We start from the raw sequence: 107236 nt of genomic DNA, 5'->3' as shown, positions 1-107236 counted from the left end.
TGAGCTTCTATTTTCTGTTTGGAAAGGGGCATCCATGCCAGAGCATAAGGGTGATTGATCATTGATTGTGTTTGCAAAGCCAACAGACCTCACGTGTGGCTGGGTGAGTAAACCTCCCTCCCAGCCACTATTCTCATTGAGCCTGTGTCTGCCTCTGCATTTGAATGAAAAAAGGCAGAGGAAAACAATGGTCTCACTCAGTCCTGCTCAGTAGCCCAGCTATCAAAGGTGGACTTCTCGGTGGACGCCTTACTGCCCCCTGCCCCTGCTCAGAGCTAGTGTCAATAGAGCAGTCTAGATGGTACCCTGGACAGAAACCTCCAGGCAGCCCCAGTGTGACCAGGAGAGAAGACCAAGGGGCTGACTAGTAGGTGCAAGGGATAAGACCTTCCTGTAGCCACAGGCTGCTGGTTGCTAAGCAACAACAATTCCACCTCTCTACACACGATACCTAATCTCTTCTAAGAGTGTCTCTTCTAGCCGTCCACTGTACGCCAAGGTTCCATCTGGAAACTCAGCAAAAGAAAAGTCAGAAAACAATTTCAACCTTTAGATCAGATCGAAGAAGTCCCTTTTTTTTTAACATGAGAAAGATTCCATCAATAGGGGCTTAAAATACCTGTGATAAGAGGGTAAAGAAGTAGAAAAGGGTTCCCCAAAGCTTTGAAGGGCTTTGAGGGTAGAATAGGAGTATGAGTCTCAGATGAGGCCAAAGGACCTTTTCAGATAAAGAAACTAGCTAGAAGGATATGGGAATTTTCCGGCAGCATTCAGGAGAACAAAAGTGCCAAGACCTGCATCAGGAGACCCTCCAGAGAAGGTGGACACATGTGGGCCTCATGAATACCATGAAAGATCAGAAGCAAATTCCTAGAGACCTGAAAACCATTCCTTTCTTTGCCCTTCAAGGTGGTTCCAGAAGTCATTTTCACCTGGTTTCCTTGGAAACTAGGCCAGGGGGAGAGAGGGAGTCCTGTGTTTGTCCCTAAGCACCCAGCCCAGGACATACCATACTATTTTCACAGACTAAAGTTTCATCTTGTGGCACAAGACTCACTCCCTGGGAAACAGGTCTGCCCACTTGTTCCTGGTAAGAACAGCTTGGGTATGAGAGTCAAAACTGTCAGGTTCAGAGCCACTGTCACTGCCCTGACCAGGCAGCAGCCTAATAAGGTGTCTTCCACTTACAAAGTTGCCTACAAAGGGGAGAGGGAGATACGCAAGAAAGAACCTGGCTCACTGGATAGATGGATGGACAGACAAACAGATAGATAATTAGTTGAGAGAGAGAGAAAGAGAGAGAGAGAGAATAAGAAGATGGATTGGATATATGGATGACAGGTAAACAGGTAATGAAAGAGAAAAGAAACAACAAGGAAACAAAAAGAAACAAAGAAGCAAAAAGAAAGGTGAATAGATAGACAATAGACAGCTGGATGGAGAATGGATAGATGATAATGAATGGTGGATAGATGAAGAATGGATGGGTAGGTGGACAGATGATAGACAAAGGGATGATTGTGATAAACAGGCGATTCGTAGGTAAAGATAGATGGTTAGTTTAGGTAGGCAGGGGATGGACGGGGTCATAGCAGGCAGGGAGACTAGTAGGTCACTGTTAGTATAACCAACAGCCACTGTTGGTTATTAGCAGGCTCCATTGCTCTCCACTTTGTAAACTTTTTAAACTGAGGCACGGATAGGTGAAGCGATGCGCCCGAGCTCACAGAGCAAACGAGCCAGAGTAGCACCTAAGCAGCTGGCACCCAGACCAAGGCTCTCTCTGCTCCACTCTGCTTAGCTCCTTAGGAATCGAAGCTGTTGTCTCAAGGGAACACGGCCTGACGCGCCCTGAAGGCCCTCAGCCTAGAAGGGGACTCTCCACTCTTTTGCTTCTGGGCAGCCTGGCCTTAGTGTGTCAGCATGGAAACCCACTGACTGTGCCCTCAGAAGGAAGGTTATTGGGGCCAGGTGGATCCTGTGCCACTGAAGCCTTCTTGGCACCATAGGCTATTCAACTGCTCAGTACCCAGCCTCTAGGGGTATGGGGACTCCACAGGTGCTTCAGGGCTCGGCTGTGCTGGGTCCTTTGTGCCACACAAGGCAATTCAGCACAGCCCGAAGCTGCCCAGCTGACCGGTGACTGAAGCTCATGTACCAGGCACTGGGGTAGTGCTGCCCTGAGCACACAGAGGCTGAGAGGAGACAACTGGCCAGAGGGGACATCCCAATAGCAGCCAGAGCTAGTCCTTTCTTTGGGGTTTTGTTTTTGTTTGCTTTATCTTTATTTTGTTTTATTATTTGTTTGTTTATTACTTTTTTTTTCTTTTGAAAGAGTCTTGTAACATAGCCCTGACTGGAAACTCACTAGATAAACCATCTGGGCATGAACTCTGATGACCCTCTTACCTCTGCCTCTTGGAATACCAGAGTTACAAGCCTGCACCAGTGCCTGGATGGGACTCTTCTTCTGAGCACATAGACACTTCAGGATTCCCCCTGAATCCTTAGCCCCCGAACCCTGAAAGGTATGGCTACCTGCTCCAGGCCTCATAGATGCCTCAGCTCTGCCCTCCCAGACCATCATCAGATCCCAAAGCCTTGGCTGTATCTCCTTCTGTGTGGATGCTTCTTCCCCAGTTACCAGCCAGCCGGGAGTTTCCATTCTCCAGCCTGTAAGCCAAGTGTGATGAACCCAGCTCCTGTCCCAAAATAACCCACACCAGCCCCACAGGCTGGAATTGAAACCCAACAACTCCAGGGCCTCCCTTAGAGTACCCAATCAGCAACAAAAAATAAAAACGGACCTAGTGCACAAGTGTCACGTGACACATAGTGAGGGAGAAGACAGAATCCTATCTAGCATGGTCTCAAACCACACACACACATACACACTCACACACATCACACACACCACATACACACACATACACTCACACACATCACACACTCACACACACACACATACACACACATACACACTCACACACATCACACACACACACCACATACACACACTCACACACATCACACACACACATACACACACACCACACTCCATGTACACACACACACCACACACTCACTCTCACACACACATACACACACACTCACACACATCTCACACATACACATACACACACGCACATACACACACCACATCTTCAATTCTGGTGGCAACAGGACTCCCTACCATTAGAACTGAGCAGCAAATGGACTTCTAAACAGCCTTCACAGAGCCTCCCAAATCATTCCATCCCCTCTCAGTGACCCTCCCCTGTGCCCCTCTCTGCCTTCACCTCTTCAACTGCAGACATCAAGGCTGTTGTGTCATGCTGAGGTTAGACACAGCTGCAGAGAGAAGTCCCCCACAGCCACAGGGAGGTCACCTGTGTCATCTCAGTGACTCCCCAGGCCAGGTGTCTTGTGGTCTGTGACAGACACTAGACAGCAGTGATGGCTGCCCTGGGTGCTGGGCAGGTAGGACCCTGCTCTATGGCATCATTTACCCCCCTTCTACCTAGGAGAGGATGCTGTGTAGCTTAGAGTAAATCCTCCTGTGGCTTAATTTCCTTTGTAACCCTGGCTTCGATGCTGCCTACAAGGAGAGGTGTTAGCTGCTTGGAATGTGAAGAGAGGGCTGGGTGTGGCTCTCCTGTGTCACTCCAGGAATGTAGAGAACCTAGTGGCTCCCTCTGCTGGACTCCTGAGGGTGTGGAAATGGTGGTGACTTTGGGCATCCTCTTGGGACCAAGCTGCAGGGAACTGATGTTCCTCTCGTGAGAACCCTCCAGAGGTCAGTCCCAAGTCCCACACTAGTTCCACCAGGGGATGGATGGATGTGTGCCCATTTCACAGAAAGGAACATAGGGACAGCATCCCATAGAGGAATGTACCTCCCTCTACCTGCCCACAGGAGCTGGGGCACTGCTCAGTGGCAGAGTGCTGGCTTAGCACATGCAAGACCCAAGACAAACCTAAGGGCCTAGCCAGGAAAAGAAGCCCTGAGGGGGGAAGCTTGGGAACACCCCTTGCCTTGTCAGGCTGCTAGGATGGGACAGGGTAGAAAGGAGCTTACTGACCTTCAGAAACACCCCAGAGAGCCATGCCTGGGCCCCCTCCCTGGGTCTTCTAAGGATGTCCTGAATTTGCTGTGGCAGTATGACAGCCCATTCTCTGAAGGCTGTTTTGCAGACAGCAAGAAGACCATGCAGCTTCCATATTGGCCACTCATAGTTACCACACCCTCCTAGCCTCAGTTTCCCTATTCACCAAATGCGAAGGTTAAGAGATCTTAAGAACATCAGGAGGGTGAATGGGGCCCAGGCACTTTGCACATAGTTAACACTCAATAAACGGCAGCTACTGCATTGGAGGGAGGCCCCGAGGCCCTGAAGAGTAGGTAGCTCCCTGGGGTAGCCCCAGGAAGGGCTGGAGCCAGGCTGCTCAGAGTGGCTTCCCCAGTTTCTGGCTGTGCTGCAGAGGTTCCTTGCCAGTGCCTCCCTAGCTCTGAGGAAGGGCCCTACGCAAAGAACCCACCCTGTTCAAGCAGACCCAGCTGTGCAGGGGCCCACCCTGCCTTGCCTGCCTTCTTCCCAACTGAGGCTCGGCTGGCCGCCTCGCCTCCACCATTTGCCACCGGGCCACCTGGGGAGCTCTGGTCGGGCTCCAGGCGCCAGCTGCCCCCACCTCTGGCTACAATGAGCTCATCTGGGTCTGGTAACTTCTAAAGCAGCCAGGAATGTTTGCTCAAATGTTCCAGGCTCCGGGAGCAGAAAGCAACCAGCGGCCTCCGCCCCTTCCCTCCCCCACCACCCCCCTCCCTGCACAGAAAGCAATCTGCTATAACTCAGGCGGCCTCACCAAGCTGGAGATAGATGCTGCGCCTCAGAATCTATATCACCCTAAAGGAAAATGCCTCTTAAATCACAGGGAGCCGGGAGAAAGTGGGGGGCAGGGTGCAGGGACTCAGAGACTGATGCTCCAAAGGAGAGGAGGGGTTGCTCCAGGCCCTGGGTCTCTTCCTGCCATGGCTACAACCACCATCCCCAACCCTAGGGAAGTTTCAGATCAAGGGGAAGAAACGTGGAACACGTCTCCACCCTGACATCTGAAGGGTGCACACGCATGCCTTACATGCATAGAAGCACACACACACACATGCACGTGAACAAATGCTACTACACACCAGTTCCCACATCCCGAACTCCCCCTCCCCGGCCCCTACCTAGACAGCAGCTAAGATGCTAAGTGTGTTCAAACCAGGTCACACACAAACACCTATTCGTCCCAGTGACGTCCCCTGAGGATGACAGAGCGGTTCTTTGGGGTTGTCTATGAAGCCTGAAGACCTCCCATGCCTTCCCGGTCCCTTCAGCCTCTGTTCCTGCTCTGCTGTCTTTTCTGCTCTGCTAATGCCCACACTAAATGCTCCCCCCCCCCTTCCCTAGTTAAGATGTCTGTCTCATAGGTGTCATATCCCGGGCATTCCTACAGGTGACCTCAGCTTTGAACTCCCGACCTGAGCTCCGGGCAACCCACCATTGCCAGTTAACTCTGGGAAAACTATGTGACTGGGTTCTTGTAAGGCCTTGAGGTGGGAGAACGAAGACAACGAGAAGAGAAGAGGCATGAGGCCTCTTCTGCAGACGGCAAGCTGTTTTTAGACTCCTACTGAGCCTGCATGGACTTCTTGGTGAGCCCTCGATTCCAGGTTGGTGGACACTCTGCTCCAATTCCTCCTTCCTCCTTCTGTGACTGCCTCTTCGTGCCTCTGTTGAAGTTGTTCTCACAAGGACACCTAGGATTTAAGCTCCCTCCCTGCGTCTAATGCAAGGTTTTTCGTTTTGAAGTTAGGGTCTCATATTATCTCAGGCTGACCACAAACTCAGCAGCTGAGGATGGCTTCAAATTCCCCATTCTTCCTGCTTCTACCTTGTCAGCAATGGGATCACAGGTGTGCGCCACCATACCTGGTTTAGGCGGTGCTGGCCCTGGAATCCAGGGCTTCATGCATATTAGCGCATGCCTTTAATCTCAGCACTTGGGAGGCAGAGACAGGCAGATTTCTGAGTTCGAGGCCAGCCTGGTCTACAAAGTGAGTTCTGGGACTGCCAGGGCTATACAGAGAAACCCTGTCTCAAAAACAAACAAGAAAGAAAGAAAGAAAGAAAGAAAGAAAGAAAGAAAGAAAGAAAGAAAGAAAGAAAGAAAAGAAAAGAAGTAGCTCTACCCACTGAGCCACACCTTCACCCATGGCCAGGTAATTCCATCTGGACCTATCTCCAAATAAAGCCATATCATAAGCTCCGCATGGACATGAATGTGGGAGGTGGGGGGAGGGGTCACTGTTAAATCCAGCACACATTGATTCTTTTAAATGCCCTAGAACGTTTCCCCAGGGAATTGGGATCTCCAAAGAAACGCTACATAAAATCTACAGTAAAAAATGTCAGGCCATTTTGCCCAAATTCGGCTTGTGCCATTCAATTTGGTGTTCAAATGTATTTCTCTAATAACATCACAAAACACTTCATTCCTGTCACCGTGGGTCTGCCCTCCAGCTTTCACAGTTTTTTAATACATCCACACACCCCCACCACCCCACCCCAACCCCTGTCAACCAAAAAGTAGCTGGCTGCTTGCTAAGGGGAGGTCTCTACGCCACAGCTTTAGTTCAAACTCAATCGTGGGCTCAGCTCATAATAGGATACATGTATTAATACGTGTATTAGAAAGAAACAATTATTTTTTAGGAAATAATTAGAATTACCTCGTTATGGTCTTATGGTAGTCCTAGTAGCGTCTTATAATAACTGAACACAAACACAAACATGAGTTCCACAGCTCAGTCGCATGCCTGTGTTGGCTATGCTTACTTAGAGAAAATAAAGCTGGGACCAGCAAGATGGTTCAGCAGGCAAGCATGTTTGCTGCCAAGCCTGACGACCTGAGTTCAATCCCCCAGACCTCCAAGACATGGCAGAAGGAGAGATCTAATGTCTACATGCTATCCTTTGACAGCCACATGAACACTGTAGTTCATGCATGCCATCCCATAATATTTTTTCCTTCTGGCTTCTCCAGACAGGGTTTCTCTGTGTGTAGTCCTGAAACTCACTCTGTAGTCCAGGCTGGTCTCGAACTCAGAGATCCACCTGCCTCTGCCTCCCAAGTGCTGGGATTAAAGGCGTGTGCCAGCACTGCCCAGCTCTTGATTCTTATTAGATGTGTTTTTTGACAACTTCATATTTCTGTATAATGGATTCTGGTTGCTGTCCTTTCCTCCCGGTCTGCCCCACCCCCACCCCTACCCTGTGTCCCTACAGGTCCCTTTCCTGTATGTTGTTTTGTAACCTACTGAGTTTAACCAAGGCTGTCCTTACAGACTCTGGGCCTCACCTCGATTATTTCCTAGAAAAATCCCCACCCCCAACCTTTGGATCAACAGTTGGGATATGTGATGGTGTGAAGCTCTTTATCCCTAATGAGAGGAAGTAACACCTGCATAAGGAGATGCTGCCTTCATCGGTACTGGGAGAATACAGGCTCTGGTTCAAATCCAAGTTCAAACTCCCACAGGGTGGGCCACAGCTGTGCTGGTAACCTAGACCAAGTTCATCACCTGCTCCACTTCAGGAAGTAAAGGGCGAGTTGCTGGCCTGAGGACAACTGTGTCATGGAGCTGGTGGCCTTTCCCACAAATGGCCAGCCTCCAGTACCACTTCCACCATTGCAGTGGGGTACATTGGTATGTGGTGGTCGCTGATCAGTGTTAGGGTAAGATCTGCACAAGGCTCCTGGCCCAGCTTTGTTGCAAAAAGGCCTCTTTGTTGCAAAAGCATTCACCTGCAATACCTTCAGAAAGTGTTTGAGGAAAATTCTTACAGGAGCAGGGTGGCCAGGCAGCCCTGGCTGGGAACTCTCTGGGGTCTCAGAAGGCTTCTGCTTCCCATGGTAAATATTCAGGTACGCTGGAGACTCCTTCTGTAGCCCAGCATCTGATTCAGGGGAAGCTCCACCTCACAACTAGGAAACGGCCCGTGCACAGGCCTGTTTGATCCTCTGATGGCCTTCTCTTGACTTGACCACATACGCCTATTTAACACCCCCATTCCCATTCCTTTCTCTGCAATCCGCTGTCCTCTCTGCTGTGGAACACAGCAAAAGTGGCGGGTGGGTACTTCCCTAATCCTCAGGCCCAGGAAATCACAAGTAGGGAAACCTACTTAACCTTGATTGTGGAAAACTGATCAGATTCACCAAACAAGAAGCGTTGATTTTCCATTCTTACCACCACTCCCCACCCCAGAGAAAAGCAGGTGTTCCAATGAAATCTACACTCAACTGTTCCTACAACTCTTCCCGACAGCCCCCACGTCCATGATGAGTGAACAAAACGTGGTCTATTCGTGCAAAGGAATAGTATTTAGCCGTGGAAAGGTGTGGCATACTGACACAGTGCACCAGCACTCCAAGCTGAGACACTGTGTGACAGACACACTGGCTGTTTCTCATGTGGTTCTATTCAGAAGTCATGGGTAGAACAGACAAAGCCGGAGACACGGGAAGGGAAGGCACGGAGCACTTGCCAGCGCAGGGGCCGGCCGGGCGGGTCAGAGAGAGGGGAAGCAACTGTTTGGTGGATGCAGATGGTGACTGAGCAGCTAGGAGCTCAGTGATATGGAGCTGGTGTGGTTGGCAATGGCTCACACGTCTATTTAAAAATAACACGGTGGAAAGGACACTGGAAAGGCCATCAGAAGACACAAGTGCGAGCAGAGGCCCAACTGATGTGCTGGTTCACCTCCAGGACCCTCCTGGGGACTGGGGTCGTGGCCCCTGGCCTGGCAGTTCTCACAGCTCTGAGGTGTAAAGATGTCCAGGGTGTGGTGCGACTGGCCAGGGAGGGAGAAACACTACCATCGAGCAGTGTGAGACTCCCAGGACAGCAGGCAGCCGTGCTCTGACAGCTAATCCTCTTCCCTCTCTGACAAGAGTCCTTCCACTGGTGGTTTTTACAAATGCTCTGGATGAAGCGGCACATGTGATGGGGCCTCACCCTTGCCTGACCTTGCACAACGCACTCCTGAGATTCTAGTCAGGAAGATGGGAGCCCTCCAAGCTGTATCTGCCACAGACCTGGGTTAGAAGGACAGGAGTGGCCCCTGTCAGCACAGGAAGGCACAGCCATGTCCTTTCTCATCCTGGGATTTTTACGGATGCTTTTCCACCACCAGGAAATCCCTTCTGCAATATTTGATGCCACTGTTATAACAAACCACCACAGGCTTCTAACTTTAAACAACACAATTTGATTTTTTTTTTTTACACTACTAGAGGTCAAAAGTCTGACACTGGGATGTTGGTCTCACTTGGCTAGCATCAAGTGACAGTCGGGCTGCATTTCTTCCTAGGGACTGGGGACAAGCTGCATCCTGAGGCTGCCATGTTCCTTGGCTGCGGTGCGGTGGTTCCCTGCCTGCCACCAGCCTCGGGTCTTGCAGAAGCATCTTTTTCTCTCATATGGGAATGTTCTCTTGAGTAATCATTTCCTTTGTTGTTTGTTTTTAAGATGGGGTCTTGCGCCCCCCACCCCCCAACCCAGGCTGGATTGCAATTGCGGGTCCCTGCTTCAGCCTCTCCAGGGCTGGGATAACAGATGGGCCTCATCAACCCAGCTTCCCAAAGGCTTTCAGCTCATATTAAGGTCTCATCTAGACCCTGTCTCTAGGACAGTGCAGGACAAGCTCACCATCTTCTGTCCTTTAGCATTCACCCCACCTGCAAAAGAGCCACTCACAGGCTCTGTGGACAAAGGTGTGCCATCGGGGCCTTTATCTTGTCTTCCCCAGACTTGGTGAGCTCCCCTCCTTTGGTGATTCAAGAGACACATTTTAGGGCCTATCTGGTCCCAAGCTCCGTGCTGGGAACTCTGTAGTGACCAGGACACATTCAGCCTCTGCCATCCTGGCTGATAGGCTGTCCTCCTTGTATAGCTCTCTGGACCTTGTGCTGCCCTGTTATGAAGTCACTGGCCTGGATTAGCGTTCCAGCTAAGGAACAGGATGATGAGCCCGGGCTCTGCCCAGCTCCACCCAGCTCTGCCCAGCTCCACCCAGCTCTGCCTCAGAAGCCATTTTGGAAATCCTACAGAGAGGGAAATCAAACTCCCTCAAATGCATAGTAGGTTCTCTGGGGAGTTTGGGTGGAGGCCAGTGCTGAATCCTATTACCCTTGGAAGTTAATCAAGGTCTTAAGGATCCTCAGTAAAGAACTTGGTTCTAGGAATGGTTGTCCCAGGCCCAAACATCCAGACACTGTGTTACTAAAAGTGCCACCCTCCTGTTTCTAGTTGGCTGGCAAGAGACTGAAAGCAGTCTTGGCTGGATGTTGAGCAGGGTGAGCTGCACAGAGTAGGCGCTTGTTCTGCAGGCTGAGCTGCGAAGAGTAGGCACACAGCACTGCATGGTGTTGGACACATGAATCTAGTTCAAGCCCCGTTCTCTCAGAACCAAGCAAGCCACCTTGGACATCATTGCTTCTTGGAACTAGATTCACCTCTTAAGAAAATGGATTCAGGGCTGGTGAGATGGCTCAGTGGGTAAGAGCACCCGACTGCTCTTCCGAAGGTCCAAAGTTCAAATCCCAGCAACCACATGGTGGCTCACAACCATCCGTAATGAGATCTGACTCCCTCTTCTGGAGTATCTGAAGACAGCTACAGTGTACTTATATATAATAAAAATAAATAAATCTTTAAAAAAAAAGAAAGAAAGAAAATGGATTCAACATAACAACACATTTGTGAGATGGGAGAGGTGGCTTGGGCTTGGAGTGAGAGGAACCGCTCAGTGATAGGGAGGATCAGAGCCTGCTGTCCCTGTGATGGGGGATGTGGCCAGCACACACCCCTGAAGCTACACAAGGTCAGGCTCCAGTTTCCCGTAAGGGTGACTCTGCTCACAGCCTGACTTTGGAAAATATTCCCAGTGTTTGCCGTTCTTGATCTGGGCCCAACGCTGAAATGGTTCCAGGCCTCTTCCCTTCTCTTAGTCCTTCTTTTTTGACATCTTGGGCAGGAGTTGTTTTTTCATTTCAGGGGAGGAAACACACACACACACACAGATGCACATGCATATGCACATGCACATACATACGTACACACATGTGCACACACACATACACACACACACACACACACCAGGACTATTTCAAGAGGACAGAATGTCCCCTGTCCTGGGAGAGCAAGGGGCCCACCTCTCAGCCAAGCTCACTCACTCAGCATTACCATGAGTTACATAAGTGTGGTTTGGACTTGGAGGTTGAACACAGCCTTGGGTTTTGAAAGGAGGCGAAGGAGTTGGGGGTGAGGAGCCGCTTGGCTCAAAATAAATCTAGAGACTCAATGCAGGAGTGGGGAGGGGGGAGAGAATGACGGGGGGAAATATTTAGACGTGCAGTCTGGAAGGTCCAAGCCGGAGCCTGGCCATCACATGCTGGGAAGAGGGTGGTCGGAAGGGAGGGGTGATGCAGTGTGGCCTTTGAAGGGATGAAGACTGACACCGTTCTCGTTTCCCTGAAGGGGAACAGCTGATCCCTCATGTGTTCAAAGCCAGCTTGCACTTCTATGCAGAGCCTGCAGCCCCTGGGTTAGACGTTGGACATACTTGGCATTTTCTGGTCAGGCAAGACATTGTTCCAGAACAAACAGTACAGGGATGGAGAGCTGCCAACTCTTCATCTGGCTGGGCCTGACTGTCTCCCACTTTGAGCCTCACCTTCAAGAAGACCCTTCAGTTTGGGGCAAATGGAGACAGTTAATCGCCTAGTAAGAGTGTTCTGTCACACTGGCTAGGGAACAGTGACCTTGAGTGACTTATGATCGTGGGGTCCCTGGCTGCCTCTCCTGGTGGACTTAATATGCCCAATTTACACCGTGGGCAACTGAGGTTGGAAGATGTGCGGGGACAGGAGGGAAGGGAATCAGTTTGTCTTCTAGTTTATTTTTGTGTGTTTTAGATAGGTCTGTCTATGTGGCCCAGGCTAGCCTCAAACTCACGATCCTCCTGCTTCAGCAGTATTAGAGCCTCAGACATGTTCCCAGCTTCCTTAGCTGCATCCCAGAAAGCAAGGAGCTTCCTCTGAGGCGCCTGGGTTTAGGAGTCATTCCTGCGGGTACCTGGAGCAGGTGGCTTCAGTGTCACAACCTCAGATTTAAACTGTTGGAGATGGCCTATCTCAATGAGAGCAGAGCCTCGAATGTAGGGTAGGCAGGAAGGACACAAAGGACTGTGGCGGTCAGGTACGTGCCTAGAGGTTTTGGATGGCGGCGTAAGAAAGTGGAACTTCATCCTGAGGGGGCTAGGGAGGCATGGGAGTGTTTACACAGCACTTACAGGGTCAAGTTTGTCATTGAAAAGGTGCCTCTAGCTGTTAGCCCGGCAGCTACCTTGGAAGAAGAACAGCTGGAGGTAAGAGGACAGCTAGGAAAAGAATAGGAGACGCACTTCCACTGGCTGACAGGAAACAGAAACCAGGCTGCAGAGATGTCCGGTGGTTAAGAGGGCTGGCTTCCCCTGCAGAGGACCCGGTTCAGTTCCCAGCATCCGCATGACAGATCCCAGCTATCTATATAGCTCCAGTTCCTGGGGATCAGATGTCTTCCTCTGATCTCTTTAGGCAGCAGGCAAGCATAAGGTACATATACATGCATGTGATATACATACACACATGTTGGGAAAAAAACCACTCATATGCATACATTACGGTAAAAAGTTCCCAAAAGACAATGGACTTGTACTAACACATCTCCAGGCTCTGAGCTCCAGGAAACCTGGATCACATCCTGCACCGGGTAGAATCCTCTCTGAAGAAAGCAGAAAGGGCAGCGTTTAACAGGCGAGGCTGTTGTTATCCTACCTCACTGCTTTGGGCTGCTGGCTTCACTGTTCTCTGCACAGGCTAGCTCTGGGAAACTCACAACTTGAGGCAGGGCTAGGCGGAGGACAGAGTCTCTCACCACATGCCCTGCCCTCCAGACCGGGCTGAAACAGTCTCAGCCTATGCCTTAGAAGCCCCATCTAGAAATAGCTCAACAAACATGAACTGGGGATAGAACTGTGTGTCAAACTGTACATGGCCAGGGAGAACGTCTTGACCAAAACAGGGGTAGCCTCTACCCTTGGGAAGGGAAAGGCAGAATCTACCTGCTGGAATCCACAGGGTCTTCCCTGGGTGCTCACTGGAAGAAAAGCAAGTCCCTCCCCTACCATTCCAGGAGCCTGTCCAGAGGCCCTGCAGTAGGACCAGACTCAGAGCACCTCGGGAATAAAATTTAACAGAATCAGGTCCAGTAGTGTGTACCTAATCTCAGCCACCCTGCAGGCTGAGGTGGGAGAAAGCCAGAACCCAGAATCTGAGTGAGGACCTGTCTTTTTAAGGGGGCTGTTAGGACTGGCCAGGAGGCCACTTGGCTGAGTTTCTACACACGGGAATACACATGGGTTTTGGTAGGAGGGCATCTCCCCATTTACACTAAAGGGGGGAATGGAATGTGAGACTCTAGCGAGTCTGAGCCTGTGGTGCCCCTGTAGGGGAATTCTGGGCCCAGCTTCGAATGACGAACTCAGTGTATGTTACTCCATAGCCGGGTCCCCTCTGTGACCTGTGGTGCGGGGTTCATTTCAGAGAAGAAAGACGGAGCTCAGAGAAGCAATGGGATCCACAATCCAGGAGACTGGGAACAAGGCTCCTGTAGATCTGACTTAAAGTCTTGTGTGTCTGGCAGCTTCTCTGAGCCCGTACCTAGTCCATGACTGTGACACGGTGTGTGTGGTTTGCTTGGCTCCACTGACATCCGGATCCATGGATTGCTTCACCAGAACCGTAGGCTCAACGTACACCAGCCCCTGACATCCAGGCTCTCAGCTATCATGGACAGACAGCACTGAGTCCTGTGGACTGGGGCCACTCCCACCATCCTGCCAGGCTCTCTCATCACTCATTCCTTTGTGTAGATGACAATTTCACCTCTGTACCGAATCATCTGTATCTGTATAACCTGTGCCTGGCAGAGATTTGGCACAGGATCATCATGTCAGGAGGTCCCAAGAAGTGACGGGAAAGCTGTGTTCTCAACACAGCCTCTCTGGCTGTCTGGGATGGTCAGGTTAGGTAGTGCTAGGGACTGCGGGAGATTTGTAAGTTTGGCCCAAGATACCCTAATGGGGAACCAGGGAGCTGGGCCATTTGTCTACCAACATCCATCTCTCTCCATCTGATGTGAGCTCCCGGGGGTGGGAGTGGGAATAGGGTATGTGTTGTTAGGCAGGCAGGGGGTATAAGAGCTGTGTATAGGTGGCCACCAGGGTGGCACAGATGTGGGTGGGGCAGTGATAACTCATTGTTTGTCCACTCATGGATGCCTTCTGCCCACCTGACTTCCTTTCCCACAGCCAGTGGGCCCTTACTATGCTTCAGGTGTGTAAAGCTGGCTTTTCAGAATCTGTGTGACTGTGTCAGAAAGCAGTGCCGGAGTTTCCACCTGCTGGGCATAGGACTCACTCTTGAAACAGCATTTTCCATGGCAGGGGGTTGTTGACTACTTGCTTGCCAATGTTTGTGGGAGATAGGTGACGTGCGTTAGGCCTTGCATAAACGGTTGTCGGTCCTACCTACTGCTTTTCTCTCGCTGTAAGAGCGCACCACGGTCAAGACCTTATTATCTGTAAAACCCATCTTGGCTTTAGAGATACGGACAGAAAGAGTGCTTCTTTGAACAGATAGGCTGTGTTACCATCCCAAGTCAAGACACTATTTTTCCTATATCCACAGCGCTGGGGGATGGACCGGTGACTGACATGTGCCAGGCCAGTGCTTACCACAGAGCCCTGGTCCTAAACCAGGACATTCCTGAGGCCTATGTTATCTTTAGCAGGTCACTCCGGTGTCAAGGCCAGGCGCTTGTGCCATAAATGCCAGGATAAAGGAGAGCGAGCTGCAGAAGGAACTCAGCCAGTGCTGGTCTGGAGCAATCACTACAGGGCCCACACCCACCCAGCACCCTCCTGGGCCTCCACCAAAATGATTCAGCCCCAATTATCCCCTAATTGTCTCAGCCTGTGGACTCACAGCTGGAGCCCTCCTCCCCTGGTCTTCCTGACTGGATCCTACAGGGCTACAGACAGGCGGGCATCCCCTCTGCTATGGAATGCTACCCTCCAGGCTTTTCTAGGCTCTTTCAAACCTCCCTCTGCATACAAACCTGTGGGTTTCGAGCTGTTTGTGGAGTTCCTGCTGCAAAGCACTTCTTTGGGGTCCCCTGGGCGCCTACACTGTCCCTTTTTCCTACCGGGATGACCTGCTTTGGTAGAGACAGCAATGATTCTTTTTTTTTTTTTAAAGATTTATTTATTTATTATATGTAAGTACACTGTAGCTGTCTTCAGACACTCCAGAAGAGAACGTCAGATCTTGTTACAGATGGTTGTGAGCCACCATGTGGTTGCTGGGATTTGAACTCTGGACCTTTGAAAGAGCAGTCGGGTGCTCTTACCCATTGAGCTATCTCACCAGCCCCCCCCCTTTTTTTTTTTTTTAAAGATTGACAGCAATGATTCTTAAGCCTCTTAGAGAACTACCTTACTCAACATCTCCCTCTCATGCAGCGCTGGCAGAGGGATCAGGAAAGACGCAGAGGAGCTGCCCGTGGATGGAAAGGGCCTCAGGAAGGGATGCCAGAATGAGAACAGAAAAAAAAACAGTACACGGAGCTCCACACAAACTAGAGGATGCTCTAGGATCTCAGGGGAGGGGAGAATACGCTAGAATGGAGGTTTTCATCTTCTCTTGGCCAAGGACCTTTAATTTGAAACCCGCTTTCTGAACACGTTGATCCAAACTCTGCAAATACTTAGGTATCTAGGAGACACAAACAACATTGCTCTGGGTAGAAAGAGCTCTGGGTTCCTAGCATTTTGGACTCGAGATGTCCAGACTGAAGATGTTGGCTGAGTGAACACACCGTCACGGAAAGATCTCAAACCAGAAGCACTTCTGGTCCCAGGTACTCCCAGTTCAGGACACTGTCTATGCCGATATGTTTTGACAAGTGCAGAAGTCCTGAGGATCTGACTATATATACATATATATATATATATATATTTTTTTTTTTAAATTTATACGTCTGTCTGTGTAACTATATGTGGGTGCTCTTGAAAGCCATCTGGAGTTTCAGGCAGATATGAGCTGCCTGGTGTGAGAACTGAACACAGGTCCTTTGGAACTTGGGTCCTCTGGAGCCATCTGGTTACCCTGTGCTGTATAGTTTTTAGGATCCATTGGAAGGCAGGCTAAGGCTCACAGGACCCTCACTGTTTTTATCACCAGGGACCATACCTGACCTTATTTCCTCTTGGACATGTGTCTATGGGTGGGTCAGAGTCCTCCTCACTTGCCGTCTCTCTATCCTAGCTTATTCTCTCCCCTGCCACACCCCCACGGTCAGTCTCACGCTTCCGAGCCATCCTCTTTGCACACTCATAGTCCCTGGTGACAGGCACCACTCCCTTGATAAATGGCTCTCAAGAACATGAATGGCGTTGCCTCCTGCAGCTCACCACCACCACCTTCTCGTTTCTGAGCTTCACTCTTGCAGGCAGCTGACTGCTCACTTGCTCTTAAGATGGCGGCGATCACGGCCATGGGGGAAGCTCTGCGCAGGGGCTGGCGCTTCTGGAAGGACACACGAGGCCAGTGGGTGCTGGCTGGGAGGAGATGGTGGTGAGGCACACCTCGGATGGTTCCATCTGGCGTAGCGCTGACTTGGTCCCCTCCAGCAGCCCAGGCTGGGCAGCCTCCTGCTCCAGCTCAGCGCGGTGTGTGCTCCTCCTCATCTCAGAGTGGAAACCGTCGTTTATGTTATGCAGAGTCTGAGAACTTGTCCCTGAATATGCAGCCCGCTGTCTGGAGATTGAATTTCTTCAGTGTGAGAGCCTCACTCTCCAGTACTACCCTGCAGTCCAGACCACAGGGTCTGTCTTCGGGGGAATCCAGATTTGTTGTTCTAGCAAAGAGAAACCAGAGCCCGTGTTGAGTAAGCTCAGAATCAGATCTCAGCCCAGGGAAACACTGCCAGATGCTTAATTGTGCTCCAATTACACAGAACGATCCAGAATGGCTGCTCTGGGCAGACCAACACGGACGGCCATTATTACATTTGGACAGCCCTGGTTGGTTGTATGCAATCTCTGCACTACTGTGCGTCTTCTTGAGAGATGCCAGCCCATCCTAAGACTGAAGACAGTGCCTATTCAACCCACACTTAACAACCACAAAGGCAGGGATCTCCTGGAACTTCAGGTCTGGTGGGAAACGCCTCCCTTTTCTGCTCTGTCCACCCACCCTGTAGTAAGTGCTGAGAAAAAACTATGACAAGTTGCAAGAGGGCCCAAAAGGTGGTTCAGGAGACACGAAGAGGGGCCGTTGGACCTAGTAAGTCAGTGGAGGAGCCTTGAAGGGGTGTGGTGATTATTCCAGGGGACAGGATCAGCCACTGCAGAAGGGACCTGAATGGCAGGTCACAAACTAGCCAGGAGGAGGCAGTGTAGCTGGAATAGAACAAGGCATTATGAGCAGAGGGACCAAGGAATCTGCGCATGACCCTGTTTTGTGGGACAGCATTGAGCACAGGCATGTGACCTGTCTACTTTAGAATCAGGAGGCTCCTCTGAGGGGGAGGGAGGAGCCCTGGTCAGGCAGTGAGAAAGGGCAGGTCCTCAGAGTTTTCTGAGGGTGGAGACCACAGCATCCAACACCGGTGCAAAAGGTGTGTCTGCCCCAGCCAGGGAGCTGGATGGAGCCAGCGTCCAACTTGGCTGCACCCTTACCTCCCTCCACCACAGCCTGCGCCTGGGGCTTTAGTTAGCCCACCTGAACAAACACGCGCTGCCTGCCACTGAAGCCAATGGGCTCCAGCCAGAGGCTTTGGTCCTGCTGGATGGACCCTGGGCTCTTTTTGGCAGCTCCTGATTGGCTGCCGTTCTCTTGCCAACAATGCATTTCAGGGGCACACTTAAAAGTCTTTCCATCTGCACGGTACAGGCAGCCCTGAGCGACTGGAGATGGCATGCGGCTTCGTGTGTGATGGGTGGAGGGGCTGGCCTCTTGCTTTTTTGCCCACCAGCCTCAGTTGCTGAGGAGCCTCTGAGATCTGCCTGCCTTATTGCACTATGTGTTCCATCTGGAAACTTTCAGGGTCTTGTTTTATTTTTTTTTTTTATTTTTTTTTTTTAAACACACACACACACTCCACTTCTTTTGGTTATTTGAGAAAGGGCCTCCCTATGTTGATCTGGCTGGCCTGGAACTCACTACATAACTAAAGCCGGCCTCGGAGATCTGCCTGCTTCTACCCCGGGTTCAGGGATTAAAGGTGTGCGTCAATACACTTGGTTCTTACTAGCTCCTTTTAAGTCTAATTCCCATGTGTAGAATCTCCTTGATCTAATTTCTCATCAAGTCTTCCCTCTAAACCCAAAGGCACACGAGATGTCAGGCCATGGAGTCACTTGAGCCTCACTACTGTGGTTGTCAAATTCATGGGCCCTGCCAGAGTCACCACAGAACACACCACAATGTAGGACTTTCAGAGTGAGCCCCAGAGGTTCTCTCTGCAGATCTAGAGTAGACAGGGCTGTAGGGTAGGCAACTGTCTCATTTTGCCCAGCTCTGAATGGTACACAGGAGACAGGGGCTGGGTAAACTGGGTTGCTGAACCCATCTGGTACAGGGAGCCCTGCAGAGTCAGTACTCCCAGGTGGTGAGATGCAGGGCTTCAGGCTTCCCTGCACCGCATGCTGAGACCCAGGAGGAGTCTAGGACAGGACGGAGCATACACACAGAGGCAGTCAATATTCCCCAGAGTGAAAGCAATTCCCCCTACCCTAAGATCTGCCTCTGTATCCTTCAGCATAGCAGGTGAGCATGATCAGTAGCAATTAAAAAGTGTTGATCAGCTCATCTGAGTGGGGACAGCAGACTTGTTGGTATTTCAGGGGCCAAGTTTCCCAGCAGCCCCCAGCTGGGCACAGCTGAGCTTTAGCTTCTGGGAGCTGCAGGGTATTTGGAATAAAGGCTCAACCTTGGAGAAGTATTAATGAAAATGTCACAGGCACTAAAGTCAAAGCAGATGTGAAGCCAGCTACACAGGCAGACCTAGCTGATAAGAAACAGCCCAAGAGAGAATAAAAACCTCTTGAGATTAGGTCAAGGACAGAAGGGGGGAGTAGGCACCCAGGGGTCCCCCCATGGCAACTCAGGGGAGCCTGTCATTCCTGCAGAACAAGCTGACATTTCTGTGCTGCCGTGTTATATATTGACATCCCGACAGGGCAGCGTTTGGAGGCCTCCACATCAGCAAATAAATATTACGTCTCCATCTTCAGCTAAGCAGAGCTGTGCTGCATTCCTATTACTTCATGTGGATTAACCATCTGGAAGTTGAATCAAGCCACAGAGTAAAGAATGGGATCCAATTTTGCATTCACCAAAATAAGCCGTACTAGTCTCAATTTATGGCAGATGGTTATGCAGTCTCAGCGGGCCAAAGAATCTCTCTGCAAAAGAATAAAGTTCATGCCAATTACTGTAATAGGAACCGGTACAACAACTGTGTGGAGCTGACTAAGATCGCAGTGATCGCTGAACAGCTCGTAAACCGTGGGGGGGCCAGGGAGCAATGGGTACCCAGTTAATTCATTAAGATAACGGGAGAGACGAGAAAGCACATGCAGCCATAAAGCAGAAATGTTTCCTCGCAAAATGGGAGAGAGCTGAGAGGCTGTTGTTGGGGTCACTCCAGCCACAGGCAGGGGAAAGGAAATGGTTAATGACAGGAGGCACTCAAGCCAGGAATGGGTTAAATCCTGGGCTGCTCTGTTCCATTCATTCAAAGCAGACCTGGTCTCAGAATCTGGCGTGAGGCCATTGTGGGTGGAGCCTGGGGGTGAGTGGCAAGAATGAACCGGTGGGAACATTGCAGGCTGCTGCCAGAGGGCCCCCCCCCCCCCGCACGCACGCACGCACGGAGGCATGCACGCACGCCTTTGGGAAAGCGTCTTTGGCTGCAGCAAGCTCAATATGCCTGGATGTACTTACCTTACCTGTCCATGGCAGTCTGGGAGAACAGAGCACTGTGAGGAAAGAACACTTTGGGTTCTCCCTGTGAGACTGGCTTCCCCAGCCTCTGCTTGCAGCTCTACAACCTGTGTGCTAGTGGACCTGGGGGGCAGTCAGGTTACAGCACTGCCTGGCTCCTATACAATGGCCCAGTGTTTACATCTGTCTTTAGATGAAAGCTGCTACACTCTTGTAACAGGGTGACCAATGGTCCCTGTTTGTCCATGACTGTCCTGGTTTTAGAGCCAAAGTCTGGCCTCCCAGGAATCCTTTGTCCTGGGTAATGCACGCTGGCTGGTGACTCTAGCTAAGAGCCCAACCAGGGCACGAAATGTTGTTTTCATATGTTTTCTGGTCACAGAGCCATGTCCCATGTTAGTGTTGACGATCCAGACTTTCACTGGCGGGACACCAAGGCTCAGAGGGGTCAAGCTTCATTTGGGGCTTATTGTTCAGTAAGGGGGGTGGGTGGGCAGGCATCAGAGTGCATGTGCAAGACGCCAAAGCTCTTCAGCCAGCATGGCCTCTGGCAGAGTGTGAGCAGACAGCTCCGTGGTTTCAAGCACTCTTGCAGGGCTCACTAGCAGGAGACAGGTAGCAACAGTAAGGCCTCTGAGCAAGCACAGGGTCACCATCTCATCCCAGCACTTCCCCACCTCCCAGCATCCTGAGATGATGGCTGAGCCTTGGGGTAGATAACAATGAGATGTGAGATCTAGGGCAGTGATGTCCCACCATGGACAGCACTAACATGCACAGATACAGACCTCAACCTCATGAGTAGAAAAGCTGTGTCTGTCACTTAATAGGGGCTGAGAGGAAGACTGGAATCCCATTAGATCCCATATTAACAGGATCCTGAATTCATGGCCCACTAGACCGCCAACAGATACTGTCCTCAGCCAGATAGGCAACGCTGGGCAGGAGTGTAGGGGAGGTGGTCTCTGGTGAAGTAGAACAGCCCTGACCACAGGGTTGCTCCACCTGGGGATTTACAGGCCAGGCTCCCCTGCCACCCCAACTGCTGTCAAGCACGCTTAGAAGGAACACACCACAGGCTCCTGGAGACCCCTCATGTCCACAGCACTAACACAAAGCCAGCTGGAGGTTGGGGGGAGACATGGTACCACTGAGGTAGGGGGCCTCAGTAGGGGGACAGAACAGTTGCCACCCCTTCCATATTAGTGAGACCTCCAAGTGTGGAGTCTTAGGGTTTGCCCGCCACCATGAAGAAGCTCAGCTGTGCCTCAGAGGACTTTATGAGGAGACATTATGAAGATGTTGGTTATCAGAGGTGGCGCATGCTGACAATCCAGCATGAAGGTGGATCTTTTGAGTTTGAGGCCAGGCTGGTCTACAGAACAGGGCTACACAGAGAAACCCTTGTCTCAAAATGCACACACACACACACACACACACACACACACACACACACAGGGCTACACAGAGAAACCCTTGTCTCAAAATGCACACACACACACACACACACACACACATGCGCACGTGCGCACGCGCGCACGCTGAGCAGCAAAGCTGTTCTGCCTTTATGCAAGCCACATGCCTGAAGCTCCGCAACTGGAGATTGGAGTCTGGACAAGCAGGTGATCTGTGGGACCCTTGATCAGAAGGCAGCCTGCCTCCATTTTTAGCAGATGTACAGACAGTGACACCTACCTTACAGACATCGTAAAGCTGCAAAACCAGTGTGGGGTCTCCTTGGACGGCCGGCGTTGGAGCTGTTTTTGAAATCAGATGGGGCTGGTGAGATGGCTCAGTGGGTAAGAGCACTGACTGCTCTTCCAGAGGTCCTAGGTTCAAATCCCAGCAACTACATGGTGGCTCACAACCATTCGTAGTGACATATGACACCCTCTTCTGGTGTCTAAAGACAGCTACAATGTACTTACATATACTAAATAAATTCTAAAACAAACAAAGAAATCAGATGATGTCTTAAGAGAAACAACTGTGGGGAGAGATCTAAAAACCTTTTAGTGGTGTCACCCTGCCCACATGGGGCCACACGCCTCACCCTGGGGTGGATGACGCCATACCTCTCTGTGATACCAAGGCTCTCTGCCTGCTCCAGGGGCAGCATGAAGAGTTGTATAAGACTGTGGTACCAAAATCTCAATGAACACCTTGACCGTTTACAGAAAGCTCTCCAGACCCCGATCTGTACAACCACTGTGACCACAGCTGTTCTGGGGCCTTTCACAGATCCTCTCCTGCAAGGACACATGGAACTGGAGGTTAGCTGGCACAAACTGGAGGGGAACCAGGCACAGCACCACCTCTGGGTGGGTTACAAAGTAAGGGAGGTGCTCAGATGACACTATCAGCGTTCAGAGATGCAGGGAGCCATCTTGCCATGGTCCATTCAGTCAAAGCTTCTGTTTTACATAAACATTAATGATCTGCTCCTGTAGGCCACGCCTCCATTCTGCTTCTCCATACCTTCCATGGTCTGAAGTGTAATACTATTTTACTATCAACATACAATAGAAGATCAACACACAGGCAACATGTGAGGTGTTTGACGGCTTCTCAGAAACTAAAGCAAACCCCGCACAAAGCCTGGATCAACAAGTCGGGGGCATCACAGCGCACGGCCGACAATTTAATCAGCATTGTCATTGTCTTCAGTGGCTTCTATGAACTCACTGGTGCGCCACCCTGCAGCTCTGGGTTTGTGCTGGCTGGAAATGAAATGCTTGTAACTCTTTCTCCGAGTACCACAGATAGGACAGCGTGCTAGCACCGTTGGGATAAAACATCTAGTGGTAACTCACTCTGGACCTCACGGAGTCGGGAACGTGGCACCATCATCACAGGGGTTCTATAAAGCTGCTTGTGGCTATCCATACAGGGTCTTACACTTCTGACCCTACAAGGATGGCTTTTTTGGCCACACACTGTTATGAAGGTCATTGACTGTTTCTGGATCAAGAAAAGACAAACAGCTGTCACTGAAAAGCGACACAAAGCCTCAACTACTGCACCCCCTTAAGAAATGAATAAAAACAAAGGCGGTGTTTCGATGTGCCACTGTGGCTGGCTGATACGAAACTCCCTATGTAGCTCAAGCTGAACTGAGATCTTGCCTCTCTCCGGAGTGCTAGGTTTGCCAAGTTGTGCACCACCATGTCTAGGGGAGCTTATCTTGTCATAGAGATTTGTGGTCCCCTTCCTGAGATGAGAGATGGGAACACATTTTGGATCGAAAGACAAAGGACGGCTGGATCTCCCCTGTATCCAAGAATACCTTTTGAGACTTGGGGAACCAGGTAGGGTTCCTGCCTAGAGTGTCTACAGTGATGTGCTGACAGCCTGGAGATTCTGGCGTTGGAGACTGGAGAGGAGTAAGGGTAGATCCAGGCTGGTCAACAGCTGCTGGAGCTGCTGTAGTATGTTCTGAGGACAGAAACCAGATTGCGTCCCTCCTCTGCTAGACCCCAAGACTAAGGTGTCTTGTCACTAGAGGTGGACATCTGCTGTGGGAGAAATGAGGTTCGTGATTGAAACTTCCATGACAGGAGGTGACAGAGGGCACAGCTGTGACCTGCCTCTGAGAAGTGTCCAAGCTAAAACAGGGTGTGAAACGTGAGATTCAAGGGAGCCATCCACTAGTCAGGAGTGATTGGCTAACCAGGACTGGAACTGGCAGAAGTCGCTCCACTAGAAGCAGCTTCCTGAAGGAGTGGAACCTAGCCCAGGCTTTTAAGGAGGTAGCTACCCAGACAGAGCCCAGGCTCTTCTGGGAGAGGACAGGGGTTCTCTGGGTCCCTTTCCTGCTTTTGAAGTGGGGATGCACAAAGACCAAGCCACAGAAAGGTGACAGGTTAGTAAGGTGGTGTCTGTAAAGGTTTCCCTTCCATTCATTTTCTAGGGGTTTCAAGTCAGCCTGCAGTGTGGCGTTATCAGACAGATGGAAGGGGAGGTTAGCAGACAGCCTGGCACCCCAGGAAGGTTCAGGGACATCAACTGTTCCGATATTTCCTGACGTGTCCTCTCCAAGAGGATGTGAAGTCAGCTGCTGCTGCTTGTTTCCACATCAGATCATGTAGCCAGTGTATGGGCAGGTCTGTCCCAGGCATCCCATGGAAAAGATAGGCTGGGATTTGGTCCCCACTGCTCTCCTTCCCCGGACACACAAACCCAAGCTCTAGACCCCTGCACCCCCTGCCTGTCTCTGGTACCGCTGACCTGAGCAAGGTCAGCATGTTCTCCATCCAGAGGTCTGGACCACTCCAGTGTTCTTACAGGAGAGGCTGAGGTGACTAGATACCTCTTACCTCCTGAGACATACCTGCAGGGGTCTGGGGGGAGAGAGTAGGGGGTGGAGAAGTGGACACATTCAACACCAGGTTGAGGGAACTGGAGGTCTGAGCAGCCTTGGTCACACGGGAAGGCAGTGTGGAATGTGTGTAGAACAATGAAACAGAAGGCTCGGTGAAGATGGCTGCCATCTGTCAGAAGGGTGCAGACTCTCACCCACCTGGTGGCTTTAGAGTTGGGCCTGTACCCTCTGTGGCAGAGCAGAACTCTGAGGGGTCTCAGAGCTTCTGGGGCCTGCATACAATCTTGATTTCTTATTTGCAAAGTGAGTATCTGACATCTGCTCTCCAACACTACTCCTGAAGAGATAGCACAGTAACTGGTGTTCTACCATTCCTATGTCTGTCTCTCATGCTGCACTGAACATCTGCCTTTTCATGCCTCAGAACTTCTGTTGAGAGCCAGGTGACTGGTCACACTCAGGTTGACAGATGCAAGAGAGACACAGGTCATCATGCGCACTAACGCCGCATGCTGGCACCAAGAGGAGAAGCGCAAACACCATGGAAACATGGTGCACATTAAGGCTGAACAGGCTTTCCCCAGTGCTTAGTGCTGCAATCGTACAGGGCACAGGAGGACAACACAGTTCTGAAGGACAAAACATCCCAGAGCCACACTCTTGGGATAGTTAGGTATGACGGCAAAACCCGACAGAACACTTAAGAACACCGAGTTCTCTGTATCTCTTCCTTTAAGAATAATCTTTTGCCAACTCTGAGGCTAACAGGACCTCCACCCGAGTTCATTCAACTCCAGTAAGGGCAGGAAACCACCTCAGAATCCACAGGTGACAGCCTGACTGGCACAAGCCCACATCCAAGGACAGACACCCCTCAGGAGAAGCAGGACAGCAGAACCTGTTTGTCTTTTCAGAGCGGGGCTGTGAAAACCAGAACTCTCAAAGGTCAGCAGTGGTCTGTGCTATCCCAAGCACGTGGCACCTGGCAAACAACCACAGGAGCACACAGGTGGAATTCTGAGATCAAATTTATTTTGTTTCAGTTTCAGTTACTTTGTTTACTGTAATTTACACAGGAGACTGAAGAGTAAACCAGGTGCTTTACATTCACCACACGTCCCTCAGTCTCCACAGCTGTTAGAACAACACAGGAGTCCATCCCGGGCTCTCATTCCCTTGTGTGCCCAAGCTCCTAAGGAAACTATGGATGTCTTTGAGTTGGTTTCACTGGGGAAGGTTGGGCTCTCCAGTGCCAGGGTTAAAACCCAGGGTTTGCTGCTAGGGGTGCGATGCAGTGGGAATCTCTGCCATTGCTCCCATGAGACACAGGGCAGGGCGGAGGGGACATGAAGGCCAAGTCTGCCAACAAAGGGGTCACTCCTGTGCTCTGATGGCAGGGTGCTGTGTTCTGGGGTGGAGGTTAAAAAGGCAGTGTGTAACCTAAAGGATTCAACAGTGTGATTCTGGTCAGGGTCTCAGGGCTAACAAGAGGAAACAGCATCAGACAGAAAGGTCATAAGAAAAGAAAAGCCTACCCAGCTACTGCTCCTTTCTCATAAAAGAAAAAAACAGAGGCAGAGGAGGAAGAGGAGGAGGAGGAGGAGGAGCAATGAGGAGGAAGCAGAGTTAGCAGCAACGCTCAGGTCTAGCTGGGCCTCAGGACGGCGACAGACCTGGGCCACACTCAAGCTGTTCCTAGCTCTTCATTTCCTCCTGGCTTGGACCACAACAGAAAAAGAGCTGGATGTGATCACTCTCCCACCCTGTGAGCTGAGAGCAATACAGACTATCCACAAAGTCTCCAGGCTGTAATTCCAGAAAAGCCATTTCAGAAACAAAACTCCACAGAAGTACTCCACACAGCCTGCAATACCACTCAGGTTAATTGCTTGATCGCCGTTTGCTTAGCCAGAGTCTGAATATTGTCTAGTGTTTATTATAAATCACAAACCGTCATCACTGTTTTTTGCTAAATTTGATGTAGAAAAATACTTGAAATTCAAAATACAAAAATCCAATAAAAAGTGGCAATTTTTAAAAAAGGATTTCCCCAACCCTTGGGCAAACCAATAAAGAGCTTTGACTCCTTACTTGACAGATAATGTTGGATTTGGCTGGAAGATAGTGGCCACCCAGAAATAAATAGTTATAAATACATCCAGAGTTTACATTCCAGAGTCACTGGAGTATCTAAAAATTTGAAGAAATCTTTCTGTAGGAGTTGTTGCTGATGGAATGAGACTAAGTGTGTGTATGTGGTGAATTGAAAAAACAGAAACATAACCATAGGCTGTACACACTGGTCCACACCTGGCATTCACGAAGCACGCCAGCCAGCACCACGGGGCACCACAGGGCAGTCCGTTTGTCCATCAAGGGCATCATGTTGATGATTATTAATATCTGTTCCAGGTATATATATTGAAAATATTTTCTTTAGTATTTTTGTTGAAGGCAGGTGCAGTACTTTGGAGAAAACGCCCTGATCCCTTCGATCTTTACATGTACATACATATATATATACACTCGTGTGTGTATCTAGACCTGTAGCCATATGTGCTTTACATACAGCTACAGACATGCACACACATATTCACACACGCATAAGTGTGTGAGAATGTGTGTGTGTGTGTGTGTCCGTCACCCGCGTGTGTGCACACATGTGCTCGAACTGTCAGACACACACTGGAAACATCCAACACTGAGACGCTGGTGGCTTCAGTCATCACAGGCCGCACTGGTCCCCCTCACTTGGCCTTGACTCCGTAGCTGTAAGAAAGTAAAGAAATACACAGCAAGTTAAGCCACAGGCTCTCCTGAGAGACTCCACACGGAAAAACTTTGGTAGAAAATATTCCCCACATACTGCACCCTAAAATTTTGTTCTGTTTAAAAAGATTCAGGCCACGCTAAAGGCAAAACATTTTGTTTCATCACAGGAAAAAAGTAAACTGGCAGCACGAACAAATCACAGAAAGTTAATACTCAAATCAAAGTGACAAACAACTAAAAAAAAAATGTTTTAAACGAACATGAAATATAGAGAACTCTGGGGAAATATCAGAAGTATTACTCAATTCTGGTTCAACAAAGCAGCCCCCTCTCACGACAGAGCACCTCTCGCCCGGGAAGGCAGCGCAGGCAGGGAAGGGAGAGCTCCACCAGGGAGCAGCCAGGAGCCTCCGCCAGGTGGCCCACGGCCCCTGCTGTCTCATGGACACCTGCAGAGTACACAGGCGCCCGCTGCTCTGTACAGAGTAAAGCTAACTGCAAAGCAACCTGTGCCACATGGGACACTTTACACCTCCAGTGAGCTACTGAGGTGGGCCTCATGGTGTGGCAGGAGGAATCCTAGATTTTTCTGGGAATGACAAAAGGCTCTATTGAGAACCAGGTCCTCTGACTGGCTGGTTATCAAAAGGCCAACCAGCTTCCGGGCCAGTGCCACTAAGTAAGCAGTCACACCGACAGCAGATGGATACTGTTACGCTCAACCTGGTCCACAGAATGACCCAGTGAGACACACCATAGGCTGACGGTTTCTACGATGGACATCTATTCAATTCTAAATGGAGAATCCCGTCAACTGGCAAGAACCTGTGTGCTCAAACTACCCATCACCAAAAGGCACAGGCTTTTGGACACTCTTTTCCCCGGGTCTTCACTTACACAGTCTGATAATGTCTCTGACCTACAGGGGCCTCATCTAGGCATCAGCAGCCGACGTGCCTCGGACGGAACCCTTCTTACGCATCTAAATGTAAAATAAAATCATGAGCTGCTAAAATGACTCTAGGTAGGGTTAATAAGCAAGTGGAGAGAAAGGGACTAGCAACAATTATAGAGACAGCCTGCTTCTCATGTATCCCCAGAAGGGAGGGAGTTCTGAGACCTTCAAATGATCCAGGCTCCAACAAACTTATGGGGGAATCCCTTTAACAGCCTGGAAAGTAAACTGCATCCGCATCTAAACAAAGGCACCCGTTACAGCAGCAAATGGCCAGGGACACAATTGCAAGGGAAGTGTCAATATACTTTGAGAAAATGCTTTGGAGGCGGGGCTCTGGACGAGACAGGAGTCTGTGAAGGTGCTGCCACTGTGGCTCTGTTTAAGAGCAGCTTCTCGATGCCTTCAGGTTTACTAGGAGTAAGGATCAGAGAAGAGACACAGAGAAACAGAACACAGAAGAGAACCAACAAAGAGCAGGCATTTCTAACAGCTATAGACAAAATCCCCCCCCAAAGCAAACAAACAAACAACCCTCAAAGGAGAACACCAGAAACAGACAGAAAACAAACAATACTGTATTTCTAAAACAACCCCTACTGCAGGAATAAAACACTCCTGTGACATCACAAGGAACTATGTAAGGACGGTTAGCCCAGAATGTTGAGATCTATGTAAAATCATTCTGAAGTATTTACAGATGAAAAGCCGCCTGCACCCCGAGCCCAGGGCAGAATGCAAGCAGGTTCACAGGGGATTTCGTTCAGCCTGAGTCCTGAGCGTCTTCAGCTCTACCCCAGATGGCTGGCTGAATGACTGGCAGAGCTGCTGCTGGGCTCCTGCTCTACTGCCAGAGATGAGAGCAAGTCAACATCTCCAGGCCAGGGCCTCTCTAGGTGTGCTCAGGTACCAGCAGCCTGAGAACTTCCAAAGAACCAAGAGTGGGAGCAGCAGCCCCCAGCCATGTTCTGTCCCAGGGTCAGGGGTCAGGGGTCAGAGCTCATCGTCTCGTCACCAGTGATCAGTCTTCCTCAAGGGAGAGTTCAGCATAAACTCACACCAGGGCCAAGGCTAGCTCACCCCCGAGGGCTGGTTTTCTGTAACCCCTAGGCTCTGGGAAACACAGGCTGGAAGCAGCTTCAGCCTGAGCAGCTGCTCCAGAGCTGACAGCACAACAGAAACTGGAACCTGGAGGAAACTAGGAGGGAGTACACAGCAGGCAGAGGCAAAGGGTCCGTGTCGGGAGGGCTGGCGTCTGGGCGGCTCCTCAGGAGCACTAACAATTAAGAAGTGTGCATGAGGCAGTGGGAGGTGTGGACCAGAAGACTGCAGGGTGAGGCCTATGCTTGCCTGTGTGATTACCCATGGCCAACCTTAGAACACAGAGGGAGGGAGACTGCTATCATTCCACCATCCTACCAGACCCAGAGTCCCAGCCTCAGTAAGAAAAAAACCAAAACCCCTACAACGTCTCTTTGAGAAAGTACCTTCCAAATTCAATCAAGCAAAAATAATCTGGAGCAAAATCCATTCATAAGTTGAAGTCTGCCTATAGTTTACTTCAAATAGAAGGTAGGCTAAAGCATTGTATTGCCATATAAAGAATATACGCTATACTCCTTTCTGAAGATTTGTGTAGGGCTAATTAAAAGCAGGCCTGCTCCAATCACCCAAAGTAACCAACTGCAGACACAAATCCTTCACTGTGCTATGGCAGAGACACCATCCCATTTGCACTAGAGTCCAACTTCCTGCCACTCCCAGTAACCACATGGGGCTTGAGTCTCACGGGCTAGCCATCAGATACCACACCTGCAGGGCTGGCAGAGCCAGGCCTGTTGGAAGGACTCGAGATGACTGCTTGGAAGCCCTGAGGGTCCTGGACATGCCTTGGATTCACTTCCCACTCTGGGAAGGAACTGCCAATTGCAGGCAAACACGGCCCAGGGAAAAATCAAAACCAAATCCTTGCTTAACCATGAAACTACACCCTGATCCCCTGCCAAGGACCGCTGGAATGTTCCTAGAGCTTACCAAGGCAGAAGAGCTCACGGTTAGGTGGGCGGGGAGATGGCACTGCTGGAACCAAGAGGACGCACCAGCTTAGCTTAGCTTGCCTTGCCTTGCCTATGGAGGGAGGGAGGGAGCTGAGCTGACTGCTGACCATGCTGAGCCACAGGCATCTCCATCTAAAAGGACTGAGACAGAGACTGTCACAGATACTGACGCCCGAGATCTGTCTTACAGGGACACATTCTGGGGTAAGAAGGTTCCAGTCTACATTGGGGGGGTGGGGGGGTGTTAAGTGTCTGAAAAACTCCATTTTGGTAAAAAAAAAAAAAAAAAACCATGGAAAGAAATAGCCTCCAGCACTCTTCTTAAGTCTAAGTACTCTCTAAGCATGTACACTTTTAGAGACAGACACAGCCGCCACAGCAAGGCTTACTGTTTCTAGTTCTTTCTGAGTCTCGTCCTCCATTCGCCTAATGTCTTCCATTGTCAGGTCAATCCACTTGTCAATCCAACAAAAGAGCTGGCGATGTAAGTTCGTAAATATCCGTTTTTCTTGCTTTAAAACAAAGTGGCAAAAACATTTGATTAGTGATACATTAGCTTTATGTGCCCCAAGCATCCCATAAAATGAACATGTGCTTAGTTTGAAAAGTCCATTTTATACAACAGCAGAAACTACGCCAAGTTTGGTGGTGCATTCCTATAATCCCAGTCATTACTCAGCAGGCAGATGCAGGCGATCTCTGTGTTAGAGGCCAGCTGGTTATATAGTGAGTTTCAGAAAAGCCAGGGGTATGTATAGACTTTGTCTCAAATTATATATATATATATATATATACACACACACATACACACACATATATATACACACACACAAACTCACATGCATTCATATATATGTAATATATATTTAGTTATATATACTATATTTAAAACCATACATAGTTATATAGTTACATAAATATATATATATGTACAGACTTTGTCTCAAAATTATATAATATATACATACATTCATACATATGTAATATATTTATATATAAATATATACTATATATAACTATATAGTTATATAGTTACATAAGTATATATATATATATATATATATATATATATATATAGTTACATAGTTTTATATAGAGAGTTTGTTTGTTCTTTTCAAGACAAGGTTTCTCTGTGAAACCCTGAAATTCACTCTATAGACCAGGCTGGCCTCAAACTCAGAGATTGGCCTGTCTCTTGCCTCCCAAGCACTGGTATTAAAGGCATGTGCCACCACTTGCCTGGCTAAAATATAAAATCTTTATAACAGAAACCTTAATTCTGCCTTACTATTATTATATACAAAATAAAAATAAAAGAATTCCCTGTGAAGGGTGGCAAGGCAGCCTGTCAGGTAGTGGTGCTCGCCTCCAACCATGATGGCTTCAGCTCGGTCTCTGTATGGTGGGAGACAAGACACAACTCCCACAAACTTCCGCTCTCCACACCACCTAGGTGGTGCACGTACCACAGATAGCAAATAAACATTAATTCAAAATCATTTTCAAAATTCCCTGTGAAATGAGAAAGAATTTCCCCTGCAAAAGGATTAATGGTCTGATAGACGCCAAGAGCACATGACATACAAAACTGGATTCCATGTGTTTCTGCTGGGCTCCATATACTGACAAGTACTCTCAATGCCAAGGATCAAAGGTCAACCACGTTCTTCCACAATGAGACTAGACCTCTGATCAAAAGACATGCTGCACTTAAGGAAAGCCTGCACTACATTAATTCTTCTGTGCTATATATCTTGCTGCCCGTGTGTCTGTCTCCCCCCATCCCCCACTACCATGTACAGAAATACTGGTTTAAATACCCAACTATTTAAGTTGCATTCAACTCTCCCAGAGAGAGCAAAGTAGATGCAAGAGCTGACTCTTTGGGGACAATTTTCAACCTCTCCCCCATGAACAGAAAGCTTCGTGTTTACACATGCAACTTCTCTGTGTCTAAACAGAACTGTCAATATATTGACAACGATGTCAAGACGAGAAGGCCAGTATGCAGAGAGCAAGCTCAAGAGCCAGCTGTGATTAGGTAGAAGAAACACCGGTTTTGGTAGTTTAAAAGCAGGGAGGTTGTTATCCAAGTGGCAGAACCTCTGTGGGGATCCAGTGGGTAACAGGGTGTCTTTCCTTCCCTAGGATTTCTTTATAAGTACATGCACTAAGTATGTGCATGCATATCTGTGTACCTCATGCTTGTAGTGACCTTGGAGGCCAGAACAGGGTGTGGATCCCTGCAACTGTGTTACAGATGGTTGTAACCATCATATGGATGCTGGGAATCAAGCCTAGGTCCTCTCCGGCCCCCAAGGACATCTTTGTAGTGATGATGGGGGGGAATACTGTGGAAGCGTAAACAGAGCATTCCCACGTCCTCCTGCTTGTTTATGACCAGGGGCATTTTGTTTTGTGTGCTGTTGGGCAACACTGTGCACAAAACTGATTGCACCACTATGATCCCTCCATATCTAGCTGTGTATGTTATTATCATCATTGTTTAAAAAGCAATTAGGCTTTGGATCCCTGGATCATGTCCCCTATTTAGGGTCTATCTACTTTCAGCAAGACCTCTAAAGAAGCCATTTCAGACAAAGGCAACATAGTGCTAGAGAGAAGTGCTCAGGATACCGACTCTCCAGAGGGGAGGTCTCTGTACTCAAGTGCTGGCACAACCATCAGGAAAGCACTCTGTCTCTCCTAAGGATGTCCCTTAAGTGTTGGAGAGGTGGCTCAGGGAGGTTCAGAACACTGGCTGCTCTTCCGGAGGACCCAGGTTGGGTTCCCAGATCCCACATAATAGCTTTCAACTGTTTCTAACTCCAGCTCTGGATCATCTGATCTTCTGGCTTCCACAGGCACTGCATGTATCTAGTGCAGACATATATGCAGGCAGAAGAACATTGCACACATTAAGATAAAATCTTAAACAAACAAAAAACCACAAACAAAAAAAGAAAAAAGAGTCTCTTAAAATCTCATTATATTTGGATTTGATGTTTTTAGTGTATCACACATGGGGATGATAACTTTCATGTATCAAAAGAGATTGCGATATCAGAGACCATTTTCCATCAGATCCCAGAGCCGACCCTCCCACCCCCCAGGAAGGAAGTCCCACCCTTCGAACAGGTTTACCTTCTGGATAAAGTTCTCTACTTTGCTCTGCAGCCCCCACCACTTGAACTTGATGGTCACCAGCTTATAGGCACACATCCTAGGACAGTCGGGGGTGTTTGCCAGCTCTTTCTAGATGAGAAAATTGAAACAATGTGACGTCAGTGTTTAGGTTTTGACTGAAACAGACTGCTATGGAACACCACCATGGACAAAGAGCATTGCTTCTCTCTGCCATCCAGCTGTGAGGTCAGCTGCTGTCACTATACAGGAAGCTCTTAACACAGTGAGCCTAAATAGGGAGGCTGTGTTCCCTAACTCCCCCTGGGGATCTGCTCATGACCTTCCACCATTTCTGTGTTTCCAAATATCTCCAATGCAGCAGCAGTTCATAACAGCAGAAGGCCACAGGCAGGGATGCAAATGCACACTGCTCACAGCACGGCCTGTACACATGCAGTTTCAGTTCCCAGAGTGCCTGCCACACACTGGCATTCACTCAGATGATGTGGATGGAAAGTCAAGCCTAGCTTGGATAAATGGGGATGTTGTGAGCAACGGTCCTCACTCAGGCTGTGTAATGGCTGGGGGGGGTGGGGGGTGGGGGGGGGTCAGCTGTACCTTGAACAAGAGCACCCCAGAGCGGGGCTTCCTGACCAGTAACACGCATTCACGGAAAGTTGGAGAGGGTGATGAGACCAGCACCTGAGTATCCAGCTGCTCTACCACCCACACAAGCAACTCTGACTTACGTGTGTGCACATACATACACACACGTGTATTTGCAATGACAGAATAACACTACTGTCCTTGGTGGGAGCCATTCATCTGTCACACCACAGAACACACTGCTGCTATCAGACATGGAGGGTCACAAAGCTATGTCGGGTCAGGTCTGGCCACCTGCGTTCAATCACCCAATAACAAGAGCCAGTTTAATAGTGAGAAGCAGAAAGAGGAGGTTTACTCAACGTAGTCACACTTCGAGAGGGACAAAAATATGTGGAAAGCCCCTCAAATCCACCTTTGGGGCCCTAAAGTGAGACTGAAGTTTAACCAGAGGGCCAAGGTTATGTACGTAAGCCCTGGCAGGATGGGTACCGCTCCCAACTGACCCACCGTTGTCAGGGCTCAGTTTTATCCTGTGAAACGTTCATTGTTGTGGAATCTCTTTCTGGAAGACAACCCAGCTTCCCCTCTGACAAGCTCCTTCTCCCAGCACTAGGAGTCCTGGGGAAATCTACACTGCTTTGAGTCCAATGTTTAAACAATCTCAAGTCAGAATGAGATAGACCCAAGTGTCTCTCGGGAGTATCTTCATTTCTAGCAGACGAGCTAAACTGGCACGTGCCTCTCCCTCTCCTTGACTGCAGGCCTGGCTCTAAGCTGGCCCTGGTATGGATGAGGTCAGTCAGCTTGCCTCAGAAGGCCCAGTTCTGCAGAAAGGATGGTAAGGTGAGCCTCCCACAGAACAGTTCTTCAATACGCAAGGAACCCAAGCTGGGACCTTTAGCCCAGTGAGTGCTGCTGAGAATGAGGAGAACATGGCTCCAGGGTCAGTCAGGTCGAGCTGGCACTAGGTCAGGCACATGGCACCCAGCTGTGGCTCCTACTGTACAGAACCCTTATTTCTGCTGGCTTCACTCCTCTGTGTGGACAGGAAGAGCTAAACTATTAGATCACCCATGTTCCACCGAGGTGAACCAGGGCTGAGCAAACTTAGCTCCAAGGCTACAGATGGTAAAGCAAACATGCCCTTCCCATTCAATGCCTGTGAAGCCCCTGTCCACACCCTCAGGCTACAGTTATCTACAGCTCAGCCACCACCCCCAGTAACACTAATAGCCCTAAGCAACTTCCAGCTGGGACAAGTCCTGGGTACTACAAGCCACAAACAACTTCATTTCGAACCCTAAGAGTTGCACACTACATTCTCTACAAAAGTTTACCTGTGTGCCCGTCAGCCTTCTCCCCAAATTGAGAGGAGACTCAGTTCTAATTAAAGGAGTGAGCCAAATGTAACATAAGCGCCCTCCACAGGCTGGACTCTAGCACACAAGGACTCCACAGTGAGCCAGGCTTCCCAGTGATGCTGGCAAGCTACTAAAGCCAATTAACACAGCAATTTATAGAGTTTACACTTGGCTGTAAGAATTATTTTAAAAATTAAATGCCCCCCCAAATCCTAGTTCTAGAATCAATCACCTCATGTTTATTTATTTTCAATCTTCTCATTTTCCATCCAACTTATAAGCAGTTATTAAAAAAAAAAAAAAAAACCCAAAACAACCCTTTGAGGGAAGAATATGCAACTCAACTAAACTCTGCTCAAGTAGACACCGGCCTGCTGCCTTGACTTCCTGGCTGTCTTCTGGAGGTGTCAGCGTGTCACTGGAGTCACACACAATCTACGTGTCTTCCTGCAGTAGCTAACGTGTGCATGGCTCTTTAGGTGTGGTTCCTACCGTCTTCCTGCAGTAGCTAACGTGTGCATGGCTCTTCAGGTGTGGTTCCTACTGTCTTCCTGCAGTTGGTAATGTGTGCATGGCACTTTAGATGTCGTTTCTACATGTCTTTCTGCGGTAGCTAACGTGTGCATGGTATTTCACATGTCATTCCTATTTAAAGTGACTGATAAAGAATCATCCTGTAATCCAAGCTATAGACTTTGGGTTGGTGGGATGGCTCAGTAGGTAAAGTGCCTGCTGCCAGGCCTCACTGCCTCAGTTCAACCTCTTGGTACCACATGAAAGGAGAGACCAACTCCTGCAAGCTGTCCTCTGACCCTGATGCATGCTCTGGCGTGCATACACAAGTGCATTCAAGTGCCTACATGTATGCATGAACGTTGTGCCTACATGTATGCATGTGTACCACATGTATGCCTGGTGCTTGCAGAGGTCAGAAGAGGGCATCAGATTCCCCTGGAACTGGTCATGAGACAACATGTAGATGCTGGGAACCAAACCCAGGTCCTCTGAAAAAAAAAAAACAGTGAATTTACCTGCTAAGCTGTCTCTTTAGCCCCTAATTTAAATGAAAGAAGAAAGACTGAAGAGAAACTTATAATCTTCAAAAAGGTATTTCCATTGTGACACAACGAAGTTCCATCCTGTATCAAGTTCCTAAGAGCTCAACTGCTTTAAAAAACAACTTCTCGAAACAACCCAAAGGGCAGGGAACAGAAAACAGAACAGGCCTTTTACACATTGCTCCAATCCAGCCCAAACCTATAACTTCATTACTTGCATCAAGACAGCTATAGCTAACTCTGCTGGTTCAGTTATTCTGCCAATAAGTGAGTTGTGAATAGATTAAATTTAAGAAGGAGAACATTAGCCGGTTAACAGAAGAGCAGCCAGCAGTTCTATGAGATGGGCGTCCCAAGCTCAAGAGCCCCACATTAGGTTATTTCCCACATAATTCAAATTTCATCCATAATGTAGCATGTACTAGTTAGTTGCAAAATGTTTTCAAAATTGCATTTAAATCATTTGTACAGTCACAGAATTCCTTACATTCATGTTACTAACTATAAATGAAGCCTCCCAAGTCCAATCATGTTTTCAATTTAAGAGCAAGCGCGTATTAGGTTACTCTGAGGCATGTGGCCGAGGCCTTCGGGGAAGCAACGCACACAGCAGCCACACATCATGGCTGAGGACTTGCAGCTTGTGCAGCTTCGATGGTAAGCAATCAGCCAACATTAGCCTCAGGAACAAATGTCTTGATCTGTGACAGAGAAGTATGTACAAATGCTAAGAGAAGTAGACGAGAGCCTCTAAGGTCTCCTCAGCCTGCTCCCTAGCTCGCTTCACACTGTAGGCTCACTGTGGGGTGCTGTGGGGTGGGCAGAGCCGGCGCTCCTCTGCAGCAGAGCAGTCTTCATGCGGTTCACACTCCCCAGTATTTTAGTTTTTCAGTGGTAGGCAATCAGAATGCTCAGTTTTGGCGGCCGAATTTGGAGTGTTAAGTTTCCAACCGAAATCACACTAAGAAAGTTAAAAATAAATGTGCCGCAAGGGCTGCTGCCAGTGTGCACCAGCAAATGTCAACACAGGATCACAGAACACATGGCAAGCTTGTGCAGCGCAATCTCAGGCGAGGCGAGGCGAGCCCCATCCCTCTCCAACGCATCCGGTCTTCTCTTCTCTAGACAGCTTTTCCTCTGAGTCTTTTGGGTGGGCCTGAGCTGACACTGTAGCTTACTGATTGGCACTGGTTACTGAGGGCACAGGTAAGCAAGGTGCAGCCACAAACCATGGTGGTCTCATGGTGGGACTCTGAAAACAGAGAGTAGAACACGGAGACTACCCTGGCCTGAGGTACCAACAGTCTCACAGGGGCACCCAGAGGCCTCTAGTGGGGGTGGGGGTTCATGGTGGGAGACTTTTTGCTTTGAAAAAGTTCCAAAGGATGACCAATCATAAGTAAGTTTATAAAAACAGGCACAACAAATTCACAAAGGCCCTAGTTGTGAGGAATCAGCAGCAGTGTCCATCCTCCCTCACAGTGACTGGGACAGTTCACCTTCCCCATCAGGGATGAAAAGTCACGCTGAGCAGGTGACCTGCAGGCCCTGCTCGATGGATTCAGAAGCCCAGCCAGAGCCCCGCTCTGCCAAGTCACTCTCCGAACCAGGCAGCATACAATTCCAGAGGCCTGGGTCCTGCAGGTCTACCTAGAAGCAGAGGCATTCCACAGACAAGCCAAGGCAAGAGCTAGCAGGCAGCAAGGGCACCCTGATGTTTGAAGACATGGGACTGTTCATTTTGACATCTTTGGGAGTTCTACACATATAATTAAGGCATACTAAGTGCTAAATGCACTTTAAAGACTTCACCTAAAAAGTGGGGTAAACAAACCATGTAGTCCTCCTCTGAAAACATGCCATGTCTGTAAAGAGAATTATACAGAATCCAAAATGTGACCTAACTAGAAACCAGTTTGAGTTCCACACGTTACCTGCTGTGAGGTTTCAAACAATACAGGAAGGAAGCAGGCCCTCAACTGCTTTGGACCTCAGGCAGTCAGGTTAGGTATCTGTAGCTCTGAAGCACTGTCCATTAGGAGAGCCACATCGTCCACCTGGAAGGAGGCTTTCACAGCTGCACTACGGCTTCTCCTCAGCCTTGTCCACTGCTCCCGTCCCCAGCACACCACCTCACCTCAGCTGACAGACAAGGTTGCTGTTACCTCTCCACACGTGTGGAATAGAAAGAGAAATCAATTGCAAGGACACAGAAGAAACAAACTGGTGTCTCTACAATGTGAACAGGAACTCAGAATGGCTACAAGGGCTGTCCTAGAGTGTGACTGAGCAGCGCATGCAGCAGGAGTCTGAAAGGCCAAGCTCCCGCTGCCAGCACTTTGAAGAACATACTTGCACGCATCAAACCTCTGGAATTTCTGGGACAGCTCCTGTTCCTGACCCGATCACCATGTGCACCACTGTCTGGGCACTGCACAAGCAGGTGCTTTGGCACAGCCTCCTAGTTAGGAGCGATCATCCATTTGTGGACACAGACGCTGGCTGAACTCTTCCTTTCATTAGGTTAGAATGACACCGTAATCTTCAACTTGTTACTGAAGAGCAGGAGGAACACAGGTGTAAAATGCTACTGAGAAGCCTACGATAGGTGGCTGTGCCAGTGTCACAGACACACATCCTCCAGATGGAAGGTAAAGCTACACATACATATGCATGCGTGTGCATGCAAACAGTGCCACAGAAAAGGATGATGCTCGTCAGCAGTTCTGCCTTGAAGCAAAATTCTTAATCAGGTTATAAATTGCTCTATCCACATGCACAAAGTCACTTCATGTTGAACTCTAAGTAATAAAGTATAATTCATGTGCTCAGATCTTCTAATTTCCTTCTTCTTAGGGAAAATGAGCAATGACTAAGGCCTACTCTCTAGAGCTACAGTGTATTCCTAGCTTTGTTAGTTTGTTTTAAGTAAAACTTTGTATCATAAGTGGGAAAAAGCCTGTGCTCACAACAGACTTAGTTAGGAAAGGACAAAGTCTCCACTGCACTGCGCCACCCAGCTGGGAAATGCTCTGAGCTCTGTGGCCCTGGCTTAACAGCTAAGCCACCCCAAGCATTCACTAAACACATAAGAACAAGGGGCATGGACTCAAGACCTAAGACAAAAGAATTCTAACTACTGTGCGATGGGGAGGTACAGACGGACACTTGAGTGCACGCATGCTCATACAAGAAGGGGAAGAACTTGATCTTCTGTAATGACTTCCTGTACCCAGCACAGACTCCTGTCCTTTAATCTTCCTGACAACTCTTGGGGTGGGTACTAATGTTTCAATTTCAGAGGCATAGAAACTGAGGCTCAAGGCACACATTATCCACAACCTAATGCATGTACCTTCATGGTATTTAATGAGTCTCCCTTTGTGCCTCTATCACTAAAGATGCCTTGACCACTCTCTACAACTGTCTAAGCACAGAGTTAAACTGTTAATGACACAACATAACACACAAGAGGCAAAAACGTGACCTACCTCCAAGTAAGGATCTGCCTCATGGCCAAACCTTACTCCTCTGAGCAGCACTGGACCCAGGCTGTGAACCTGCAAGCACCAGTTTCTCCTACCCTGGTCACATTTCTCATTTATTAACAAAAGCACCTGTACGTGCGGCCCAGCAAGGTTTGGAAGGTTAAAGGTGTCCCTGGGACCACAGGGAACCTCCTCTCAGCTGAATACAGCCAGGAAGGACCACAGGAAGTACCTCCATACCAAGTCAGGGAGGTATCTGAGCAGTCACTGGAGTACAACTTAGTAACAGAGTGCTTGCCCAAAAAGTGTCAGGTCCTGGGTCTTCTAAAGACACCTAAAGACACAACCAAGCAAACCAATCGACCCTGAGACTTTCACTTAGCCCTGGAGCCACATTCTGGGATGTGGGTAGCATTTGGGTAGCAGCAGCCTTCTGCTGAAGTAGCAGCTGGAGGATGAAAGGTCTCATAGAGGCCACAGGCTCTCCAGCCTGCATGGCAGCCTGAGTCTGGCACACCTCCGCAGTCATCTTGTCAGGGCCACACACACTTCTTTTGTTACTTGCTCATATTTCTGAAGTGTAGAAACCCCAACCACCCAGCGACCTTACTCTGCTTGTCAAGTCCAGAGGTGCCCATTCCCATGTGTGTTCAGTTACTGTCACTGGCTTGTCTTCATGTTCCTTCACATCAATAAATGGTAGTTTTACATATTTACTTCACTACTCGGGATATCCACAAGGTCATGGAAGGCCAGCTAGCAGCTGCTTTGTGGGAGTACCTGCACCTACCACCATGTGAACAACCGGAGCAAGTGATCCATACACAGGTGGACAGAAGGAGCTCTTGGCGTGCGCACTATGAAGTCACTGCTGCACCTGCTTTGTAGGCACAGTCTATTGTGGCTCAAGCCTGTCATCTTTGCATCTGTGAGGCTGAGGTGGGGAATTACTAAGTGTTTAAGGGCTGCCTGGGCTATGTAGTGACCCCCAGGTAGCATTGGCTCCTGCATGAAAATGAGTCACCAAATAAACTTAAGCTACTCTAGATAGAATTTTACATAATCAAAGATCAAGGACTATGCATAAACACACATCACAGCAACAAAGCAAGAGCAAACCATGCCAGTTACACATTCTTACTTCCTAAGAACAGAAAAACCAAGTCAAAGCTAAACACAAGGAATTCCGTGGCCCGTCAGAAACCTCTCAAGAGACCCAAGAATTCCTGCACTTCTGCACTCAAGCAGAACAAGCCGACCATGCAACGGGTGTGTAAAATCTATAATCAAACACTGTTAACTGGGTGAAAAGCTCAGACTTTTCTCACGAGCCTTCTGCTTCTTCATCCCCCGTAAAAGCATTGTGTGCCAGAGTCAGCACCAGAGAAAGCAAGGCCGCCTCCGCAGAGACTGTGCCTTGGGAGCCACTAGCCTGAGTGAAGGGGATGAGCCTGGAGATGGGTGGGGATCTTCTGGAAATCCCTTAGTCTAGACTCAGATGATGGCCATGGACTCTGTTCGTCACTGTGACATTTACCACTACTTGAGTATTAAGTCTCTAGTCATGGTTATTAGATTGGCAGAGTTTTGAACTATACCCTGGAAACAAAAATGAAAATATGACAAATTATGATTCTTTCTTTCCTTTCTAAGATAGGGTCTCACTATGTAGATCAGGCTGGCCTTAAACCTCGGAGTCCTGGTGGTCCTCTACAGGAGCAGCCAGCACTACACTGCTCCCTCAGGCTGTCAGCAACTGTTAAGAGCTTGGCTGCCAAGAAAATCCTGTGGGTGAACAGCCTGCTCCAGTCAGGTGTGGGTTTTTATGCACCTCCTGGTGCGTCAAACTCAGCAGAGGAAGCTGCCATTAACCCTGTAAGCCGTGTTTAAGGGGTTCTATCTGGTGCAGAACACTACACTTCTATAGTGGTTTCAATGTCTCTGTTGGCTGTTTTTTCCTACTTCATGAGTGGAGTGAAGGTGTACTCTCTCTAAATACAAACACTTGCCACAAAAGCCACTCTCTGGCATCCCGCTTTCCAAATGTGTAAGTATCAATAAGTATCAATGAAACACCTGGGTGAGGGGAGCACTTGTTTACAGTTGATACAGACTAGACCCTACTATAAACCTTCAATTAATACGGATTCTGTCCCGTCTAGAGTCAGGAGAAGACATCACAGTCACCAAGACCACAGCACTTGCTTCTCTTTGTATTCCTCAGCAGAGTGGCACACAGCACAGGGTGGCACACTGAGGGTGACAGCCTGGTTCTGCTCCGTTTGCTAATGCAGCACATACTCACAGACCAACTGCAAATGGTCCTAAGTCTTTATCACAGACAAATCCCTCTGTGCAATTTAAACACCACCACCTCTTTAAGACCTGTAACCTAGCAATTGTTATGTTTGCAAGACTCTGCTTGTCAGCACGGTCAGCAGCCAGTACCTTCCAGTTAGGTCCCAGGGGTCCTCTCTTGGTCTTGACTGAATGGAATAACGCAGGGTCTTCATCAGCTTTGTAGTCCTGTAATGCAAAACAGAGTCAGAGATGAAGAAGAAAACCAGAGACCAGTCTTTCTGAAGCTAGAGCTGTATGTGTGTGTGTGTTTTACACATAGGGGAAGGTGTGTCCACATATAGCATTTGCATTTGTGTGTGTGTGTCAGTGTGTGTGTGTGTTTTACACACAGGGGAAGGTGTGTCTACATATAGCATTTGCAGTTTGTGTGTGTGAGTGTGTGTGTGTGTTTTACACATAGGGAAAGGTGTGTCCACATATAGCATTTGCATTTGTGTGTGTCAGTGTGTGTGTGTGTTTTACACATAGGGGAAGGTGTGTCCACATATAGCATTTGCAGTTTGTGTGTGTGTGTGTGTGAGTGTGTGTGTGTTTTACACATAGGGGAAGGTGTGTCCACATATAGCATTTGCAGTTTGTGTGTGTGAGTGTGTGTGTGTTTTATACACAGGGGAAGGTGTATCCACATATAGCATTTGCAGTTTGCATCCTGATACTTTTTAAACCTTTATCTCAACTATGCAATTACAAGTGTTGAGCTCTGATAGAAGGCCACCAAGACAAGCTGTCCCCAGAAAGGACACACAGAGAGGAGCTGCCCTCAAGGGGCAGGGCAACCGGAGTCATTTCACTTGTTTGGGCACAACAGCACTGACTTCCATTGCTACCAGTTAGGTAAGTTCAAACTCCCAACTTAGACCCGCATCATAAAAAGCCAGTGTGCTTCCTCAAACTCAGGAAAGAAGTAACTGATCAGGCCATCCCAAGACTTACACTCACAAGCACAAGTAAGCCATGCTAGCAAAAACAAGCCTATAAGCCTCTGAACCATTCTCTTCCAGCCAGAGGTTCAACATTAAAGCCAGAGACGGGTCTATGTCCCCCACACTGAAAAGGTGTTATTATATTAAACAACCACTTCCAGCACCATTTCACTCCATCAGAGTTCCTGTGGAACAGCTACCACACGATGATGAGGGCTAGAGCACAGGGCTGGTCCCTAAGGTCAGTCAAGCTCAAAGAGGCAGACAAGACAAGACAAAACAAAACAAAACAAAATCCCCAAGAATCTATCAACTACCAAAAGAAAAGAAAGAAAGTTCAGTCAGAATCAAAACCAAACAGTATCAGCCAAGAACAGATCCCTTACAACAGACAAGTGCATCGGTCTTCATATTTGAAAGTAGAAAGACATACCATGTTTAGGATATTTTAACAGTTAACTTCTAATCATCCATCTACTGCCTAGAAGGCTGTCCATAATCTGCCCTCTTATTCTCTTTGAGTGAGAAGCCACACCCCTTTTCTCTTATGGACTGGGTACAACGTGGCTGTGGTCATAGCAGCCATGTTTTTCCTCAGCTGTAGGGACTGCATAGTAAATACCACACATTCTGATCACGGGCAGCCAACAAGTAAAGGCTAGACTACTATTCTATGTGTCACTATGAAAGAAGACACAGAAGGCTAATGCATGTCACATCTGGGAGACAAACCTTGATTTTGGACGCATTAAAATGTGAAAGGAAAGAGGGAAACCGGACTTTAGAACTGAGGATGAAAAACTGGGGGGTGAGGGTGGGGGCTGTGCAAACCTACTCATCTCCATAGAAAAACTCTATGTGAATTCACAATAAAACGTACATGATTCCCTCTAGCATTGAATAAATAAAACCAATGGCACCAAATACAGTTCAGACACTAGGACAAGTCAACTTGTAAGAAGGGAGGACTCAGCTTAAATTCTGGTCAGGTTGGCCCCAGGAGACCAGTGAAGGTGAAGCTAAAGAAGGTCAGAAGGGACAGACACTTCTGCAGTCCCACCCCACGCCAGGCCAGGCCAGGCTGCCACGTCAAACACCTACAGAACCCATCTGCAGCAGATTCAGAAAGCAAAGGAACTGAAAACCTTGTGAAAATATCACTATAGATCGACACAGCGTTCCATAGAGCACATCTGTGAGCCCTTGCCGTCAATTCCAGCCACGGGCTGCTTTCCTAAAACATACCATGGAGAGCCCCACCCCGTGAGGAACAGACACGGCTTCCTACACCTGGACTTCAACCAAACTCTAAAAATACTTGCTCATTTGATGTGTGTGGGTGTTTTGCCTGTATGTGTATCTGTGCACTTCATGTATGTGCATTGCCCTTGGAGGCTTTAGGTCCCCTGAAACTGGAGTTACAGAAGGTTGCAAGTCACTGCATGGTGGCTGGGAATTGAACCCCGGTCCTCTGGAAGAGCTCTTAATCAACTCTTTGATCTTTGCCTTGGCTCACATGGTTATACCATACAGGGCAGCCAAAAGTGTCAGCAATCTGGGGGGTGAACATTTGAAAAACCAAGATGTCAGTCTCAGCAGCAGGGGTGTCCAAGTAGGTCTTTCTGAGACAGATACGTAGACTGAAACCTTCTCCTCTTTGCAGCCAACATTAAAGGCATTATACTTAAGAGTGTAACTCGACCCAATTATTGACAACAGCACTGTAGCCTGACAGGTGAGAATAATGCACCTTGTCAAAACCAAGACACTTTGCGTTTGCTAGTTTGAATCTGTAAATGTTTAATCAGTTGAATTAAGTAGCATAATATGAAAAGGTAGGAAGTGGATGTAGTTTTCACATCCTCAAGTTTTGTATTTCTACGATTAATTTTTTAAACAGTATCTTCTTGCTGCAGTTTTCTTGTTGGGTACCTGATTTGGTCTCTGGATTTGAAAACTGGTCGATTTATATCCATATCACAACAGACAAATCTATTCCTTCATGTATGACAGTTTCAGCATACAGAATGCGACCTCAGCTACCAATTACAGCTGCAAATGAGCAATAGTGTGGAATGAGACAGCCTGCTGGCTTTGTTAGTACTCTGTCTCCTGTGGGATCCCAGGGGGAAGGGAGGCTCTGATGGAGAGAAGCCCCTGGCTCATGGTTTATTGTGCTTGCCACCAGCTGCAGACTTCTCATCTCATTAGTTCTTTTAGAATACTGTGGGTGAAGACAGCTGCAGTCTACTTCAGTCTCCAGCTCCTGGGTATTCTGAAGGCTGAATCTACTATGCACTTTCTGTATAATCCTTGGGAAGAAAGAAGGCAAATTCACTAGGCCAAGGAAATGCACTTTAATAAAAAAAGGGGGGGGAGGGGGGTTAAAACCATGTTTAAATGGAGAAAAATCTTATTACTGAGGTGCATTGTGCTTAACATATTTTTGTGATCTAATTTTCATTACCTATACAATGCCCAGAGCCTGGTCAGGATAAGGGCCTGGTAAAAAGCATCATTATCTAGCTAAGGCGCACCTTCCGAGACACTACTTGTTTCTCCAACAATAGTCCCAACGACACAAAAGCACAGCAGAATCAGCATAAGACGCGTCTGGATTAGTGCTAACCAACGCTGTGTCACTGACACTCTCATTTAAGTAAAAACGAAGGCGAATGGAAGCCAAGACCCCTCAGAGAACAAACTCAAGTATGATACGGTAAATCAGTGGATTAGTGCCTCTATGCCGGAGTCCCAGAATGCAGTCATTAAATCCATATAAGGAACTGTTCAGCCCTGGTTCAAGAAAGCTGCTCTACCTCATGGGTACACATCTGTTACTTACTGCCACCCTCAACAGAGACCCTCAACAGAAACCAGATTAATTTTGAAGACAAAGAATATTATTTTTATGAATCTTTTAGCATAGTGGCTGTTCTCCAAAATGCAAGCATAAAACCTGTGCTGAGCCAACCTAAATATGTCCTTGAGCGCAGACTGAACTCATGATTCTGAATGGGGAAGAGAGTGGGTGGTGAGCTTGACAGCTGGTGGAAAGTCAAGATGAGCCTCAGACACCAGACAAGCCTCAGAGTGAGCCTGGGTCAGCTAGCACAGGTGAGGGTAAGCAGTAAGGAATAGCTGTGCAAACACCAGCCTTAGCAACTCTTAGGACACCTGCTCAGGCAGACCAGGGCCCAGCCAGTGTAACCAGATGCAGGCGGGGGGGGGGGGGGGGGGGATTTTACAGAGTGAATGCTAGGCTCACAACGATTAATTAGGTGTCTATTCAAACAGCTCAGAGATAATCACAAAGTTTGAAATGCATGGGCACTACTGCTCAGCTTAGCAAAGCTTGGGGAAAGGCTGAATAAAAACTGAAGGCAAATCGAGCACCCAACCTATCAGCACTCCTTGACCCCTTTAAATACTCCAGTCCTTAGAAAACAGAAAACTGTAAAGTCTCTGACCCAGTCAGTGCTAACTGCCTGCCTGGAGCTGCAAAGCAGGCCAGCTGGCTGAAAAGTGTCTGTGTTGAATGTTACTGTAGCAGGGAAGTAGCTCTGCTATCTGGTATAATAGCAGAAAAGTAACATTTACTAACTTGTTTAAGAAACTGACTTCAACAGTTATTTTCCAATCAGCAGCTTTCTTTTCTGTTTTTAATTACATATCCCCAGTGACTCGTCACCCTTGCAGGTTCCCACAGAGTACCATTAATACAGTATAAGTAAATCTCATTAATTCAGGTTCTACCACCTTGGAATTTATAATCACTGGCATAGGGGCCTGGCTGAAGTTTATCTTTGCATGATCTATGAAAAAAAGATTTGCTACACAAATTAATAGAGTAACAAGATCTCAGGAGGGTTGTTTAAACAGTTCAGAAGTGTTTTAGAGCAATTCAGAAGGCTTCATTTGCATATAATTATTATGCTAATTACAAATCATTCTTATCTATTCATTAAAGCAGAGTCCCAAAGGACCACTAATTGTCAATAACTTGTTGGCCTAGTTTCTCTTACTAGATGTACCTCAGAGGAACGAAACTGCATTAAAAATATTGTATGATCTAGCCGCTTCACGAATCCTTCTGCTTTCCACCAATGAATCCTAAAAGCTGCATTTACAAACACCTGTACTGAGATCAAAGGTGCCATCCTAGTGTTGGCTGGGAGATATGGACAGAGCAGTCCACAGTCTTTCTAATGGCACAGAGACCTCTACACGGGCCTGGGGTGGCAATGATGATCCCAGATGGACTCAGTGTTTACAGCCTAGCTACCTATGGCCACTCCGGTGCCATGGGCCCCGCCAGGTTAGAGAACAACCTGACCCGAGACTTCTTCCTGCTTTCCGACCCTCTCCTTTCCTTGCCGGAAGCCCATGCTGTGTTAATGAGGGAAGACCCCCCTCCCCCAAATGGCAACGCCAGATTTTCAGCTAAGAAAAGTTGACTACCAAATGTGTGATGTGACACACTGCACATCTGACACCAGAGCAAGGAGCGGCAGGTGAGGTACATGTGAAGGCTCAGAGAGTCTGAAGCAACTGCCTGTGCTCCCCTTCCCAGCTGAGTTTACTGGTGTGGGCGTGTTTTCTGTACAGAACTACCACATTACCCTTCCTTTATGTTTGTATACTTGTTATACTTCTTAAAAATAAAGGCCCATGCCATTAACTATAGTACTCAGGAGGCAGAGACAAGTGAAATCTGAGCTGAATGCTAGCCTGATCTTCACAGAGATTGTTTTAAAATATAAAACAAAGAACCACACCCTATAAAAAAACTGAAGGCACTGGGCTGGGCAAACGCCTCAGCAGGCCAAGGTGCTTGCTGTATGTGCTGCGACTCAAGTTCAATTCCAGCTACTGTGTAAAGGCAGAAGAGGAGAATACACTCTACAAAGTCATCCTCTGACCACCACATGTGCACCCCAGACAGACAGACAGTCTCTGTCTGTCTCTCTGTCTCTCTCTGTCTCCCTCCCCCCCCCCTCTCTCTCTTTCACACACACACACATACACTAAGGCGTTTGTAGGTATTTAAGACTATAGGTGTCTGGCTGGTGAGATGGCTCAGTGGGTAAGAGCACTGACTGCTTTTCTAAAGGTCCCGAGTTCAAATCTCAGCAACCACATGGTGGCTCACAAACATCCATAACATGATCTGACGCCCTCCTCTGGTGTGTCTGAAGACAGCAACAGTGTACTTATTTATAATAATAAATCAATCTTTGGGCTGGAGGAAGCAGAGGTTCTAAATTCAATTTCCAACAACCACAGGATGGCTCACAACCATCTATACAGCTACAGTGTACTCATATACACAATATAAATAAGACTATAGGTGCCAATGAAATAAATTAACCCACAAACATGCCAATGGCAGCAATGATGTTCCCAGACACTCAATGTGTTCGGCAGTGCTCTGAGAGTTTGTGTTTCCCCTTTGAATGACAGTACATCACAGAACATTTTACAGCAAATGCCATCAACTAAAAGGGGAATGTCCTGATTGGATATGCCCTACCTACACTGCAGCTCTTAAGTCCAGGGTCCTGTGTGGTCCTGTGTGACATGAAAATGACCAAACACTATAAAGCCATTTCCTTTCAGTAAAAGCAGAATCTAGAAAAAAAAGCACCGTTCTTGCTGGACTGAACCAGAGAGCACAGCACCCCAGCAATGCTCTCTGCCCTAACCTGGGGGAGGGAAAGGATGTTCTTTGCCTGTCAGCATTACTCATGCCCCAGAGCGGGATCAGGCTGCTGTCTGGAAAACTGTATCTGAAAACGGGGCTGGAGAACCTCTGTTCCTGCTCAGGCTAGAGAACAGCCTCCTCGGAAGTCACACTGCCACCAAGGTGGCCACACCTCCAATCCCAGGACTGAGAGTCAGGGGCCAGCCTGGTCTAAACAGCAAGTTCTGGACCAACCAAGCCTTAATAAGGCTTCTCAAAAAAAAAAAAAAAAAATTACATCTCTGAAAACGATTTTTAAACAGGAAACTGCTCAAAATATATTTTCTGGCTTTTAGAATCCTCCTTCCACCCACCCTCCCCACTATCTTTCTTCTAAAATCTGAAAGAAACTTAAGTTGGTAGTGGTGTCCAGTCAGAAGGTACTTTTGGGAATGTTTTTACAAACAGAACCATACACAGGGAACAAGCAGTATGTTATTTTCCCACAAGAGGGCGCTGCTACCCTCTATGACTCCAAAGGCTCCGGGCCTCTCTAAATCCATGGACGTACTTGACCATGTAAGGCAGCTGACTAAAGCAGCAAAATATTTTCACATTTATTTTTAGTGGTAACCATGCTTACATTTATTTATGTCATCTCTGAACAAAATACCTTTTGTAAAAGTATTTAAACATGTAAAACCAAACTTCATATGTTAATTTCTAAAAGTAATTTATTTCCAGAATTTCAGAAAATCACCTACAGGCTCAGCATCAGCAGCAGGTCAACTGCTGGAATCCATTGAAAGGTGGAAGGAGAACAGAATACAAGGTTGGCCTCCAGCCTCCACAAGGCAGTCATGACACACCCTGCCCCACCCCACCCCCACACATACAGAAACCCAACACATTGCTCTGCCTCCCCCCTTTTAGAGACTCAAAGATCATAGCCAAAGGCCATTGGAAAGAAAATGGGCTAAAGTACAAACTTTGAACATGACTTCAAGCCTGGGCACAGTAGTGCCTGCCTACAATCCTATCACTCAGAAAGCTGAATCAGGGTTAGGAGTTCAAGGCTAGGCTACCTGAGACCCTAATCTCCACCTCCTTCAAAGCCCCACAAAACAGATTCAAAACAAAGAACAAGACTTCTCCCCCCGCCCCCCGCCCCAATAAGGTTTTGTAGGCTGTCCCAGGCTGTCTGTACAATGCTCAGGAGCAATTTAGACAAAGTCAACCAATTCCATTATAGTCATGCATTCATTTAACAGCCCCAGCCTACAGCAATCACCACAAAAGCTCCCATGGAGGCGAGGCTGCACTGCTGTCCACACAAGCAACAGTTACTGCAATCTACTCCATCTGTCATCAACACCAGAGCTCACTCACTGGTTAAGAAACTTGTACTCTTTAGATGGGTACAATTATTCTTTTATCTGGAGAAATATTTACTAGACCAACACCCAGCAAACATTGAGCTCTAAGAAACACTTATCAAACAAGGAGATAAAAGTCCCTATGCACCTTGAGCTTCAAACCTGGGACAAAAGGCTGAGGTGCCTGTTTAACATATCAAAGCAGACCTGGCCTCCAGGTCCTTGCAGCACCCTCAGGCCTAGCCTACCTGTTACAGGTTATGGTCTTTCCCTTCTTCCTTTCTTTTTTTTTTTTTTTTTCTTTTTTTTTTTTTTTTTTTTTTGGTTTTTCGAGACAGGGTTTCTCTGTGTAGCCCTGGCTGTCCTGGAACTCACTTTGTAGACCAGGCTGGCCTCGAACTCAGAAATCCGCCTGCCTCTGCCTCCCGAGTGCTGGGACTAAAGGCGTGCGCCACCACGCCCGGCCCTTCTTCCTTTCTTAACAGAGTCCAGCCCAGCCTAGTACCTTCCACTGTGAATTTCCCAGATGTTTCTGCTTCTAGCCATGCGGTCCCACATGTCTATAATAAACTTTCTGTCAAACCTAGAAGCAGCCATGTCTTTTCTTTCTTTCTTTTTTCATTAACTACCAGATATGCTGGGTCTTAATATTTCACTGCACTGAGGAAGTAACGAAGGCCTTGTGTTTCTCAGAATCAGGGAAAATGAACCAGCAGGTGCTCTTCTGCTTTAAGTAAATTAATAGTGCTCGCAATCAATATACCAATTAAGCACCTACACTAGAAAGTGAAGTTCCCAGAGCAACTTTGGGTCTCACTCCTGCTCCCTGTCCCCGAACCCCCACTGGCCAACGCTGGGGAAATCCTTAATAGAGCATAAGGGTTAAGAGAATTCTGAGCTTTGACCTCCACCTGAGACGACGACTCCTTTCCAGCCTTGCCCGGCTTCGAGAACACAGGCTCCCACAAGTGAACAGGAGCAGAGTCACCGTGGGAAAGCTGAGCAGTCTGTGCTTCATGTGACTCTCCAAAAGAAGGGGGGAGAGAGGTGTCCTCCTAATAAGGAGGTGTGCTACTAAGGAGACCCTAGGGCAGATCCTGTGGGAGAGCTGCTTATAGGAAGCCTTTCTACTGGAAGACACTAGTGGGAAGAGGAAGACCATCCTCAGTGACCTATTACCACGCCCCTAAAACTGGGTCATTTTTGGTTTCAAAATGTCTCATTAGAAAAAAATACTTTGGCCACAAATGAAAGTATCAATCATGCTGAAGCCTGAGAAGGAAACAGCATTCTCTTTGTAACTGCTTTATTTTATGATGGGGAAATACTGTGCATCACCACACCAAGCCATATTTTTATATTTTAAAAAATTGTTCTTATGTGTGCATCTGTGCTTGTGTGTGTGTGCGCGTGTGCGTACATGAAAGCGTGTACACCTGTATACCATAGCACATGTGGGGAGTCAGAGGACAACTTATAGGAGCTGGCTCTCCTTACACTATGTGCAGCCCGGAAACTGAACTCAGGTCACCATTGGTTTGCAGCAAGCTCCCTTCTCTGCAGAGCCACCTCACTGCTCTGCAACTGTCTCTTTAAATCAATCTTTCCAGCAATCTAATACTTCAGGATCACTAATATAGGCTTATTACTAGCTTTAAGGCATATTAATATCTTTAGATATAAAGATATAAAATTATCTTTAGATATAAATAAAACTTTAGATTTCAAATTTTTGAGTTACCATTTTATCATTACTACTACAGAAAAAGAAACTCATCCTGGAAGTTACACAACATGTATTAACCTACAAGAAAGGCAGACAAGGACAAACTCTTTCTCATTTCACATAAATACCTTTAAATGTGGTTCCAATTTCTTTTTTTTAAACTGTGCTCATTTCTTTCAAATTACTTCCAAAACTGAAGGTCTCTGATGTTAGTGTGTGCACACTTCAAGCTCGTGAGCCTTCCTCTCCTGGGAAGTGACTTTTGTATACAAATCATGGAAAGCGACTTAGAATGCTGGGCGTGATTAAAGGGCCGCACCGAATTCAAACGGTACACCTCAGCAAACAGAGCAGAAGCAGATGGCAAGGGCTGGGTTTGTGTACGTCCTGGAAATGAGCTGAAGCTACACATGATCATCTCATCAGGGCAGTCAAAGAAGCCCAAACATTTACTGTGTTATGTATCAACAACTTTAGAAGGGGAAACCTTTAAACTTAGATTTGCATGTTTTATGCTGCACATACTGATCCTTTACAATCTAAAAAGACAACTTTTAACTTGAACAAAAGCAGATTGCAGACAACAGCCTGCAATCTCTGTGGCGCTGGCATCACACACGTCCACCGAGCAGGACCAGGAAAGAGCGGCAACAGCACCCTGGGCCGTTACTGCTTGCACAAGAAAACCCAGGCTCCAGGTAGTCTTCCCTCCTTTCTTCTCTTTAGCTTGTTTTTCTGAGATGGGGGTTTTTCTATTTATTTTGACACTGCCCATGCCAGTGTTAAACACCTAGCCACAAGTCACCCTGGTCCCTCAGCCTCCTCATTTCTGCCTTTGAAAACACCAGCAGCAACAACAAAAACAGCAAGAGAAAACAACAAAAACAATATCCAGCAAAGCGTCCCTAGAAAGTTCCCTCCATCAGGCATCAGGACGGTGCCTCTTGCTAGGCTGAGGAGACACAGATGAGCTCCCTGCTGCCCAAAGAATTGGGGAAGAGGCTTTCTGCTGGCACAATGAATTCTGTGATTGCTCAGCTCCAGCAGGAAGGACCCTATGTCCTAGAGAGGGCTTTGAGAGGTACAAGCCCTCACTGGCACTCCACTTCAATGTGTTCCTCTTATGTAGGAAGGCAGTTTTGCAAGGTGGATACAACCTAAAGAGACAATGAAGCTGAGTGGAGATATGTATACAGAAATATCAGAATATTTCTGCCCACTAACGGTTTCTTTAAGCAATAATGTATCTAAACCAAGTCTTACAAAAATTTTCCAAAAGGCATCGACACAATGCCCCTAACCAACATGTTTACATGCACACGGTTCCTATAGCAACTGTGCTGTGAACCTGATTCACACTGACAGATTTTTACAACAAATCTTTGTTTCTAGAGTTATTCTGACAATGTCACTTCAATTATACAAACACATCAAAGCACTCAGCCAAGTATGCAATAATACATCATGGGTCAGATAAGTCCCTTCACTACACGGGGAAATACAGTTCGCAAGGACCAGCACAAACAGCAAGCCAGGAGGCTGCGCCCTAAAGCAGGCACAAAGCACTGAACAAAACTGGTTAGCTCAAGCCCACATGCAGTGACAGGAACTTCCACCAGGTGGAGTGAAAAGATTCAAGCTTCCATTTCAAGTCTTCCACTCAACTATTTTACATCTTCCCTGATTCTGGCGGCGGCTTCTGGCTACCTATTTTCTCAAAATTATTAATGCAATTATTTTGTTTCTCTATAAAGTGAACATCAGGAAGAAATAAACCCAACCTGGTTGAGGCACAACCAGGGAGCTGAGCTCAGTTTCTAACACCCACGCAGCAAGCTAGTGTGACGGGCTCACAGGTCTGTCCCAGCATTACAGAGGGTCAGAAAGAGGAGAACCTCTGAGGCTTACAGACAAAAACAAAAACCCACCATGCTCTGGATTCAGGGAGAGATCCAGCCTCAAGAGGGTGAGGTGGGGAGCTGAGAAGGTGGGGAGCTGAGAAGGTGGGGAGCTGAGAAGGTGGGGAGCTGAGAAGGTGGGGAGCTGAGAAGACGCTTGATGTCCTTAGGTCTCTGTGCTCAGGTCTTTGTGAAAAAGAAAGGGAAAGCCAGCAAGTAAGAAGCAAGCTTGATAACTCAACGTAAAGTAAAAACCTACATAGTTTAACATAAATATATTACAAACTCAGTAAGAAGAGATAGGGGCCTGGGGGGTGGGCAACGACAACTACAGGAGTTGAACTTGGAGGGTTCTGCTGCCTTCAGAAGGCTCTTGAATTCCTGTTTTCAAGCTAACACCAATACATTTATGTGAGGTACAAAGTCTACTACTACCAACACTTCACACAGGTAACCAGATCTGACAGGGTCTAGGGCTATGGATAAAAATCTGTGAGACTAAGACCCAGACATGGTCTGGAACCATGAAGGTATTTCGCTGTGGAGCCATGAAGGCAGAGAGCACTGCCACTCCAGAGTCCTAGCACAGGCCTAGACCTAAAGGTGAGACGGTGAGGCTTGGCTCTGGGCTGAAGGGTTAAGCTGGGGCAGTAGTGACTCTACCTTCTGTGTGCAGTAGCCCCCATCCCATCTCATACCCATCTTACTGGCTTGTGATCCTAGCATCACTCCATTCCCACAGAAGCAAGCTTTCAACGCTAAGAACATGATGTGCACTCTAAAGACAGCTTTGTTTGTCCAGCAAGTCCTGCTTCATACACTCTGCCTCGGGGACCTTCTGACTTGCTTCCAGCAAGAAACCACAGCAAGGAAGATGACAAGTCACTGAGCTTACATCACCTACTCTCGGGGCAACACGCCACTCCATGTTTTAAGACTGTAATGGAAACCTTAGACAGCAGCATCTCCAATTCAGTTCACGTCTACCAGACCTAAGGTCTCTCTGCCCTGCCCTGGGTATTCAGGGAGGTGGCGGCAGCAGTACCTTACAGATGTGCATGCATCAAAACCTTGCTCTCCTTCCTTTTCAGGTACTAGGTATCACAGGGGAAGTGTATCAGACTGGCCCTTCCTTATCACCCTCCTCACCCCTCCCCTCCACACTGTCTTAGGAAGGGCTCCCTACTAGGAAGGAGTACCTCCCTCCATCCAGTGAATGGCCCTCGCTAGCATGTGGCCCTCCATGAATCTAGCCACCTCCTGACTGGTGAACACTTAAACTGAATTTTTGAACCTGGAGTTTCAAAACTTGTCACACAACACCACATAGTCAATTACTAGGAGCGGAGTTCTTCTAGGTCAAAGGGCATGCACAGTGGTGATCCTGACAGATTAGTTTTACGTATGTATCTCCCACAGGTCCAGTGTGAGAATGTTTCCTTGCTCTGATAAATCCCACTGTGATCAGACTGGTAACAGATGAATGTCTATTCCAGCAGAAACTCACTTGCACGGGTTGACCTTAACGCAGAGACACTGACTTTTGCCCTTCTTCCCTGCTGTTCTCTATCATGCAATCACCACAAGGCACCATGCATGAGCCTAAGGAACACGCTAACAGCAGGACTCTTTCCTGAATTCCAAGTTCTATGTAGAATAGATACACACACAAGCCAGGACTGAGACAGGAGAGTGGTGAGGGCAGGAGACAGGTAATACTCAGACCTGGGCCACTTCAACCACTGAGAGTCTACTCGATTTTGCCTTTCTAAGCCTGAGCCCTTGGTGACTTTGTCCCCTGCAGCTTAGCACTGTGGACCTCTAATATCATGGTGCTGATCTAGCCTCATCCAGACCGTAAGCCTTGAGGCATTGCCACTGATTCTGGAAAGCAACCACAGGGTTGAGCTTCACAGTAAGTGAAGCGTGCCCTGACATGCTGCCTGCTGTGACGCCACTGCCCTTGTATGTGTTTCACTTATGTGTATGTGTATATACTTGCGGCAGTGTCTGTGCACCAGGTCCCCAGGGAGGCCAGAGCACATCAAATCCCTGGAACTGGAGTCAGACAACTATGAGCCACCTGGCGTGGCTGCTGAGAACCGAATCCAACTCCTCTTTAAGAGCAGCAGCTCGAGCCGGGCGTGGTGGCGCACGCCTTTAATCCCAGCACTCAGGAGGCAGAGGCAGGCGGATTTCTGAGTTCGAGGCCAGCCTGGTCTACAAAGTGAGTTCCAGGACAGCCAGGACTATACAGAGAAACCCTGTCTCGAAAAAACCAAAAAAAAAAAAAAAAAAAAAAAAAAAAAGAGCAGCAGCTCTCCAGTCCGTCAAGCTGGGTACTTTTAATGTTCCTACATGATACCAGTTACACTTTCATCATCAGGACAAGGAAAGCACACAGACCAAAAACCCACTGTGACACCAATGTCAAAGCAGCCACAATGCCAGACAGTGATGGAAACTTGAGCAAAACGTGACATATCCCCAGTGTGATATTACCATGCCCAAACAAGCGGTTAGTACTAACAGATGCTACCATACAAATAAAGCCTGAAAGCACACGCAGTTAAACGGCACGCAGACACAGCAGGGCATGTGGTGTTTGGGAAATACCTGACAGCCATATCCCTGTGGTTGCAAAAGACTGGGATTAAGAAGCAGTGGCGAATAAAGGGCTGGTGACTGGCAGTGTATTCTTAGGGGTTAAAAAAAAAATACAACACTACACAGTGATGGTTGCACAACTGTGAATACACAATATGCCACTGCCCTGTACATATTTAGAGGATCCAAAAATGTTAAGCTTTATGCTGTGTGCATTTTATCACAATAAAAAAGGTAGGGTAAATTCAGTATCCTTTAAGTTGCATCTACCTGTATCTGAAGTGTAAATTTGCAAACAGGAGTTATGAACCCTGGAAAGCAAAACCACAGAAACTGGGCTGGGAAGACTTGTCTTGCAGAAGACCAGAGTTTCCCACACCAAGCAGCTCCTAACTGTCGAGATCCAGAGGATCTGACACCGTCTTCGTCCTCCCTAGGCACATGTGTGAGCACATGCACACAAGCATAAATAAAATCTCTGTGAACGAAACACACACACACACACACACTTAAAAACAACGCCATCTGAGGTGAGCACTCACAGTGTCTGGTGACACAGTGTAGCTGGCAATGGCAGCCAGGCCTGCACAGACTAATCTGGTCGCTACAAGGTGCCTGCAGTTAGTGCTGTGTGGTGGTTGGCCTCCTTTTACAGAAGATAAAACAGGCACAGGGAGATCACATGACCTTGCCTAAAACCTAAAACCTGTTTTCTAGGCCACAAGCATCCCCAGCAAATCACAAGGCCCAGGTTCAGTCCATTCTTTGCATTATCCATCCACTCCAAGCAGCACCCCACAGAACCACCGGGTGCAGCCTTTGCAGATGCAGGGTCTTCTCACCTGCAGGGTAGTGGGGTAGAGGACCACTCTGGCCATGCCCTCAGACACTATCTACAAAACCTCTTCATGCTCCCAGCAAAGCCACACATATCCTGTACTCTGAGGCAGTACGAAAGCCCAGGCTTGGCTGATGCCACCATTCTATTCTGTTTGCACAACACGTTACTTCAAGTACCAGTGAGTCAATGCCATTCCCCGAGCACCTGGCCCTGGAGTGCCACACTGGTCTGCCTTGTCTGTGACCAGCTATGTTAGGTGCCCAGCTAACCTACTGACCGACTGCCTGTCTCATCATAGTTACTTCTCTTCAGCTCACTGTCCTTTTACACACAGTCAACCATGGCTAAAGACAACCCTAACAAAAGGAGCAGACATTATTGGAATGGTCCCCACTTGAGCAGGTTAAGATGGCCTCCCCCCCTACATCATTTCAAAGACAGAAACACCCTTGAAACTGAAGTAACTTCAAACCATGGTAAGATTTAAAAGAAATCCAGGCTCATGCCCAGTACTCGGTGCGTGCCCACACATCTATCCATCATCCATTTATTTATGAGGGTGCAGAAACCAGAAGTCACCCCTGTATGATGTCCCTGGGACAACACTCACTATACCGTCTCCCCAGGCCAATGCTGAAACTTCTATACATTGATGGGGCCGTAAAAGAGTGGGGTCCAAAGACCTATTTTAGAAGATTTCCCTTTAAATCCACACTAAAACCAGACACTGTATTTGAGTCATTTCTGTTCTGTTAGCTGACAGCACTGTTCAAACCCAGAGGCTGTGCCTAAAGACAGAAATGGTAGGGGACACTGAATACCCAGTGAACAAAGCAAACCAGGGAGGCACCAGCAGAGCGGAGACTCCTCAGCCACCCTGTCTATAAACGTCCACAGCAGCATCTGCTGATCAATACAGGACCTGCACACTATAAATGTTTACTGACCTCTGCAAATCAAAACAAAAACGGGCATCTTAGCCTAGCATAGGGAGTGTTTCACACGCCTGAGGGAGGAGGGAAATAACTCAGTACTAAGAGTCAGGTACAGGTGTTTACATTTAGTAAAAATCACAACAGAGCCAGAAGGATGACTCAGTGGACAAACGCCCTTGTCCCCCAAACCTGATGACCCAAGTTTAACCCTGTAACAAACCACATGAAGGCGGAAGGAGAACCAACTCCTGAAAGTTGTCCTCTGACCTCCATGTGTGCTGCGGCCATCTCTTTACACATGCGCACAAAAAATTTAAAAAGCTTAAAAAACAAGAGTCAATAGAGCTTGCTAGCTAGTTAAAAACAACATAGCAAGCCTTTCTAACAGGCTAGCCCTGACTGAGCTCAGGAAGCCTAGAAGATGCTCACGTTCTTATTCATATGTGGGAAGTACAGAGGATCTGTGTTGACTCCAAGCAGAGAGCAGAACACTTTTAGAGACACTGCTTGAGCAAACACTCTGCAACAGATGCAAGGTATTCCCCCCTTTCTTACAGGGCCACCTACAACACAGGAGAGAACCACGCTCTTCCTCCAGGGTCGCTGTAACCGAGAGCAGACCTGAGCTCCAGGACCATTTCATCCCAGAAATGCAGACCGCACAGAGGACAGAAAGGAGCTGAGCTGTGACAGGGACACATCAAGGAGTACTCACTGCTGGTTCAACTTGACTTCGATCTGCAATGTCTATGTGGACAATTTCAACAGTTTTCCAAGTGTTGGGATCTAAACCGTGAACCTGTGAGAAACAGAAAGCTTTAGTGTGTTCTTCATCAGGAAAGCACTGCATTCCACATCCATCCCTTACCACTGTGGATGAAATTACTATTTCGGGAAGTGCAGTTGGCAGTCTTGACATCTGGACAGCGTTTACTCTTCCCATAGCTTCCCTAGTGAGGGGTGGATGTATATAGACATGAAACCTGTGTCAGGGCTATTTTTCACAGTACTAATAGGTCATCCATGTACAACTCTTCCCTGTTTATTGCAAATGATATGAGCTTATAAACCTTAAATCCTATGCTGGCAAAGGTTAACATGACAACCTGACTTCAGAAGCTACACTAGAGATGGGAAGGACTGCTCAGTGGTTAGGGACAACAACTGCCTAGAACTCCAGCTGCAAGGGAACTTGGAAAGCTTTGACATCCTCCTGCACCTGCACCTGTGTGTACTCCCTCCCAGCACTTGGGAAGCAGAGGCAATCAGATCTGAGTTCAAAGCCAGCCTGGTCTACAGAGTGAGTTCCAGGACAACCAAGGTTACAGAGAAGCCCTGTCTCGAAGCACCCCACCCCCACCCCCCAACACTCCAAAAGAGAAGGATTTGCCTATTCTACAGCTCATTTTTGGTGTTAACTTCTTGATACTTCTTACTCAGTAATTTCCCAAGCCCTGTGAACTGTTTTAAAGCAATAGATGAGCCCATCTGAAAGCTGGAAAACAGCAGGGTAAGTCACAGAGGACATAACCACTGCACATCCCTTCACTCAGACCGATACTTTAGAGAATTTCCATGAAACGTAGGCTCAGCTGCCAAGTACACAGACTAAAGCTTCAGCTCCGTGAATGTGGTCAGTGATGAAGCAGCACAGTGCAGAGCAGCTGTGACTAGAGTTTAGCCCTTCCCCGACTCACACTTCTCTAGGAGAGCAGTAGCCCTCAGTGTGGGTGTGTACTGAGGGCAGACTGTAGGCCGCCTGAGCATATGCGTTTCAATGGCTTCTAGATGTCGGTGCTCCAGGTCTACAGATACATGTTTGAGGCCACGTGGTAAAGGCACCAGGGTTTGCCACATACATCCCCGAGCTCCTCAGGAAGCCTTCATGGCTACTTTCCAGAGTCTTGGCAGGTGTTTCTGAAGCTCAGGTCTGAATGTGTGCCACCTTATCACAATGTAGTCAGGAGTTTGTCAATACTCTTTGTAAACCAAGCACCTCCTCATTCCTGCCCCCTGGTCATTTCCCTGACATGAACCCTGGCCCTGAAGTGAAGAGGCAGTAAACATCAGAGAGATCAATTCTGCTAAATACAACTGCTCTGGTGAGCACACAGAAAACAATCTAAAACCACCAGGTAAGAACGGACTGCAGCCTTCTCCTTGCTCCGAACAAGAGAGCTGCTGATAAAAACAGCAATCTCAGGAGATTCCACTCAGCATCGAGGCAGGGACTGACAGAGGAAGCCCGGCTGTTTCTAGCTTGCTTGCCTCACTCCAGGCCCACACGGCTGGGTGTTCGTCTAACCCAGGGCCACCATAACTCTGGGCGGAGAGTGGGCTGTCTCCATTTACTCCCCTTTCCACAGTCTTCATCACTAAGTGCAGAGTCGGGACCATCGTGATGGTAGTGCCAGGGCCTTGTACACAATGACCAAGCCGTCCATGAAGCAGCCATGCTCCAGCCTTGAGTGCACAGTGGAAACTTACATTTTCTAATGTTCCCAAGTCAGGTTTGTGCCATGTTTCAATTTTGATGAAGAAGTCATCTTTCATGTATTCATTCTGCAGAAAACACAAGAATGTGACCCACCCTTCACATCTAGCTAGGAATCTGCCTAGCACAGCACCCCACTGTGGATCTGTTTCCAAATCCAGAGCTGTTAGCCCCCACTCCCCATGTCAATTTTAGACTTAGTGTGTGTGTGTGTGTGTGTGTGTGTATGAGTGTTTTGCTTAAATCCATGTATTTGGGCACATGTGTGTCTGTACCTGTGGAAGTCAGAAGAGGGCATCAGATTCCCTGGAACTTGATTTATAGATGGTTGTGAACCACCTTGTGGTTCTAGGAACCAAGCCTGGGTCCTCTACAAGAGCAGCCCAAGCTCCTAATGGTCTAGCTGAATCTCCAGCCCCAGGTCCTGGTTTTCAAAAACTTGCTGGATACAACACATGATGCTTTTATGTATTTCACACACTCCCACTTGTCATGCAGTACGGGGGCAGGGAAAAAAGAAACCCATGAGGTTTGCTGAGCAATTCTGGCATTCAGAATAAGTAGCAAAGCAAAATAAAACCAGAAAGCAAACCTGTGAGCCCAGAAACACCAGAGGCAGGAATGGCGGGGAGGACACGGGAGAGAGAGGCCATAAAGCCATGGGAGCTTAAGCAAAAGGCCAGCAGCAGTCAGGTATCATAAAAGTGCAAAAGCAAAGTTAAAAGAAGAATGTATGCTACTCACCGTTACAACTGCGGCGGAGAGGAGAGGAGAGGAGAGGAGAGAAGAGGCGGCACCGAAACAGGAAAAACTTCAATTAGAAGGAGTCAAGACAGCCCATCCCAGGATCTTAAGCTATCCCAAACATGTAACATTTAGTAGCTTATTTCTTCAAATTGGTCTCTATACAAGTGACACCAAGAGATCCTCAGTTTAGGTTACGCAGTACAAAGACCGTAGGAAGAGTAATTTACCTTAATTTAAAATAATGCTAATGAGACTATCACAAGAGCCTGACATCATTTATGAGCTTGCTTGGCAAGCAAATCTGTAGTGCCCCTCCTGAGCACCGCTGGGTACTTGTTCACCCCAAAGCCTTCAGTGAGCAGGACCTCCATATGGCTTTCATCTGGGAGTGAACCTAGGGGTATACACGGGTCTAGGGAGGAAAACTCTGGGGCTCCTTGGCTGTCATCCAGAGAAGGCTTTGTTTGGTCTAAACCTATTAAATTGGGCACTCAGTGTCCCTCTCCTATGGTAAGGGCAGCAGGGTACAATGCCTCGGGGACCAGCTTACTTGTTCTGCAGTAGGGGTAGGCATTCCAGGCTTTCTCATGAAACACCAGGGAGCCCTCAGGAGCAATCATCCTCACAAATGCCGGAACTTTGCTGTGAGGAGAAAGACACCAGATACCTTTTCAACTACACCATCGTTTCTGTTACTATCAAAGATGTCATCACATTCCGAACCTGATGAGCTAGATGGATCTAACAGTTCATTTCAATCCCAAAAGCAATCATGTGGCAAATTATTTTAAAAACTGATTAAGAAAGTTTAGCTATGTAAGGGGTTACTGTGCATTTGTGTGTGTGTGTGTGTGTGTGTGTGTGTGTGTGTGTGTGTGTAAGTTTTGGTGGTACTGAGGATGGCTTTACACATGCTAGGCAAACACTAAGCTTCACCACCACATTCTCAGAGAAACTCAAGCATGTGTGTGCAGCACATCACTGCCCATGTGAAGTCAGCAGGCAAATCTGACCTTTAAGGTGAAGCTGGTCTTCACCTTAAAGTTACCAAGTCCACACACCGCACACTGCCACAACACTGGCATTCACACAGCCAAGGTTCACCTAACAGAAGGAAGCCAAGAATACAGGGCTATGTCTAAGCAAGTCACATAATTCATCGGACACAACAGACCTCAAGAACTACACCAAAGAGTAGAAAAGATAAAGCATACCCCACAGGAGATTCTATAGGAAAGCAAGGGTGAGGCTCATGCCTGGCGTGTCAGCACTCAGGAGGCCGGGAAAGGCAGATCTCCTGAGCCTGGGGTCAGAGTGAACCCTGTCTCATGGGGTGGGGAGGGAGGGGAAGAGGTGGGTGTGGTTGTGCACACCTTTAATCCCAGCACTGGGGAGGCAGAATCTGTGAGTTCAAGGCTAGCCAGGTTTACAGAGTTCCAGGATAGCCAGACCCTATCTGGAAGGAAGGAAGGAAGGAAGGAAGGAAGGAAGGAAGGAAGGAAGGAAGGAAGGAAGGAAGGAAAAAGGGAAGAAAGAAAGAAAGAAAGGAAGAAGGGAGGGAGGGAGGAAGGGAGGGGGTAAGGGTGACTCACACCTTTAATCCTAGCACTTGGGAAACAGGTAGATCTTTTTTGAGTTCAAGGCCAGCCTGTCCACAGAGTGGGTTCCTGGATAGTCAGGGCTACAGAGAGAATCCTTGCCTTGACAATCCCACAAGAAAAAAATTCTATAAGTTCAAGAAATGGCTGTCACTAGCCACCTCAAATGTGATTAGAGGAAAAAGCCTAAATATATGACTGACGCCCACAAGCTTATAAATTCCTATCCATTAACAACAACCCCAAAGGCAACTGCATCTACTCTCAACCAGAAAGTTCTGGCCTCTGGCAAGCAGGAAAACTGGCATTTGCAGTTTACATAGAAATGCAAGTGAGCTGTGCAGTTTATGAACAGAGATAACTTAAGGGGCAGCTCCAGTATACACTGTCACAGACTAAATCCAACTCCCAACCTGCCAACACTGGGCACAAGGCAGAAACCCCACAAGGCAAGGTCTGTTTCACCATCTGAGTTGTCTAGTAATTAAGATGCTAAATCACATAAGTCAAAGCCACATCCTACACCCAACTCTAAGCACTTTATATATCTTTCTATATCTCAGCAAATTTCAAACTCATGTATTCAATAAAATGGAGAACAAAGTCAAGAAAACTTGGGAGCCAGGAAGGACTTCTGACTGTAGCAAGAGTGAGCAGCTGGCAGAAGCTAGCCCTTAGCTCAGTCAGGAGGCTAAACAATCAGATGGGGAAGAGCCCCACGTCAGCCAGGAAGCTGTGCAGCACCAAGAGGAGGGACCCCAAGTGCCAGGCCCAGAGGACAGGACATGGGGACACAGCTTGGGAGTTCCACTTTCAGACAAATTACATCACAGGGGAAAAGATATTTTGAGTGGCAGAGCAAGTGGCAATTGTAGGACAGATTTAAAAGTATTTTCATGTGCCTTCATGTCCTTCAAAACTGACAATGAACGATGGCCAATTCTGAGTGCTTTCTCTCTTTTAAAACAAAAAATATTTAATTTTTATGTAAATATGTGCTCTACTTGCATATACACCTGCATGCCAGAAAAGGGCACTGGATCTCATTACAGATGGTTGTCAGCCCCCATGTGGTTACTGGGAATTGAACTCAGGACCTCTGGAAGACTAGTTAGTGCTCTTAACTGCTGAACCATCTCTCCAGCCCCCTGAGTGTTTATTCTTTTCAAATTGTAGGACGATTCACACCAACTTCAGAAATACCAAGTCAGGAAAACTGAAAAGAACGTGTAATCCCAGCCCAGGAGAGGAAGAGAACCGAGACTCTCTGGGGCTTGCTGGTCAGCCAGCATAACCTAAAGCTCCAGGTCCCTGCCTCTGGGAACAGGGTAGAGGCTGGCAAGGAGTGGCAGGGGTAAAGGCACATGTCACCAAGCCTGACAAGCTGTGTCTCTAACCTCCCGTGGCACACATGTACATACCTCACTGCTGCCTTGAGGCCTACACAAATACTGCATACTCATGCATGAACACATGAGCTTGCCTGCATGTGCAAGCTCACCCACTTACACAATGTGCGCGCGTGCGTGGAGACACTCATATACAGAAAGAGAGAGAGAGAGAGAGAGAAAGTCAAAGAACAGCCAGCACAAGTCTCCCACTGCTGAGAACTAGAACCAGCAGCCCTTCCATTTTGTGTAATTAGAATAAGCTACAGGATTCCAGCTTCATCCCAGGGAATGGCAAACAACAAAACCCACTGTAGATTATATCAGACAGAGCTCACCCTATACGGCCAAACAGTGGAACAACCTAATACCTATAAGCAGTATCAGACCTGCTGATGCCCCAGTGTGCACACTCAAGGCCAGAGGATGCTAAGTGCCCTGTCCCATGACTCTCAACCTCCTTACTGTCACCAAACCCAGAGCTGTTCTGGATGCCAGCAAGCCCATGTAATCCTCCCATCTGAGGTTACAGGTGTGCACAGCCACATTCAGTCTTTATGTGGGTTTGGGGATTTTAACTGAGATCCTCATTCTTGCTCAGCAAGTGCTATGACCCACTGGGTCACCCACCCCACCCAGGCCCACTTTTGTATTTCTCTATCCTAATCTCAACTGTTGCCTATCAGATTTCCAAGGCTGATTCTACCACTTAACTTCCTTTTTAAAAACCTCAAGTGAATAAAATTCCCATCTTTGAGCTAGGTACTCCAACTTACTATCCCTTCGCACCTAGCATGAGAGCCTTCGTGAGGAATCTGTCTTCATGTGTGTAGCACTGACTGAATCTGGAGAAATATGCACATGGAGTAAATAAAATATAAATCAAATCCAACTTTTAGGAAGAGAAATCTTCATTAGTGGACCTTCTTCCACACTTGTAACAAGGCAATTGGCTGCATGGGTATCATTTTTCCTCTATCTCTTAGAAGCCACTTTGACTAATGAAAATTGCTTTATAAGTTAGGGAGCCTGAGAAAAATGATAGTAAACAGACTTACAAAATGAAGTGAGGCCTTCAACATGCACACAGGGGGCTTTCCTGCTCTCTCTTCTGCTAAGCGTTCACAAGACGGTTCCCATAGCAGGGAACTCTAAAGCATGAAGCTTCTTTCAGAAGGCATGCCCCGTCTCTCGCTTTCAGAATATTCAACCTAGGGGTCAAAGTCAACTGCAGAGTTTTTATTCTACTACATTGAAAGGAGGTCATATTAAGATCTAATCATTGGAGGAGCTAGAGAAAGTACCCAAGGAGCTAAAGGGATCTGCAGCCCTATAGGTGGAACAACAATATGAACTAACCAGTACCCCGGAGCTCTTGACTCTAGCTGCATATGTATCAGAAGATGGCCTAGTCGGCCATCACTGGAAAGAGGCCCATTGGACACGCAAACTTTATATGCCCCAGTACAGGGGAACGCCAGGGCCAAAAAAATGGGAATGGGTGGGTAGGGGAGTGGGGGGGGGGAGGGTATGGGGGACTTTTGGGATAGCATTGGAAATGTAATTGAGGAAAATACGTAATAAAAAAATATTAAAATATATAAAAAAAAGATCTAATCATAATGGCATGATGGTTATTACCCATTTGTTCCCAGCCAGGGCAACTGAAAAACAAAAATGGTAAGATTTTTGTCCTCAGACATGTGGATGCGGGTGCCTTCAGAAAGCCTGAAGCATTCTGAAGCTGGAGTTGAGGTTTCATGCATTGCGAGCTCCTTGACACGGGTGCTGGGAACTGAACCCAGGTCCTATGCAAGAGCCGCATATGCTCTTAACCACTGAGCAGCCTCTCCAGCCTGGGGAAGGCAACTGTCACAGAAGAGGAAGAATAAAACAGACTGGCATGGCTCAATGACTACAACTGCCTTGCTGGGGGCATGGAAAAAATGAATGGGGACAATCCCAACACAGCTCGCTCTTCCAGGAAAGGAAGCAAAACAGGAGACTGAAACCAAGACCTGTCTCAGCACAGGGCGAGGGTGGACGGTGCTACAGAGGAGAGTGAGCGCAGGTCAGTGAGGCCAGAGCCTCGCTGGGCACAGCTCCCTCACGGCTAACTTCAGGAAGAGTAGGACAAGACAGGGCTGGCTGTCAGCGGTGGGCAGGCAGACTAGGCAGACTGCTTGCCTGCCTACAGGCTGGCCTGTGAGGTTCATTCTCTGTCATGTGGAAGCAGCTGAAAGCTCTAAGAACACCACCACAACCTGGGTCAGGTTTTAAGGTCACTCTGACTCTGCGTGGGCAGATGGTGGCAAAATCAGTTCCAAATGGACAGACTGAAGGGTGAAGGGTGGAGTGTACCAGTGACTTGGAATAAGCACAAACCAGTGAATTGGAACTTCATAAAACAACAAACTTTTCCAACTTCAAAGGGCACTGTTTAAAAAATAAAAATTTAGCCTACAGAATGAGAGTGGTTCCGCAAATCACCTCTGACAGGGTCCTAACACACAGAAGTTCTGCACAGTAGAGAAAGTTGAGAAAAGGCAGTAGAGGTTACAGTTCCCACACTCAAGGAGGCTAAGGAAGGAGACTCACAAGTGAGCCTGAGCTACATGGAGAGGCTGACCAAAGCAAACAAACAAAGCAAAACAAAAAATGAAACAGAAGATTTGAACAATATTTTTCCAATAATACGCAAAGTCCATAAAATTCTTAAGGAAATTCCAACACCCTTAATTATCAGCGACAAGCACCTCAAAACCACAAGGAGTCACTTTTTATACACAAAACCACAAGGAGGCGCTCTTCATACACAAAACACAAGGAGATGATCTTCATACACCCTAAAAGCAGTAAAGCAGGGGTCTGGACTTTGGTTACTCTGGGTCAAGTGAAACCCACAATTTCATAAATTTGGCAAAATAAGGTGTTAGTAGTCTTAGCCAAAGTTCCAATTCTACTGATGTTAAGTGGGGACAGGGCACATGACTTGGCTTAATTAAATCATTCAATGCTACCCTTGCAGGTTCAGCTTCCTTAGCTACAGAGCTGAGATGCTCCAGGGACAGTGCTCTGAGGAAGTGGACTCTGATGGCCTCAGCTGCTGCTAAGTGATCTGTGTCTCTATGTAGGTTAGGTATTCCATGGCTGATCAGTAGTCAGTGTGACACTAATGACTCTGAGAGCCTGTCTCACACACTGCTGCCCTCTCCCCATTCTCCTCCCCCCCCCCAACCTCCTGAACTTCTGTTCATAGCTACCATCTTTGGACAGGGGTTGAAGGGCCTGGTAAGAATGGGCACAAGAGTCAAGGAGCCTTCACCACCCCCTTTGTCACCTTCTGCTTCTCCTTAGGGGACCTCATCACTGGGTTCCTTAGGCCTGGGACTTCATACTCTGACCAAGAAAAACTAAAAGTCAGAGTGACCAAGTCTCTGTGATTTACTGACCACAGCAAGGGGTATCTCTGTCTTCCTGTGTGAAACTCATAACCTATGTCTCAGGATGGCACACAGAAAAGGTGCTGTGAAGCCTACAGAGAGCCTGAATGTCCTAACCCCATGTCCAAATAAGTTGTTAATCAATGGTGTCACTTGCAGCTCTCTTCAACTAAGAGTCATCATTAATGGCTGGAGGGTTACCTAAATCAGATGTTTCAAATATGGCATTTAATACTCTTCTTTCTCATAAAAATGAAATCACCTAGATCTCAGCAGGAAGTGGTCAACATTTCTAACACTTTAATGACTTTCGAGGCTTCTTATCTGATTAGGTTTTAAAAACATGGAACACATTATGAATACCTAATGACCCAGTAATAGACCTTTGCGATATAATAAGATGCTGTTTTTCTAATACCTGAACCTTTAGGTTAAATAAAGGATGTTACACATTTTTTTAAAAGAGACATTACACAATTTTTAAGGTTAGTTTTCTGCCAACTATATACAAGCTAGTCAGCTGGAAAGAACTTTTGAGAAAAGCCCTCTACCAGATTGCCTGCAGGCAAGTTTGTAAGGATATCAGCTTGATTAAAGATTGAGAAGGAAGAGAGCACAGCCCTCCCTCCCCCCCACTTCCGCCCCACCCCCTGGGGCAGGTGGTCTTGGGTGATAAGGAAAGCTGGCTGAGCAAGCATGGGAGCAGGCTGGTCAGTGGTTCTCCTCCACGGTCTCTGCCTTGTTTCTCACCTCCAGGCTCATGCTTTGGCTTGCTTCATGCTGTGACTTATAAGCCAAGCCAACTCTTTCCTCACCAAGGTGGTTTTGGTCATGCCGTTTTGTCACAGCAATGAAACAAGCTAATGTTTTCACATTTGGAATACTAATCTATAAAGGACACCACAGACCAATACAGAATAATTTCCTACGTCAAACCCTTTGGCTTATTTTAGCACTCCCAGAAAAAGCCCACTGCTTTCAATAAGGAACTTCTAGCTGTTTGTAGAATTCAAGAAGTGGGAAAATCAAAATTTTTAGTGAAAACAGAGGTTGCAAAAACAGCTCAGTGGTTGAGAGCACTTGTCAGACAGAGTTCAGTTTCCAGCACACATTTAGGACAGATCAGTGCAGCCTACAACCCTCTTCTGGTCTCCACAGGCAACTTCACACTTGTGACATACAACACACACATACACATAAATGGAAACATGGCCTTAAAAAAGAAAATGATGATAAAGTTAATCACCTAACCTCATCTACACTGCAGGAACATGAATAAGAGCTGTGTGTGCGTGTGCCTGTGCTTGTGGCTGTGCGCACACACAAGTGTGTGTATATACACAAACAAGAAGAGCAGAGATGCTCTCCCAAGCTTAGTAGACAAAGAGGTGGTTGGCAAAATGCACTCAGAGCCATCATCTCTAGTCTCCAGTATGCATTTCCTATTGAAAAATATCTAAAGGAAATGAGAGATAAGGCTGTCAGGCTTAAGAGGAGCACACAAAGGAACAAAACAGAAGGAAAAATAAAGAACGGTGTGTGCAGACCACCAGCCACAGACCTCCCCACCAGCAGCTAGCAGCAGCTGCATCCAGCCACACCACCAAACACAAACGGAAGCACAGACTTTCTGCCTGTGAGATTAGCAAAAATTCAAACAGAAAAATAAGGAAAATGAATAGTGCAGAACTTTGGAGGATGATTTGAATGGCTGGGGTTTTCCAGAGGCCCTCTGTCCTAAGAAGTACAGCATCTAGGAGAAGCCAAAGAGTTCTACAGCTACAAAAACATACTAAAAATATAAATTCATACCTAAAATGTGAATGATCTTCATCCCCTATCCTATAGAGAACAGTTAAATAACTATGCCACATAAGGGAATTTTACTTGTCTTAACCATAGGTAAACATACACGCACACGCACAGAGAAAAGGGCTGGGGGTTTCCTCAATTGATAAAGTTCTTGTCTTGTAAACATGAGACCCTTTCGTTCAATCCCCAAAACCACATCTAAGTGCTAGGCTCAGTGACCTGACCCCACAATCCCAGTGCCCATCACTCTGGTGTACCTGGTGAGCTCCGGATCAATACGAGCCCTATCTCAGAGCCTCAGATTGTGCTTCATCCTGAGCACAATCTGAGGCTCCCACAGAGACATTTAAATAAATAAATAAAAGGCTCCTACAGATATCAAATCAAAACATGGGTGAGCTAGGACTTGGAAGGATAACCCTTAAAGCATTTCAAGTGTGTCTGTGTGCATGCCCGGTACTCATGGAGGTGAGAAGTACCTGGTATCTGTGCTGCTAGATCCCGCTGAGAGTAAATGAGTCCCACGTGGGTGCTAGGAACCAAACCTGAGTCCTCTGCAAGAGCAGCCAGTGCACCTGAGTGCTAACCACCAATCTCCAGATGGAGGATGAAGAGTTAATCTTACAGTATTCCCTAGTGTTTGAATCTCTGTTACGGGCAGATGTATCACTTTCATAACTTAGGATAAAAACAAGGGGGCCCACAACAAAGTAAAGTGTAACACGTGGTTACGGAACAGCACAGTTCACGGGGCCTACTGACAAGGAGGCTGCTAGACAGACAGACACTGTAGGCCTCGGTGGAGCCCACTTGCCTCTTCAGGTGGTAGATTTTGTGTGTGTACTGTCCCTTCTCGCCATCGTTTTCGTAAGGTTCATTCTTCAGGACTTCGATTCCTTCTCCACCACCAGTTTCATTCTTACTCGCTTCTGCAACAGAGTAAAGCTGTCCAACCTGATACTGAAATTCCAAAGAGCAGAGTTTTACTAAGTCAATAAGAGCTGCAGAACTTTCCTATGATAAAACCACAATAAAGATGATAAAGAAACTCCACACAAACCATTCAGCACATGTTCTAAATGCAAACAGAGCCCAAGTGACAGTGATGGGTGTCACAGGATTCCCAGTTTCACAAACGAAACACACAGTCACCAATATCTTATTTGTATAATAACATGTAAGGAAGATATCAGCACTTAGTTCAACTTCTGAACGATGAATGTGTACTCTGTGCAACATTTTTATTTCTCTTACATCTTAGTGCAACCTTAAGGCTGGGCAGCCAGCTAGCTCTCCGCTCTCAGTAATGAAGGACAAGGAAGAGCTAAAACCTCAAGAGCTTTTAGCACAGCTCAAAGGACACAGTACTGGGTATCCAAGATCAGAACTTTTCAATAAAATTCCCCAATAAACACAAACTTTCTGGGAATATAAGTATGTAAGTATCAGCACTAAGTGTTAGTGCTCAGTCATTCCTATTTCACAGTGAACTCTCAGTGGTGGGGCAGTTCCCGTGAGTTCACAGTACTGAATTGTGCCACTGTCACAACAAACTGAGGCTCTTACGGCTCTTTCCTGTTCTAGGGACCAACCATGGGACTAGTGCCAATCTCTTCAACTTTGACTAGGGCAACCTGAAGCAGCTTTTTCTTCTTTATAATCTTATTTTCAAAGAAAAGGAACAAAATTTTATCTCTAAGAACTCACAATTCAAAGCTATAATTATAATCGAGAGAATAAAAGGATTGTCATAATTCCAGAAAATATTCCATCTAAAAAGCTCTTGGGATGCAATGTTATCATGCTAGCTAACTTAATAGTCTCCCTCTTCTCTGTCTCCCTCCCCCTCTCTTTCTTCCTCTCCCCTCCACACTGCATTACTCAATTTGGAAGGGTCTGAAATTGAAAGGCTAGAACTAAACACATTTCTTAAGTGCTCCAAAGTTATCTATTTAAAACTACAGACTGCAGGTGGTGATGGCGCACACCTTTAATCCCAGCACTTGGGAGGCAGAGGCAGGCAGATTTCTGAGTTCAAGGCCAGCCTGGTCTACAAAGTGAGTTCCAGGACAGCAAGGGCTATACGGAGAAACCCTGTCTCGAAAAAACAAACAAACAAACAAACAAACAAAAACTACGGATTGCAGGGGAGGCTGTTCTCTCCGTTTCTGGCATGCTATTCGGGTTAGTATAATGCTACAATTCTTGAAATTCTTCAAAACCTACTTTTCAACCTGTCAGATTTCAAAACAGGATTAAAATGTCTTTAAAACAGAGGACAAATTTTGAAATTTTGGGTTATTTGAAAAAATAACTCAGTGCTGAGCAGTGGTAGTGCCTGCCTTTAAATTCCAGCAATCGGGAGGCAGAGGCAGGCAGATCTCTTCAAGGCAAGCCTGGTCTACAGAGTGAGTTCCAGGCCAGCCAGGGCTTCATAGGGAAACCGTCTCGAAAAACCAAAAAGGAGTAATTCACACTCAGGGGCACACTTGTTAAATCTGAACATAACAAAAGCTGAAAAGATCTGAGATTATGATATCCAGACTCTAGATTTCAACAAGTTGTTTCAATCAGCTATTCCCCACCCCCAAACCCAAAACACCTGCAAAAATAAACACCAAGCTCCACCTCCGGGTTCAAATAATCAATTGTGCAAATAAAGAGCAGGGCCGGGTGCAGCCAGTGCTATGTGCCCTGGTGACAGCAGGCAGCTCTGGGGTCGCAGAGAAGAGCTGCTGCTCTTCCTCAGCTCTGCTTTCTCCCGCCTGTCATCTGTCACGTCTTATCAGTTTGTCTTGTCTGACTTCCAATTCTCCAATTTATTCACTGTTAGCTGAGGAACTTGAATGCTCAAGTTCAGAGGGGCCCTGCTGCCTGATTTCCCAGCCTCTCTGATTTGCCCTCCGTGTTGGCTGACAGGTGTAGCAGCAGGGTGTGGGTTCAAGGCCATAATCATGCTGTTAGCCAATGGTAAGATCACATCTGGAACACCTTTTCAGTGCAGAGGAGTAACTATGCTGTATGTAGCCACTAGGCCGGCTGTGCAAGGTCATGAGGTCACATCACACTAGCACAAATGGGTGCGCTGGGCATGTTTAACACTGTTTAACCTGTTAAAGGGAAACAGGTCTTCAGGGTGGTGAGGCTGGCCAGCAGAGTTACCGCCAGAAAAACTCAAGGCTTAACTCACACTGCACAGGTGAGGTGAGCTATGCTAACAGAAAAGCAAGTTCCATGGAAAGACAAATGTCCATCAGTCAAGGAGATCAGCTCTTCTCTCAGCATCGAGCCCTCTCACCTACTAAGTACTTACATTGAGGCTGGAATCTCATTTTCATGGGACAATGTTGAAAGAATTTCTATACTTGTTAAAACTATTTTCTACAGACTCTTCCAAATGAGACAATATAGCAGAAATTTGTTTGTAATAATCTGTCACACATAATTCATTTTGTCACATAAGCTGGAATAAAAAAGAAAATGAAGGCTGCAGCTCTTTGGTAGACTGTTTACCTAATGTTTTTGAGGCCCTCGGTCCAGACCCCAGGACTGCACCAAAAGAGAAGACCAAAGCAGACACACATTACAAAACCCCATAGATTAACATATCAGTAAATCACACCAACAAAATTGGAAGAAGCAAAAATACTTACCTCTTGAACAGAACACGGCAAAACCACACGGCTGAAAGAGAACAAATATATATATATATATATACATTACATATTGATAAGGCTTTAAAACAAGATCTCTAGACTCAATGTTACTTTAACTCTAGTGACACAGTGGACAAGAAAAGCCATTCATGGGAGGGGGTGTTTATGAGTCTAGGACCTTCAGGTTCTCAACTGTAAGACTGCCATTGTTGAACTTGGAGGGCTACTGGCTTCACTCTCACAGGACCCAGGATTCAGGAGCTTGGTTCTTGTGCAGGGTAAGCAAGCATGAACGAGTTCATCATCTGCAGACTCTCTGGTCAGAACACACCCATGAGGTCTTTAGTACAGTTTCATTTGCCATGTGTGCTGTGCATTTTAAAGATTTATTTTTATGTGTGTGAGCATGGGGTCTCTGGCCAGTAGGGCAGGAGGTCGGAAGCACCAAACATGGGTCTTCTAAGCGAGCAGTCAGGAGTATTCTTAGCCACTGAACTCTCTAACCCTGTGCATATTTTATTTTTGATACTTGTACTGGCTGGTTTTGTGTGTCACTTTGACACAGCTGGAGTTATCACAGAGCAAGGAGCCTCCCTTGAGGAAATGCCTCCATGAGATAGAGCTGTAAGGCATTTTCTCAATTAGTGATCAAGTGGGGAGGGCCCAACCCATTATGAGTGGTGCCATCCCTGGGCTGGTGGTCCTGGGTTCTAAGAAAGCAGGCTGAGCAAGCCAGGGGAAGCAAGCCGGGAAGCAGCACAACTCTGCTGAATCAGCTCCTGCCCTATGAGAGTTCCGGTCCTGACTTCCTTTGGTGATGAACAGCAATGTGGAAGTGTAAGCTGAATTAACCCTTTCCTCCCCAACCTGCTTCTTGGTCATGATGTTTTGCGAAGGAATACAAACCCTGACTAAGACAATACTTCTCTCAGAATACAAACATGCTTTGAAGTTCATGAATGAATCTTTCCACAAGTCTCTCCACAACCTTATTATTCAGGTTTTGTGAGACAAAAGTAAAGGTGTCTTTGGAATAAGCAGTGACTGCTGTTCAGGGACGGCTCTGCACATTATAAATAACATACTCTTTCCCAAGGAAGGGCCAGCTTAAGGAGATCTGAGCTTGATCCTGTCCAAGTATGTGCTACTGAACATAGATAGCAAAGGTTATCTTTTGAGATCCACTTTACAACAACACAGCACAAGATGAGGACTCAGAGTCTACAGCTGCGCTGTTTCCATCAGAGCATCATTTTTCACAAGGAAACCCCTGATTTCTATAAAACAGGTTTCCTGCTACTCCCTCCCCACTATAGGTCACAATCACCCATGTAACAGTGATCTAAAGACCAGGACCACTCAGGTCAGAAAAGTTCCAAACTTCTATTTCTCATGGAGAACAAACTTGCCTCCCCTAAACAAACATCCCACCTCTCACCGCTGCCCCTACAGTGCACACTAACGTCGTCTCACTACACAGTGTGTAAACTGGAGAACTGCAGTGAGAGGGAGCCAGGGTGGATCCCACTTTTCAGAGCCTCTAACACTAGGTTCAGCCAGAAGATGGTGGCCCACACCTTTAATCCTAGCACTCAGGAGGCAGAAGCTGACTGACTCTCTTCTGAATTTGAGGCTAGCCTGGTCTACAGAGTAAATCCCAGAAGAACCAGAGAAACCCTGTCATGAAAAATGGAAAGAATAAAGTTCATTAATGAAGCAACAGACACGCCGGAGGATGTCCCAAGAGTGACACAGCTGTGGCTGATCCCCAGCCACAGATCATCTGTAGGTAGCTGGGAAGGAGGTCTTCTAGGGAGCACTCCAAGAGTTACCAAAGAACTGAACCAAGATGTAGGACTGTAGAGGAAGGGATGGAGGAAAGGGGGTTGTCACAAAGTTTCACAACAACCAAACAACCAGAGATGGGTAATTTTAACACTTGGTAACAGAAGCCTATTTTTGTTTGACAACACTTTCAGAACACTCTTTCATAAACGAAAGTGGCTACGGCATTTAAAAGGACAAATCAAATCCACAAACTACTCTGAAAATCCTCAGTGGGTTTTTTTTCCCCAAATAGAACCACCAACAAATGCTTTAAAACCAGGACTCTTACACTAACGATGTCGTCCAAGGCTCTGTAACAGAAGGGATGAGCCCACCCTCAGAGCCATTTCCTCTTCTGTTTTGTTTGAGGCGGGGTCTTATTAAGTAGCCCTGGCCACCCTGGGACTCACGAAAGCCCTGCCTCTCTCAGGGCTGGTATTAAAGGCATGTGTCACCACACTTGGCCCTGAAAGCTATTTTTTTAACTCCTTAATTCTTACCAAAAAAAAAAAAAAAAGTCGGGCAGTGGTGGCGCACGCCTGTAATCCCAGCACTTGGGAGGCAGAGGCAGGCGGATTTCTGAGTTTGAGGCCAGCCTGGTCTACAGTGAGTTCTAGGACAGCCAGGACTGCACAGAGAAACCCTGTCTCGGGAAAAAAAAATGTTCTAAGACATCCAACATCTGCCACAGTATTTTACTTCCCCACACAGGAACCATCTATTCACTGTTTGGATGGAGCTGACAGCAGGGGTCACTTCATTTACAGCACTGAGTACTCACACGACGTAGACAGTAAACTGTCTTTATCTTAAATCTAGGAGGAGAAAAAAAAAACAACTAAGAGAGACTCTGATGAAAACAATTAGATGATAGATACACATTAGCATTTGCTACCTTCCTTCTTAAAGGTATGCAAAACACAAGACTGGAAAGAGGGCTAAGAGGTACTGCTCTCGCAGAAAGAGCCTCAGCTCATTCTCTAGCACCAGCTCCAACTGGATCCTCTGACCTCCAGGGACATCTGTACTGAGGTACAGACACACTGTCAGAGAGGGTTAACTCAAGAGTTAACTCACATTCTGAAGACAGGAAGTAACTAATAAACTAAAAGCCACTAGATGCCTCATGTGCAGTCAGTCCAGCATCTCTCTTCCTAGGTGGCCTGGCACAAGTCAGTTCCTGTCTACCGCATATTCTCCTGTTTTAATATCTGCCGCTAGAGTAATGTTAGGTGATGTTTACAAGATACATTGTTAAAATTACTTGGAAGAAAGTTTTCATAAACTCAAAGTTCAGTAGTATGATTATGTTTTAAGTGTAAATCTTTGCTGTATGCAGAATGCGAAAGTATGCCTGTTTTCAGACTCCCTGTCACTAAAAAAAAAAAAAAAAAAAGTAGTAATTCTTCAGGCCAGAGATGGCCCAGCAGCCAAAGGCAGGACCCTAATGGGAGTAGAGAACTGACTCAAAAGCTGTCCCCTGACCTCCAAAAGCACTCTGTGGTACCACCCTGTACACCCCTCTCCATACAAATGTAATTTAAAGTTTTTTCCTAAAAGTAAAAAAGAATCGTCACCAATTCATTTAACAAGTGTTTGCTGAAGGGCTTGAGAAATGGCTCTGCGGCTAAGAGGACTTGCTGCTCTCTGGGTTCAGTTTCCAGCACATGGACGGTGGCTCACTTCTTGCTCTAGTTCCAGGGGATCCAATGCCTAATGCCTTCTTACTACTACCTCCAAGAGCACTGTATGAACGCAGCACATACGCACACACGAAGGCAAACACTTAAACACACATATAAACTGGCAAATCTTTAAAAACACCAAATGCTGGCTGAAGATGTGCTTTGTACTAAAGACTGATCCAAAAAAATGGAGGTATCAGAGTAAGTATCGTGCGCAATGTAGGGAGAACAGTCAGAAAGACAAACAATACACACTTCCCAAGACCTGGAAGGTGAGCTACTGATTTGAGGAAAAAGCATTCGAGTCAGCAGAAAGAGAAGGAAAGCCAACATACAGAGCGACAGAGGAACAACAAGGGGTCTTGTAATGCTGGAATGGGCAAGGGAAAAAAAATTACATATGAGCAGAAGATAGAATCTGTTAAGCAGTGTTAAGTAGAGAAACCTTGTTAGTGACTTTTACAAGGTTGACGTTAATACAGGCAAGGAATCTAGATAGCTAACTTAACGTCTTCTTTTTTTTTTTTTTTTTTTTTTTTGCTTCTTTTAAGAATCTGAAATGAAATTAGGGCCGAGGAAGAACAGCAACAACAAAATGGGTCACACTTGAAATTGCACAAGGGACACCGGCTCAGGTATGACAGCTGAACATTCCCCGCCACCACGGTTTTCTGTGATGTCCGTGGCTCTAAGCAGAGGGGGAAGCCACAACTTCCCAACAAAATGACAGGACCAGTCCAACGCACCTGGGAAAAGTCTTCATTTGCCGTGTTAAGCACCATGTGTTTAACCCCGCACCGAACCCAGTGAAGCAGGTGGGGCCGGTGTCTCCCTATCTTAGAGGTGAGGGGTCTGAGAGCGACCGCAGGGGCATGATCTAGAGTCGGCTTCACTGAGCCTGAGATGGGTCGGGCTCGAACTTGCGGGCGACCCTTCGCTCGGCATCCCCGGCTCCCCCGGGAGCCCCGGCCGCACCGCCGACCCTGGCGCTGACTGCGGAGGGCGGCGGCGCCGCACAGGGCCTTGGGGGCACCAGGAAGGAGCCAACTGCGACCCGGGAGCGCCCTCCTCGCCGAGCCCACCGATCCTCCCCAGCCCGCGTTCCGGAACCTCATTCGAGCCCACCGACCCACTCACAATTCCTTAATCAGCACCATCTTCCGGGAACCCCTCACAGCCGCCGCCGCCAGCCGCCACCGCCGGGCCTCGCAACACGCATGCGTAGCCCCGCCTCCCGATCGTCCGAGCCCCGGGAGCGCCTGCGCGTCCGCGCCCTTCCGCCGCCCGCCATTGCGTCAGCGCGCCTGGGGGAGCTGACTCCGCCCAGTCCACGCCCCGCTCACGGAGCACGAGGCCTCCACTGCGGCTGCGTGGCCCCTTGGCGCGCTGGTGAGCCTTGGAGCGCGCCTGCGTACTCTCGGCGAGCGCTGGGGCAGCACGCGCGGCGTCCTCCTGCCATCCTCAGTCTCTCAGGGCGCTGTGCAGCCTGCGGTTTCCTGTGAGTTCTCCAGTCGGGACCCTAAACGACGTTGAGCTCGCACAGTTGTGGGAGCCGAGGATGCCCTCAGGTTTAGCAGGAGCGTGTTCTAGAAACCCAGATCGATGTTAAAATCCTGATGTGTTCGCCCCTTGCCCTAACTACCTTTTTTTAAGGGTACATCTGGTTTGCCTGTATTGTGTCTGCTCCCTGTGTGTGTCTGATGCATACTGAGGTTCACGTGGAACTGGAGATGCAGACAGTTGTGAAATGGCATGTGGGTGCTGGGAACCAAACCTGGGTCCTCTGCAAGAACCCCCAGTGTTCTTAACAGCTGAGCCCCTGTCCAAACATTGAATCCTCAACAAAAGCAATTTTTGCATGAGACAGACCCAGACCCAGTTGGGTAGACTAATTCTAGACGAATTCTACGTGTCTAAGGCATTGGTTTTATCACTATGTGCTTTCGGGGCAAAGAGCTCATTACAGGAAGAATGAAAGTTAAATTTTACTAAGACCACTCAGAAGCCCGTCCAACACGGGCTTTAAGCACTAGTTGACCTAACAACTTTGATAAAACAATTTTGAAACAGTCACTAAGTACTGCTTTTGGACTGCCCTCTGCTTCCTCGGTCGATGAACTTAGTAACTTGGGATCCAAGGACGTTTTAGTGGGATTCCTAGGGAGCTGGATAACTGCAGAGATTATAGGCATAACTTTGTGTCAACGGGCATTTTAGGTAAATTTGATTTCTCTATACTTTGTGTCAAACCATATTTTTTCCCCTCTTCGAATGATCTTGAAAATACTTTCATGAAAACTAGAAATAGTCTCAAGCATATTCTTCCCCCCTCTCTCTCTAGTGATTTATTTATTTACATTTTATGTACATTGGTGTTTTACCTGCATGTATACCTGGGTGAGGTCAGATCCCCTGGAACTGGAGTTTCAAACAGTTGTGAGCTGCTACGTGGGTGCTGGGAATTGAACCCAGATCCTCTAGAAGAACCACCAGTGCTCTTAACTGCTGAGCCATCTCTCTAACCCCAGTCCCAAGTGTTAGATATTTTGTTAGATATCAGAGTATAAGTCAGTTGTCCCGATTTGGGAAACTGGGTTGGACTTTGAAGATGAAGACCTGGACCGGAATCCTGGCTGGTTGACTTCAAGAAACCTGGAATAAAGAATCTTGTAGAGACTTGATTTATATAACCAAAAATAGGTGACTGTTTAGGGAATAAAAAGTAGGAAGGGACTGGAAATGTAGCTCAGTTTATAGAGTACTTGCCTAATGTCCTAGCAGTGAGTTCAGTCTTTTTGATTTTTTTTTTTTTGAGACAGGGTTTCTCTGTGTAGCCCTGACTGTCCTGGAACTCACTTTGTAGACCAGGCTGGCCTCGAACTCAGAAATTCGCCTGCCTCTGCCTCCCAAGTGCTAGGATTAAAGGCGTGTGCCACCACCGCCCGGCTTGAGTTCAGTCTTAAACACCACAAAAAAGCCAAAATTACTGAAGCACCTATACATACATATCACCTATACATATCACATGGTAATAGATGGTTTTTGAATAAGAACCATATAAAAACTATCAGGGATCAGCAACAGTAAATTAAAAAGGAAAGCCAAAGAGAGGTTGAAGAGATGACTACTCTTCCAGAAGACGAGGAATTCACCTGTAACTCCACTTCCAGAAAATCATACACATAACTTTTTTAATACCTTGAGAACTTCATATAGTTCTTAAAATTGATATATAATAATACCTTCATTTCTCCCTTCCCTCTCCTACACTCCCATGTCTGACCACATTCTCTCCCAAACTCAAGGCCTTTTATCACTATTATTACATCTAAATGAATGAGCATATAAACACAAAGCATTTTTTTGGCTGGGCATGGTGGTGCACACCTTTAATCCCAGCACTTGGAAAGTAGAGGCACGCTGATCTCTTGAGTTCAAGACCAGCCTAGTCTACACAGAAACCGTGTCTAGAAAAACCAACCACATACGTATACATCATAATACATACATATGTACATACATGCAGCTTGTGAGTCAATTCAGTGTTGCCTGCATGTATAAGTTTTTAGGGCTAAGCACTCAGTATTAGATAACCAGTCAGAGCTCTCTTCCTAGGGAATTCTCTGTTTGCCTCTGTCTGGAGTGCAGCTGTTAGTTGCCCATAGATCTTCATCTAGGGGTGTGGGTAAGATTTTTTTCCATCTACCTTGGGATGTCAAGTGTCACTGGAATTGTTCCAGGATTGTTAAGGCAGCCATGTTGAGGTTTAGGAGAATTAGGAGAAGGCACAATCTCAGGCCAACTTTCTGACTTGAGCAATCTTCCCACCACCCCCTTCTACCACGTTCCCTGGGTATTAAAGGAGTTGAAAACCTGGGCCTGAATCCTGGCTCATTGACTTCAAGATACCTGCAGGAAAGAATCTTGCAAGAATTGCGTTGTCGCCGGGGTCAGCGGTGGTGCACGCCTTTAATCCCGGCACGTGGGACGCAGAGGCAGGCAGATTTCTGAGTTCAAGGCCAGTCTGGTCTATAGCGTGAGTTCCAGGACAGCCAGGGCTATACAGAGAAACCCTGTCTCGAAAAAAAAACAAAAAACAACAACAACAAAAGAATTGTTTTGTGGGTGTCTCAGCACGTCAGTGCCCTGTGCATATTGACCACTGTGACTTTCTGTAATGGTCTCCTGCTGCTGCAAAAAAGGATCTTCTTTGAATAGGGGTGAGATATGTACGCTTATCTGCTGGTATAAGGATAAGTACTTAGAACGCAGTTAGGGATTCTGCAGGTAAATATAGAGTGGCAGTTGTAGGTTCTCCTCCGAGATCCATTGCTCCCCTAGCCACGTGGAGTTGGCTCTGTTTCCAGTACCAGCGTCATTTCCTTCCTGTTAATCGGGCCTTCATCCAATTAGACTGTTGCTGGTTACTGTATTCGTAAAGAACAGAACTGATAGAATCAATATATATGAATAGTTGTTCAGACCACGAGGCTGGATGTCTCAGCTGGTCTTCAGTATCTGTCCTAATCCTGAGATATGGCTCCAATGCTAGTGAATGAGAGCCAGGGCAAGCAGGCCAAGAGGAAAAGCTTTTCTCCTTGTCCTTTATGTGGGGTCACCAGGAAGTGTGGCCCAGGTTTAAGGTAGGTCTTCTGACCACAAGTGATCCACTTAACTAAAATCCCTCACAGGTGTGCACAGTGTGTAGGTTTCAAAACCTACTGTAATAAGGCTTCTCAAATACATCAAACCCCTCCCCTTCTAGCCCACTGTCGAAAAGTAAGGGAGGAAAGATGGTAAATAGGACAAGGGGATGTGGACCTGTTTAGAAGTAGTTCTTTGGGGGTGATCCCCATCTCCATTTGTCAGGATACTAGCAGTCCAGTTGAGTAATGTCAGGATACCAAACACAGTCAGCAGTAGTGGCACCGTCCAGCAGAAACAGCCAGGCCTCTGCTAAATTGGCACAAATCAGAGGGTGCCACTAGATCCAGCAGGGGCACCAGAAGTTCTCTGCAGCACCTCTCCCAATCAAGTGAAGATCAGCAAAGGCAAAGACCAAAGAAGCGTTGTAAGGCTGTCTATGCAAGGTTGCAATAGCTGCCCGTCGGGTCCTATTTATACTCCCTCCAGACATCACATGTCCCCCACCCCCCCCCATTGGATCTTGCCTCAGCAAAACAACTTGTGAGTCTGTATCACATGACACTACCAGAAATGTTCATGTCAACAGTGACTGGGCTCTTAGTTAATTCCAAATGTAGTAAGGTTGAAGACCAAGAATATCCGTCATAAGACCACCCCTTGTCCATTTGACACACAATCATGTCTCCTTACACCATGCTTAATTTCCAAATGAAAGCAACCAAGCCACAATTATGCCTAACACAATATAACTACAAACAACCACAAATGCATTATGTATTTTAGAATAGGTGGCAATGTCTTTTGAGGGACTTTTTTAAGTATCTCAAATCTTATGAGTATGATAGAACAGAAACAAAGGAAGAAAGAAAGAAAGAGAGAGAGAGAGAGAAAGAAAAAGAAGGACATGGCTGCCCCTATGTATGGTGGTGGAGGAGGTTTATTATAGATTAAGGAGGAACATTGTCAAAGGCAGGGATGTCTGGGAGATTCCAGAATGAACATAACCCTGAGCTGGTTCATGTGAAGAGAGCGGGAGGGGAGAGCCAAACCAAAAGCTGGGGGAAAGGGCAGCCCAGCCCCTGGGCTGGAGAAGTTTAGGGAATGGGGTATGCCAGCCATGTCCTGTAACAGGTAGGAACCTGGGGATGCTGGGAGAACCTGGTAGCCAGGTCTGCTTTGATATGTCACATAGGTACCTCAGCCATTTGTCCGGGGTATGAGACCTAATGATAACCACTGATAATTATCTCAATTAATGTTGCATTATATGATAAGGAAATTAAGGAAAGAGAACACAAAGATCTGCACAAACACAGTTAACAAAATATGACAGAAACACTCATGTAAATTTGGATTTCTCTGGTAATTTGTTATCCCTTTCTTAGCCTGTTGCCTTAAGGGCATCAGAGCTCCCCCTGTTGAGTGGAATGTTTGTTGTCTTTCCTGGCAAGAGTATTCCCACCTCTAGAACCAATACTTCTAGGTCTGCGGAACTTGTTTAAGTTAGCAAACACAGGAAACAAACATATTCCCAGTGGGTCAGTGAACATGAGTAAAATCCCCTCCCCCACACACACCCTTTTCATCTCCTGATTTATGGAGGGTTTCCATTGCTATGATCAGATACCATGACCAAAGCAACTCTTATAAGGGACAGCATTTCACTGGAGCTGGCTTACAGTTCCAGGTGTTCAGTCCATTATCAAAGCAGGAAGCCCTGCTGCATCCAGGCAGACATCTCAGCCCAGCTGGAGGAGCTGAGAGTTCTGCATCTTGATCCAAAGGAAGCAGCAGGAGACTCATCCGAAGGCAGTCTGGGAGAGGGTCTCTCTTTCACAGCATGGTACCTCAAAGCCCACCCCTGATTTCCTCCATCGAGGCCACACCTTCTTCAACAAGGCCACACCTCCTAATAGTCCCAGTTCCAATGAGCCAAGCATATTCAAACCACCATATTATGGAAGAAACTATACCATATATTAGAGGACAAATCAAAGCACATACTGCCTTTTAGAGAACTCTGCCCTAGCCCTCCAGGCCACTGTACCCCACCCAACCCCCACTACACAGCACTTTAACTGTGTCTTCAAAAGGCCATTCCATTATTTTGTAAGGCTAGCTACTTGAGGGTGGTAGAAGACATGGTAAGACCAGTGATTTCGTGAGCACGGCCCCACTGATAAACTTCAGCCCCACTGATGAACTTCTTTGAACTGTCAAGTGAGTTCCTTGGTTAGAAGCAGTACTGTGCAGAATACCGTGATGGTGGGGAAAGCATTCTGTAATTCCATGACTGGTAGTGCTGGCAGAAGCATTACATTCAAGAAAGGCAAGCCCATATTTAATTTATCTAATCTAGTAAAGACAAAGCATTGTGCTTTCCACAGAAGAAGTTGTCCAACATAGTCAACCTGCTACCAGTTCACTGGGTGCTCATGGGCAATTGTGCCATATCTAGGGCTGAGTGTTGTTCTCTGCTGTTGGCAGATCTGGCACTCAGCAACAGCTGTAGCCAGAGCCTTGGTGAGTGGAAGTCCATGTTGTCGAGTCCATGTATAACCCCCATCTCTGCCACCATGGCTACTCTGTTCATCTGCGCATTGGGCAATAACGGAATGCTGGGGAAAGAGGCTGACTGTCCAATGAACAGGCCATCCTATCCACTTCATTACTGAACTCTTCCTCTGCTGACGTCACCTTTTGATGATCATTTACATGGCGTACAAGTATCTTTACATCCTTTGCCAATTCAAAGAGGTCTATCCAGATACGTCTTCCCCAGATGTCTTTCTCACCAATTTTCCAATCATGTTATTTCCAACTCCCCAACCTTATCCAGCCAATCCATTGGTTCCAGACCGTGAATCAATACATGTCAATCTGGCCATTTCTCCTTTCAAGCAGAATGTACAACCACGTGTACTACCCAGAGTTCTGCCCACTGTGAAGATTTTTCCTTCACTGGCAATTTTCAGGGATATCCCAGGGGTTGCAACGATTCAGCTGTCCACTTCTGGGTGGTTCTTGCAAAACATGTAGAGCTACCACCAAACCAGTACCTTATCTTCTCTTCCTCAGTCAACCTATCATAGGGTACACTCCATGAGGCTATAGGTGCATGCTTGGCAGTAGACCCCATTGGAACAGGAGTAGAAAACAAATTGGGCAACTTCCTGTACCTTGCATTTGCCCTCAGGACCTGCTCAGTCATGACTACATACATATCCATTTGATAATGGATAGCTGATATGCATCTCCTACTTTATGAGTCAGATAATACCTAGCTCATGATGGACAGACAGCTCAGGCCACAGGATAATCTGGTGGTGGCCTATTGTCAAAAGTTCAAGTTTTCACTAAGGCCCAATAGCAAGCCAAGAGCTGTCTCTCCAAGGGAGAATGGTTGTCTGCAGGATGGTAAATCCTTGCTCCACAATTCCAAGGATCTCCTTTGTGATTCACCTATAGGGACATACCAAAGGCTCTAACTAGCATCCCTGTCTGCCACTGCCACTTCAAGTACCATCGGGTCTCCTGGATCATACCATCCAAGTGGAAGAGCAGCCTGAACCTGTTGAAGAGTCTTTTCCTATCCTGTGCCCTACTCAAAGCTAGCACCTTCCCTTGTCACTTGGTAGATGTAGTCAAACTGACAACCAAGAAGAGCCATCAGTATTTACTGCCACAACATTGCACATTTAGGGATACCTTGCCCGTTGGTCCTTGTATGGCTCAAAACACCACAGCTAGGTGGGTCTGTTGATTGCTTTCCTCCCTTAGGTGCTTGCATGCCTCATTTCACTACAGTGAAAGCTAGTACTTGGAGGGTAAGCTTTCAGGTTAGGTCTGGCTCACATATTTTGTCCAAAGCACATAGGTGACGTCTTCAGCAATAGAGGCTTACCTACAACTTCTAGGAGGCAGCCAAGGGCAATAGCAAAAGGCTGTATTGTTGGGGGGAGTCTCTTGTGCTCCCCTGACAATTCAAAAGGTTTCTCATGCCAGGTACTGAGTGTTTTATTAGACAATCTATGGCTCTTGGTAGGAGTATTATTACCCTAACTGGGGTAGGTTGATTTAAGTCACTTATATGTATTATATTATACATGTAACAATTCTCTATGTCTTTTTTCAAATGTTCTTAGTAGGTATGAGTAGGATGTATATTCCTTAGTGTTTGGGTGGAATATTCTGTAGCGATACCTGTTAGGTCCCTGTATGGTATCATTTAATTCTTTTTTTTTTTTTTTTTAATCACCGTTGTTGTCCAGTGACCTGTCTGTCGGAGGAAGCTGCTTATTGAAATCACCCGCTATTGGGTTGGTCTTAGTCTGTGTTTCCACTTGTATGTTTTGTATGAAACTGTATACACTAGGGTTTGATACACAGATATTTAGTATTATAATGTCTTCTTGGCTAATTGTTCCCTTGACAAGAATAAAGTGTTTTTCTAGTACGAAGTCTGGTTGTCAGATATCAGACTAGGAATACCTACTTGCTTCCATTTGCTTGGAATAACTTTCCATCCTTTCACTGTAAGTCGGTACCTCTCTTTAAAGTTAAGGTGAATTCCTTGTAGACCAAAGAAAGATGAACTTTGTTCCATAGTCCACTCTGCTAGCCTGTGTCTTTTGATTATCCAGTTGAGGTCACTGATGTTTAAAGTTATTATTGAAAAGTGTGTATTGGTTACAGCCATTTCGGTTCCTTGTTGTTTGCGATCTCATTCATATTTTGTGTTTTAGTAATTTTATCTGTTTTTGTTCCCTTTCTAGAGTCTTTTGAGTAATACCTTTCTTCATTCCAAAGCATTGATTCTAGTATTCTCTTTAGGGTTATGCAGTGGTTTGTATAAGTTCTGCCCAAGGAGTAGCACTATTAGAAGGTGTGGTCCTGTTGGAGTAGGTGTGGCCTTGTTGGAATGGGTGTGGCCTTGTTGGAGTAGGTGTGTCACTGTGGGCCTGGGCTTTAAGACCCCCATCCTAGCAGCCTTCAGATGAAGATGTAGAACTCTCAACTCCTCCTGCACCATGCCTGCCTTGATGCTGCCATGTTCCTGCCTTGATGATAATGGACTGAACCTCTGAACCCATAAGCCAGCCCTAATTAAATGTTGTCCTTATAGGAGTTGCCTTGGTCATGATGTCTGCTCACAGCAGTAAAACCCTAACTAAGACACATTGGTTTAGTGGACATGAATTGTTTTAGACTAGTCCTATCATGCAAAGTTCTTTATCTCTTCAACTACAGCAGATAGTTTTTCTGAGTATAGTAGTCTAGATTGATAGCAATGGTCTTTTAGAATCTGAAGTAAGTTGCTCCATATTCTTTGTGGGTATAATGTTTTTGTGCAAATATTATCCTTGTATTATTCAAATGCTGATTTGTCTGCCCCTCCCCATTTTGTTGCAATAGGGACATAACATTGTAATTCTTATTCCAAGTGTTTCCTATTTCAAGTTTGTGTAAACATTGCTCTCCATTTATTCACTGACTTGTCAATGAAAGCTGATCAGCCAATAGCTTGTCCTGTAGGATTGAGTGGTATATCCGTAACTGGCATGTATTCATCAACTTTAAGTTTGAAAGGAGTTTCCAAGAAAGCTATCATCTCTAATAAACGTGCAAGCTCAGAGTCAGCCTTTTCAGAATTCAAGGCAGAAGACCTTTGGGATTCTGAGTGTGTATCAGTTGAATGAAGTATCAACATGTACATACATCTTATTCTTTGAATTCAACAAAATGAAACACATAAACTATTGTAATATATTCCTGTAAGTGGCATCCATAAGTAGAATCTGGATTCTTAATTCAATATATTGCATTTTTTATGGGATACAATTCTAAATTTTGATAACCCTGTGGATATCTTTCATCTGGAATTATCTCTCTTGGTGTTATTGTAAGTTCCAGATTGGATTCTTTTGAAGGTTTTTTTTTTTTTAATTTTGATTTAAAATATCCTCTAATCTCTGCTTTGTGGCCTCTACACCAGCATCTAATTTCTTAGTTCCTTCATTTTCCAAATCTGTTTTACCTTGGTCTTTCTTAGAAAAGATATATAGAGATACAGTTGTCACTGAAACTGTTATTTGTCTGTTGTCAGTCAAAACAAAAACACATTGCCCTCTTGTACAGTTTTCATCCTATTTTCCTCTCTTTTATTCTAAATTTCTCTGTCCCAGTCCCTGCCGTGTTTTCATATTTTTTCCCAAAGATTTATTATTAAACATAAGTACACTGTAGCTGTTCAGACACACCAGAAGAGGGCATCAGATCTCATTACGGGTGGTTGTGAGCCACCTTGTGGTTGCTGGGAATTGAACTCAGGACCTTCAGAAGAGCAGTCAGTGCTCTTACCTGCTGAGCCATCTAACCAGCCCCGTGTTTTCATGTTTTAATGGAGAAAAAAAAAATAATCTTTCTAAGTCTCTCTATGGAGACTTCATTTTTTTTTTCTCTTTTTTTGGACTATGTTCAGCTTGTCACGCCACTCTGTTTTGCTTCACAGGGAGAGGTTATTTCTGCCTTCCAGGAGCTACCTCACTGGATTCCTACCCTGCCCTAGCTCTGAGAAGTTGTAGGCACCAATAGGTGTTGGCTTCTCTGGCCAGCAGGAGTACTCTCAGCTGGGGGCCCTCCCTGGCTAGCCCCACCCCTGGCTGGGAAACTGCTTTGGGAAGCCTTAGTCTGCTCTTTTAACCCAGAACTCTGCCTGACACATGTTAATATGACATTTAAAGTTTTGTATTATATGCCCACCTCATTGAGCCCCAATGTTTATTGTTATAACAGAAAGAGCCTTTTTATTTAGTCCAAAAAAGGGGGGGGGAGCACTGGGGGTTAGTGTTGTAAAAATTTTTAATCCCAATCCAGAGTTTCTACCCTGCCTTTGACCATTTAGTTCCTGGATAAAGGGCACACACAACCTTTATATTTACAATAAGCCTTTGACAGCCCCAGAGCTTGGTAGAATACCTACCCTCTACGCTATTAGAACGTACTTTCCTATCCATAAGCCCGAGCTATTACTATGTTTCATCTGGGCTGCTCTTAACTCCAACTGGCCACCCTCAGGGCTATGTGTTTGTCTTAGGGTTTCTATTCCTTCGAAAAACATCATGATCAAGAAGCAAGTTAGGGAGGAAAGGGTTTGTTCAGCTTACACTTCCACATCGCTGTTCATCAACAAAGGAAGTCAGGACTGGAACTCACAGAGGTCAGGAAGCAGGAGCTGATACAGAGGTCATGGAAGGGTGTTACTTACTGGCTTGCTTCCCCTGGCTTGCTCAGCTTGCTTTCTTATAGAACCCAAGACCACCCAGGGATGGCTCCACCCACAGTGGACCCTCCCCCCTTGATCACTAATTGGGAAAATGCCTTACAGCTGATCTCATGGAGGCATTTCCTCAGTTGAAGCTCCTTTCTCTGTGATATCCCCATCCTGTGTCAAGTTGACACACAAATCCAGTCAGTACAGTGTTCATGACTCAGTCTAACCCATGGCACCTGCACCTTATCTCTCCTTCTGCACCTTCTTCCTCTCTGGTAGTTCTTCTCTGACTCTAAGCTCGGGAAACCTAAACCCCACCTATGCCTCTTCTGCCCAGATGTTGGCTCTTGGCATCTTTATTTACCAACCAGAAACAACTTGGGCAGGGTCATAGATCTACGTGCAGACTTCAGGTCCTGGGGACCCACACTTAGCATTACAATGGACAGCAAGACCAAATCTCAACAGGTTGGTCTGGTGGTATGTGTACAAAAGCTAAATTCTGAACCCCAAGATCTGTTTGCCAGCCAGATGAGTTCTCACAGACAACAGACTTTGCTCTGAAAACCTTGTTCCCCAATTTAATTCCTAATTGGTCAATAAATGGCTGGGGCTTATGACTGGAGAGTATAGGAAGGCAGGCCTTAGAATCAAGAGGATGGTTCTTCATAGGGAGGCGGAGGAGGAGGAGGAGGAGGAGGAGGAGGAGGACAGGGAGAGCAGGAGGATGTCATTAGATGGGATGGACCAAGGGCAGGTGGCCAAGAGGTCAGACTGATGGAGCCAAAGCAGCCTTGGAGGCATCAGATTGCTAAGTGGTGACTGGCATTTGCGTAGGTTCTAACAGGTGGAGGGATTAGTGTAGCTCAGAGCCTGCCCAGCTCAGTGCCAACAGCTCTTTAACAAATTACAGTGTTTCTGTGTCGTTTACTTGGGAATGTACCCAAGTATGTATTAAGGAGTAAAAGGGGGTGTACTGACCCCCCCCCGAAAAATAAACTCTGCAATAGCTCTTCTAGATATCTGTATAGCCCTATGCTGTCCTGGAACTCACTCTGTAGACCAGGCTGGCCTCAAACTCTGATATCCATCTGCCTCTGCCTCCCAAGTGCTGGGATCAAAGGCGTGCACCACCACTGCCCTGCCTGGCTTCTCTTCTAGATTTCAAATGAGAAAAGGAGAACTGTTTGAGGATGTATTTTCCTTTATACTTGATGGTTTGTTTGTTTGTTTGTTTGTTTGTTTGTTTGTTTTTTCCTCTCTGCAGCTTTCCATGTTTATGATATGCCATGGGGAGTTCATTTTTTCTTGTCTTGTTTCTTTGGCGTTCTGTGTGCTTTTTGGATCTGTTTTTGGTATGTCTCCCAACAGTTTGGGGGAAGTTTTCTTCTATAATCTTGTTTAAGATCTATGTTCTATGTCACTGACCTGGGACCTTCCCACCTTGTCTATAATCAAAGAATTGGTCTTCCGTGATGTCTCACTGTTTCTGTGTATTCCTCTCGTCTGTGTTTAGTATTTTTCATATTTAGTTCTGTGGTTCTAATTCCTCAGTTTTATCTTTGAGATCTGATATTCTGCTTTCTCTTTTTGGATTCCCATTCTGTCCTGTGTTGTCCATCCATTCATCCTTTCTCTCTCCCCCTCCCCCTCCCCCTTCCCCCTCCCCCTCTGTCTCTCTCACACTCTCTGTTTTTCTCTATCTGATTCTTCCCTCTCTTTTTCTTTTTTTCTTCCTTCCTTCCTTCCTTCCTTCCTTCCTTCCTTCCTTCCTTCCTTCCTTCCTTCCATTGGGGTGAGTGACAATGGAGTATATGCCAAAGTATGTATGGGAGTCAGAGGACAGATGTCAGGAGTCAGTTCTCTCCTTCTACAAAGTCCCAGGGACTGAACTCAGGTCAGTAGGCTTGGTGGTTGGCACGGTCACCTGCTGAACCATATCACCAGGCTGATCATTGTACTTGTGAGACTGTCTCCTTTTGAGTTTTCTGGTTGGGTTATTGAGATTTTCGGTTCCATCTTCATTTCAGCGTGGGTTCTCATCAATACTTCTCTTAGTGATTTGGCTTTGAGGTCCTGAAGTGGGTCTGTCATTCTATGCAGCCATCTTTGTCTTTTCTTGGGTATCACTCAGGCGTTTGTTCTCTTTGTGTTTGTTTCTGTTTGCTTTAAATTCCATGTATTCCTTGACGTGCCTGACTGTTGGTTAAAGATCTGTGTCCTGAGGTACACGTAGGTAGTTCTCAGTGGGGAACATTTCCATACGACTGATAGATTAATGGTGGTGGGGGTAAGGGTTGGTACACTGTTTGTGTTTTTGCAATGAGACCTAGGCATCTGGGCTTTTTTTCTGCTGGTTGTGTGTCTGACATAGACACACACAAAAGGCTGGTTTGGCACACAGGATGTGCATCCTGGGAAGGCACAGATGGGGCTGGAAGACTGGACATGGGACCCGGGCTTTATCTAAGAATTGGGATGAGTGCAGGAAGCTCTGGGTTTGGAAACTGGAAACTAGGCTGGGTCACACACATGGGGTGCTAAGGGCAACATGGGGGAGCTTTGCCTCCTTTACCTGTCACTCCCAAATACTGACATTCTGACCTCCACACATGTGCTGTGGCACAGTCCCTCTGCTCTCACATCAGCAACACCAACACATGGATAATAGTAAAGTTTATAAGAGAGAGTGCACCCGTGAGTGTGTCCCTGCGTTGACAATGGCTATAATACTTTCCCTACAATGCATAGACAGATTACAGTACTCTGTCATGACTAGCATTTAGTAAGGCTGTTGTCTGTGGGTTTGGGGCAATGTTTTGTTTTGTTTTGTTTTGTTTTTGACAAGGTCTCATGTAGCCTCCGCTGGCCTTGAACTCCTGATCTTCCTGCTCCCACCTCCAGTTGCTGGGTTACCTCACCCAGCCTTGGTCCTTCATTTACAACTGAGTTTCTCTGCGTCTGTGTCAGGCATTCTTTTTCCTGCAGAAGTCCCACACGTAGAAAGTTTACTAACAGCCCGTTCTATTCGCTGGGCAGTTCCCCTTAGGACTCAGAAATCCTAAATTGTCTCCAATCAGCGCTCTTTGTCGACTGTGACAAATTTGCCCCTAGTTGAAAAGGACTAATGAACACTTACTAAAGAGAAGGTTCCACTAACACTGAGAGTTGTCAGTCTTCCCGGTGACTGCTCCATCTTCTACTACTTGGATGGTACTGAGCTATAAGATGGGCACTCAAAGGGGCATACCGATTTAAATGAATAGTTTGAATATTTTGTCAAATATCTCTTTATTAAGCTTGCCGTTTTGAAGAGCTTCATGCCACTGAATTATGAAAATGTGTCTGGCTTTCCTCCCCACATCCGGGCTTAGTCACTCTACCAGAGATGTGGCACACCTTATCCCTGCCATTTTTAGGGTTGTTTGTTTTTCTTACGGGGTTATAAGAGGTTATTTATGAATATTCCAAATATTAGTCCTTTCTCAGACCTGTGTGTTACAAGTTATCTGCTCCGAAGGCAGTAGCTTGCCTCTCTGTTTTTAAAGAAAGTCTTGGGGGTCAAGGTGGCTCATTGCCTAAAGCCTGGAAACCTGAGGTTCTGTCCCTGGGATACACATTGTACAAGGATGCGGATGAGCCCTGAGCTCTGCTCACACAAGCACCGTGCACGGGTTTTTCATGAATTTTAAAATTTCAATGTAACATTATTACCGATTTTTTTTTTCTGTCACAGTTCATTGTTTTTCTGTCCTATGCAGGAAACCTTTCCTCATCTTGGATCCCACGGCTTCCGATTTTGTTCTTGAACAGTTTTCCAGAGTGGAATCTGAGACTGACCTTTCCCATTCACGTGGGTTTCCCAACCTTTTGTTCACTCGTTTTTAAAAACAGTTTCATTTGCGTGGGGCTATTTCTCGCCTAGTTTCACTTCCCTCCTTTGTTGAAAATCAACTAACCACATTTTGTGTCTCTGTTTTTCTTTAATTTTTAAATTTTTTACTTTATGTATGTGGTGTTTTGCGTGTATGTGCACAGATGAGCATTATGAGTGTGCCCAGTGCCTTTGGAGACTGGAGGAGAAGACCCTGTTGGACATCCTGGTCCTGGGAGTTATAGATGGTCGTGAGCTGTCATGTCAATACTGGGAACATAACTTGGGTCCTCTAGAAGAGCATCAAGCGCTCTTAACTGTTGAATCATCTCTCTAGCTCATGTCTCAGAGTCTTAACTGTTTCCACTGATCAGGGTGCATCCTGCTGATAGATGCCTCCTTTGAAATGGTGTGTGGTGGATGCCTATACCACAGCACGTGTGGCAGTCAGAGGACAGCTTTGTGGAGTTCTATCCATTGCCGAGGTTTCATCGATTGGACTCCAGTGACCAGGCTTTCATGGCAAACACCTGTGTGGATTACCTTCCTGTCAATTTGACATAAGCTAGAGTTATCAGAGAAGATGGCACACCAGCTGAGGTCTCCGATTAAATCAGCCTGTAGGTAAGACTGTGGGGCACGATCTTGGTTAGTGATTGACGTGGGACGGCGCCACCGGGGCCCTGCCCACTGTAGGTGGTGCCACCTCTAGGCAGGTGGTCCTAGGTTGTATATGGAAGATACCAACCCAGCAGGAGCAAGCCAGGAAGCAGCACTTCTCTGTAGGCTTATATTTTCCAAAACCTACTTTTAAAAGTGTTCTTAAACACTTTAACCTGACTTCTAGCCCACCACCCACCAGAGGTAGTAGAAAGGAAAGGCTAACAGGGCAAAGGGGGATGTGGGCCTGTTTAGAAATAGTTCTATGGAGCAAATCCAATCTTTGTTGTCAGACTATCACCAGTTCAGTTCACACGAATCAGCAGTGGTAGCTCGATCCAGCAAGTAGCCACCAAAACACCACCAGAAGGACTTTGGCGTGTGTCTTAGTTAGGATTTTACTGCTGTGAACAGATACCATGACCAAGGCAACTCTCAGAAGGACAACATTTAATTGGGGCTGGCTTATAGTTCAGAGGCTCAGTCCATTATCATCAAGGTGGGAGCATGACTGTATCCACACAGGCCTGATACACGCAAGAGCTGAGAGTTCTACATCTTCATCTGAAGGCTGCTAGCAGAATCCTGGCTTCCAGGCAGCTAGGATGGGGGTCTTAAAGCCCACACCCACAGTGACTCACCTACTCCAACAGGGCCACACCTTCTAATAGTGCCACTCCTGGGCCAAGCATATACAAACCATAGCTGTGTTTCTCTCTATGAAGTCATGACAAAAGAGGCAAGGCGAACCAATGCCACCGCATCATACTGACAACCAACATCAGCAAAGCCCATGGAAGTCCAGCAAATCAAGGTGAACCAATGACACATAGCATTGTCTACTGTCTGTTGGGTTATCCTAATATCCTTTCCAAACATCATGTGTCCCCTCAAGCATCTGCTCGAGCAAAACATCCCATGCCCTTGCCCCAGGCGGCTTCCAGAAAAACACTACATGCCCGTTCTCAGCAAAACATCCTCCCACGTGTCTGCCTCAGCAAAAACATCCTCTCATGAGACAGTTTCCAGAAAAACATCACATGACACAACTGAGTCTCCAAAGAGACCAGAAATTTCTGCTTTACTACTCTGTACCCTCTGCTTCAGTTCCTGCCTCCAGGTTTCTGCCTTGAGTGTCTGCCGTGACTTGCCTTCATAATGAACCGTGATTTGGACACAGGCACCAACAAAACACTTTACTCTCTGTGTTTGTTTAAAAGAGATGTCCCAGATTAGCTTCCATCATTTGGATATCTGGTTCCTCATTGATGGCTGTTTGGAAAGAATTTGGAGGTGTGGCCTTGTGGGAGAAGGTGTGTCACTGAGGGTCAGGTTAAGGGGTTAAAATCTTCCCATCATCTCCATGTCTGCTTCCCCAATCCCACCCATCCTCCCCCCAGTTTGCTGATCAAGATAGGAGCTCTCAGCTATTCTTGCCCCTATGCCATTGTGGACACTTAACCCTTTGAAACCATAAATCTAATAAAATGCCTTGGTTGCCTTGGTCACGGTGTTTTACCACAGTAGTAGGTGGAGACACTCTCTAAGTTGCTTTTGGTCATGGTATTTATTACAGCAACAGAGAGCAAACTAGGACAGAAATTGGTACCAAGGTCAAAATATTGTTGTGACCGATTTGGCCATATTGGTTTTCGGAGGATCGTGGACATGTTTGGAAATTTGGGCTAGAAAACTCATCAAGTGTTCAGAGTGAAATGGGCTATTCTGTGGGAGCTTATGACGCAGGTTTCTGCTTGAACTCCTGTCCTGACTTCCCTTGGGGTCAGATGGTGGTCTCAATGTGCAAGCCAGGCAAACCTTTTCCTTCTCCAAGTTGGCTTTGGTCAGTATTTTATCACAGAAATGGGAAGCAAACTAGAATACCATCTTCAACCACTGAACCATCTTGCCTGCCTACAATATTGTTTTAATTATTATGGCTATGCAGTAAGTCTTAAAAGTTTAATCTAGTTCCTTTGTGTAATTTTTTTTGTATTTCCACAAACAAGTGTTAATTAATTTTTATCAACAAAGTGTTTGTACACACCAACAAATTAACCAAACCATACGAAGTGTTTTGGGAAGCTTTATCTATAGAACATCTATATCTTAGTCAATGTTCTATTGCTGTGAAGAGACACCATGACCACAGCAACTCTTATAAAGGAAAGCATTTAACTGGGTTTTAGTCTGTTGTTATCATGGAGTGGGGAGCATCAAGACATGCAGGCAGACATGGAACTAGAGAAGTAGCTGAGAGTTCTGCAGCTGGATCCACAGGCAGCAGGAAGAGAGTGATCGGGCCTGGCTTGAGCATTTGAAACTCCAAATCCCACCCGCAGTGACACACTTCCTCCAACAAGGCCACACCTCCTAATCCCTGCCAAGTAGAGCCACTCCCTTGTGAGTGAGGCTCAAATCCATGAGCCTATGCAAACCATTCTTATTTAAACTGCTTAAATCCACCAAAATCCAACACCAGGTCAATGCGGTTGACATAATTTTTTTTTTTTTTTTTTTTTTTTGTTTTTCGAGACAGGGTTTCTCTGGATAGCCCTGGCTGTCCTGGAACTCACTTTGTAGACTAGGCTGGCCTCGAACTCAGAAATCCGCCTGCCTCTGCCTCCCAAGTGCTGGGATTAAAGGCGTGTGCCACCACGCCCGGCTGACAGAAGAATCTTTTAATAAAACTGCTGCTGATTGATCAGGGCTGCAGAACAGACTCAGGAGTTGAACTATGACCCTGAAGGGACACTGTACAGCGTATTTAAAGAATGAAAGCATAAAAAGGGGGCAGGCATCATGAGCTGTACCAGGTCCAATCATATTTTGACATAAAGGGTTGAACAAGGGAGTTTCAATTAACCAGGATAAGAGTTGGTTCCTGGGTCTGGGAACATGAACTTGTTTGACCCCACCAGCAAGATGGAGAAGTTGTCCTCGAGGTGGCTGGACTTAGACAACTGTTTCCTTACAACAGAAGCTGTTTAGTTATTGGTAAGTTCCCAGCTCCCATAGGACCTGGGACTTTGAATTTAATCTCTCCCTATGATTACATGAAATCTGAAAATGAAATGGCGGTACTTAGAATAAGTTTCTTCTGCTTGTTGCTCATACTGTCACAAGCTGGGAAGAAGTGAAGTGGAAACCACACCTTCGTGAATGGAGGAGGTGGACCAATCCCCACCTCTAATCCACGATGAGAAAGAGCTGGAGCCCAAGGGCCACACCTTCCCATGCCATCAGTGCTTTGGCGTGGTTTACACTGACCTTGATGAGCTGATGGTCCTCAGAAAACATCCCAAGATGAGGCCCAAAGTGTTACCATCTTAGGGTCTGGATCAGACTCGTTTTCTCTGCCAGTTTAAGAATTAAAGGCAGCTGGGCAGTGGTGGTGCACACCTTTAATCCCAGCACTTGGGAGGCAGAGGCAGGCGGATTTCTGAGTTCGAAGCCAGCCTGGTCTACAAAGTGAGTTCCAGGACAGCCAGGGCTACACAGAGAAACCCTGTCTCCAAAAACAAAAACAGAACAAAAAAAGAAAGACAAGAAAAATCTTGAATGCAACAGGTGGCAAGCAAGGAAGGTGTCACTGGGATAAAAGACACCCAAAGCAGGGCACATGGGAGAAAGAACCTCCTCTGTAGCCTGAGGTAGCCCTGAGATTTGAGTGCCAGTAATTATGGACCTTCAAGCTCAGCCGCTTATAGCTTCTCAGCTCGGAGGTTTATAGCTAGAGTCAAGTCAGTTACCATCTTATTGCTGTGGGTTTTCATCATATGTATCTATATCTATATATCTATATATCTATATATCTATATCTATATCTATCTATCTATCTATATATATATATATATATATATATATAGAGAGAGAGAGAGAGAGAGAGAGAGAGAGAGTTAGTTGGGGTTTCTCCGTGTAGCCCTGGCTGTCCTGGAACTTGCTCTGCAGACCAGGCTGGCCTTGAACTCACAGAGATCCTCCTGCCTCTTTGTCTCTAGTGCTGGGACAGAGGTGGGCACCACCACCACCCTGCCCACCTTTTACATTTTTAAAGATTACATTTGTTTATATGCATTTATATGTGCATGTCAATGCACTTGCCCATGCAGACCGGAGACTCTAGGAGGTCAGGTTCTCTTCTCCTTCCACGTGGGTCCCAGAGACTAAACTCAGGTCATCACAGTTGGGTTTGCAATGCATTATCATCAGCCAACTCCCAAAATGAGAAGCTGTTTCCCATCATCCTTCATGCACGGTCACCCAAAGCCTGGTGTGGGAGACATACTCACGATCTTACAATCCCACAGTCCTCGTCTTTAATGCTGCGGCCCTTTAATACAGTTCATTATGTCATAATGACCCCCCAAATTAATATTTTCACTGCTACTAAATAACTAATTTTGCTGCCGTTATGAGTCATAATGTAAAAATCTGTGTTTTCTGGATGGCTCTAGGTGACCCCTTCGAAAAGGTCATTTGACCCTCAAGGGGTTGAGACCCACAGGTTGAGAACTGCTGGAATTCCACTGGCTGGAAGGAGGAGCCAGGTTGGGGGAATTCAAGGCCTCCCTTGGCCACAGGACACATTATCCCAGAAGAAAAAGTGATCAGTAATCACTATATTTTCATGTAGGTTTAACACAGTTGAAGTGCCAGCGTGTGTTTTACTTGGCATCCTGACAGCCTTCATCCAGGCAAGTCCCTGCACGATATCTCCAGATGCCTTTGGTGTGTCCTGTACCCTTTCCTAGCCTTCACAGTTGGACAAGACCCAGCAAGAACTTGCTGAGCTTGTACGGTGTTGATGCTCCAAAGCTGACCCTGTGGTTTAGTGAAGCAAGGCTGACGGACAGCGGGAGGCAGTCCTTTGCCTCGTGTGCCACGGCTTCTGTTTCCTCATGGCTTTGGGCCTTTTTCATAGCTAGAGCTGAATTTTCTACGTCTATAACATAAACTTAATCTTGTATAAATATCTAAGCCTCATGAATATGACTAATATACTAGATAAGTAAAACTTGTCTATCTTCTAAACTTGTAGTTTAACACATTTCAATAGGATTTGTTGTTTTTGTTTTTTTTGAAACGAGTCTCAATGTATAGCCTTGACTGCCTTGGAACTCACTTTGTAGACCAGCCTGGCATTTTGTCTCTGCCTCCCAGGGCTGGGATTAAAGGTGTGCATTGCCAAAGTGGTCTTAGTAGGTATTATATATAAAGAACTTTTTCTTTCTTTCTTTCTTTCTTTCTTTCTTTCTTTCTTTCTTTCTTTTTCTACTCCTTTTTTTTTTTTTTTTTTTTTGAGACAGGGTTTCTCTGTATAACCCTGGCTGTTCTGGAACTCACTTTGTAGACCAGGCTGGCCTTGAACTCACAAATCTGCCTGCCTCTGCCTCCCGAGTGCTGGGATCAAAGGCGTGTGCCACCACCTCCCCCTTTCTTTCTTTTTTTTTTTTTTTTGAAGGGAGGTGTGAGGGTTGAGTTTCACTGTGTAATCCTGGTCAGCCTGGAACTTGCTATGTAGACCAGGCTGGCCTTGAGCTCACAGAGACCCTCCTGCTTCTGCCTCCTGAATGCTGGGATTAAGGGCAGGTGCAAAAAATACTCTTTTAATATTCTCTGTTAGTGTGTGTTTGGGATGTTTGCATGTATATGTGTGAGTACATGTGCGTTTGTGCCGATAGTAACATGGTGGGCAGAGGACAACCCTCAAGGGTTAGTTCTCTCCTTCCACGTTTAGATTCTAGGGATCAAATCAAGTCTTCAGGCATGTGTGTGTGCATGTGTCTGTGTATGTATATATGTGTCTGTGTGTGTGTGTGCATGTTTCTGTATGTATATGTCTGTGTGTATATTGTGTGTCTTAAAGGAGGGATTTATTAGAGTGGTTTACAGGTTGTGGTCTGGGCAGTCCAACAATGGACTAAATGGACTATGTTTCTCTCTCTCTCTCTCTCTCTCTCTCTCTCTCTCTGTGTATGTCTATGTATGTGTATCTGCATCTCTCTTTTTTTTTAAAAAAAGATTTATTTATGTATATGAGTACAGTGTAGCTGTACTGATGGTTGTGAGCCATCATGTGGTTGCTAGGAATTTGAATTTAGGACCTCTGCTCACTCTGGCCGACTCTGCTCACTCCAGCCTATAGATTTATTTATTATTATATCTAAGTACACTGTTGCTGTCTTCAGATGCACCAGAAGAGGGGGTCAGATCTAATTACAGGTGATTGTGAGCCAGCATGTGGTTGCTGGGATTTGAACTCAGGACCTTCGGAAGAGCAGTCAGTGCTCATAACCACTGAGCCATCTCTCCAGCCCCATGTGTGTGTGTTAAAAGGGGATTTATTAGACTGGTTTACAGGTTGTGGTCTGGTGGTCCAACAATGGCTGTCTTGTGACAGAAAGGCCAAGCAGTAGTTGTTTAGCCCACGACACTGGATGTCTCTGTAGTCCCTGTCTAGTGCTGGAGTCCTGGAAAGCTGCAGGTCTTCAGAAAGCTGCTTACATAGGGCTCTTGAGAAAGTTGGATTTAAACCAGCCGCAGCAACAGAGTAGACAGACTTGCCAGAGAGTGAGGGCAAGCAGACAAAGAGCAAAAGTTTCCTTCTTCTGTTTCCTTTTCTGTGGGCTGTGGCCCAGACGGAGTGGGTCTTCCTGCCTCAGACCATCTAATAAACAAAATCCCTCACAGGTATGCCTAGCAGTCTGGGTTTTAGTTGACTTCAAATGTAATCAAGTTGACAACTAAAATTAGCCATAAGTACTTTAATACCTTTTCCTTTTCAGTTTGGGTTTCAGTGTTCTGCCTATAAATGCCAGGTAGAGTTTATCAATGACCTGGCCCAATTCTCTCTCTCCTCAGTGACTTGGGTTGGTGTGTTTGACACATAAGACCAGAAGGAAGCATGCCAACAGACTCTCATTCTGTGTGAGTGTGTGTGGGGGTGGAGGTGTCATATACATTTGAGGCTGTGCTTTTAGATACAGAAAAGACACACACACACAAAAGGAATGTTTTAATCTTTCAGGCTCATTGGTTCCCTTATTGTGTGTGACATAGTTTGGGTCTGTTGGTCATCTCGCCATGTATGATGTGATGTGTCTCTGTGTATTCTCACCTGCACCAAATCACTTTGAGTCAGAATTCTCCTGGAATATTCTTTTTCTTTCTGTATATCTGTATTGATTCTTTCTGCACCCCAGTCTGGAATACATAAAAAGATCTGAGATACAGAGAAAGATCTGGGATACAGAGAAATATCTTGTCTCAAAAAACCCAAAGAGACAGAGGGGTTGGGGGAGAGGGGGGGCAGAGGCAGAGGCAGAGGCAGAGAGACAGAAAAAGAGACACAGAGAGAGAAACATTAACAGTTACAGAGCCATACTTGAGTCTGGAAGGGCAGCAGTTCTCCATGTGCCATCCTGATCACTTATCCATCAACTGGTCACTTCACATTGCGGTTCTTTTTTTTTCCCCCCAAGACTCTGTGAAGCCCTGGCTGTCCTGGAATTCACTCTGTAGACCAAGCTGGCCTTGAACTCAGAAATCCGCCTGCCTCTGCCTCCCAAGTGCTGGGATTAAAGGCGTGTGTCACCACTGCCCTGCTCACATTGGCATTCATTCTCCACGTCCAACTTGAGTGTTCAGAGATCGTTTAAAACAGTGAAATGGCACCCTGGCCCTGCCCTAAGTGCTGGTCTCCACTCTCAGACTCCAAAAGAAACGCTGCTTGTCTGAGCCTGCCTCTCCTTAGCACACTGTACCTGCTGGTCTGTGTTCAATACCAGTTGTCCTGCGCTTTTACAGTAGGTGCTGTTTACCTGCTGATTGGTGTCTTTACCCTCGTCCTTTAATAGTAAGCTCACTGCGGAGGCTTCCGTCTTCCTATTCCCTTCCCCGCCTCTCCCATGAGGATTGAGAACCCGCAGGTAGGTCGAGCTCTTCTGTGGGCCTGTGTGTGATGGGTTTTCCAGATGGTTGCATCTTGAAAGCTCTGACTGGAGGGATGTTTTGACGATATGATGGCGTTACCGGGAGGTGGTGAAAGGCCTAGCCGGAGGAAGCAGGCCGCTAAGGTGTGCTCTCAGGGCCTGTCTGTTAAGAGACAAGACGACCACTGACAACTCTTATAAATCAGCCCCAATAAAATGTTTTCCTTTATAAGAGTTGTCAGTGGTCGTTTCCATGGCTTTTTTAAAAGATCTTTGGCATGATTACCTCTCTCCATATTCCCATCTCTAACCTGTCCTCCCTTCACTTCCTGTTACAACATTTCCCTTGAATGCTTTAGGATTCTGTATTCTACTACAGAGATGCCTAGTCATCCATGATTCTGTATTCTACTATAGAGATGCCTAGCCATCCATGATTCTGTATTCTACTATAGAGATGCCTAGTCAACCATGATTCTGTATTCTACTATAGAGATGCCTGGTCATCCATGATTCTGTATTCTGCTATAGAGATGCCTGGTCATCCATGATTCTGTATTCTGCTATAGAGATGCCTGGTCATCCATGTTTGGTGCTGTCCTAGTCACACAGTCAAGGAATGAAAACAGCTTATGTGTCCATCAAATGATGGATTCCAAACAGAGCAGAGCAGCACGCTCCCTAATGCAAAGGAAGACCTGTTAGGACACAGGCGGAAACGAGGGTGAGCTACTTTTTTGTAGCTGTGACAGAGAATTTTAAAATAAGGGAAGGTTTGCTTTGCCTCACGCTTCCAGATGTGCTGGTTGGCACGAGCTAGTGAAATGTGTCAGAGCAGAACAGGGTACATCATTGCGACCAGGAAGCAAAGGAAGCCGACACAGGCCCTATGATTGTTTGAATAAAAATGGCTCCTGCAGGCCTGTCTGGAGTGGCACTATTAGGAGGTGTGGCCTTGTTGGAGGAGGTGTGGCCCTGTTGGAGGGATGTGGCCTTGTTGGAGGAGGTGTGGCCTTGTTGGAGGAGGTGTGGCCCTGTTGGAGGGATGTGGCCTTGTTGGAGGAGGTGTGGCCTTGTTGGAGGAGGTGTGGCCCTGTTGGAGGGATGTGGCCTTGTTGGAGGAGGTGTGGCCTTGTTAGAGGAGGTGTGACCGACTGTGAACCTCTGAAGTCAGGGCAGGAACTGTGTAGCAGGGACCATTGAGGAAGGATGCTTACTGGCTCGCTCTCAGGCTCACACCCAGCTACCTTTCTTGTAGTTCTCAGGACCATCTGCCCGGGGTCACACTACCCACATGGGCTGGGCCCTTCTGCAGCAGTCATTAATTGAGAAAATGCTCCATAGATATTACCGCAGGCCACAATTATCCTAAGAGAAAGCATTTAACTGGATGCTTGCTTACAGTTTTAATGTTTAGTCCATATTGTCATGGCAGGAAGCATGGCAGTGTCCAGGCAGATGCTGGAGCAGTGGCTGAGAACTACAGCCTGGTTTGTATGCAAAGGAAAAGAACAGGGCTTAGTATGGGCTTTTGAAACCTCAAAGCTATCCTCAGTGACACACTTCCTGTAACAAGGTTACATCTCTTAATCCTTCTAATCCTTTCAAATAGCGCCACTCCTTGGCACTGAGCTTTCAAATGTATGAGCCTGTGGGGACCATCTTACTCAAATAACCACACAGCCTATGAGCACAAGGTAGCTTCACATATGTACTCAAAGCAGTCATGACAGCATGTCAGACCTGTTCAAGCCCAAGCCTGAGCAAACTCCAGCATTGAGAGAGAGACTGGGCATATAACTCCACTCTTAGCCAAGGAGCTATTGTCCATGGGTAGCCTGTGGAAGTCTACCATACTCCAATGGAAGGTAATACATCCAAGAATATTTGGGCAGCAAAAATTGGCCTTGAAGGGTTTTTTGATGCTGTTTTACACAAAGTTGGGTGGATCTGGAAAGAATGGGGGAGCAAGGCAAAAATGGTGAAAGGAGATACCGAGTTCTCAAAGAACTTACAAAAAACACATATATTTTAATAGTGTAGTTGGCAGAGCAGAAACCTCTTACCCCTCCACAAGAGGGCAGCACAGAGTTCATTGTGCTCTTGCAGCAGTGTAGGGCAAGAACACCTAGAGCAGACCTACAGCAGGCTCTACCTTGTGCTTGCTTCTGCAGCATTTCTCTCCATACTGGCTGCTGCTTTTCCCCTGATGTCTGTCCTCTAAGCAAAAGAAGAGAGAATGCCCCAATGGCCCCAAGCCTTTCTGGTTTTGACTCCCCAGTCCTTTTAGATGATGGCATGGCTTCAATATTGTGTTCAGAATGTATAGATATATGCTGGTTTGATAGGGTGCATCTGGCCACGTGTAAGTAAAATCTATCGGCTTGGTAGCTTTATAGACTCCCAGCGTGTCTCTTAAGGAAGATGCGAACAACATCACATGACAAGCAGTAACCGCCCTTCTTCCCGAGTTCTGGCTCTTACATTTGACCATAGTAATGGGTCAGGCACCGCAGTTAGCTGTATCAAGCCAGGGCCCACATGGGACCGTGCAACGAGAATACTGCAAGCTTACAGAGCCAGGAGTTTCAACACATCTTAAGTTTCTCTTCCATATAGAGCCCAATAAGGGAAAGGCCATGTCATGTGGTCAGTCAAGTTTTAAATCATTATGAAAAACAGCTTTAGCTATTATCAATGATTCCAAAAGAAGATATAATTGAGAGCAGTGATGGATTCGGGTGTGCCCAAGGAAAAGAAAATTGCCTATAATATTAGGAAGTTCAAGATAGCCATCTGTGGCTTGATGGAGGAGGTATAACATAAAGATATATGAAGCCATTTGTAAAACTAATTTCTCTTTCCATTTAATCTCTCGTTGCCTCAGAAAATGCGGCTAGTAATTAAGACACCATTTTGGCGTTGCTTGTAAATGCTGCCTCCTCCATTAAACTTCACACTTGTGAAAAGGAGCCATTAAACAGCAGCCCGGGGCGACACTTTTGAATAGCTAACTTTGTTAAAAATATGTTTTCCAAATTTCTTGCAATAAAATGTAATTGCATTTTCTGTTTTTGCTTGCATAGAACCGGCTCACAGGCGCCCCGGTCTGGGTGCTGGAGGGAAGGTTTCCTCAGACTGGAGCAGCAGACTAATTTTTGAATCTCTTCCCCCTCCCCTACCATTCATAATATAAAAGTTTTCTGGCTTCTCTGATAGTTTTTTTTTTAAATAGTTCACTTATTATGCTAAAGAGCAATGGAAGAGAGGTTTCAGTCTGAATGCTATTCAGACAATGTCACAATGTCAAAGTCACCCAAAGTTCCTAGGAAGTTGTAGACAAATCAATCAAGGCCTCATTGGGCACTGGATTGGTGGAGGGAAAGAACCCTTAAAGGCAGGAGTCGGGGGGGGGGGGGGGGGTGGAAAGGGAGCGATACTCAGAGCAGGTGGGGGAAGGGAGACACAAGGGAGTGCTATCCAATCTTCTATTTCTGCTGATACAATGTTGTGGCCGACAGAAACAAGCTCTGCTTTAGGGCATCTGACGTAATCAAGAAGCGCAGTTGTAGGTTTGCAAGGCAAACTTCTAACCAAGTGTCTTCATGCTACAGTCTGAGTTTTCCCTTTCAAAGTCGCAGCGCTTGCTTCCTTGACCCGTCTGTAATGAGTATAAGCAGTGGGTCATTTTTAGATTAAACAGCATCACAGCTTTTAAGCATCCTGCCTCTATCTGTCCAAAAACAAATCATAACTCAGTCACACCTGTGTTGTAATTTTAAGGAACCACAGGACAGTGATGTGGCTCAGTGGGCAATGACACTTGCCGCCATGCCTGACAACCCTGAGACTCACATGGTTTCATGGGAGACAGAACCAGTTCCCACAGGCTGTCCTCTGACTTCCACATACTTGCAGTGGCAGAACACCCCACACACATAGAAATAAATGAAATTTAAAAGAAATGGTGGGCTGGAGAGATGTCTCAGTTTGTAAAGTGCTGTCTGTGCAAGCATAGGGACCCAAAGGCAACCCCAGTACTGATGTAAAAAGCCAGGTTTGGTAATGTGAGCTGTAATCCCAGGGTTGAGGAGACAGCAACAGGAGGATCCCTGGGGTCCAGTGTCTACCCAGCCTGGCTGATAGCACACAGTTAATCCCAGATCGCAGGGGACAAAGGTCAAATCTCTATGAGCTGGAGGTCAGCCTGATCTATATAGTTTCAGGTCAGCCAGACTCTGGCTCGCAAAACCAGAACAAAAATGAAGGTGAACAGTTCCAGAGGTGCAACACTTGTGAGTGTCCTCTGACTCCTTACACACGCACACGCGCGCGCACACACACACACACACACACACACACACACACAGGAAGTGACAGTATCTGCGGCTCACTTGGGATTCTTTCTCCAGCCACTGATAAATGTTCTTGGGGTGAATGAGATAGCTCAATGATTGCCACCAAACCTGTCAGCTTGTGTTTGAGACCTGTGAGCCACATGTTGGAAGGAGAGAACTGACTCCCACATCTTGATCTCTGACCTACACACACACACACACACTGTGACACACGTGTACACACCTTCAAGGTGATCTTTTAATGTTAAAATTAGTGCAAAAACATTTTTTAAAAAATTCTTCAAGATGATCTTTTAAAATGAGTGCAAAAAGAATACATTTTTTTAAAATTACATTTTGTGTGAATAATGTGTAGTTTTCTGCTCAGTTTGCCCTTTGCTTTTTTTTTTTAAATTAGTCTGGGTTTTTTTTAGAGAAACAGACTCAGAATGTATCTGTCTGTCTGTGTGTGTGTCTATCATCTTTTTATCATCTATCAGTAGGATTTATTAGATTGGCTCATAGGCTGTGGTCCAGCTAGTCCAACATTCTTTCTACCAATGGAAAGTCCAAGAATCCACTACTTGTTAAGTCCACGAGGTTGGATGCCTGAGCTGCTCTTCACAATATGTCAGAATCCCGAACGAGCAGGCTCTAATGGCAGTGAGGGGATGAGCCTACCAGCAAGAGTGAGGCCAGTCAGGCAAAGAACATGCACTTCCTCCTTCCTTGTCCCTTACATAAGTGGCCACAAGAAGCTGTGGCTCAGATTTAGGGCAGCTCTTCCCACCTCAAGAGATCTGGATTTAAGGTAGGTTTTCTCATCTCGAATGAACCAGTTAACTGAAAATCCCTCACAGGTGTGCCCAGTGGCTTTCACTTTTAAGTTAATTTCAGATGTGGTCGAATGACAACACAGAATAGCCACCACATCTGGGACCGTTAGCAAACTACCAGTCTGTGTGGATGGCTGTGCTATCTTAGATCCCTAGTGTAAGTAAGGTCCCGTAGGGTGGTCTCCACTCAGGTGAGCTTCTACTTTATATGGTTTTACTTGCCTGTGGTCAGCCAGAGTCCAAAAAGTTAAATGGAAAATCCCACAGGTAAATGATTGATACGTTTTAGATTGCATGCCGTCCTGGATTACAGGATGAGGTTCTGCACCTAGGACATGAGTCCTGCCTTTGTTCTGTACCCTTGTCACCTGTCAAAACACCTCAATATGCTAGTCTTTGATGTGGTACCCCTGCCCCAGGATAAGGGAGAAGAAGGTCTGTGTTTGTCTCTCTGTGACTAGCTTGTCTTACCCAATGTAAGTCCTCCAGGCTAACCCGAATCACTGCAGATGACAGAAATCTTTTCTTTCCAGAGGCTGTATAGGATTTCATCGTAGATCATGCAGTATATTCTCTCCATCCATTCACGGGTTGACAGACACTTAACTTGATTCAATGCCTTGTCCATGGTACATGACACTGCTCCGAATACACGGAAGCACGTGTGCCAGCATAATGGCCCCCTCTCCTTTGTACTTAGAAACGGGATAGGTCATAGAGTGGTTCTGTCTCAGCACTTCCCAGAATCTTACCCTGAATGATGTTCTGTGC

At 46.8% G+C, this 107236-nt stretch overlaps 1 protein-coding gene across 1 annotated transcript; it reads right to left on the bottom strand.

Moving 5' to 3' along the window:
* Positions 1-25488: 25488 nt before the first annotated feature.
* Positions 25489-78127, bottom strand: Pitpnb (phosphatidylinositol transfer protein beta). The gene is made up of 11 exons (XM_021163484.3): positions 78042-78127; positions 73390-73420; positions 70551-70696; positions 62046-62137; positions 61493-61500; positions 60742-60816; positions 58970-59053; positions 42353-42430; positions 33407-33517; positions 30652-30774; positions 25489-27247 (listed from the first exon to the last, which is right to left on the bottom strand). The coding sequence occupies exons 1-11, from the start codon at positions 78059-78061 to the stop codon at positions 27197-27199; spliced, it is 819 nt and encodes a 272-aa protein (XP_021019143.1). The 5' UTR covers positions 78062-78127; the 3' UTR covers positions 25489-27196.
* Positions 78128-107236: the final 29109 nt, after the last annotated feature.

The sequence above is a fragment of the Mus caroli genome, unplaced genomic scaffold (assembly GCF_978045245.1).
Source record: "Mus caroli unplaced genomic scaffold, Mus_caroli_1 scaffold_4, whole genome shotgun sequence".
In the NCBI taxonomy this organism is placed as follows: Eukaryota; Metazoa; Chordata; class Mammalia; order Rodentia; family Muridae; genus Mus; species Mus caroli.
The sequence above is the reverse complement of the archived record's forward strand: the minus strand, read 5'-3'. Positions and strand labels throughout refer to the sequence as shown.

Excerpts from the sequence above, each read along its gene's own strand:
- Pitpnb (XM_021163484.3), bottom strand. The coding sequence starts at position 78,061 with ATGGTGCTGATTAAGGAATT. Across the intron at positions 59,054-60,741 it reads ACTTGGGAACATTAGAAAAT|GTTCACGGTTTAGATCCCAA; the intron begins GTAAGTTTCCAC and ends TGTTTCTCACAG. Across the intron at positions 30,775-33,406 it reads TAGAGAACTTTATCCAGAAG|CAAGAAAAACGGATATTTAC; the intron begins GTAAACCTGTTC and ends TTTGTTTTAAAG.